Source organism: Lepidochelys kempii, chromosome 25 (assembly GCF_965140265.1).
Source record: "Lepidochelys kempii isolate rLepKem1 chromosome 25, rLepKem1.hap2, whole genome shotgun sequence".
Lineage (NCBI taxonomy): Eukaryota > Metazoa > Chordata > Testudines > Cheloniidae > Lepidochelys > Lepidochelys kempii.
In genome coordinates, this window is record NC_133280.1 from 11,900,190 (window position 1) to 12,026,310 (window position 126,121).

The 126,121-nt window shown below is 52.0% G+C and overlaps 5 protein-coding genes and 1 non-coding gene across 12 annotated transcripts; 3 read left to right on the forward strand and 3 right to left on the reverse strand.

The window, feature by feature from the left end:
- Positions 1-7,965: 7,965 nt before the first annotated feature.
- Positions 7,966-44,346, reverse strand: PLPPR3 (phospholipid phosphatase related 3). Of its 5 annotated transcripts, XM_073323700.1 has the most exons (9): positions 44,264-44,346; positions 43,597-43,688; positions 15,137-15,256; positions 14,302-14,487; positions 13,666-13,795; positions 12,898-13,093; positions 12,621-12,678; positions 11,866-12,039; positions 7,966-11,634 (listed from the first exon to the last, which is right to left on the reverse strand). In XM_073323700.1, the coding sequence occupies exons 3-9, from the start codon at positions 15,209-15,211 to the stop codon at positions 10,333-10,335; spliced, it is 2,121 nt and encodes a 706-aa protein (XP_073179801.1). In that variant the 5' UTR covers positions 15,212-15,256; positions 43,597-43,688; positions 44,264-44,346; the 3' UTR covers positions 7,966-10,332. The 5 variants fall into 5 exon arrangements, with proteins under 5 accessions (XP_073179801.1, XP_073179800.1, XP_073179803.1 ...); XM_073323699.1 differs by lacking the exons at positions 43,597-43,688; positions 44,264-44,346 and adding an exon at positions 34,848-34,935; XM_073323702.1 differs by lacking the exons at positions 43,597-43,688; positions 44,264-44,346 and adding an exon at positions 18,255-18,885.
- LOC140903049 (complement factor D-like) lies at positions 30,505-38,293 on the forward strand. Its single transcript, XM_073323708.1, has 5 exons — positions 30,505-30,697; positions 32,758-32,914; positions 33,413-33,557; positions 34,429-34,686; positions 37,620-38,293. The coding sequence occupies exons 1-5, from the start codon at positions 30,640-30,642 to the stop codon at positions 37,773-37,775; spliced, it is 774 nt and encodes a 257-aa protein (XP_073179809.1). The 5' UTR covers positions 30,505-30,639; the 3' UTR covers positions 37,776-38,293.
- Positions 42,005-47,701, forward strand: LOC140903047 (mast cell protease 1A-like). The gene is made up of 5 exons (XM_073323704.1): positions 42,005-42,155; positions 42,851-43,007; positions 43,436-43,571; positions 45,258-45,509; positions 46,614-47,701. The coding sequence occupies exons 1-5, from the start codon at positions 42,005-42,007 to the stop codon at positions 46,761-46,763; spliced, it is 846 nt and encodes a 281-aa protein (XP_073179805.1). The 3' UTR covers positions 46,764-47,701.
- Positions 46,640-77,211, reverse strand: MED16 (mediator complex subunit 16). 2 transcript variants are annotated; one of them, XM_073323698.1, is made up of 16 exons: positions 76,888-77,210; positions 75,628-75,827; positions 75,212-75,319; positions 74,384-74,553; positions 73,174-73,605; positions 72,730-72,835; positions 72,210-72,365; positions 70,677-70,888; positions 69,877-70,083; positions 69,062-69,272; positions 68,245-68,378; positions 67,345-67,537; positions 66,850-67,066; positions 65,813-65,896; positions 62,345-62,509; positions 46,640-46,724 (listed from the first exon to the last, which is right to left on the reverse strand). In XM_073323698.1, the coding sequence occupies exons 2-15, from the start codon at positions 75,761-75,763 to the stop codon at positions 62,383-62,385; spliced, it is 2,493 nt and encodes an 830-aa protein (XP_073179799.1). In that variant the 5' UTR covers positions 75,764-75,827; positions 76,888-77,210; the 3' UTR covers positions 46,640-46,724; positions 62,345-62,382. The 2 variants fall into 2 exon arrangements, 1 of the variants encoding a protein (XP_073179799.1); XR_012156150.1 differs by lacking the exons at positions 46,640-46,724; positions 62,345-62,509 and adding an exon at positions 66,044-66,194 and having other exon boundaries at positions 65,820-65,896; positions 76,888-77,211.
- Positions 77,212-77,880: 669 nt separating this feature from the next.
- LOC140903429 (U6 spliceosomal RNA) lies at positions 77,881-77,987 on the forward strand. The gene has a single exon (XR_012156246.1). It is a non-coding gene; the product is annotated as a U6 spliceosomal RNA (small nuclear RNA).
- Positions 77,988-81,357: 3,370 nt separating this feature from the next.
- R3HDM4 (R3H domain containing 4) lies at positions 81,358-113,913 on the reverse strand. Of its 2 annotated transcripts, none has more exons than XM_073323707.1 (8): positions 113,769-113,913; positions 100,471-100,625; positions 99,210-99,328; positions 91,051-91,174; positions 90,297-90,382; positions 87,458-87,543; positions 86,562-86,617; positions 81,358-84,796 (listed from the first exon to the last, which is right to left on the reverse strand). In XM_073323707.1, the coding sequence occupies exons 1-8, from the start codon at positions 113,825-113,827 to the stop codon at positions 84,693-84,695; spliced, it is 789 nt and encodes a 262-aa protein (XP_073179808.1). In that variant the 5' UTR covers positions 113,828-113,913; the 3' UTR covers positions 81,358-84,692. The 2 variants fall into 2 exon arrangements, with proteins under 2 accessions (XP_073179808.1, XP_073179806.1); XM_073323705.1 differs by having other exon boundaries at positions 99,210-99,343.
- Positions 113,914-126,121: the final 12,208 nt, after the last annotated feature.

Below are 126,121 nucleotides of genomic sequence, written 5' to 3' on the forward strand. Positions count from 1 at the left end.
AGAGAGAGACAGAGAAATCATCACTTGCCCTTGTATAGTACCTACCATAGAAGCCGCGACCACATCCATGGATTAAGCATTGCAGCAGGCCTTGGGAAGTAGGTGAACATTGTTAACATTAGAGAGGAAGACTGGTCCAGTGGATAGGACACTAGCCAGGGATCCAGGTTCACTTCCCTGCTCGGCCACAGACTTCCTGTCTGACCTTGGGCTATGCGTGTCCTGTCTGACCCGTTTCCTGTCACTAACGGTCTAAAGCAGGACTGCGTAACTGGTCCACCCTCGTATAATCTCTTCTACCTAGTCCTGAGCAGCAACGTTCCATGATGCTCCAAGAGGCCCGAATGCTGGTGTCAAGGTACGTTTCCAATCCTCTGGAAAATGATTTGAAGTGCGCAGGCTGCTCTCTTCCGCGAAGGTCTTTGAAGCCGGCGCTCATGAGCTGCCCTTCGCCGATACCTGGGCACAGACTCTCGACGAGATACAATTGATTAGGGACGGATTTGCGGGGTCTGCAGAAACGTACGGGCTGACAATCTGGGAAAGACAGAGGGTCGTGTATCAGCCAGCTCCCAGGACACCCGAAACAAAACCGAACGTCGCAATCAGCAACACCCAGCGCAATGCTGGTGCAGACTCTTCTGCTGCCTTTGTGGTATATTGTCAAAGGAACTCACCCTAGACAAGGGGCTGACGAGTCGTATCAACGAAGTCACTTCATCATCCGGCCGCCTAGCAGGCAGACCCTGGCAGCGAGGTGGTGTTAAGCTTCAAACCAAGCTAAAAACCTGTAAACTGGTTGTATGGGTGTGAGACCTGGACCTGCTACAGGCATCCTGCTAAGCTTCTGGTTACGTTCCATTTGAGGGATCTGGGTGCCATACCCTGCATCAGATGGCAGGAAAAAGTTACCACTAACGAGGCAGCATTGGGATGATCTCCCCGCCACCAATTGCACTGATATCTCAGACATAGGTGAGAGGTTTTTCGCAGGAGTGGGTGGGTGAGATTCCGTGGCCTGCGTTGTGCAGGAGGTCGGACTAGATGATCATAATGGTCCCTTCTGACCTTAGTATCTATGAATCCATGAACTGGTGGCAGCAGTGGGATCACTACACCTGAGCCCACTCTGAGAGCAACGGCGGTAAAGGAATCAGAGGGCTTTTGTGCCATCGCCACCTGCTGGGGAGGGCTATGCCTGCACTAAGGGGATTCGGGTGGTACTCCTGACCGTAGACTCTTGCTGCTTGCCCAGATGGGACTCAGTGCCGCCACTCCCTGCGGAGACATTGCATGGGGTGGCGGAGATTGGGCAATAGATGCTGAGTGCAGCAAAACGTCCTCCCACGCGAGCGATCAATGTCTGCGCGGAGGGAGGACGCTAAGGCTGCCTTTTCACCAGCGCCCCCCCCCCCCCCCGAAACACAATACGCCAGGAGCCAAGCTCCAGCCCACAGTTCCCCTGCAGTTGTCATGGTAACATGGCAAGAAACAAGCCAAAATCCCCACGGTGCCGCAAGCTGGTCCCTCCACGACTGCTGGATCCAGGCCCTGGTTTAAGAAGGTCCCACGTGATGACATAAGGCCGCCTGGCTGAGAGCTAGAGAACCCCGGAGAACCACAGGGTCAGGCTGTGTCCAGCAGCCCTGCTGGTAAATCCCCCTTTTATCGGCATTTCAGCCTAGTCCTGCCTCTTCCAGACACTGTAACATGGGAGACCCTGGAGTGGTGGGTGGGTGGGTGGGGGCGTATGTGTGTCCTCCACACCCCTCCAGCCCTCTGTGAATTACAGGGCAGCAAAGAAGGGGTTACACTTTGCCAGCAGCATGAGGCAGCCACTCTCCTGTCTGCTCTGTCCCCCTGCAGCCTAACCAGCTCTGCCCAGGGCTTCTGGCTCGCTCTGCGCTGAGCACCTGGCATCACAGGGCTTGGGCCAGCCCCATTTCCTAGCTGGGGCCCTTCAAACAGCATGGGAAGGGCTACAGCAATGAGGCGTCTTGCACTGCCAGCAGCCACTACCCCTCAGAGGTTCGTGGCCATTCCTACCCCACCACCCCTGTCCAGTAGCAGCCAGGCACTACAGACCCCATTCCTCTCAAGCTGGACGAGCTGCCCCTGTGCCCCTTTGCAAATACCCGACACACCCTGAACAGCAGGACCTAAAACAGAGAACCCGCAACCCTGGAGCCATCTTGGTGCAGAGGGAGGCAGTGTGGTCGGGGGCTAGAAGTGGGAACTGGGAGGCAGGACTCCTGGGTTCTGCCTCTGACTATGTTGTTCCTGCTCTGTGCCTCAGTTTCCCCATCGGTAAAACGGAAACGATGACACTGACCCACTTGTCCGCTGAGATCGCCGGCATGGGGCACAGTTGGAGACAGTAGACAGGGCTAGATGGACTTCAGTCTGGCAGCGCCTGTGTTCCTAAAGTGCTTTGGGAATCTGTATAAAAACTGCTAAGGATAAAGCCTCAATCTGCTGCTGCTAATGCACTGAGCGCCAGGCTCCCCTCCCCGCTCCCGTGATGTGCCAGGTGCAGGGCTCCGTCAGCTGGGTTAAAAATAAACAACGGGCCAGATGGAGCAAATGAGCAAAATCTCCCCTCTAGCGACCAAAAAACTATAGCTAATAATAATAAAAATAGACCCGGCTCCCCCCCCAGCCCCTGAGAACTCTGTGAATCCCCCCCGCCACCAGCGCCTCCCCTCCCAGCCCAGAGCGCACGTCCTATCTGGGTGGGGTTGTCTGGCAGCTCCTTGCAGGACAGGAGTGCAAAGGCGGCTGTTGCAAATGAGCCCAGTCCATGGGTAAGGTGGCCCTGTTTGAGCAGCGCCCCGGGGAAGGGCTTGGTTCACATGTAGCACATGTGCTCTCAGCCGCTGGTAGCGGGGCCCCTGACGTGGCATGCGGGGGGTATGCCGGTGCAATGCCCCCGCCGCCTCCCGAGAGCCAGGGTCTGGGCTAAGTGCTTGAGAGGCTGCATAGCCCCGTCAGGATTGCTTTTCGCTCACATGCTATGGGAGCGTCTGCATCGTCTTTGCCTATCCCCCTGCACGTCTGTCTGTCCAACAGCTCCATATCTGGCCACGTGTTAGAAATTAGCTAACAGGAGCTCTGTATCTAATTCCTATATAAAAATAGAGGATTTAATACCTATTAGACCCACTCAACTCTAATACTAACGTGATCTCACGTCTTGTGTCAAGTCACTTAGGGAACACTGGTTAGGTTTAAAATTGTAATGTACGTTCGTTGTGACTAACGCTTGAATACAACAATTGAAACAATTGTAGAAAAAGCTAGATGACTTTCTATCACTTTTTTGCAGGTCATCAAGCTTGGAATAGATCATTTAACTTTGGAAACATCCTACCAGGGCAAGGCCCCGTGAGTTTATAGGGCACCTGCCTGGGGCTTGAGGGGTGTTACCTCACTACAAATAATAGACTAGAAACTGACCTTCAACAGGAGTGAAACTGACACTTTCAAGTCACTGTCACAATATTGCCAGTCCCAAATGTTCAAAAACTCATGAGATTAGCTTTAAAAATGATGGATTTGGGGATCTTCTTATTTACCTTCTGCTTTTTGAGCCTTTAAGTGCACCGGGGTCACATTCTGAAGCTTTCTCCACAGCCACGAGGACTAGAAACTTCATTTTTCTTTAAGAACGAAGGCTGAAATCATCACAGATCCACCTGACTCCAGGAGCTGGGGCTTTATGGAAACAATAATCATGAGACTCATGACAAAACGATGAGAGTTGGCAACATGGCTTTTACTGCTGTTGAAAGGCTAATTACTTTCCAGAAGGCTCTTAAACCCAACACGACAGCGAGCGAGTTGCAGTTCTCACAGGAGAATATTTAAATCAAACACCAAGAAAATTCTATATTTTAAAGTTGAGAAAAAAACAGAGACGTCTGAGGTATCTCAGGGCCACTGAAGGCAGGAAAGGAAAATAAACAGCTGCCCAGAGCTCCTGTGCCTCTTCCTTTAGAGAGAAAGTTGGAGGGTCAAATCTTCTAGTCCTTAATCAACTAAACCTTCTATTGCCGTCAGTACCTCCAGTCATAGCTATAAACATCACAGTGACCATGTGCTGACATGTGTGGTCGGTAACTATACACTTCATACTTAAATATATGAGCCGTCTTCTCCAGACTTACACAGTTTTTATGCCTTGGCTCAGGGACTGGCTTTTCTGGCATATTCTGAACAGTGCTGAGCACACAGATGGTGCCCAGTGAATAATGCAAATCATGACAATAAGTGTCGACTTTATGGACCCTGTGGATGCAGTTTCTGTTCTTTGTTCTGGAATTGGCCTGAATGCAGCTGAAGCCTTAAGAATGGCAGGTGTACACACACCGGATACTCACACAGCACTTTCGCCTTGCTTCCTTTTGTCAACTCAGAACAGGAAATGACGGAACAAAATAGTTTTCAGTTAAAATGTAAAACTGCCCAGCAGCCATTGCTGTACAACCCAGCCTGGGGCAGAACCTGCCACCCCTTGGGAGTTAAGTCGTCTCTTCTCATCTGACTCTCATTCTCCAGCCTTCCTGATCTCTGCACTGCTTTTCATGCTGTCAGCCATGGCCTCCATCCTGGGACCGTTCGCTGGCGTCTCAGAGAACTGGCTGCCTTGTTTTTGCTCCCATCTATCAGAATCCTTTTTTTTTTTTTGCAGCATGCAGAGGCTGGTCTACTGGGTCGGGAGCAAGACCTGGGTTCTCCTCCCCTCATGAACTTCCTCGCTGACCCCAGGCCAGTGCTTTAAGGACTGATTTTCAAAGGTTTTTAGGCACCCAAAGCTGCAGCGAGGCATCTAATGGGGTTTACAAAGCACCGAACCTTCTAAGTGCATTTGAAAAATCTCACGAGGTGGCTAAATACCTTTGAAAATCTGGCCTTTAGTCTGTGTGTGCCTCAATGCCCCATCTGTACAATGGGGATAAAACCGCTGCTCGACCTCACCGAGGGGCAACCTAGGCTCAGTGCTTGGCTGTATATTTTCTGAGGCCCGCCCCCGTGTTCGCTCTAAAACAACCCCTCCTCCCTCCCACCCCCCTCCACAGAGGGATTCCTCTAAACTTCCAGATCCTGAATCTAATCACCAGCCTGTCCTCAGCGTCATCATCCTGCCTCTGTTTGTAAATAAAATACTGACCCCCTGCCCCAGGGGCACCGCTCCTCTGCAGAACTTACATGTCACACTAATGCAGGGGTCTAGTTAACAGCTTCACCTGGGCGCTTGCACCCCCTGTATGAAACTCAGGGTGGGGGGGCTCCCCCCGCCCCTTGGCACCCTTGCTCTCTGCACTCAGGAATTCCACGCCCCCCCCCCCGTAGCTCCCAGCCAGCGAGCCAGGCGCGTGGGCGGGCGAGGATGCTCGGAGCTTTTCCAGAGCGCGGGAATGTCGCTACACGGTTCTGCACGTTGCCGGCTGCATGCCGGCAAAGCCGCACGCCTCCATCCGGCCGCCTGAGTGGGCGGGAGAGCCAGGCCGGGCCACGCAGCGAGGTCAGGAAGGTGACTGCTGTTGGCACCCGCCCTCGGCCCCAGCTCTGGGCTCAGTAAATCCCCCCCACCACAGCTGTTTACATTAAACATACACATTGATCCGCTTGCTCTTGTAAGTGCTGGGGGTGGGATGTAAGGGCTTCCTCTCCCTCCCCCCCCTCCCGCCCCATAAATCCCTGCACCATTCTCCCCCACCCTGCACTTTTACTTCAACCCTGCATGCGCCTCAGGCCCTGCTGGGGCCACGCAGCACCTGGCTGGCCTTGCAAAGACATTCCCACTCACTGCCATCCACCCCACAGCTCCACCCACGCGGCCCTGGCCCATAAACATCTGAGCAGCTGGCTCTGGGGTTAGGGCGGTTTAGCTGGTTCATAAGACCGGCTTGCCCGCCCCCTCCCCTGCTGTGTGGGTGGGTGGGACCCTAGGAGGCCCAGGAGAACAGCATTAGCTCACACAAGGCAGCCCGCTTCATCGACTCGTAGTGTCAGTGTTATGAGTCAGGCATTGGTCTCTCGCGCTCTCTCTCGCTAGGGGTCAGAGCAGGGGCCTGGCAGGCAGGACTCCTGGGTTCTTAGATCCCTGAGGCTCAGGAGAGGTGCAGGTTTCTAGTGGGTTAGAGCGGGAAGGGGCATCAGGGGTCTACCCCTGACTCTGGGAGGGTTGGGGCTAGTGGTCAGAGCAGGTGACAAAGCCAGGATTCCTGGGTTCGAGTCCCAGCTCTGGGAGGGGAGTGGTGCCTACTGGTTGGGGAGGGAGAACAGACCTGGCAGTCAAGCCACCGTGGTTTCTAGTCTTTATTTGGCCTTTGGGGCAGTCACGTCACGGCTCTGTGCCTCAGTTTCTCCAGATGCTAAGACTGCTCCGGCTTTGACAAGCACTTGCACATGCCTCTGCCGAAAGCTGCTAACAGGAACCATAACAGCACTGACGTGTAAATTACACGTGTGCGACACCGGGGGGGGGGGGGGGGGTTGGTGGCAGATGTGCTAGGAGTTAAAATTAGGACCAAAAAAGCTAAAAGAGTAACTGATAATTACGGGGGAGGAGGGAACAGGGCAGGCCTCCTAAAGACAGAGCGAGTGAAGGCGTGTGCAGTGGGAGAGGGAGGCGCTGAAGTCTGGCCCAGCCGCAGCTGCTGGCCACCTGCCTCCTAATGGAGCCCATCTCCCCTTCTGCAGAGGTGGAATTAGTTCTTCGTGGGGATGGTGAGCGAAGGGGCCCGCGCTGGGGAAGGGGAGCATTTAGCAGCAGCTACGAAAGGCTGGGTGGCTCTGAGGGAGCGTAACTCAGGCTCCAGCCGCCCCGACCCGCAGCAGCAGGGTGAGAAACCACCGAGTGCAACAGGCAATGAGCCGCAGGGCGGATGCCACCAGCTTTGGTCGGGACGAAATGGAGCCGGGGAGAGGAAAGGGGGCTGGGGGCCCAGGGCTCGGCGAGGGGGGGCTGCTAGAGTCATCAGCGTGATCAGGCAATTGGGGGCAGAGGGGGGTCCTACCCGGCGCTGTGCCCAGCAGCTGGCTCGAGCATTGGCCAGAATTGATTTTTAACAGGATTCAAGGCAATGGCAGGTTGGACTGAAGAGCCTGATGGCGCTGGGAGAACTGTAGGCCTGGCGGCCCACACACTGGGAATCCTCCATAGGCACCCAGCCCCCAGCCTACCGCCGAGCTGCTGGCCAGCCAGTAATGCTCATGGGGCAGCCCCAGCCACACTCAGAAAGGGGCGTTCCTGCCAGATAGGGGCAGTGGATGCTTTCTCAAGGATGGGGGGGGGGGGGAATGGGAATCAGGGCTCCTGGGGTCTGGTCCCAGCTGGAGGAAGAAAATGGGTGGGGGCTAATGGGGTTAAAGAAAAGGGGAGTGGGCATCAAGACGCTTGGGGCCTATTTGCAGCTCTGCAGGGGGAGTGGCTCGTGGTTAAAGTAGGGCTGGGGACTCAGGACTCTTTTCCTCCTTGTGCCACTCACAGATTCTCTCCGTGCTAGTGGAATTTCCTGCGGGCCAGTTTGCCCAGTTTTATAGTTGCTTTGCACCATGGGAGATGCCACAGCAGTGCCCAGAATGATGCCCATTGAGTATATGGCCAGCCCAGCCCAGCGTGGTGGCCTAGACAGTGAGGTGAGGCCAGGCGAGATGGGGGGACTCATGCAGGGGTTGCCTCTCTTATGAAAGCACAGGTCGCAGGGCACAGTCGGTTCCGATTCCCAGTGCAAAAATGTCCCTGTTGAGAAACATTTTCATGCGAACCAGGGGCAAGTCGCGACTTTGCACAAGGGCAAGGAGCAGCAGGCAGAGCGATGGGGGGCAGGAGACGACTCCATCGCAGGCAGGAAATTCCCATACTGGGGCAAGGGAATTTTAACAAGGTTTCCAGTCACTGATCTGCCGGACAACAGACTCTGCCCTCCCGCCCCAGCCAGGCTGATGTGGAGAGAGACACAGGTTCATTCATTTATTTCCTTACAAACACAGCAGGTTCAGACATTGCCTGACAGATGCATTTACAGTTTGGGGATTGGTTTAGTGGTGGGGTGTTCCCTCCCCCTCCAACCTGATCCAGCCCTCCTGGAGCCCCGGTGCTCCCACCCCTGCAGAGCGGGGTAAGGAATGGCAGAGGTTGCATCTCTGGGTCAGTTTCCTACCATGACACCAGTAACTCCCCTCCCCAAGCTCCAGCAGCCACGAAGCTCCCTCGAAGGGGGGGGACGCGCCCTGTCTCGCCCGCTGCTGGGGGACCAAGCAGGGATCCATCCTCACCGCTCTCCCTTGAAGTTCCTCGGCGAGCCAGAAACGTGGCTGCCCATGAGAAATGGAAGAGCGCTGCAGGATCAGAGGAACCCTTCTAATTGCACCCCTTCCAAGCGGACTGGCGAGGGACGAAGGAGTGCCTGGGCTGAAGGGATCTACACATGCCCTGTCTTGATGAGCTTGGCTGATAGCACCGGTAGCATTTGGCAATGTAAGGGATCTAGGCCTGTTATTCCACTGTGTAATTCCCCTCCCCCGACCCCCCAGCGTTAGCTCCCCGCACCCTCCTCCCCAGTGGCACAGATCCCAGCTAGGACCACCCCATCTCTCTAGAGTGTATTTATCCCCTTATGCAAACACCCACCCTCCACCCCTGTACGCATGCTTCCCGTTCACCCACCGGCCTTCCAGCTCACAGCTCTCCCACCGCTCCTGACCAGTTAGCCGTTGTGGCTACGGAGACAGATGCCTGGAGGCCACGCAAAGGCCACGGGGTCTCACACAGCTGCTGGCTAGAGCCAGGGGGGACATGACACCCATTTCCTGTCCCTCCGCCTTCCCCTGTCCCATTGCCGTCTCCTGCCTGGGCCACACAGGGGCCCTGCTGAAAAGCCCACTGAAGTCAATAGCTGGAAGATGTCGCTAGGCTTGGGATCAGGCCCACACGGCGACTAAGCGGTGGCCAGCTTGACTGTGGATTGGGTTCGGTGGGGAACCAGGGGAAACGGGGGCCGTTTTTAATGGGGGGGGGCCAATGACGACAAAAGCATCACGAAGATGCCATCAAACTTTCCCGCGCTATTTAAAAAATAAATAAATAAAATCCCACCAGCTCAAATCACAAAGCTGGTGTGCAAGCTTCCCCCCCACCCCCTGCGTTGGCAGCTCTGGTCGCTGTCTCGCCCAAGGGACAGCGAGACGAGAGACAATTTAATCAGCGCAATCAGGTTGCACCCATCCGCAGCCCGGATGCCGTCTGTTAATTGAACAGGGCTGCTCTTCCAAAGCCAGGATCCGGCCTGGGACGCCTTGTGCCCTGTATCACACTTGTGCCAGGAGGGGGGTGGTAAAGCGGCAGCAGGACTAAGCAGCCTGGTAGCCGCAGCAAAGCACGGAGGGTTATTTATCCAGGTGCCCTTGGCTAATGGGCGGCTAAGCCAAGTGCCCCCTGGAAAGCTTAGTCTGTCAGCCTCCTCTGACCGCCCATAGGGAGTACAAGGGGTGAGGGTCAATTGTCCCTCGGCATCTCTGTGCGGCTCAGCACAGAGGGCAAGGCGTGGACTGGCCAGCACTGACACCTGAATAAAAGGCCCCTGAAAAATCTCGGGGCAGCCTCTAAGCCCTGGCTAATACCCCTTCCTCACCGCGTACGCAACCAGGGAGCTATTTACAGAGTCCGACAGTGGCCAGGAGTTCAGTTGGTGGCCGGACATGCCCCCCTGCAAATAAAACAGACGGAGGAGGACGTGACACAGGACGCCATCCAGGTAGCCGCTGGCGACTGGATCCGTTGGCTACCAGCTCCCAACGAGCGAGGCAAACAAATCCACATGCAAGGCTGGAGCCAGTTCCCTCAATTGGTAGCCAGGACTCCTGGGTCCTGACTGTCAAGGTCATTCATTCTCTCCCACCCCACCATTGCAACATCCGAATAAACTAAAACCCTCCCGGGACCCGTCAGCACCTGGTTAACAAATAAATAAACACGGAAAATTCTTCCCCTGGTTGGACATTTGGAGTCTCACGGAGGGCTTGTTGTTTTAACGCCTTAGAGAAGAATTCTGCAGTCCCTGCATCTTCTAGTCCACCCCTCCCATCCGGCGCTCACAACATCTTCTCCATGTGCTGCTCCGCTTTGAGGGTGCTGTATAGAAATCCCTGGAGGCCCCCCGAAGACGGGATGCTCGCACCCCCCCGGTCCTGGCCTTCTCCCAAAGCCGCAACACATGGAGTGCGTTGATTGTGTAGTTCAGCAGTGGAGACGCCCACGGAGGCAGGTACCCCGCTCTGGACAGCTGCCCTGGGTTGGGGCAGGTGGGGTGGAAGCTGGGGAGGGAATTACTCCTTAAATCTCCGGTTGGCTTGGATTTTCTTGTAGTAGTTTTCCGCCTCGTTGTCTGTGTGGCCGTCCTTCTCGCTGACCGTGAGGCTGGTGGGCTTCCTCCGCAGGGTGGACTCTCGGCTGGTGGGGCCTAGCACGTTCTCCGGCATGCCCTCACCCCGCTCCGCCGCCCCACCCCCTCCCGTCGCCACGTTGATGGTGGCCACGCTGCCGTAGCGCGGCTCGTCTTGCTCGATGTCGCTGACGGAGGAGCCTGGGGAGACGCCGGCGCTCCTGGTGGGCCGGAAGCCCCGGTAATCCTTGCCCATCTCGTTCAGCTCGTAGGCTTCTTGCCCATCCGAGCCTTTCTGGGCCACCTTCCACTCCCAGGGCCCGTTGCCGGAGGAGAGGTGCACCACAGGGTGGTGCGGGGCGTGGGCATCGATGGTGATGATGCTGGAGCTGTCCCGCTCTGACGGCGAGCGGTACTGGGAAGAGTCGGAGCTGGTGGAGGACGAGGAGGTCTCCGAGTGCTTGGGGGTGACTGACACCAGGCCCTGCTGCTTGGACATGGCAATGACCTGCATGAGCCGAGGCGGGTTGGCCACCCGCTGGCCCGCCCCCTTCTCCGCCATCATCATCCACTTGGCCCGCACGGCCGAGCTGCTGGTGGGTGAGATGTTGGCAGTGCCTTGGCTCTCCTCGGGGATGTGAACCAGCTGGGACGCCCCTGGCCGGGGCTGGATAAGAACCCGGGGCCCCATGGCGGCCCGCTCAGCCGTGCGGGCCTGCACTGTCGGGTAGAGTGAGGAGGGGACGTGCTCCTCTTCATCCGCGCCTACCGAGTCTGAGCCAGCCCTCGCGTGCCCGCTGGCCTCCTCGGCCAGCGTCATACTCCGGCCCTCCAGGGATTTCTGCTTCCACTCAGTGATGAGCTGCTTGGAGCGGCAGGCGTCTACTGGCACGTGGATGGTCATGTGGCGCCGGGCGGGGTCGTCCATGGAGGGGGTGTTGACCCGCGGCAGGGTGTTGCTGAAGGTGACCATGTTCTCCTTGCCCATGGGGCTGCGGGGGGCCAGCAGGTCCACGTCCACGCTGGCCCGTTTCAGGCTGCCCAGGGAGTTCTTCTCCCGCTGGACCTGGCGGTTCACCCCGTCCAGCCGGGTCTGGGGGTTGAGCTCGTCAGTGCTGACCGACTTATTCTGGTGGTACACCGAGTCGTGGCCGCGCTGGGTCAGGGCCCGCAAGGCGTCCTTGGTGGGGGGGTTGGCCGGGGCCCTCTCGGTCGGTGCTTGGAAGTTGCCCACGGCGTGGTACGCCTGAGGGGGCGAGAAAGCTCAGGGGTCAGGGGTCAGACCACATGGCAGCCATCCAATCACAGTTTGGGCGCCCGTGGGCTCCCCACTTTTAGGGCGCTTCCATCACTCCTAATGCCAGTGACTGACACCAACCCCTGGAGGGAGACGCAAAGGCCCTTCCTCTCAGCAGGGGCTCTAAGCTCAGCTCCCTGAGCCTGGCTCCCCCCCCCCCCACCGGGGGCGTGAACTCACCAGGTAGGCGGCAATCCCCGAGCCGATGAGGAAGCCCACGTAGACGTCGATAGGATGGCTGCGGTACTGGGTGATCTGGGTCAAACCGCAGACGCCGGCAGCGATGGCAAAGGCGAAGACCAGGATAGGCTTCAGAAGCTTGGTGCTGTCTGAGATGATGGAGTTGAAATACATCTGGCCAGAGGAGGGGAGAGCGGGGGCCTGTCAGAGCCACGGGTCGAGCGCTGGCCCATCAAATGCACGGGGCTGGCTGGGCAGCCAAGGATGCGACCTCCTGTGTTGGTGGGTGACCCCCCTCCCTGCATGGACTGCCCAGGCCTTTCTGGTTCACGGGGGCACCTCGGCTAGTCCCAGGAGGGTGAGGGTTATGTTAGCTGTATGCTGTTTTGCGTGTGTGTGTGAGAAAGAGAGAGCAAAGCACTCTGTGTGTTTGCACACATGGGTGCGTGTTGAGGGGGCATTTGATTGTATCGGGGGGCACCGTAGGTGTGTTTGCATTTGCATAAGGCAGGGGACTGTGTGCATGTATCCATGGGGGGTGCACCAAAGCTGTTTGCATGTGTGTGGAGCAGCACGTGTGTGTTGGGGGGGGCGTACAGTGAGGGGGCTTGCCTGCGGAAGGAGCTGTACGGGGCATGGTGAGGGACCGAACTGTAAGCATGGAGGCAGGCACGTGTCTGTGGACTTCACATACTTGCTTGCATCAGCCTGTGGTTGCAAGTCAGGGAGATAAGGAGAGAGGCGGGTGAACTCACCGACACGTAGACAGCGGCGAAAGCTGACAGCGTGGCATGCTGGGACGGGAAAGTCTTCCTGCAAAAGGGAAGCAAAGGACAGCTCGAGCAGCCTGGGCTAGTGCTGGCAGAGACCTTGCTGCGGCACGGTGGGTGGCCAGATCCCAGCATGATACATGCAGCGGGGCCCGGCGGGGTGTGGGTGAGAAGAGACAGCCTTGTACTCCCTTCCTTTGGGGCCGTCGGGGGCAGGGTCCCTCAAGCCGAGTCCTTTGGCTCTGGACTGCACGGGACGTACCTGGCAGAGAGAATCGCATTCTGGTCCTGGCCCGAGCAGATGTCCTGGGTGATGTAAGGGTTGGAGTCACAGGAGATCCCGAGCAGCGTATAGTTGGGCTTGCAGACCGTCAGGAAAAAGGGGGCGTGGTAGCCGGTGGCCAGCTGGATCACGTCAGTCACCAGGGCGGTGGCACAGAGTCCGAACACGTGGACCCCTGGGGAAACCATGAGCGGGTCATGGATTAGAGCCTCAGCCACCGGGAAGTCACCGATGTTCCTCTGCCCCCTCCCACCTGCCTCTCCCCCCAGCCCCTCTGTCCATTTTCCCAATCCCCCTCCCACCTGCCTCGCCCCTCCCAGGTTTGGGTCAAGGCCAGGTGTGGAAGCCCCACAGGGCAATAAACATTTTCCATTTCCACAGCACTTTCCCTCCCCAAGCACGGCGCAGACTCAAATCCCAGTGAAATGCAGCCACCACTGGGGTGGTGGCCACAAAGCCTACAGCACAAGGGCAGTGGAACGGGCCCATGACGGGGAGAGAGGCCAAGGGCATCCACGTGGCAGGGGCAACCAGAGAGACACTAACGCTGAGGATGAACGTGGGCTTTGGAGCCCACACTGATCTCCATGCTGCTGGATGTCACGCTCCGAGCTGCACATGCTTCCCATGCAGGCTCCTCCATGGCCGCCCCCCCTCTTCATCCAGGCCCCAGGCAGCTTCAGAAGGAGGATCCCCCCAGATACGAAGAACTGAAAGGCTCCAGGCCAGGACTGCGGCAAAACCTACCCACAAACCTTACAGTCCTGCGCAGGAAGGAGTTGAAGTTGCAACCGCCGGCGTTGATGCTCCCCTCCGACCCGCTGCGCCCCTTCAGCTTGGACTGCAGGCAGTAGATGATGCCTTCCCCGACCATGATCTGGGGGGAAGAGCAGAACTCAGTGTGGGCCACACAGGCTTGTAGGCAGGAGGGTGTGTTGGCAAGTCAGAGCAAGAGGTATAAATGTAGAGATTTTGGCACAAGGGCAGGTCCTACCCTCTCCCAGCAGGGGACGCTGTAGGGAGCGGGGCAGGAGCGCTGGCTGTGGAGGGAGCTCCCAGCTACTGCATTCCCAACACAACACACATCCCCCTCCCGCACACTCTACCATTGCCCTATCGTACCAGGTGGCTGGTGCTGGGGGCATTGGGGCAGAGGGGCCTATGAAGAAGGGGCACAAGTTTGGGCTGCCGTAGCCTGTGCCTGGAACTGTACAGGCCCCTGCAGTCTCTGAAGAAGGGAGGTGAATTCAAGGCCAGGCGGAATCTGCCCACCCCCCTCTTCAGAAGGTTCCTCCAGGTCTCTCCCTTCCCTTGCCCCCTTGTCTCAGCCCTCCTGCCCAGGCGGAAAGAGAAGCCCCCCCGGGCTTGGCCCCAGCTACGTACCGAGGCAGCAGGAGCAGCGAAGGCCAGGCTGAGAAGCATCAGCAGGGGGATCATCTCCTCGTTGGTCTCCACGTACGGCATGGACAGGGCCCGGTCGTGGCACTGGAACCCCACCTTGGCTGGCTTGAAGAGGTCGGTCAACTCCAGGAAATACAGCGTCACGATGGACGAAGCCACGATCGGGAGCTGGGCGAGGAGCAGGAAGGAAGCAAAGAGGCGGGTCAGGAGCATGGTCCAGTGGGCTCAGTTTCATCCCCCTGCCACCCTACAGACCTGCCTTCACAGGCCTCAAGGCTCCCAGTCATTCCACGACCACACTCCCCTCCTCTAGCTGGGAATAGAACCCAGGAGTCCTGACTCCCAGTCACACCTGCTCTAACCATTGGACAGTCTCTTTCCTATGTGTCTGTACAGCACCTGTCACAACCAGGCTCCAGTCTCTAGTGGCTGCTGCAATAGAAATGTTAAGCAGACACTCTGTCTTGTTAATTCCTCCCCTGAGGCCTAGCGTCTCTGCCCATCCACACCATGGGTTGAGCAGACCCATCCACAGCCTCAAAGTAAAGGAAGGACAAAGGCAGATTAAAGCCACCTTAACACTCTTCCATCTGGGCCCCAGGCACAGGAAAGGAGTAACTGAGAATCAGCCCCAGAAATGGAATCATCTCCCATTTCCCCGTCCTCAGCCCCTGCAGGGCTCAGCTGGCTCCTGAGAAAGCATCTCACATTCCCCCGACACACTCGGCTTCCGCCTCGCTGCAGGGATGGGGCTCAAAAGGCAGCACCCGCCCCCACCCTGCTGTGCTCTGGGTCCCCTTGAAAAGCCTCTGCTCACCTCCACAAAGTAGAAGCATGGAAGGAGTGTCATGCTATCCTTGGGGGCCTTGGACTTCTCTTTTGGGGAGATCATGGTGTCAGCTCAAGGGGCAAGCGACGGGGGCTCGCCTGGGTCAGCCTAGGCAACGAGACACACGGCAAGCGTTAGTTTAGTGGCACTCAAGGGGAAGTGGGTGGGGCAGGAGTGCTGTCCGTGGGGGAAGATCATAGTTACTCCAGGACCAACCCAGCACTGGAGCGAGGAGGGCAGGAGTGCTGACTGCAGGCGGGGGGGGAGGGGACTCCCAGGAACTCCAGTCCCAGCCTCTCCCAGCAGGAGGCACTGTAGGGAATGGTGCATGACTGCTGGCTGCATGGAAGGATCCAGCCACCTCACCTGCATTGCTCTGGGGAGGCTGGAAAAGGAGGGTGGGGGTGTGAGGGGTAAAAAGCAGGGCGGCATGCGGGCAGGGAGGGGCGATTACGAGAGAGAAGGGCAAAACAAGGGGTGCCTTGAATCCACCATCCTGGCCCGAAGAGGGGGAGCTGGGGGGGAGCCCAGGGCCTGGTTGGGGTCGCAGCTTGCAGGACCTGTTTGCAGGGCGTCCGGCTTTGCCCGTTCTCCGGATCCCTGCAAGACACTGAGGCTGCAGCAGGTTGCAGTTTGGCCAGGCTGTTGTATTCAACATGCCAGCAGGTGGGGTCAAGGGGGGGTGGTTACAGGTATGGTCTGAGTCCCCTCCCTTTGCTTCCCAACCCTGCCAGAGCCCCGCCGGGGCAGGGCTGAGGCTCCTAGCTGCAGCCCGTGGAAGGGTCCCTGCTTGTATTGCAGCCCGCGGGCTATACGCGGGAGGGGCGCCCCCTAGCGGCCCCCCCCGTCGTGCCAGCTCCAGCCTCGGATGCCAAGGCACAAAACGCCCAGCTGCCGCGGCGGGGGATCGCGACAGGGGCCAGGCTCCGTGGGGAGTGCGGGGGGGCGTGTTCCGTCCCCCCCCCCGCCCCATGCGGGTGACAGGCTCAGGGAATCGGGCTGCACCTTCGCATCGGAGCCAGCGGGGGGGGGTTGACCCTGACAAGCTGCCCCCCCCCCAGCGATCCACGCCCCCGGAAACTTTCCCCAAGTCCTGCCCGAGGGAAGCGGACCCGGTGCCGGGACCGCCGGAGCCCACCCGTGGGGCTGGGCAGGGGGGCGCCCCCCCGGCTCTGGGGGGCTTGGGGAGGGGGCCAAGCCAGCCCCACCCGGTCGCCCAGCGGTCTGAGCCGTGGGACCCGCTGGCCTGGGGATGGGGGGGGGGGGTCTGTGCCACTCGGAGCCGCCCCCCGCCGGGCTCCAGCCCTTTGTCCGGCCGCTGGGGCGGGGAAGAGCCCGGTGCCCGCCCCGCCCCGGCCACTCACCTCGCCGGCCCCGGCCCGGACAAAGGGGGCCGCGGGGCCGCTTCTGCCCCAGCGCGTCCCTCCGGCGGCCGCCGCGATCCCCCGGGGGCGCTGGAGCCGCTCGGGCGCCCGGGCAGGGCGGCTGCGGATCCTGCTGCGGCTGCGAGCGCGCACAAAGCCTGGGGCTGCGGGCGGGGGGGGGGGGTCGGGCTGAATTGGGGCGGGGGGAGCGTGTGCGCGCGGCTCGGCTCCTGCCCCGGTTTCCATGGCGAGCCCGGGGCAGCGAAACAAAGGAACTGGGGGGGGGGGGCGCCCAGGAATAGGAGCTGGGGAGGGGGGGGTTGCAATCAGCGTCCCCTCGGATACAGCTTGGGGGGGGGTCCTGGTACCTGCCCCCCCTTAAAGGGAGAGGAAGCGCAGGGACGGCTCAGTCCACCCCCCCCCCAGCACCTGCTTGCAGGGCGGGGCGGATCGTGCCCCCTCCTTCCCCCCCCCCCCCAGCCTCTCGCAGCTGGAGATAGGGGGACTCAGGGGCGCAGCCCTCTCCTGGCCGGGGGTGGTGGGGGGAAGCCATGCGGGGGGCTTGCGGCAGGCTTTGCTGGCTGCCTGGCACCATCGGCCTCCCCTGCCTGCCCCCACCCGGGGTTGAAATCCCCGCCCTGTGGAGACAGAGGGACAGTCACAGCCACAGCTGGCCTGGGAAGCAACCAGCGGAGCTGGCTTCCCGGCACACGTTCCCCAGCTGCCAGGACCCACTCCTGGGCCACTGGATCTTTGTCCCTCTGCCTGCGGAGCGTGTCAGTACCCAGGGCCGGCTGGGCACGTGTGGAGACCCACCGCCAAACTCACTTCACATAAGAACCCCTGGATGGCCCTCAGCTGGGATCAGCCCTGGGCCACGGTTGTGTCTTTACACAACAAGGATAGTATGGAGAAACCAGACGGGCAGAGCTTTGCCCAGGTCGCCACGTTCACTGGACACAAGCATGCCTGGCCTGGTGGCATGCACACTCAGATATCGAACACGGTGGGCACCACTTGAGGGTTCACAAGCTATTTAAAGGCAGGCTGCACCATTCCTATACAGTCACTGTCCCCACCTGGGCCGGATCCGAAGGTTTCAGAGGCCACCGTCCCCAGCTCTCACGTGGAAACAAGAACCGCGGGCCAGCACGGTCTCTTCGTGACCACAGACACCAGCCAGATTGCCGTTTCCATGTCAAATCCCAGCTCAGACCCCCACCAACGAGTCTGCGCCTGGAGTGAGCTTGTCCGTTCTCAGCCGGCTCCATGTCCACTCATCCATCAGCCCATCCCACGCCCAGCTTCTCTATCTGCAGCATTTCAGCCCCCCCGCTGTCCCCTCCAACAAGGCCCGGCAGTGCCATGTTTACTGGGTACTGGTCGTTCCCAGACAGGGGCCCCGGAATCCTTGGCACTGGTGCCATCTTCAAAGCACCTGCTGGTGCAGATGACTGCAGGGTTGCTCAGGAAGCCGCTCACGGCGCATGACCCCTGGAGGTAGCGGGGGTACAAACAGGGCACCTGGTGGGAGCAGCGCAACGGTGAGCCAAAGCCTGTTCTTGCCCCAATCCACCCACAGCTGCCCCCCCGCCCCCCCCGGGGACCCTCCCCACAGATCAGCAGCACCCAGAAAGGAAGATGCCAGGTCTGGGTCTGAGCCCCTCCTCACACCACTCCGGGCTCTGAGCTGGCAGGCCCCAAACTGGGACTCCCTCTTGGCGGCTGGCCCTGGTACCTGCCTGACCATCCCGGAGGAGAGCGCTGAACGAGGAGACCCCTTTGCAGGAAGCGCCGCGGCCCTGAGGGAGGGGTGGGAACTTCAGCAGCGTGACTGGCATCGCAAAATCCTCTGGCCCTGTTACCTAGCAACACGGAGGCTGCCTGAGTCTGTGTCTGGGGATGCTCGCATCCTAGCTCCCTCGCTGGGCGGGGCAAAACTGCAGCTTCCCTAGGGCCTGTTCAGCCTGGCAGAGAGACTATGGGGCAGGCACACCTCCATCCCAGCCTCTCTTCCTTACTATAGCTCAGCGGGGCCTCCGCAGCCCGGGGGACGGGCATCTAGGAAGGGACCGGAGTTAGGATCTGGATCCAGATCCAGAACGTCACCAAGTTCAGAGGCGCTGGGGTTGAAGGCCTGGTTCTGACCCTGTTCTCTCTAAAATCTCAGGCCCCATATTCGGACCCTCCCTTGAGCTGTGGAAGAACTTGGTTATGGGAACTCTACTAAGGATCATCGCCTGCCCACGGGGATCTGTGGGCTGGTGCCGAACCCAGCTCTGCCTTCCCGAGCCTGAAGGCAGGATTTCTCCCTCTTTTTTCAGAGTAGCAGCCGTGTTAGTCTGTATCCGCAAAAAGAAAAGGAGGACTTGTGGCACCTTAGAGACTAACCAATTTATTTGAGCATAATCTTTCGTGAGCTACAGCTCACTTCATCGGATGCATACTGTGGAAAGTGTAGATCTTTTTATACACACAAAGCATGAAAAAATACCTCCCCCCACCCCACTCTCCTGCCCTTCTAGAGCATCTCTCATCCAGGGATCTCAAAGAGCTTTATAAATATTGGCTTTTTTGGCCTTGCAAGCCACCCGTGTGGTGGGTTGGTATTATCATCCCTATTTTATAGATGCGGAAACTGAGGCACAGAGCATGAAGTGATCCACACACAAGGCCACACAGTGAGTCAGTGATGGAATAGAATCTAGGAGTCCTGTTGCCCAGCTTCCTACCCCAACCAGTAGATCAAAGGCTCCTCCCTGTGGAAGTGTAGTAGTCATTTTGTGCTAGGCAAGAGCCCTGCAGAAGACAGGCTAACCTTACTATTAATAGCACGAGATTCGTAGAAGCGGGGCTTGTGCTAGGCGGTTCGAAAAATTGTCTGAGATGCTGTTTTTTGACCTTGCTTTGATAAAATTGGAATGTAGACTTTTGCAGAATTTGTTGAGAAAAATAAGATAGCAGGTAAGAATATGTATAAACAAACTGCAGCTGTGATCATTATTGCCTGTAGCAAAAAGGTATAAAGGCTTGCCTCAATTGTTTATCTATGGAGCCCTACCTGGAGTGAGGGAGATTCCCTGCCCCGGTGTGTAGTTCCCCCTCTTTAAATTGCTTGAAAATACAGTCTCTGATTTGTTACAACCAACCTAAGAGTGAAGACTGTTTTCTTCCAAGGATCTCAAAGAGCTTTATAAATATTGGCTTTTTTGGCCTTGCAAGCCACGTGTGTGGTGGGTTGGTATTATCATTCCTATTTTATAGATGGGGAAACTGAGGCACAGAGCAATGAAGTGATCCACACACAAGGCCACACAGAGAGTCAGTGATGGAATAGAATCCAGGAGTCCTGTTGCCCAGCTTCCCAGCCCAACCAGTAGATCAAAGGCTCCTCCCACAGCTGGGAATAGAACTAAGGTATCATGAATCCCAATCCCCTCTCTAAGTACTGGGGACCGAGAAGTGAGTGATACATCCGATGAAGTGAGCTGTAGCTCACAAAAGCTTATGCTCAAATAAATTGGTTAGTCTCTAAGGTGCCACAAGTCATCCTTTTCTTCTCACTGTGCTCAGGCTGCTCCTAGCCTCCTGGATTCCCTTCCTTATCTGCCAGCAGTTGCACTGGGGAAGCACTGACAGGCCCGTAGGCATGTATCCAGACAAAACATGTCTCAGCTGGAACCCGGGGAAAGGGTCTGAACAAAAGGATCCTGCCAAGTCAGCCTAAGATTCACTCTACACCGCTCTGCCAGCCCGTGGATGGATGCTGTTTGAATGTAGCTCAGTTTAGGCCTAGGGGTGAGAAAACCTGGATTTGTGCTGGAAATGGCCCACCTTGATTATCATACGCATTGTAAAGAGAGTGGTCACTTTGGATGGGTTATTACCAGCACGAGAGTGAGTTTGTGTGTAGGCGGGCGGAGGGTGAGAAAACCTGGATTTGTGCTGGAAATGGCCCAACTTGATTATCATACACATTATAAGGAGAGTGATCACTTTAGATAAGCTATTACCAGCAGGAAAGTGGGGTGGGAGGAGGTATTGTTTCATGGTCTCTGTGTATATGTCTTCTGCAGTTTCCACAGTATGCATCCGATGAAGTGAGCTGTAGCTCACGAAAGCTTATGCTCAAATAAATTGGTTAGTCTCTAAGGTGCCACAAGTACTCCTTTTCTTTTTGGAACCTAGACTCCAACCCGAGTCACCTCAGGGTTAGGATTCAGTGGCACCAAGACCCCATCAGCCATCTTCATTCCATTTCTGGCCCCATTTTTTTAAAAAAAATCCCAAATCACTGAAATCCCATTAGATTCCTGTTAGAACCCAATTCACTGAAACCTCATTAGCATTTTTGACAGAAATCAGCCGTTCTCACAAGCCATTGCAGAACCAGAAACGTACAGCGCCTCCTTCCAGCTTTGTCTCCACCCCAGGGGCTGGATTCATAAGAATGGCCATACTGGGTCAGACCAAAGGTCCATCTAGCCCAGTGTCCTGTCTTCTGACAGTGGCCAATACCAGGTGGGAATGAACAGAACAGGGAATCATCCAGTGATCCATCCCCTGTCGTCCATTCCCAGCTTCTGGCAAAAGGCATTCTGGATTCAAAAGGGATCAGGCTTGAGGTGGTGGATTCCCTGCCTCTAGCTCTGTGGAATGTCTCTGAGCCTTTTCAACCCTCCAGGTGCACATCAACTCCTTCTTTATAAGATGTCCTTGGATCAGCCCCCCACATACCACCAGGAACAGATGGAGATGGAGGTGGCTATGGTTTGGGTATGTCGCCGTTTGAGCTGCAAGTGGATGAGAAAAGCTCACTGCCCTGGAGTTCTACATTATAGATTTTTTTTTAAAATTGCTTCTTTACACACCAGCATGTCAGCACTTGCTGCGAGGACAGCTTGCTCCAAAATCTGAGTGAGTCCCATCTGCCGGTGCCCCAGCATGGAGTGAAGGGGGCACTGCCCTGTTCTTCAACACCTTCCTACGCTAACGTGCTTTCTGTGCTAACCACTGGTGCTCCCACAGTGCTGCTTAGAAAGAATGGAGAAAAATCCCCACCACACTAGACAGCTAGTGCCCTCTCCTGCCATTGCATGGTGGTGGAAGGTTCCCTGTAGAGCTGGTTGGAAATCGGGGTGTTTTTCCATGACAAATTTGGTGGTTTTGGCAAAAAATAAAAAACCTCTTAAGTATTTTGTTTCTGCAATGCCCCCCACAGTGCCTCATGCTCCCAGTCTCCTCTATAGGCCAGGCTCCTCATCCAGACTTCATCTCCCATGATGCACCATGGTCTCCTCTCTTGGAAGTAGTGCATCATGGAAGATGAAGTTCAGCTGGGCCAGCTTGCTGTGTTTCCAGCTGCTTTTGGCCTCTCTGCTCTGTAGGATCTGACTGGATCAGTGACAGACACACTGCATCCTCCCCCCACCCCCGACACACACACACACACACTCAGTTTGATACTATGGGAGGAGAAAGGAGTCTGTTAGCCCAGCCACTCCACTCTGCTGATGGTCTCCCGCCCTCGTTGGATGCCGCTCTGCTCCATTGCTCCTGCTAACAATTGCAGCAGATCAGATGTGGCCCTGCCTCCACCTGATGCCCATGCCCCTATCAGCACTCCTCCTTGCTGCCTTGCCCCTGCTCTCCCAAGCAAGGGTGCAGCTGGCAGGAGATGCCTTGCCTTCCGGGTGGTGATTCCCTGGGAGAGATGGTTCGTCCCCTATGATGGGGCAAAGCAGTGAGAATCCCAACAGTACCGCCCCAGAAACACGGTGACGACCCCTTTGCCCCATCACCACTGATGGGTACTTGGGGATTAGGGGTGGGAGGGAACCAATTGTGCTAAGAGCGCCACAAAAAGAACCAGGAACCTCAGAGGATGCTCCAGTCCCACTCCACTTGGGTGAGCTCCGTGGGAAGTAAGAGGTGACCCCAACCATTTCTCCACCTGTGCCGGTTCTCCCCTCCACTACTGCAGATATCTCCCCCGATAGCCTCATGGCTGGGGATGCAGCTGCAGGTCCCCTGGATATTCCGGGCCCTGAGTGACTAAGGGAGAGAAGAGAATTTGGGCTCCCAGTTTTTCAGTCCTGGTGTCCCCAGTCCTGGGCCTGCTTCTCCTTTATGCTGGCCAAACTCCATCAGGTTAAAGGGACTCACTCCTGCTTTACACTGCTGAGAATGAAAGGAGATCCAGGCCCTGTCATGTGCAGTCCCTCCTGTGGAGAACGGCACTCGATCCTCACAGTCATCAGCTCTGGGTGTTCCCCTAAGCTGCCCATGAAGGCCCCCCACTGCCTGCACTCTGGGGGTACAGTTTCTTTGCCTCCCCATCCTGTAACCATGGCCTTCCTGCACATAAATGCATCATGCACTAAGCACGCACATCCGTATGCTCTGCACAAACGCCCACATGGCTTGCACGCAACCTGAATGCTTCTGTATGCACACGGGGCATAACAATCCTGGGTGTAACTCCAGAACGTCACTAGAGTTATTCTCAGGCTGAATTTGGCCCACATGCTGGTATTTTGCGTCACACTTCTCTGTCATGTACACACACTCTCTCTCCTTTCACACACACACAGTCTCAGGCGTGTCTGAGCGGTGCACAGTGCAAGAAGGGAGCAGGAGATAGAAGTGTGAACATGACAACAATGGGTGGAAATCTAGCAACCAGACTATAAATATCAAAGAATATTCAGGGAGAAAGCCAATGCTAGCAGCTAACGGTTCTTCTCAGATTTTGTTCAGCATGAGTTGAGGACTGACAACTCAGTACTTTAGTGAGCAGCAGAATTAACCCTAGCTCAGAGACAGGAATCTTTGTACCATAGGGGAGTTATTTATGGCATCCGAGGATTTCTAACAGTTCCTGTGGAGTCCAAGAACTGAATCTAGAGGGGGAAAGACATGCAGCCAGTATCTGAGACCCAAGCATGGGATGGGGGGGACACCAAATCAAGCCAGACTAGAGAAGCATCCTATGTGTCCAGCCACCCTTGGACAGCTGTCATGTTTAGTGAAGATGCCACCAGGAGAGCTTCTCCAGACAGAATAATGGTTAATAGGGCAATGGAAATCTGAGGTGGGGGGAGCCAAGTGCCCGGCCATGGAAATACTGTAGGAGTTGATCTATGGTTCTGCCTCTGTGCCTTGTTCCACTGCCCTTGCTGGGAACCAGTGTGCCCTGTAAACTGGGCGCACGCACTGGGCGAGGGGTGGAGATGAAAGTGGGACGTAGAGGGGCGGGATTGACCGCTGCGACACCCAGGATTAGGCTGGGCAGCAGGTAGGAACCGGGGTGGTCAGGCCAGATCCTGGAACAGCTACCCCTGGCGGCTGGCAAAGGACCCGCAAGCTGCTGGCCTCCACCCCTCAATCCCTTTTCCGCCTGAAGACAGCTCCCTGCTCCTCACCATGTCTCAGTAGCTCCCCATGCGGAGCACCCCCCTTCTATCCCTTTGCCCCCTCTCTGATTGCTGAGCAACTTTTAAGTGTGAGCAGCTGACTTGAGTGATGCAATAAGAACCTTTGCCAAAGCTAAGCCTGTTGTTTCTGTAACTGACAGAGTGGGATGTGACGTGCTCTGTAATCGGAACATTGGTGGGCTGGGCCAAGCTACAGGCTTGCAGTGGGTTGGAGCCTGACCTGGCACCATCTGGATTTCATGTGTTGTAAAACTAGAATTTAGTTTGTTACATGGGGAGTGAGCGGGAGGGGAGAGGAGTCCTGATCTTCTGCCTTGGGATATATTATTGTTATTCTGTGGCTTCCCAAAGAACCTGTGAGCCCCAGTCGTGGACCATGGCCCCATTGTGCTAGGTGCTGTACAGACACAGAACTACATTTGCTGCTAGACAATGTGTGAGCTAGTTCAGTAGGAAAGATCACGCTTCTCATCAAATGTTTCAGACTTAGTCACTTGGGAGCCAAGCTAAACAAACAGGCTGGACTGGGACTCAGGGGACCTGGTTCTGTTCCTGGCTCTGCCACTCGCTGGCCTTGGGCAAATGACTGCCCTGCTCTGTGCCTCAGTTTCCCCATATGTAAAATGGGGATAATGATACTGGCCTTCTTTGTAAAGTGCTTTGAGATCTACAGATGAGAAGAGCTAGGATTAATTACTATTATTATTATAGGTTTCAGAGTAACAGCCGTGTTAGTCTGTATTCGCAAAAAGAAAAGGAGTACTTGTGGCAGGTTAGAGACTAACCAATTTATTTGAGCATAATCTTTCGTGAGCTACAGCTCACTTCATCGGATGCATACTGTGGAAAATACAGAAGATGTTCTTATACATACAAACCATGAAAAAATGGGTGTTTACCACTACAAAAGGTTTTCTCTCCCCCCACCCCACTCTCCTGCGGGTAATTGCTTATCTAAAGTGATCACTCTCCTTACAATGTGTATGATAATCAAGTTGGGCCATTTCCAGCACAAATCCAGGTTTTCTCCCCACCCCCCCACAAACCCACTCTCCTGTTGGTAATAGCTTATCTAAAGTGATCACTCTCCTTACAATGTGTATGATAATCAAGGTGGGCCATTTCCAACACAAATCCAGGGTTTAACAAGAATGTCTGAGGAATGGGGGGCGGTGTAGGTAGGAAAAAACAAGAGGAAATAGGTTACCTTGCATAATGACTTAGGCTTGAATAGAGACTGGGAGTGGCTAAGTTAATTGTATCCAATTTGCAAATGAATTCCAATTCAACAGTCTCTCTCTGGAGTCTGGTTTTGAAGTTTTTCTGTTGTAATATTGCAACTTTCATGTCTGTAATCGCGTGACCAGAGAGATTGAAGTGTTCTCTGACTGGTTTATGAATGTTATAATTCTTGACATCACCCCCACCCCCCCATTCCTCGGACGTTATTGTTAAACCCTGGATTTGTGCTGGAAATGGCCCAACTTGATTATCATACACATTGTAAGGAGAGTGATCACTTTAGATAAGCTATTACCAGCAGGAAAGTGGGGTGGGAGGAGAGAAAACCTTTTGTAGTGGTAAACACCCATTTTTTCATGGTTTGTATGTATAAGAACGTCTTCTGTGTTTTCCACAGTATGCATCCGATGAAGTGAGCTGTAGCTCACGAAAGCTGATGCTCAAATAAATTGGTTAGTCTCTAAGGTGCCACAAGTCCTCCTTTTCTTTTTATTATTATTATTAAGCTCTTTCCCTTGATCCAGCATTGGCATCACAGCCTCCACCCTAGGGAAATTAGCACAATACTCACCCAGGTAAACCAGGCAAACCAGAGAGGCTTTCTGTATATATGAAAGGTTTCTAAAGCATACTGCTGTCACCTCCGCTTATGTAAGGAACAAACCCAGCACTCCACCCTCAGCTTTATCGCGGGATAGCAAACAGACAGGCCTAGATCCTCAAAGCTAATCCGAGCCACAGTCTCTCTCCCACCCCCAGTCTTTTGGCCAGGCTGAGCTGTACACAACCCAAAGGCGGATGGGTAAAGGTGGCTTTAAGCCAGCTTTGAGCTCCCTGATTTGGGGCCTGTCTAATTGCCAGCATATATTAAAGCAAGTTCAGAGCTGCTCCAATTTACACTCATAATCTCAAGGGGCTGTTTTGGCAGCATAGGGATTGCCCCAGCCATGCCCCTTGTCTCCTGGGAACTCCCCCTATGCTGAGGGGGTGGGAAGGAGGAGCTGCAAGAGAGAATAATGCATGGGGGCTCTGCACCCCAGAAGGACCGTCATGGCGAGGGGGAATCCTCAGGAGGCCAGATCCCATAGCTTCACAGCTACTTTATACTATCAGGATCTGGCTCATAACCTTTATAGGAACTTCAGTGCACAGAGCAGGCGTGATCCTAAACTCGCATTGAAACTGACTTCATCAGATTTCCTCCTGTATTACACAACCATCAATAAGCAAAGGGCCAGGTTCCCTTTATATTCACCCTTGGGGAAAAATAGAACAACTCCATCCTTCCTCTTTGAACAGCCCAATTCTGGGAATCTCTCTCTCACACAGATACACATCAGAGCCGGTAGGAGGCTTTTATTAAAGTCCCATAGCTCTCTTTCATCCTCAGTCTCTGGGCATGAAACTTACCGTACGTCCCCCTCACCTTCCCACGTGCACTTTATTTGAACGAGAAGGCCAATGCGGGTGGCAGCTGTGGAAGGAGAGGAAATGTGATACATTTCCTAATGAATCCCTATGTCAAATACGTGCACTAAATTACCCCCATGAAATCTACAAAGGGCTCTCACTGGGTGAAGTGCTAGTGAGAGCCGCAGGCTCAGGTTTGGCCAAACGTTTGTCTCCAGGGCTTGAAACAGTCTCATAAGAGGAACAATGTCTGTCCTTGGCTTAAATTGGCTGTTCAGGAGCTCCTGACCTCACTATAAAGGCTCTGATGTCTTATTTAAACAGGCTAGGGGGAGGTTGTCTAAAATTGATCCGAGATCAGAACCACGTCTGGTACTGTATCTAGATACCAAGGAGGTGGACCGCTTACAAACATCTGCCAAACCCTTCATAAAAGGCAGATGGACAGGAAGATAAGGTGCTGGACTGCAAGTCAGGACGCCTGGGTTCTCTTCTCTTCCTGTCTCTGCTGTTCACTTGCTGTGTGATGTTGGGCAAGGTACTTCATTCACCTCTCCCTGCCTCAGTTTCCCTCCCTATAAAGAAGGTAATAACAACACTCACCCTCCTCTGCAGAGTACTTTGAAATCCTTACATGAAAGGTACTCTAGAAATGTAATATAGTAACAAGAGCATCTTACATCCAAGTGTGAAGCAGGTTTCACTGGTCTGCTCTCAGGTGAGGCCAAGCTGAGACGGAAGCCGACCCAGCTCCAATATTTGGGTTGCAAGCACTTCCTGTTCGTTTACAAACAATTGTTTCTACTGGATTGTGTTTGAATTAATTTTCTTGTCACTGAAACCACCGGGCTGGTGGTTTCTCTCTCTCTCCAAGCTCATCCAGGCAAAGTCTAAAATGTGGGGCTGTTGGCCTCTTTGACAGGATTTTGGCGCAACCTCTGGAATTTCAGAACTGCGGCCAAGTCGCCAGCCGTCCCTCCCCCCAGGATAAAGGGGATGAAAACACAGCAGGGATGCGCGGAATGTGTCCCCTCTTTGGGGAGTGACTCTGCACCCCTTCTGAAGCATTAGTCAAACCTAGTTTTGGGGGGAAGGATAGCTGAGTGGTTTGAGCATTGGCCTGCTAAACCCAGGGTTGCGAGTTCAAGTCTTGAGGGAGCCATTTAGGGATGTGGGGCAAAAATTGGGGATTGGCCCTGCTTTGAGCAGGGGGTTGGACTAGATGACCTCCTGAGGTCCCTTCCAACCCTGATATGCTATGAATCAAGCCTGGCATGGGAACTGAGGTGTTAGCCCCACCTAGTGGTACAGATGAGAATGGCAGGAGAATAAGATTCCCCTAACCCAGCTCATTTCTTTACCACGCTCCCTGCCCCTCCGCACGCTCTCTTCCATGCTTCTGGTGGATCTCATGGGCTTGCCATGTACCACGGATCCCTGCCGCTGTGATAAACGTAGGCCCCCCCCAAAATCATCACGTTCCTTGGCACCGCACAGCAACCGGCCTGAGAGAGGAGGAGAGAACACACACCAGGTGACAGGCGTTCATCACAGTGCTTACTGCACCACTGGAAGGCGCTCCGATACTACGGTCATGGGCATGATCTACAACCACTAGGCTCCCTCCCTTTCCCCTCTCTCAAGAGCAGTGGTTCTCAACCAGGGGTGCGGGCAGGTTTCAAGGGGGGCCGCCACGCAGGGCCAGCTTTAGACTTGCTGGGGCCCAGGGTAGAAAGCTGAAGCCCCACTGCATGGGGCTGAAGCCCAGGGCCCTGAGCCCCACCACCCAGGGCTGAAGCCAAAGTCTGAGCAGTGTAGCTTCGTGTGGGGGAGGTTTGGCATGGGCACCAGGCAGTGGCCCTGCTTGCTACCCCCTAACACCGGCCCTGGCTTTTATATGCAGAAAACCAGCTATTGTGGCACAGGGGGGCCGTGGAGTTTTTATAGCCGGGGGGGGGGGGAAGCTCAGAAAGAAAAAGGTTGTGAGATCCCGGGCTCTGGAGTATTTCTCCGGCCCTCACAACATCCCTGTGTGGTAGAGCAGGGCTAGCCTCCCATCGTTTATATTTGGGGAACTGTGGCACAGAAAGACTAAGTGACTTGCCCAAGGTCACCTAGGAAGTCTGAGGACAGAGACGGGACTTGCCCCTGGGTCTCTCCAGTCCCAGACAAGCCCCCTACCCCCTGGGGTGGACTGACCAGCTCTAAGCCACTTCGCTCTTCTTGGCTGACTTGGGTTCTTGTGGTTCCACTTCATCTGAACTCTCGGACCCATGCAGCTGCAGAGGGGCTGCGGTTTGCACCAGAGGAGGCCTCTTGAGCAAGGAGTGCTGGATCCCGAACTTGGACGAGCTCACATGGGAGGCTGCACCACACCCCTCTGCGGTCTGCGTGGCAAACACTGACTCATTCCGCTGATCACTCCAGCAGGCAGGGGCTTGGCCTTCCACTCTCTGGCTTAGCACCTCTGCATTTCCCTCGCAGGATATTTCATTCTTTGTTATCTCTGCCAGACACATCAGATTCCTCTCCGCTGGCCATCCTTCTACAGCGAGACATGCCAGTACTGCAGGGGTCACATGCCTTGTGATAAAAATCATCTGGTCCAAGGTCCTTTCGGGTGCTGCAGTCCAGCTCCCTAGGAAACTGAGGCCCCATTACAGCAGCCGCTGATGCCTCTCTGTTGACAGCACCCACTGCCCCTGGGCTGGGACCCTTTAAATTGCTCCGTTTGCTTCTAAATCTATTGCTCCAAGGGCAGTTTTATCTTCAGATTTTAATTTTAGAGCTGAGTACCCCAAGTCATGAGAGTTTGGGTCCCACTCACGCACGGACTTGGCTCTGGGGAATACTGATGGAGGCGACCATGAGGGACACGTAAAGGCCAGATTTACCAAGGTATTTAAGTGCCTAAAGATGCAGATAGGTGCCTAGTGGGGTTTACAGCGGGGCAGGTGCCTAACTCCCATTGGAAGTTACTAGAGCCCAGATTGTCAAAGGTATTTAGGTGCCTAATTTCCATTGAAATAAATGGGTGCTAGGGGCCCAAACACCTGTGAAAATGCAGGCCCGGGCACCTAGCTTCATTTTAGGCCTAAACCCCTTTGGGAACCTGGCCCTAAATCGTGACATTCTCCAAAACATGATGTCAATGTCTGTATTCTTACAAACATTCTGAACACACACACACTTTCTCCCTTTCACTCACACCAGATCTTTACCTTTCTTTCTGGCCAGTTACATTCCAGATTATTTACCAGTGTCACTTGGCCACTTACCTTACTAGCCACAGGGCAGCTTCCCTGAGATCTCAGACAATGCCTCCCCTAAACCCCCTTCCCTTGGCTAAAGTTCTGTCTCCCGGCCTTGCCCCATGTCTAGAGCTATCAGAGGGGTGCAATAACCCCACCACTGAATTTAACAGGGGCAAAAACAGGTGCTGGCTTGCAGCCCTGGAGACCAAAGTCCTGGCTTCCTCCCCAGCACAGGTGGCAGAGAGAGGAATCAGGTTGCAGCAGTTCCTCCAGTGACTTGGCTTATCCTGGAGGGAGCTTTGCTAAGGAGGAAGTTCACTCAATGGCCCATTCAGTTTTGCAGAAACAGGGAGGGCAGGGAAGGGGATTTTTGCATTGTTTGTTCTTCAAACATGAGCAGTTGGGGAATGAACTGTGCTTGCCCTTTCGGGTTTGAAGAGCAAACAAACAATGCACAAATCCCCTTCCAGGGATGCCAGGTTCAGCAGCTGGGATGGGCTGCGTCCTCCCTGGGCTGTTTGTGTTGAGAAATCATGAGATTCTCCCTAGCCCCTGGCACTGCTACAACCAAAAGGCCATTCCAGGCTGAGAGCTCAACAGCTGTTGCATATTTCCTCCCAGCTCTCTCTTTCCTGGAAATCTCCTTTTTTCCCCTTCATCCCCCACCCCCAAAGCTCTGTTATAAAAAGGAGGTCTCTGCTCTCACTCCTAGCAGAGCTGCCTCTATCCGGACAAGACACATCCCCTGAATTAGAGACAGATCGGCCTGCGTCTCTGTAGCCAGCATGGGTCACCTTTCGCCCTTCCTAGCTCTGGTTGTTTTGCTGGGCATCTCGGTGTGTGGTGAGTACATCCGTTCTCTGATCCTTCCCATACTCCCTGTTCTCTTTTCTGACTCATCCGTGCATGGCAGAGACTGGGACATGCAGTGAGGTGGATACCGCAGGGCATGCCTAGCTAAGAATTGACACAATAAGTGAAGCAGTTAGATATCTGTGCTTCCTTGCCACATACATGAGCTTTAACTTTATAGCCTCAGCAGCAGGCCTAGGGGAACCTAGTACATTTCACCGCTTTCTCTAGCCCCTTCCAGCTGAGGATCTCAAAGCACTTTACTAACCCTCTATCTAATCTTATCTATACACAATTCCACTTCACGACCCCCATCATGACAGGGAAACTGAGGCATAGAGAGGTGGACTGCTTTGGCCTAGCTCACACAGCGAATCTGGGTCAGAAGCTGGATTAGAACCCTGTCTCATACTTATAGACAATGCAGCTTCATCAGTCTCTATCTCCCAAACGCCTAAACCCATAAGCTAGGGTGGCTTCTCAGGACACAACTCCCAGAGGGCGCCAGCTGCAGCTAGTTTTTCAGGCCAAAAGAAATCATCTGACCTCCTGCACAGCACAGGCCAGAGATACTCAGCCAGGGAGTCCTGCACTGAGCAGAGGGTGGAGAGGGGAGGCAGTTTGAGAAAATGCGGGTAAACTGAGGGAGGCTTAGAACAAAACTTATTTCTGCTGGGGCAAAACTGTGAGTGGGTGGGGGAAGGAGGGTTAAATACCCTGCCCATCTGGGGAGAGATGAGGGTGGTGGAACTGATAACAGAAAAGTTTGGGTGTGGAATCAACTCGCTTGCCCTGTTTTTTTTGCTGCAATAGAACCTGATTTCCTGGAAACCAAAAAGCATCTTGGAGTATAAGTAGGATGATGCTAATAATAATAATCCCAAGTGCTTTTTACCTGTGGATCTCAAAGCACTTTCCAAAGGAAGGGTCCATTTTACATAGGGGGAAAGCGAGGCACAGAGAAGGGAAGTGACTTATCCATGGTCACCCAGCAGATCAGTGGCAGAACTTGCGTCTTCTGAGTCCCAGCCCATTGTGCTAGCCACTAGTCAACATGGCCTCCCCTTGGATTAGGATACCATGGTGACTGTTGCCGGATGGATCTACAGCTGAGGTTTCCTCCATACCAAGGACTGAGATGTGGCGGACTGGGGGGCACTATTCAGATTCTTCTAGATCGCTGAGTTGGGAGCATGTACTAGAATCAAGTGCGGATCTTTCCATTGGCAGATTCTTTGCAACTGCAGGTACTGGCCATTGGTGAATATTGACTAAGGCCTCCTGCTATTCTCCCAAGCATGCAGTCGATCCACTGCTGCAGAACATTCGGAAAAATCTTCATCTGAAACACCTGGAAGCATCTTATGATTTGTACATGGGGCTTTCTTTTTAGTTTCTTCTTCTTCAAGTTGCTGAAGGGAAGAGAGATTTTCAAAGGTCCAGGAAAAAAAAATCGATGATTGTCCAACCAGCCAGCAGAGCACTGCAGACACAATCCAACTGGCTGCACTGTGAGGCCAGGCAAAATTATTTGCACAGGCAGTCTGAAGCCAGGGGGCAGGTGATAGAAACCAGTTGACTCATCATGGACCGACTTCAGCCCGTTGCAAGAGAGACTCGTATGTGACGATACAGATGCGTTACATCTGACCGCTTGCTGAAGGTCCAGCCTGTCTGCCCTGCAGTTCCCCCTCCTAGTGTTTGAAGGCAAACGCGCCCTTGGAACTGAATCAGGCAGAGGAGGGTCTCAAATCTGTCTCTCTCCCACCCCATGGGAGCGCCCCAACCAGCTGGCTGCTCTGAGGTGGGCCTCTAAAGGTCTCGCTGGAGAACACAAACCGTCCACGAAACAGAATTCTTGTTTCTCAACCATCAGAAGAGAAGGTGCTCAGACCCCCTTGGGGATGAGGGCTCGATATGTCCTTTAGCTAGATGCCCTGCTCTGGATGTGCTCACCCAGCTCCCGTTAACACTCAGGGAGACGCTCCACAGGAAAGGAAGGCTGGGCTGAGCAGGTTCAGTGGCTAATGTTCTATTTCTCCTCCCATCAGTGGGTAGCCCCAGGGGTCGTATTCTCGGGGGCTACGAAGCTCCTCCCCACCTGAAACCCTACATGGCTTCCCTGCAGGTGGATGGGAAGCATGTGTGTGGCGGGTTCCTGATCGCCGAGCAGTGGGTGCTGAGTGCAGCTCACTGCCTGGAAGACAAGTGAGTACCGGCCTTCGCATCTGATGGGCCGGGAGCGCGGGGCGGGAGAAGAGCAGGGCATGGAGGCTGGGGCCAGCTGGTTCTACCACAGACCCCAGTAGTTATTTCAGGGGATACAGGAGTCTCTGGAGTGATGAGCACGGCCCAGATCTTACTCCCATTGCAGTCAGTGGAGGTTTGTCGTTGATTTCAATGGATCCAGCCCCGGGTTAGGATCGTTTGAGGATCACTATGAAGGGAAAGCCCAGGGCCCAACAAGTACCGAGGCTGGATTCCCCTGTCACCCAAGGAGCACATGTTCCTTCCTAGCTGCGGCTGGGCCCACAGGCAGGGTAGTCTGGGCTGACTCTCCATGGCTGGGGAAAGGCAGAGGTTGACTACTGGCGATCGCTCTCCATCGGGGTGAACTGTACAGCCGGGAGCGAGCGGAAAGGTCTTGCAGCTCAGTGCTGTGGGTGAGCAGAGCACCTCCTGCTACCGTCTCCATCTCGACTGCAGGCACAGCAAGCCGTTCCAGGTCCTCCTGGGAGCCCACTCTCTCTCGCAGCCAGAACCGCACAAGCGCCTTTATGGGGTGCGTGCGGAGTTTGGCCACCCCGGCAGCAGCACGGACACCTACGACGACGACCTCCTTCTCCTCCAGGTGCGCATGACCCACACCGGCACCATCCCCTGCTGCAGGCATGGCGCCTCCCAGACCCCACTGGAGTCAATGCAGGGAACAAACTCCTACTGACTCCTGTGGGCTTCGGGCCAGGCCCAGCTCCTCAAAGGCACCGAACTCCTGTTGATTTCACAGCTGAGTCTTGCTTGACTGGGCTGAGATCCAACAGGCTTGATACCCCACAGACAGCCCTGGCTGGGGTCACCCCGATTCACCCCATGGCAAGGGAGAGGAGGATGAAGCCCAAGGCACCGGCAAAGATAGGGCCCATTCTCCCCACCAGTGGAGGGAAAACCCTCCCCACAAAGCATCTGCGATCACACGGCTGCAGCAGGGACTCCAGTCTAATTGGCACCGACTCCGTGGGTGCTCTGGGGCTGGAGCCCCAACGGCGGGGTAAATAGTGGGTGCTCAGCACCCATTAGCCACCCGCCAAGGTGCTGGGGGAAGGGGATGGAGGGGGGGCAGGAAGAGGCAGAGCAAGGGTGGGACCTTGGGTGGGGGTGGAGTGGGGGCGTGGCCTTGGGGCAGAGCGGGGGTGGAGCACCCACCTGGAAAAATGAAAGTCGGTGCCTGTGTCCCATCACCCCTAGTTGAGGTATTTCCCAGGTGATCGCCCCGTAACCTGTGCTAATGTAGCGCAGCTCTGTCCCCCTCTAGTGGCCACACCCCGTACAGGTGTGAGTCCCTTCCTAGTCCTTTTAGCTCAAGCTGTAGAGAGACTCCTGCTGGAAGATCCAGAGGTCCCAGGTTTTATCCCCGCAGAGAGCCCAGCCAGGGGCAGCGTTACACATACAGAGTCTGTCTCTCTCACCCCGACTGACCCTTGCCTCTTTGCCTCCCAAATCAGCTAGAGGAGAAAGCGCTCCTCAACGAGCATGTGAAGATCCTGCCCTTCCAGAGGCAAGACAGGGATGTCCCAGCTGACACCATGTGCGAGGTGGCTGGCTGGGGTGAAATGAGCCACAGCGGGAAGCTGCCTGACAAATTGCGGCAGGTGGAGCGTCCGGTGATCAGCCGGGAGAAATGCAACCTAAGGATCCACCACGACAACACCATCACGGAGAAGATGATGTGCACCGACTCCAGGAAGAAGGACACCTGCCCGGTATCTATCTCTGGGGGAAATCCCTCGGCTCAGCCCTCTTGCCGGGAGGGGCGGGGGGTCAGAGCTGTGTCTATGCACTTGGGTGTATCGGTGAGAACAGGTGTATGTATGCGTGGGTATCTGTGCAGGAGTGTGTGTGTGTGATTATTCTGGTAGCCTACCTGTCCTCCTGCCCTCTGGGGTAAATACAGAAGCATGTAACTTCTGGAGTCCTGGGTCCTTTGCTGTCTCCCTGCAGAGCTCTGGGGTCTCATTCTCCTCTTATGCTGGAGTCAGGCCTGATTTGCACCTGTGTAAGAGAGCAGAATCAGGCCCTGAATGTCACTCCCTTGCTGTTGGAAAGAGAGAGGAAGCAAAGTCCTAGTTTGTATGGAGCAGATGTACAATCCCATAGATCTCAAAATGCTCCCCGGAGGTGGGTCACTCTTAGCCCCATTTTACAGATGAGGAACCTGAGGCACAGATACTTACCACTGGTCACACTGCAAATCAGTGGCTGGATCACCACTGAAGTAAATGGGACCAGGATTTCTCCCTAGATCTCCTGGCTCTTATATCCGAAGCCACTTCACCAAACGGCCTCACTTGGATACACGAATAAGGGGAATAACTAAAAGCCTGGATCCTTTCCCCCTGCTTTTAGGGCTTGTCCACACGAGGAGCTATTACAGAGTAAACTATTTTTGATAACTCCATGTGTGGACACTCTTAGGGCTTGGCTATACTTGCGAGTTACAGCGCAATAAAGGAGCCCTGGGCTCACTAGCTCACTACCCGTCAACACTGGCAAGGCATGTAGAGCGCCCTGACTCCACCTCGGCGAGTGGAATAACGTTTGCTGTGCCCCCGCTGGAGTGCCGTGGAGCCAGTGTGAACGAGGTGTTGCATTACTGCGCTCTGATCAGCCACTGGAAACATCCCATAATCCCCTTAAGACAAGTGGCCACTCTTGTCATTGTTTTTGAATCTCTGCAGGAATGCAGATATGCCCTTTGAAAGCTCCGTTTCTGACAGCCGGCTGATTATCTGCTCTGAGACAAAGCAACCATTAGTGTGGAATGCTGTGTGTGTGTGTGTGTGTGTGTGAGGGAGAGGGGTGGGAGGGGGGTCTGCTGCTGTCTGAACTTGCAAAACAGCATGCTGACATGCTCTCAGCCACCCAAAAACCCACTCTCTCTCCCCCCACATACACACAACACACTCCCTGTCATGCTCCACCCCCCCCATTTGAAAAGCACGTTGCAGTCACTTGCATGCTGGGATAGCTGCCCATAATGCACTGCTCCCAATGCTGCTGCAAGTGCCACAAATATGGCCAAGCCAGTGCGCTTGCAGCGGTCAGTGTGGACAGACTGCAGCGCTTTCCCCACTGTGCTCTCCGAAGGCTGGTTTAACTCAAAAAGAACAGGAGGACTTGTGGCACCTTAGAGACTAACCAATTTATTTGAGCATAAGCTTTCGTGAGCTACAGCTCACTTCATCGGATGCATGCAGTGGAAAATACAAACTCAAAGCACTCTACATCTGCAAGGGTAGCCGTGCCCTTATTCTGAATTAGTTTAATCCAGTGGATTAAACTAATGCACCAGTGAATTAAGGTGATTCTGCACGAGGCACTCTCATTCCAGAATAAGCGCATCCACCCATGGAGTTAATCTGCTTTAAACTCACACCCTGGATTAATTTTCACATGTAGCCAAACCCTTAGAATCAGGTCCTGCCCCACCTCGCCCATTCCACCTGTGCAAGGGGGGCATCGAATGTGCCTGCCCTCACTCCAGAGCATTAGACACCCACTTGCCACAGGTGGGAGTGGCAGCACAAGTCTGTAGCATTTTGACCTAGCTGCCCTCCCCGCCCATGAACACTTTGCAAAGCTGAATGCAAGATAATTATCAGCATGTGAGCAAACATGCAGAGGTGCTTAATAAAACTTCTAGCTTATCTTCCAGGAAGCTACCCGGCAGGCAGCTGCCATGCAAGTTATACATCTCTTGCTACCTTGGAGCGGGGAGTTTGGTTATTTTTTTAACTCCATGTAACTTGTTTTCTGTTCAAAATGAATGGAGCCGTTCAGCGAGGGGTGGAAGGGTGGGGAGGTACTAACAGGGGCTAGATCCAAGCACTGTGTTACGGCTCAAGAGACCACACCGCCTAGTGGATAGGGAATGGAATTGGGAACCAAAAAAGCTAGTTCGGTACAAAGGACTTGCCAGGTCCATCTAGCCCAGGGGATAACAGGGGCCAGCCCAGAACCAGTTGCTTCGGGGGAACGTGCAAGAACTCCACTGTAGGCAGATGTGGGACAATCTGTTCCCCCTCCCCACATTCAGTCTCAGCCTGATCTAATAGGTAGGGATTAGTTCAAGCCCTGAAGCCTGAGGTTCATCATAATTAATGATGACCTATTAAATTGGAATATTCCTGACATCCCTATAAATGTCCCATCTCTTTTCGGGATCTATTCCTGTCTCTGCCATGTGTGCCTGGGCCGACCACTCTGCTCTTCTGTGTCTCCATTTCCCCTCCTGTCCCTTGTCTATTTAGCCTGTAGGTTCCTTGGGGCAGGGTCTGTCATGTTACGGGTCTGTGCAACACCTGGCACGATAGGGCCTTGATCTCAGCCGGAGCCTCTGGGTGCTGCTGCAATACAAATAATGGGGAGACACAGGGTAAGCTTCTCCCCCCTCCCCCCATCTTAGGCAAGGGGGGGAGGTGTATGTAACAGACGCCCTTCTGGGAAGGGTGGTGATGGGCAGCCACGCCCAGCGTGGGGCTGATGGGAGAGGAAGGCTGGCAGACAGCCTGGCTCCCAGCACTAGCCATTGGCTGCTGAGCCGGCCCAGAAGGGGGTGGAAGAGGTCCAGTGCCACCTGGGGCATGTGGCAAACTGACCTCCACCCTGAGGCTGATCCTGTGACTTGGTTCTCCAGGGGGATTCCGGCGGGCCGCTCGTTTGCAATGGGATTGCCGAAGGGGTGGTGGCTGCTGGCTCTCGGGTCTGTGGGAACTACAAGAAGCCCGGAATCTACACCCGGATCCCGCCCTACATCGACTGGATCGAGAGAGTCATGGCTTCAACAAACTGAAGGCGGACGGGTCGGCCCTGGATTGGAAGGGACTGGCTGCCTGGCCCCCGCAGGGGCACACAGCAGACTCCACGCTATTTCCCCAAGGCAGAGCTAGCTGCTAGCATGGCAGAGAGCACTTGGACACTGCAAATGTCAATATAACCGGACAGCGGGAGCTTATATGGCTGCCTCCCCCACCTGCTTTCAGCTCTCCTCGCAATCACATAAGCTCAGTGCAGCACTCCCCTGCAAGCAGCATCCCGGAGAGGGGAGGACTGACTCCTTCTACCAACACAACGGCTGCTCCTGGAAACCACCTGGCCCAGCTCTCCTGTCTGGCCTGCCAAAGGGGCGGTTTGCAAGGGGGTAGGAAGGGGAAGAGGTGGGTCACCCTACAGGATGGGCTCAAGGCTGGATTTCAGGTGGCATCTTGTCAACTCTGTCCTCCTTAGCGCAAGCCAGATCCGGAGCAAACCTGAACCACTGTGGCTGTTAATAGTGAGCACAAATATTGCAATAAAAGGAACTGATTATAACTGCGGGTCACCAGAGTCGTCAGGGTTGCACAGATGTGACACACTGGGGGTTGAACTGGGGGGATTCAAGGGAAGAGGAGAGTTTAACAGGATCTTTCCTCATCCCACATCAGACCTGGCCCTTCCTCAGTGTCCCCACATGGTTAACTCACTGTCTCATGTTCTGGTGGCACTTCACTCTCCTGCTTTTGGATGTGAGATCCTCATGCTGCTCTGTGATTTAGCCCCTCTGGGCAAACCAGAATCTCCCCCCCCCCGAACCTCCCTACACACTGTTGGATAGTGAGGGCTAAACAAAAGGCCAACCAAACAAGGCAGACATCCAGCAACCTCATGCTGGTCACTTGGGGCCAAGCAACACGCCTCCCTCACCAAGCTGCCGTTCCCCTTCCAGTCCAGTCCTTGGCCTCCCGGGTTCATTTGCACAGGGCAAGAGGAGATGGGGTGGGGGAGGGTACCGCTTCCTCCTCCCTCTCACTGGACTCCTGAGGAAGCATGAGTCCCAATTCCTTTCAATGCCAGCCTGCCCAGGCTACTTCCTTCAGGAGCCATCCCTCCTGCAGGCCTCCTAGTTCCCTTCCAAGGCAGTGGCTCCTCCAAAGCTTTCTACTGCTGTCCCTGGCTGCGGGCCTTGCCTTCTGGCTGGTGGAGAGACCCTTCCCATGTCCTCACGGCACTCCCTGCAGCTCTCAGCCATGCTCACCTGCCCCAACCCATCCACGAGGAGGCAGATCCCTAGTGTAGCTTCATTGACTTCCAGGCAGCAGCTACACCAGGGATGGATTTGGCTTCAACGCTCATGGGAAGTCTCCTTGTCTGAAGGGAAGGCTGCAAGTTTCCCCGCTTATTGATACAGATGGGAATCACCAGATTGGATCAGAACATCCTATTTCTGACCAGTGGCCAGCACTGGTTGCTTCAGAGGAAGTTGTAAGATCTATACAGTAGGAAGTTATGGAGTCATCTTTTCTAATTGCCATCGTATAGAGCAGGGGTCGGCCACCTATGGCACGTGTGCCAAAGACGGCACGTGAGCCGATTTTTAATGGCACGCTGTTGCCTGCCAGGTCCCAGCCACCAGCCCTGCTCAGCCCGCTGCCGAACCCAGACCGGGACCCCGGCAGGCAGCAGCCTGCCCTTAAAAATCCTCCCCCCCCCCGCCCCCCACCGCGGGGGCAGGGTGAAGAAGTTTGGTCCTGCTGGCGGCTGCTGCTGCAGGGCAGGCAAGGTCCCCCCTCCCCTGCCTCTTCCCCCAGCGTGCTGGGTTCCTGCCCCTCCTCCTCTCCCCCTCCCCCACCTCTTCCAGCCTGCTGGGGTCCTGCCCCTCCTCCCCTCCCTTCCTGCCCCCATCAGCTGATGGCCCTTGCGAGGGAGGGGAGGAGCGGGTGGAATCAGGGCATATCCCCTCCAGCCACCTGCCTTGAGCTGCTCTGGGCAGGGGTCTGGGATCACCCCCATGACCCCAGCCCACACCCCCAGCCCTCTGCCCTGACCCCTGCACCCCCCCACACACATTCCCAGCCTTCTGTCTTGACTCCTGCACCCCCCACCACACCCGCCTTGACTCCAGCACCCCCCCCACATACCTAGCCCCCCCCCAAACCCCATGCCCTGACTCCTGCACCCCCCTCACATGCCCCCAGCCCTCTGCCCTGACTCCTGTACCCTCCTCACACACCCGCAGCCCCCTGCCCTGACTCTTTCACCCCCCATGCCCTGACTTTTGCACCCCCCACATTCCCACCTGCTCCCCTTGCACCAAATGGGAGCTGCCCAGGTAAGCACTCCACACCCAAACCTCCAGCCCCAACCCTGAGCCCCCTCCCTCATTCTAGCTCCTGGCCATACCCTGCACCCCAACCCCCAGCCTGCTCCTTCACCCCCAGCCCTGTACTCCGTGCACTCCCACCCTCGGCTCAGTACAGAGAGAGAGGAAGAGAATGGCTAGAACCAAGGAGAAGGTAGGTACCCACTCTATGTGGGCAGGGCCGGGATCCCAGACCGGCAGCGGGCTGAGAGGGGCCAGCAGCTGGGACCCCATCTGGCAGGAGTCAGCAGGTAGAATCCCAGACCGGCAGCGGGCTGAGCCACTCAACCCACTGCTGGTCTGGGGTCCCGGCCACCAGCCCCACTCAGCCCGCTGCCAGCCTAGGTGAATGGAACCCCAGGCCGGCAGCGGGCTGAGCGGACCGGCAGCGTAAGATCAGCATTTTGATTTAATTTTTAAATGACGCTTCTTAAACATTTTGAAAACCTTGTTTACTTTACATACGACAATAGTTTAGTTATATAATATAGAGACTTATAGGGAGACCCTCTAAAAAACATTAAAATACATCACTGGCACGCAAAACCTTAAATTAAAGTGAATACATGACGACTTGGCACCCCACTTGTGAAAGACTGCCGACCCCTGGGTTAGAGGTTTACCTCTTGAAGCAGGGGGGTTTACAGCCCCTCGCTCTTGACCTCGTCAGTATCTTGTGGCCGTAAGTTTCACAGCCTCATTATGCCAGTTCTAGTGCCAGGAGCCATTCAAAGAAAAGAGAACCTGGTGGACTAGAGGTCTGTGGTGGTTTTGCATGGGAGCGGGGTGGGAATCCCAGCTGAGCCTTGCTGGTTTGTAGTATCTGCCAGGGAGGGGGAAACTTTCAAACTGATGGCAAAGTTCAACAGAGCAAAATAAAAACCCAGCCGCAGGCTCTGCCAGGTTCATTGGAAAACGGTCGTGCCCAGTTGTGGGTTCTCCCTGGGGGCCTTGGTGCCTCTGGAGATGGCAAGGAGAGGAACTAAGATGGATGCTGGATGGACTTAAAGAAACAGCAAACATCTCCCAAACTTTGCTTCCCCAGACCAAGGCAGATCCATGTCTGAGTTACACACCAAGAGATGTGGGGGGCATCCAGGGGGTCTGGTGGCTCTGAACTTGGAGCTGGACAGGTACATAAACAAACCTCCATCTCACCAGCTGCCCGTCCCAGCCACCTCCAGGGCAAAGCCCGACTGCCGTGCATTCCCGATGCAGCCCGCTCAGTCCCAGCGGAGGTGCAGAGCACGCCGCAGGTGAGCAGCCATCAGGGTTCTGGAGTCAACAGAAGCCTGGTGCTTGGGGGCCTCCGGCTCACCAGGGATCAAGGCTGCTTATTGGATGTTGCATGACACCCTCTCAACACAGGCAGTTGTGTACTTTGCTCTTTACACAACAGTAATAGCACAAAGAAACAACTGGCACACTAGCCAAATAACCATGTTACTAACAACATCCAACATATAGGGCCTTGTTACATGCACACACGTACTGTTGCTCTGGCTGGATTCTAAAACCTAGAACCCAGTGAGCACCACTCAAGGGCTCACAAATTACTTAAAGGGAGACCACCCAATTCCACACTACACAACAGACGTCCTGCTCTCCACCTCTGCTCCCCTTCCTGCCCAAACGTGCAGGAAGATGATCAGGCCCTGGCATCTGCCCTGGCTTTACTTGTACATAAGGAAGTGAGCTGAGACCCTGCAAACTCATTCCCAAGGGGAATGCACCATGGGGGCTCTGTTTTCCCAAGTCCTTGAAGCGGGGACAGGCGATGAGCACAATGGAGCACGGACTCTGCTGTTAGACTTGGCCTCATCCCGCCTTCTCTTGCATCTCCTCTGTGCACGGTTCTACTCTCTGTGGCTCTGTGGTTTCCGTTTTGCAGTGAAAGCACCTTCATGCTGATCCAAGCAATTTGCTGCTCCCTTCAAAGGCATAAGAGCCCGGCCGCGTTGTTATTTCAGCCCAGTCACGCTTCGAGGACACAGGAGATGGAGGGATCCTGCATTGTCCTGCTGGGGCTGCTGCTGGTGTGTTCCAGCCATGCAGGTAAGTGAATCGCACACCTGGGCCCGCTCTTGTTTCTCTGGCGGGATCTGCACTAGTCATGGAGTTGTGTCAACGCAACCCCGCACAGCTCACTCCCTCACCTGGCACTGCACAGGCTTTGGTGACTGCTGCAGTGAGATCCAAACCAGGTGCTGAAAGCCTGATCCAGCCACTCTTTTAACATGGGCTATGGCCGAGAGGCAGTGGGTGTATGTGGGGGAGCTGTTTCCGACATCATGTCTTCTGCCCTTAGAGGAGATCACAGGGGCCACGCAAAGCGGTAGAGACGTGTATGCTCCCTGCGACACTGGGGGCACAATCTTCTGCTCCCTCCAGGTTTCCCTGCATTCGACTCCTTAGCTGTTGGGCGCAGGTCTCTTTCTATCTCTCACCCCACCCATCTCCACGGCTTTGGTTTCTAGACCCTGGTGAAAGCTGGACTCTCCTTAGCCAGGTCCACATGGCTGGCCGGAATGGCAGACACCCTCACGATTTTACATGCAGGTCAAATTTTGCCCTGGGTTGTGCCACTTTGCTGGGGTTGAACTTGACCTTCTCGCCACTCGGCTGGCCCAGCCGCTGTCCCGAAGCAGCGTGGAGATGTTCAGATCAGTGGACAGTGCGAATCCTGACGTCCATTCTCTCTCCGCTCTGCCAGGTGACAGCAGACAAATTCTGTTTTCTCCCCTTCACAGGCAAGCAGGATGCTCTGATCCTCGGGGGACGCAAAGTGGTGAATCACTCCAGGCCCTACATGGCCATCCTGGAAAACGATTATAAGGAAATCCTGTGTGATGGGTTCCTGATCCAGCCAGAGTGGGTGATGACTGCAGCCCATTGCAGGAGTGCCAGGTGGGTGCCTTGATTGTTCAGCTGAAGGTTCTTGGGAAATAGGCTCCTTGGGCACTGTAGGCGTAAACTCACCCTGCACCATGGGCTGCATATAAAGGAAGAACTAGCCCCAGTGTGTCCCCTCTTCCTCCACACACTGCACATCCAGGATTCTTAGCTGTCTAGCAGGTGTCTCTCTCCCCGTGCTCTTACACTGCACTATTCAGTCATAGCTTCTCAAATGAGGAAACTAAGGTACAGGGAGGAAAAGTGACTTACTGAAGGGCTCACCCAGCTGGCCAGGAGCAGATAGGCTGAGAACCCTGGTGTTCTGTTTCGGGGCCCCTCTGCTTTAGCCACAGAACCACGCTGCCTGGCTCAAGGACAGTGCACAGGGTTCTGGGTTGCCACTGGTGGCTCTCTGTTCACGGGAATGTTGCTTTTCACAGAAACTTTCGAGTCCTGATTGTGCTGGGGGTTGAGCTGCTGAGCGACTCATCCAACCACATATGGGACATCGCACGGTTTCGCCCACACCCTCATTACAACCCGACCACCTGGGAAAATGACATTATGCTGGTCCAAGTAAGTGCCTCCTCCCAGTTCTCACCCGATTCCAGGGAGCCTGGGGTCATCATCACAGTTAAACACAAGGGCTGAAAGCTGGGGAGTGTAGGGATCACTCCAAATCCACATCACCAGCTTGACAGAGAGAGAGAGAGAGAGAGAGAGAAAGCAAAGCCTGTGTGATAGTAATTGAGGTTTATTTGAAGCCAGGCTTCTCCTGCTGCTGGGATATCCTAGTTCTTTGGCAATGGCTAATATTCCAGGGCTGACGAGTTTACACTCCATGGACAGAGGAGCATGTAGCAAAAATGATGACCTGAGAGACTGGAATTGCCCAATGGGATAATTTGCTCCCCTGGAATTGCTCAATGGGACAATTTGCCTGGCTACTTAACATCTCCAGGGCTGGATTCTCCACTGCCCTGCACCTGCTGCACGCATCAGCACCCACGCAAAGTGCTACCGAATTGTAGCTCTTTGCACTGGTGTAAATGACTGAGTGAGTTGCAAGCCAAGGACGAACCAGGACCATGGTCTCTAGGTCATTTGACTGCCCTCCCAAGTCTGTGGGAGGTGAACGTCACCCTTGTTCAAAGTGGCTCGTGCAAATCATTTAATCGGTTCTTTGCAGACATGGTATTTCTGACGCTGGGAATGAGGACAAGGGGGCTCAACATCTGCCCTGCTGTATATGTCCCACTTGCATGTACCTTTTCAGTCTCAGGGTGCTCTGGTGTCACTGACAGCATGCTCTTTGTCAGATATCGCTTTGCAACTCTGCTTCACAACCTGCATTTGATAGGCTACCTACGAAAGGGAGGAGATATAATTTCAAGCTAAGAAACACACAAATACATCATAAAAAAAACCAGATTCGCTGACAATCCAGGCTACAAAAGCTTTTGGTTTTATGGTTCTTACTGCCAGGTGGGACCGAAGTTTTAAAAAATGGGAGATTATGTTTTAGATTGTGTTACATCAGTACCTTGGGATCTGAACTGAGAGCCGCTGTGCTAGGCTCTGAACAGACAGAGATTAAGAGACAGACCCTGCTGGAAGCCCACACAGTCTAAACACGCAAAAGGTGGGAGAGGAAATAGAGGCTGAAATTAAATCCATGTTTAGGCACCTGGCCTGATTCTCAAACGCACTGAAGTCCCTGGGTGCTGCTGGGTGTCCAATTCTCTTATTTATTCTCTGAAATAGAGGGATTTGGACTCCCAAGGTTTTTAAAATCTTGGCTCTATTTTCCAACGGATAAAAATGTCTGACATTCCCTCTAGAGGGCACCGGGCTCCACCAAAGGCAGCCACTGTGTATTTAAAGCAGAGGTGGCTGAAATGTGTATTTCCAGCCAAAGGCCCAAACTGCACTGAAATCTGAGTCTATGGTCTCTCCACCAAACCCAAAACGTTAGGCCATCACAGGCCCTTTAGCAGACAGGCTAAGATGCTTCCCAGAGTCCTTCTAGGGTGACCGGACAGCAAATGTGAAAAATCGGGATGGGGTGGGGGGTAAATAGGAGCCGATATAGGAAAAAGACCCAAAAATCGGGACTGTCCCTATAAAATCGGGATATCTGGTCATCCTAAGCCCTTCTATCCCTTGAGCGTTGACTGACAAACAAAAAGGGCATTAGGTCCTGTGCTAAGCAACTGAATGAGGACGTGTGCTCTGTTAATTTCTTTCTCCCACTGTCTGCAGCTGAACAACCCTGTTCCCTACAATAAAGAAGTCCAACCAGTGAAACTCCCACAGCAGGACAGGGAGATCCCCAGCACGGCTGCCTGCAGCACTGCGGGCTGGGGACACATCAGGGATGGCGGGAAGCGCAGCACGAATCTGCGGGAGGTGAACGTCACCCTGGTTCCTAGGGACTCTTGCGCATCAGTCCACAAGCGGAAAATCACCAGGAATATGATCTGTGCTGGGAACAAGGAGCACAATGCCTGCCAGGTACCTTCTTTTCTCTTGCTCACTGAGGAGAGGCCTGATGAGTAGCAGACAGGCTTCAGAGACACAGTTACCAGAGACACAGTTATCCCAGAAACCCTGAGGAATTTCTTCCCAGGTAACTGATTGGCCCCTTACTGTAATGCAATCAGCAGTCCATTTCCTGAGTGTTTTAGACCAGACCAGGCTGGGCTACAGGTAGACAGTAGGTGATCTGCTTGTGGAACACATTGCCACATGATAGCCTCAAGAGCATAGCAGGTTTCATAAAGGAACTGGACATTTCTGTGGATAATAGGAATATCTGGCGTTATGATAATAGGGATTTGGGGTCAGGGGTGAAGGGATATAAATTTGCATGTTTCAGGGGATGATCCAACTGCGAACTATAAGAGGTCAGGAAGAAAGGCTGCCTGGGGACCCATTATCTCATAACAGCCTACTCCTGGGGTTTTCACAGCTTCTTAAACCTATAAACAGCTGGCACTGTAGGAGGACAGATCCTAGAGCTCTGGTCTGATCCAGTGTGGTAATTCCCACATTAGTCATTAAGATCCAGATTCGGCTGTCAGGCTCATTGGACTGCAGGCTTCCTTCAGCGAGCGTAAAACGCTGCTAGTCTGATTTGTCAGCCTTTCACCCCCTCTTTGCCCTGGTGAAAGTGACTGCGTGAGATGCAGGTAGGCCCACTGAGTTCAAGGGGTGATGCAGCGAGAAGTGGGGGACCTAGAGGTTAGGGTGCTAGCTTGGAACTTCTCCTTTGCAGGCTTCCTGTATGCCCATGGTCAAGTCACTTAGGTGCAGATCAAAGGGGTTTAGACACCTGACTCCCAGAGGATTTAGGTGCCTAACTGCCTTTGAAGATCTGGGCCTTGCTCTCTCGGGGCCTCAGTTCCTCCTCTGTAACCTGGGGACAATAGCACTGCCCTACCTCGCAGAGGGGCAGAGAGGGTTGAGTCAGAGATCTGAGTCAGAGATGCTCAGATACTGTGACAATGGGGCCATAGAAGTACCTTAGGTAGTTGCCCTGAGACAGGAGAGAGATCAGGCTTCCGTGGTTCCTGTGCTGTTAACATGTGGCCTGGCTCTCATGTGTCACGTCTGCAGGGCGACTCGGGCGGGCCGCTGGTTTGCGACGGTGTGGCTGAAGGCGTGGTCTCCTTCGGCAGCAAGGAATGCGGCAAGACCCCAACGGTTTATACCAAGATCTCCAGATACCTGCCGTGGATCAACAAAGTCATCAAGTCGGCCCGTTAGAGGATCCGGCGGGGGGCTGCTTAACCCCCATCCTTCCTGGCCAGCAACATTTCCCTTCTGTGAATCCTGCCCCAGCATCCCCACCAGGAATGGCTCCCTCATCCTGCTCCCCCAAGGGCTGCTAAGAACCCCACCCACACCTGACTCTATTAAGAAAAACACAAGCTGAGTATGTGCTTGCTTTAACCACTTTACTGCTGAACAGGACAGCAGGGGCTCACCCCAGCTGGATCTGGTGGGCTCTGATGGTGCACAAGATAATACTGCTGGGGACCCAGGCCTGTCCTAAAGGCAGTGAAAGGATTAAATGGGGAAGAGATTTTTACATCTAGATAATCAGTCTGGGAGAGTAATCATTTGTTCTCTGTTTAATTCAGTGGTGACAGTGATCAGTGTGAGTTAGCGGCTGCACCACTGGGGATAAGAGCCTATTACAGCTAGCAGGATTACTCCTTTAGCTCAAGCAGTAGACACTGTCTTTAGCACTAGAGGTCAGGTGTTCAGTACCCCGTGACAACTCCAGAGGATGATTGTGTGTCCATACCCCACTTTCCCAATCTCAGCCTGCCCATTGATGTTACCCAAACTGGCCATTGCCTGACCCCTGTTACAATGGCTAGGAAGGGCTCCTGATACTTCTCGCCTTTATTTGGCCCATGCAAACTCAGCATCTCATTTCCTTTGTCCATAGTTTGGTTCCACCCACCTGCTGTTTCTTGTCCTATATAACTTGTAAGTTCTTGGGGGCAGGGACCATCTCTGTGTTTGTACAACACCTGGCACTAAGAAGCCCTGATTCATTTTGGAAGCTCCCAGGCCCTACCCGAAATGCACATAATAAATAACAATATCCTGCTGCTATTTTGATACTATGAAGCCTTTTGTTTTTCAGTGTGAAAAATGCTTTCTGTCTGATCCTAATAAATCTGCTTCATACCTGGTGTTTGTGCGAAACCTGCTCAGCAGAAATTTGTCCCTCTCCTACCTTCCTTTCTCCTTTCCCAGAGAGGATTTATTTGCAAATATTCCGTCTGCAGATTGGGAATACCTCCTTTCCACCCCCTTCCAGTAGATGTGTGTGCTAACTGAATCCAGGACACTGTACATACTGCTTGGGATCAGAGCACCTAAGCTGTGTGTCATATGCCCTATAGTGTATGCATATGATGGGGATTCTCCTTTAGCTCAGCTGAGGGGGGCCGGTACCTGTGCCTATTGGTGCAAGTTCTGTGCCCTGATGTTCTGAGGGTAGTGAATTTGTGAGGCTGAGATAAGAACCCAGGGGAAGTAGTTCTGTAGTTTTTCTTATGAGCTCCCATGCACTGAGATCAAGAGAAAAGCTAGGGGAGAGCAAAAAAAACCTCTTTCTAGTCCCCACTGGCTTTGGCTTTTGAAGTCCCCCTTTGGTCATGAAAGAGGAATGTCATCCCACTTCAGCCATCATGTGTCTGTCATGTTTACGTACGTGGGTGCACACAACACAGGCTCTCTATCGCGGTCATCTCTAGTCAAGCTTGGGGGGAGCAGCAGGCAGTTCCTGTGCTGGACCGCAGCAGAGTAGAAAGAGGCTCTCGGATGAAGGCGGAGCAGTTGGCTAGGCCTCAGCCTCCATTCGGGTAGACAAGAGGAAGCGAATGCCAAAGCTTTAACGCTTGGGGTGGGGATAGCTGCCATTGAGCAACCACAGATCTGAAGCCACCTTGTCTTAGACTGTGATCTCCTCTGAGCAGGCCCTAATGCAGTGGTTCCCAAACTTTAACAACCTGTGAACCCCTTTCACTAAAATGTCAAGTCTCTTGAACCCCCTCCTAAAAATGAATATTTCCAGGGATTTTCTCCTTTACCTGAGGATAAATTATAAAAGCAGTGATCTTGGAAATATAAAATTTGTTTTTATGACATGCTTATTATACACTATTTATTATTAATTATTTATCATGACACTATTTTTATTACATTATGAAAACAGCAACACTCTTCCAAGATCTCACTTTTGTAGCTTGTATCACTTTGAATAAGCCTGTTAGAAGACAAGGCTCCTATGTTTCATCAAGGAGTATCAGATGTGAAACAGCATAAAGGTATTTAAGAAGCCAACTCAGAGAGTTCCTCCTACACAAACATTCAGGCTTGAGCAGTCCAGGCAAACAACGCACGTTACAACAAAGCTTAAACTTGTTCTTCATAATAATTTTTAAAACAATACTAGCTGCCTATTTAATTTTAAAAACAGCAAAAAATATCCACCTCCCTTTCCATTTCTTATAAGGAGTCTTGAAGTTTAAATCTCCTCAGTGGGATAGATATGCTTGCTTTGATCTGCTTAGCTCTTGGAAGTCCGGGGGCTCTGGGCTGCTGGCCCCGTGCTGCCCGGGGTCCCTAGGGACAGCTCTGTCCACCATTAGGGAATTTTCCCCCCGAGAACCCCCTGTAACATTTTGCGAACCCCAGTTTGGGAACCACTGCCCTAATGTATCATGTTCAGTGGGATCCCCTTCCATTTCACTCCTGTTACAGATGCTTAGGGCCCTGGTACAACTACCCCCTCTTCCTCCCCTCTCCTCCTCCCCGTCAGCCCTGCCTCAGAGCTAAGCAGAGTTGAGTCAGGCCTATATTTGACTGGAAGTCCTCAAGGGAAAAGTGGTGGCAAAGGTTGGTGTTCTTGTATCTGCCCCAGTGCTGTAGAGGGCGCTGTGCTGATGGAGGTGCAAAACTGAGCCCCTGATTCTACTTGTGTTCCTTAAAGATCCCATGGATTCATGAAGAGAGAGGAGTTAATCCAATGTCTGGGGCAAATTCAACTCAGGCTATTACAGCTGTAGAGGAGGATCATCATTACTCTGCCCAGGTAGATTATTTAGTTCAGAGTATTCGGAGTGGTGGGACGGGAGCTCAAAGCAACAAAGTACCATTTTAGGATCCATCATGTAACCTCCTCCCATCTGCCAGCACACATGCACAAGACCCTCAGGGCTGCGTACCAGCTCAGGTCATACCTGGGTTAGTCAGTTTCAGGTGTCCCTGGTCCACACACATCACTGAATCTTGTTAGAGGGGTTTCAGAGTAACAGCCGTGTTAGTCTGTATCCACAAAAAGAACAGGAGTACTTGTGGCACCTTAGAGATGAACAAATTTATTTGAGCATGAGCCTTCGTGAGCTACAGCTCACTTCATCAGATGCATGCAGTGGAAAATAAAGTAGGGAGATTTTATATACACAGAGAACATGAAACAATGGTTTGTTACAGACTGTAACAAGAGTGATCAGGTAAGGTGAGCCATTACCAGCAAGAGAGAGCTGGGGTGGGGGGGGAGGACCTTTTGTAGTGATAATCAAGGTGGGCCATTTCCAGCAGTTGACAAGAATGTGTGAGGAACAGTAGGGGGGAAATAAACAACGGGAAATAGTTTTACTTTGTGTAATGACACATCCACTCCCAGTCTTTATTCAAGCCTAAATTAATTGTATCCAGTTTGCAAATTAATTTCAATTCAGCAGTCTCTTGTTGTAGTCTGTTTTTGAAGTTTTTTTGTTGAAGAATTGACACTTTTAGGTCTGTACTCGAGTGACCAAAGAGATTGAAGTGTTCTCCGACTGGTTTTTGAATGTTATAATTCTTGACGTCTGATTTGTGTCCATTTATTCTTTTATGTAGAGACTGTCAAGTTTGACCAATGTGCATGGCAGAGGGGCACTGCTGGCACATGATGGCATATATCACACTGGTAGATGTGCAGGTGAATGAGCCTCTGATAGTGTGGCTGATGTGATTAGGCCCTGTGATGGTGTCCCCTGAATAGATATGTGGACACAGTTCGCAACGGGCTTTGTTGCAAGGATAGGTTCCTGGGTTAGTGGTTCTGTTGTGTGGTGTGTGGTTGCTGGTGAGTATCAGGGGGGCCAAATCGCACCTAGAGCTGCAGCTAGCAAGAGATGTCAAGAGTAACAAGAAGGGTTTCTTCAGGTATGTTGGCAACAAGAAGAAAGCCAAGGAAAGTGTGGGCCCCTTACTGAATGAGGGAGGCAACCTAGTGACAGAGGATGTGGAAAAAGCTAATGTGCTCAATGCTTTTTTTGCCTCTGTCTTCACTAACAAGGTCAGCTCCCAGACTGCTGCGCTGGGCATCACAACATGGGGAGTAGATGGCCAGCCCTCTGTGGAGAAAGAGGTGGTTAGGGACTATTTAGAAAAGCTGGACGTGCACAAATCCATGGGGCTGGACGAGTTGCATCCGAGAGTGCTAAAGGAATTGGCGGCTGTGATTGCAGAGCCATTGGCCATTATCTTTGAAAACTCGTGGCGAACGGGGAAAGTCCCGGATGACTGGAAAAAGGCTAATATAGTGCCAATCTTTAAAAAAGGGAAGGAGGAGGATCCTGGGAACTACAGGCCAGTCAGCCTCACCTCAGTCCCCGGAAAAATCATGGAGCAGGTCCTCAAGGAATCAATCCTGAAGCACTTACATGAGAGGAAAGTGATCAGGAACAGTCAGCATGGATTCACCAAGGGAAGGTCATGCCTGACTAATCTAATCGCCTTCTATGATGAGATTACTGGTTCTGTGGATGAAGGGAAAGCAGTGGATGTATTGTTTCTTGACTTTAGCAAAGCTTTTGACATGGTCTCCCACAGTATTCTTGTCAGCAAGTTAAAGAAGTATGGGCTGGATGAATGCACTATAAGGTGGGTAGAAAGTTGGCTAGACTGTCGGGCTCAACGGGTAGTGATCAATGGCTCCATGTCTAGTTGGCAGTCGGTGTCAAGTGGAGTGCCCCAGGGGTTGGTCCTGGGGCCGGTTTTGTTCAATATCTTCATCAATGATCTGGAGGATGGTGTGGATTGCACTCTCAGCAAATTTGCGGATGATATTAAACTGGGAGGAGTGGTTGATACGCTGGAGGGCAGGGATAGGATACAGAGGGACCTAGACAAATTGGAGGATTGGGCCAAAAGAAATCTGATGAGCTTCAATAAGGATAAGTGCAGGGTCCTGCACTTAGGACGGAAGAACCCAATGCACAGCTACAGACTAGGGACCGAATGGCTAGGCAGCAGTTCTGCGGAAAAGGACCTAGGGGTGACAGTGGACGAGAAGCTGGATAGGAGTCAGCAGTGTGTCCTTGTTGCCAAGAAGGCCAATGGCATTTTGGGATGTATAAGTAGGGGCATAGAGAGCAGATCGAGGGACGTGATCGTTCCCCTCTATTCGACATTGGTGAGGCCTCATCTGGAGTACTGTGTCCAGTTTTGGGCCCCACACTTCAAGAAGGATGTGGATAAATTGGAGAGAGTCCAGCGAAGGGCAACAAAAATGATTAGGGGTCTGGAACACATGACTTATGAGGAGAGGCTGAGGGAACTGGGATTGTTTAGTCTGCAGAAGAGAAGAATGAGAGGGGATTTGATAGCTGCTTTCAACTACCTGAGAGGTGGTTCCAGAGAGGATGTTCTAGACTATTCTCAGTGGTAGAAGAGGACAGAACGAGGAGTAATGGTCTCAAGTTGCAGTGGGGAAGGTTTAGGTTGGATATTAGGAAAAACTTTTTCACTAGGAGGGTGGTGAAACACTGGAATGCGTTACCTAGGGAGGTGGTAGAATCTCCTTCCTTAGAAGTTTTTAAGGTCAGGCTTGACAAAGCCCTGGCTGGGATGATTTAATTGGGGGATTGGTCCTGCTTTGAGCAGGGGGTTGGACTAGACCTCCTGAGGTCCCTTCCAACCCTGATATTCTATGATTCTATGATTTGTGAGAGTGATGGGTCGTCCTTCAGGATAGGTTGTAGATCCTTGATGATGCATCGGAGAGGTTTTAGTTGGGGGCTGAAGGTGATGGCTAGTGGTGTTCTGTTATTTTCTTTATTGGGCCTGTCCTGTAGTAGGTAACTTCTGGGTACTCTTCTGGCTCTGTCAATCTGTTTCTTCATTTCAGCAGGTGGGTATTGTAGTTGTAAGAACGCTTGATAGAGATCTTGTAGGTGTTTTTCTCTGTCTGAGGGGTTGGAGCAAATGCGGTTGTATCACAGAGCTTGGCTGTAGACAATGGTTATAATTTATCTTCCACCTTAATGCAAGAAATGTCTATGTCAGCTCAAAAGTGCATAGGCTGTGAGAGCTTCTTTTGCTGTCAACAGCTACTTTACAAAAAACCACCTCAATCAATGAAAGATCTGCTTAGGAAATGCTGTCAAGGCATCACTCTGTCCAGGTACTTAGATTGATCACCACCATCTATTTATCTGATGCAAAGCTACAGAGCTCAGTACAGAAGTTTGGAGTCAGCATGCCTCACCCAGCACAGATCTCCTGCCTGGAAGGACCAGGTACATAATTCAGAGGCACTCAGCAAATTAAATCATCCATGCCCCATGCCTCTGGATGCTAGCAAAACAGGTCAGGTTTACCTGTCATGCACTGGGATGCATAGTTCACATTTAAGGCCAAGATCCAGCTCTTTTTTCAATGGCACCTACAAAGACCTCGCATCTCTGCTCCTCACTGAGCTCAGACCAGATGACAAGTAATTTAAGGATCAAAGGAAAAGGCTGCATATATGCAATAGAGCTCTTGCTGGTGGCTAATCAGAAGTGAGTAAAGTATATTACCCAGAAAGGTCACCTTCAGCTAGGAGCGTCTGCAAGGAATTCTTATTAACGTGTATAACAGGAACACCCAGAGGCCTCAGCCCAGATCAGCATTCCATTGTCCGAGGTGCTGCACAGACACACAGGGAGAGACAGTCCCTGTCCCACAGAGCTTGCAATCTCAAAAGATGTGTTGCTATCCTCATTTCACAGGCAGGGAACCAAAGCACAGCAAGATTAAGTGACTTGACAATAGTCATACATAAATCAGAGGCACAGCCAGAAATTGAACCCAGAACATTCACCACAAGGCCAACCTGAACGGTAGCACCCCCACCAGCAGAGCGTGTTGAAACATCCCCTTCCTGGGGCTAATCATCTGTCATAGTTTCTCCTCTGACATTTGTAAGAAGGGGAGGTGATGGTGCAGCAGCGAGACTGAAACATTTTGCATCTTGGCACCTTGTAAGGCAGCTCAGAGATAAGATCAAGAGCTGAGACATTTGTTGTTGTCGTTTCTTTTTTTCAGCAGAATGTGCAAATTGCTGATAAGGGAAATAACCAGTATAGTCTCGCAGTTTAACTGGATGTGGGAAGGAAGTGGGATAATCTTGGTATCACAGCACTCCTGCCTCGAGTCTATTAACAACCATTTTGGAGAGGCAGATTCCTGGATAGAAAGACAACTTCTGATTAACTCAAAGATACTAAACCACAGCTAATTTTCCACCCTCCATTTCAAATTGCTCGTGAGATCTTTCATCTAACGGGGACAAATGCTTAGCACAAGAAAGGCAAGGTGCGGTACATTTATCATTGGTCTTACAGGAGCAGAGGCAGTGCTCGTACCCATTGCGCTAGGTACTGTACATATAGACAGCTCCTGTCCACATGAGCTTACAATCCAAACAGAGAAAGGCTAGGTGCGGAAACAGAGGCAGAGACCTGCCCAACATAAGGACACGTCACCTGATTCTCTGGCCAACACCCCACACACTCAACCACTTTGTCTCCACTGAAGGGCGCCCATAGCTGCCTATTACCTGGTTTCTTGTGCCTTCCCCTGAAGCAGCTAGCCAACTGTCAGTGATGGCTACTGGCCCAGATGGATCATTGCTCTGACATAAGAATTGCTCTGTTGGCTATCACAGTGGCACCTAGAAGCCTCAACTGAGATGAGGGCCTGTGGTACCAAGCACTGCAGAGACACACAGTGAGAGATGGTCCCTGCCCCAAAGAGCTGACAACCGAACTAGAGAGGTCAGACAAAAAGATTATTATCCCCATTTTTCAGAAGAGAAACTGAGGCGCAGAGAGATGAAATGACTTGACCAGGGTCGTGCAGGGCGACTGTGACACCGCTGGAAACTGGACGCACATCTCTTGAATCCCACCCCACTGCCCCTACTTCTTGCTATGTGTATGGATAGCACCTGTGTAATGGGAGGCCTCCTCGGCTAGGCCCTCTGGGCACTGCTACAATACAAATTATAGATGCGGAGGAGTAAGATTGGAGAGGGTGGTAGAGGGGTGGGACAAAATGTGCTGTAGCTCACGAAAGCTCACGCTCAAATAAATTGGTTAGTCTCTAAGGTGCCACAAATCCTCCTTTTCTTTTTGCGAATACAGACTAACACGGCTGCTACTCTGAAACCAGAAAAGGAATGGAATTCCTACCCTATGTGGACACTCTTGACCACCATGGGCCGAATCAAGGTGATATCTGTGGATGTTCTTCTCTTGCCCCAGAGTAGGAGAGAGAGAGCGTGGTCTAGTGGCCAGGGCACAATCTAGGAGAACCCCGATTGTATTTCTAGTTCTGACACTAGGTGACCTTGGCCATATCCCTTTGAGAGCTATGGATGACAATCGCTATATTAGAGCGAGGTATTACCATCTTCCTGCCATTGATGGTTTGCACTAGAAACGGCTTTGATCCCAGGAACATCCTATCTGCATCTCCGGCATGCAAACCGAGAAACATCATCTGGCTCCTTACAAGACAATTTAGAGACGCTGAATGACTTTGGGAGGGTGAGAACATAAAACCCTGATCAGATTAACTCAGCTATGCATAAGAGCCACAATAAGCGGGTAATTATAGCCTGACAGAAATGTGCAGGAGATCATCCTCCACCAGACATTTGATTATATCACTGCAACACCAGTGGATTAAACCCTGGCTGCTGGTTATTCCTTGTGAGCTTGTGGGAGGGCTGAGTTGGTGGAAAGACTCTGATTGCTTCAAAGAGAAGTGAGAACAGCCAACCGCGGTACTGCAGAGATGAAGACATGAAAGTAACTATGCTCTTACTCCTGCCATCCTTTTTTGCCCAGGGGAGGGCCATGACAGAGACAAATGTTTCACGGTAACTGGTTTAACCTCTGTAAGCTTAGGGTGCTTACGACCTTTCCCACCAAGCCTTGTAAAAACCTTCCCCTAAGCTGGATGTGTGAGTGGTTATTGGGACCCACCAGGGCTAGCGCCTACAAGGCCTAGCGACTGAAGCACTTACGGCGCTTGCTTCTGAGCTGTGGTACCCTAGGGGCCTGGGGTACAGGGTAACCCCAGTAATTACATGGGCTAATTGGTGGACAAAAGAAGGAGCCATGGCCCTTTATGGGGGTGCTTTAAAAAAGAGACTTTGGGGAAAATCATGGCACCAGATGGATGGAAAAGAGGGAGTTCTGTTATCAAGCCTGCCCACCCTCCCCCGCCATCTCCACCGTGGTGCTGTTGGGCCTTCACCATCCTGAGAGATGTCCTGACCGGACTGGGACGGAGAGGGGGAACCAACGACCTCACCCCTGTCTCTGACTTTGGCTAAGTCCTGAACAGCACCTCTAATGTGAGATGTGGGCTCCCGCCAACATCCCCCTCTTTCTCCCACCTTATTTCTTCTTTTTTGCTTCTCCTTCTGTTTAATCAGAGTCTGGAGCAGTTGCCCAAGTTTTGTCTCTTTTGCAGCACTGACCAGGGAGGCAGCTAAAAGCAAAGCCCTACACAGCCCAGCACCGGTATGAGTTTGCCAGCCCTCTGGGTGACAGATGCTGCTGTGCTGCTCTCAAATCCTGCCAGCGAGGTTACAACTAAGCATCAGCATCACTCCGAAGTCGCATTTTCTTTTCTCTTCTCTATCGTGTGTGTGTCTCTTAAAGGAAGCGGGGTAGGACTTTAAACAGCAGCAGCTCCAGCCATTCCCGACTAACTTTTTCCCTTCTCCCCAACAGAGGATAGTTAATACTGCCTTAAAGACTGACACAAGGGGAGGGTTCCTCATAAAAACTCTCCACAGCTACAGGGAAAGGGAATAAGCAATAGTGTTAAAATAAAAGCCTTACTTAATACTGTATATTTCCAACGTTCTAACTCTTTTCTCTTCTTTTTCAGTACTGTACCTTTAATAAAAGATTATAAAGATTTTTTTGACTGGTGCTTGTTTCCAAGGGAAGAGTTTTCCCCGGTGGGTACAAACAGGCGTCTGCCTTTTGCTGCGAGCAGGTGGGAGTGATTCACCCAGGACACCTCCAGTGCCCCTGAAAGTGTGACTCTCAGCAAGGGCAACATGTCGCAGCTGAGACACACTCAGGGACCGAGCACGGTGTTGGGATCCCTCATTTTCAGTACTGATGAGCCACAGCCCTGCTCTAGAAGTCAGCCGGTTCGTGGGATCTACCACCCCAGCCCCCCTTTTCCTTGTTAAATGAGCCGCTGCCTCATTTTTATTTCTGTTCAAAACCAACTTTCATCCCTTCTCTCTGTAACTGGGCCGGATGGGCAGGCTCAGCTCCATGCCCTGACACGGCTGCTGCAACAGTTTGGTTGATGGAGCAGCACATGCTGTAATCACATTAAAGATTTCTTTTTGTACCTGATGGGGAACCCTGGGGACCTGAGTTTTATAGGCACGGGAACTAGGGACGCGAGGGGTGCTGCAGCACTCCCAGGTTTTGTGCAGGGTCCTGGCCCATGCCCAGGGTTCTTGTGCTGCCGGCCCCACGCCCGGGGCTCTGCTCCCAGCCCCAGCTGTGGTCCCAGCCTCAGCCCCCTTACCTTTGTCTGCATCCCCCCTGCCCTCCTGGAGCCATGGCTCGATCCTGGCCTCAGCTCTGGGGAGAGGAGGTGCAGATAGGGGTACAGGGGAGTGCGAAGTAAAAAGTTTGGGGACCACTGGCTTTCAGCACCCTCACTATAAAAAGTGTTCCAGCACCACTGCCAAGCCTTGCAGATCTCCATAGAGCAGCAGCATGGCAGTATGAACTATCCCAGCCAGTCTGCTGCCTCACCCCTTGCTGCGGAGAAACCCTCTTTAGAGTGCAGAGGCCAGATCAGGCCTCATGACCCACTGATGCCTTGATCTCTCTACTGGGAATGCCAAGGCCCCTACTATAAATGGTTCAAACAAGCAGGGCCAGCTGGGATGGTGGTTGTTGCCATTCGTACACCTGGTCATGGAACGAGACCAGTAACCAGCAATTTAAAGGCACAGGGACCGAATTTTTAGAGGTACTGAGCAACTGCTGCTGCCCGAGCTGTGGGTGCTCAGCAGTTCTGAAATTCAGGCCTTCGACACTGTTTTCCTCCTGCATGATCATCGTCTTCAGCAATCGTTATGAACAAGGGGGCTGGATCCACCCCAGTCTCTATCTACGAAGTTTGGCTGTTGGTGCCCATCAGACTCTCTGCAGCAGGGAGGAGCCATGCTCTCTCTCCACCAACCATCGGCGCGTGGATTCAAGTGGACACCACAGAAGCTTTTCTGCATCAGACTGCTGGAGACTTGGGAGCTGGACAACTGACTGTTGCCTTCTGCTCTCCAATCTCGTTCTTAAATCAACAGGAGCTGGCGGGGCAGGTTTGTTTGGATAGATCTTAGCATTTCAGAGGGGAAGATGCTGGTTTCTATGGAGACTCAAGACCTGAGTCAAGCCGATCAGACGTACATCCGGTTGCCCGTGGCCCCCCGGAAACAGAGAATAGCCCAGTGCTCTTTGACCATACACTCATCACACCCATACATCAGTCTTGCTCCATGGTGGCTGCTCAGCAGCAGATTCTCACCAGGCCATTTTCACTCCCTTGAAGTCCCCTTTACACTGTCAAAGTGGTGTAAAAGCACCTGAGGGTGGCTGAGAACCAGGCCCTATATCCGGACAGGCCTGCTGCTCTACAATTTGTATGAGATCTTACATACGTTCTAACTTGAAAGTTAACCAATTCATTCGATTCGAATACAAATCCTGATTTCATAGTCCCTCAGTCACAAAGTCCCCCAGGATCCTGCAAAGGGACACACCTAAGCAGACCCTTCGGAGCGCGCACTGGGAGCTCAGCCAGTTGCATGAACAGGGCCACCGACTACGTTTGGAGCTGAAAATAGAAGCACATTTCCTACTACAGTAGCCAAAAAACCCCTCAGACCTCTTTGTGGTTAAAAGCTCTTTTCAGACTTCTACTAACCCCATCCCTAAAACTAAAACTATAAACAAACCCCCCATAGCCGAGGGAACACATGAATGAACTCTTATCAGCCAGGCATCTAAATGATGAAAACCCCAGGGCAATTGTGTGTAATTGATGCCACAAAACAGATGTAATTAATTTGCACTTGTTGGAGATTGAGTGTCCACAAGGAAATGGTAGGGGAACACAATCAAGTACAGTACTTGCGCTTGTTGCTCCAGCCTGCCCCTGCTCCTCACATTAAGATAACATTGAACATGTCCTTCAAAAGAAGTGTGATTGGGGCAGCTAATGTACAAAGGTGGAGGGTGGGAGGGGAGATCAAATATAATCAGTTTTCCTTTTCAGTGTCTAATAAATGTTGTTTTCAAGCATCTGCCAGGTTATTTTCTTTCTAATTTTGCTCCTGATTTAAGCCCTCTTTCCTAATGGGGCTGAAATTAACATGGCTTTTCCCATTCATGCACGAGGAGAACCGCATGTGCATTAGATATTTGTTTCTGCAGCACTAATGTCAGGTTATTATGCTGTCTAAATTGTTTCCACAGCAATAGAATTTTTAAAACACCACAGCCATGTAGTTCCACACGACTGCTGCTGAGAGAGTAAATGAAATTAACGTTTGTTTCATCGACATGGCATGGCTTGTGGTGACCTAGACTTTAAGCTCTTTAAGGCAGGGCCTGTCTTTCTACTAAGGCAAAGGTCCCCAAACTGTGGGGTGTACCTCCTAGAGGGGTGTGCATAAATGTCTAGTAGGGATACAGCGGGGCCTGGGCCAGCCCCTATGGGGAGCGGAGAGGGAGTGCCACCCAGCCCCTTCCCCAGCTCTGCTCTGGTCCCACCCCCAGACATGTCCCCAGCTTTGGCTGCTGGCCACGGCTCCATTCTCAGCTGGGGGTGGGGCTGGGAGCAGAGCCACACCTGGCCACAGGCCCAGTTGCCGCTCTGCTCCCGTCCCCAGCCTCACCCCCTTTACCCTGTCTGCATTGTCATCCCCCACCAGACCTGGCTCTGGGGGGGGCACAGACAGGGGTAAGGGCGGGGGCATGATCCTCAAAAGTTTGGGCACCACTCTACTAAGGGTTTGCACAGTCCTTATTTCTAGACTATTGGGGCTGTTTGTAGCTACTGTAATACAAATAATTCATAGATTTTAGAACCAGAAGAGATCCATGGGTCCAGATCTAATGCATTCAAGGGTGGTGAGAGAGCTGGCTGATGTGATTGCAGAGCCATTGGCCATTATCTTTGAAAACTTGTGGCGATTGGGGGAGGTCCCGGACAATTGCCCATCTTTAAAAAAAGGGAAGGAGAAGCTGGGGAACTACAGACCAGTCAGCCTCACCTCAGTCCCTGGAAAAATCATGGAGCAGGTCCTCAAGGAAACCATTTTGAAGCACTTGGAGGAGAGGAAGGTGATCAGGGACAGTCAACATAGTTTCACCAAGGGCAAGTCATGACTGACCAACCTAATTGCCTTCTGTGATGAGATAACTGGCTCTGTGGATATGGGGGAAGCAGTGGAGGGGATATATCTTGACTTTAGCAAAGCTTTGGATATGGTCTCCCACAGTATTCTTGCCAGCAAGTTAAAAAAATATGGATTAGATGAATGGACTATAAGGTGGATAGAAAACTGGATAGATTGTCGGGCTCAACGGGTAGCGATCAACAGCTCGATGTCTAGCTGGCAGCCGGTATCAAGCGGAGTGCCCCAGGGGTCAGTCCTGGGGCCGGTTTTGTTCAACATCTTTATTAATGATCTGGATGATGGGATGGATTGCACCCTCAGCAAGTTCGCGGATGACACTAAGCTGGGGAGAGAGGTAGATATGCTGGAGGGTAGGGATAGGGTCCAGAGTGACCTAGACAAATTGGAGGATTGGGCCAAAGAAATCTAATGAGGTTCAGCAAGGACAAGTGCAGAGTCCCGCACTTAGGACTGAAGAATCCCAGGCACCGCCACAGGCTGGGGATTCACTGGCTAAGCAGCAGTTCTGCAGAAAAGGACCTGGGGATTACAGTGGATGAGAAGCTGGATATGAGTCAGCAGTGTGCCCTTGTTGCCAAGAAGGCTAATGGCATATTGGGCTTCATTAGTAGGAGCATTGCCAGCAGATTGAGGGAAGTGATTATTCCCCTCTATTTGGCACTGGTAAGGCCACATCTGGAGTATTGCGTCCAGTTTTGGGCCCCCCACTCCAGGAGGGATGTGGACAAATTGGAGAGAGTCCAGCAGAGGGCAACGAAAATTATCAGGGGGCTGAGGCACATGACTTATGAGGAGAGGCTGAGGGAACTGGGCTTGTTTAGTCTGCAGAAGAGAAGAATGAGGGCGGATTTGATAGCATCCTTCAACTACCTGAGGGCGGTTCCAAAGAGGAGGGAGCTTGGCTGTTCCCAGTGGTGGCAGATGACAGAACAAGGAGCCATGGTCTCAAGTTGCCAGTGGGGGAGGTCTAGGTTGGATATTAGGAAACACTATTTCACAAGGAGGGTGATGAAGCACTGGAATGGGTTCCCTAGGGAGATGGTGGAATCTCCATCCTTAGAGGTTTTTAAGGCCCAGCTTGGCAAAGCCCTGGCTGGGGTGATTTAGTTGGTGTTGGTCCTGCTTTGAGCAGGGGGTTGGACTGGATGACCTCCTGAGGTCTCTTCCAATCCTAATCTCCTATGATTAGATCTAGTCTGACCTCCTCTAGAACATATGCAGGCTAAGAATTTCGCCCACTAACCTCCTGTATTGAGCCCAGCAACTTGTGTTTGACTAAAGCATGTTCCAAAATAGCATCCAGTCTTGATGTGAAGCCATTAACAGATGGAGGCTCCTTGAGAGTTTGCTTCAATGGTTAGTCACCCTCACTGTTAACAATGCATGCCTTACTTCTTAATTGACTTTGTCTGGCTTTTAACAGCCAGCCAATGGGTTTTCCTTAGGCCTTTCTCTGCTAGATTAAAGAGCCCTGAAGTATCTGGTATTTTCTCCCTTTGAAGGTTCTTACACATGGCAATCTAGTCACTTAATAAAAGAGGAAAGAGCTTTCTGAAGATTTAAAGAGATTTTACCAAAACTTTTTGTACAAAATTAAGAGAATCGTTATTTACAATACAGCTGCTAGTTCAAGGACACCCCTACTGCTTGTATCATCCCAGGGCAGTAATGTCCTTCTGTCACTTTCTCTGTTCCTCTGAAACAGGGAGAAATGCTCTCAATCATTAAAATATTGATACTTTACACTGATAAAAAGCCTTTCACTAGAGGATCAAAGTGATTTATAAAGGGTAAAATAAAGATAAAGATAATTCTATCTTTTCCTTTCAGCTTAGAGCTCAAAGAAAACAAAATCAATACAGGCAAAACAAAGAAGGATGAGTATCTAACTGCTCTTGGGCAGCACTGAGTGGTTCCTTTGTGATGGCCAGATAAGGAAGAGCATTGTGTACTCTTCTTAAGGTTTCAGACGGCTGACTCTGGTCCGAATTCCCAGAGGTTTCTAAAATGGGAAGGCTGCTCTAAGTTGTTTCCCCACCTAGTGCACATTGTTCCCTTTTCCCCCTGCAAGAGCTTTCATGAGTAGCTGAGTGGCATTCTCCTCCAAAGTCCCCCACAGAGGCAGTTTTTGATCCAACGCTGCTCCCACTGTTTCACTGCTGTGGTTTTGTTGGGTGATTTCAGCATGGTTACGCAGCCACATCTGAGAGAGACACGAACACAGAAAACGGGTCATCTGAAATGCAAGCTGGCACTACTGAGGGACTTTATGGATCAGGTTGGGATGGAGAAATCATGGGAGGGAATTAGCTTTTTGTCCTTTCCAGGTGATGTTTGGGAGAATCAAAGGAAAATGGAAAAGGTGTTGGAAATGATTGCCAATGAAGAGGGGATATCAGAGGAACACAAAGCTGTCTTCAAGATGATGGCCCCTGGCTGCTATTTATATGTAAAGCAGCAAACACACCAGCCTTGTGAAAACAATCTGGTATGTTTCAGAGTTCCGGTATGGTGACTTTCTATTAAAGCCAACATTTAAGACCAATTTAATCATCTGATCAGATGGCTGGTCGTTCACTGCACTGTCATTGCATAATCCAGGCTCATTATTAGGAGAGAAGTGAGAGAAAGGTGTGTGACACTACACCTCATATTCTTCACAGCAATATTGTTATATACATGATTATGGCATAATTATGATGTATTTTAGACAAGATAAGTCATGTGACATATCATTGGGAAGGTTATGATTTACTAAATACGATTCTCCTATTTGTATGCATGGATCATTTTCGTATCTGAAGCTAGGAATATTGCCTATGCATCTATTACAAGTATGTTTATACCTGAGGAACACGCACTAGGCAGAATGCAACCAGTCTAGGGCCTTGTCTACACTACCTAGTTTTGTCACCAAAAACTGCCTTTTGGTGACAAAACAGCAAGAGCATACACACTACAACGGGACTTTTAATCATGAAAAACACCCCGTTTTGGTGACAAAAAACTTCACCCCATGAGAGACTTTTGTCTTTTCCCCTCCCTTTATTGAGGGGAAAGAGCCAGTGTAGACACTGCTGATTGTTTTGTCCACAGAACTGGCTTCCACCAGTATCCCACAATGCCTGCCCCGATTGCTCTGCTCCGTGTTTTGATTTCCACTGCCCTGCAGGCATGCGTCCCTCCTCTTTCAAAGCTCCGGGAAGTATCTGTGTGCTGTGCTGTCTCGGGAACAAAGAAAGAGCAAATCATTGGCATGCTCCTGGTCTGCCCTGCACTAGGCAGGCAGCAGCAGGCAGCCTGCTGCTGCAGGGGCAAGGGGACAGACTGCTGGGCTGCTTTGCCATTTCTCGACATGGAGAGCTCACAGAGCTACTCAGGATGCTGCTCTCGGCAGCTGAGGGGGCTGTGGGAGAACTTGGAGAGAATCCCAAGATGCGCAGCGATCAGCTCTTTCTTCCCACAACACTGCACTGTGGGATACGTACCCATGGTGCATTGCTCACCCTGTCGATGATGGTGCCCCCAATGTGGACATGATCTGTCAACAGAGGGAGCGAGTGTGAACACCCTTCGGCGATTTTTGTTTTGTCGACTTTTGGGTGTCTACATAGGTTTTGTCAACACAACTTGGTAGTGTAGACAAGCCCTCAATGACTGGCTGGGAAAGGCCATTAGGGAGAACAATATGTCTTAGAAGATGCTAATCTCCCACCAGGAAGCCTTTCTGGGAACCCTGCAAACAGCCTCCGAGTCATGGCTGCAGTGGCCCTATAGTCACCTGGTACTGGACTCCATGATAACCCTAGTGTTTTTCCCACTGACCAGGTGTGGGAATCAAACTGGGAGACAAAGGGTTTCCACTATATGCTAGAACTATTTTAAGGGAGGGGAGGGACATCATCGTGGTTTGTTCTTCACTGACTCCCAGCCCAAGAAAGAGGACTGCTGGAAACACCTAAGCAGCCAAAAGACTGAACTAGGGGAGAAGGGCTGAACCCAGGCTAGAAGGCCGTCTAGCCTGTGAAAGGAATAACTGGAGTTTTAAGCTGCAAGTAAGTGCAGCTTGCCTTCAAGAATCTCTGCAATCTGCCTAAAACAACATTTAGGGTGAGAATTTACTACACACATCCAATTTCTTTAGTATATTAAGCTTAGATTGCAGGTTTATTTTATTTGCTAGTTAATCTGCTTTCATCGGTTTGCTATCCCTTAAAATTATCTTTTGTAGTTAAACTTCTTTTTGGTTTCAGAGGGGGGCCATGTTAGTCTATATCAGCAAAAACAAGAAGGAGTCCTTGGGGCACCTTAGAGACTAACACATTTATTTTTGTTTTGTCTAAACCAGTGTGTGGAAATCATAACTGTGGGGTAGAAAGACATGTATATTCCTCTCCACACTGAGGGAGAGGGTGAATTTCATGATCTTATGCTGTACAGATTTCTGTGCAGCACAAGATGGTATAATTTTGGGTTTACCCTCTAGAGGGCGGTGTGCACTTGAGTACTGGGCAGTTCCTTAGCTGAGCCTTCCCACGCAGAGCTGACCGCAGCATCCGTGTGAAGCTGCCGCTGGGTGTGTGCTGGTAAAGTGCAGTCTGAAGCTTGAGGGAAGGCTTGGCAGGCTGCACAGAGGTACAGTGTTAAGGGAACCCAGGCTGATGGGTCCAGCAGGCTCAGTGGTACCCCAGTTCCAAGTGGCACCCTGGGGGGAAACTGTCACAAGGTGCAGCTCAGAAGGACTCCAAATGCAGACCAATTCTGAAAAGTGATTCTAAAAATGGCATTGTGCGGTTCTGTATTCATCCCCTTTCATCCACTCCAAACCTGGTACACAGAATCTCCAGCTTCCAAGCATGCAAACACAGCCCAGGGATCTTTCCTATTCATGAATAGTCACCAGTTATAACCTGCAGGCCAAGTTCTGCCCTCAGTTATGCCTGTGCAACAATGCTGTCCTTATATCCTGCACCTAAAGCGACATTATCTTCAGATGTAACTGAGTGCAAAACTTGGCCTTGCAGTTGGAATGTAGTTAACAATTCTGCTGACAATGTGAAAAGCGGGACATACTCCAGCTCATTCTCCCACAGCTAGGCTACCTTTGCAGGGCATAACAAGCAGTAAACACACACATAGAACAGTAAAACTTTTAATAACCCTGGGGAGCGTTGTATTGAGTAAGAATGGTGCCATTTTACACAGTTTTCAGACTAGATCAGCACTTTAGGAATCTTAGTGATCCCAGGGGGAAAGGGTCAGAGAACAGCATAACCATGATTGTCTTGGCTTCCTTCCAATATCAGGGGGCATGAACATAAGCTGAGAAAGAGCCATGTATTAAAGGCAACATTTTGTCATGTGCACAGTAGTTAACATGGAAAAAACCACCATGGAATTGCTAACAATACAGATCTATTAGTGTATAAGCTAGCACAGCTTTTAAGCTGTCAAGCCCTGAATAAAAACAGCTGTGAATTAAAGGAGTTACACATGCAGAGCTTACCGGGTACATGACTTGCACTCCTCTGTTGGATATGCCCCTAAGTGAAGCCGTCTCAAGTGGTCAATTTTTGGCTGCCCAGGTGCCCTGCATAGGAAGAAAAATGCGAGAAAAACCACACTGCTGAAAAATTGTAAAAGCTGTTTCCACGATTGCAGGCTCATTACACAGAATGCCTGAGAACCAGACAACCAAGGTCAAGATGAAACTATGGACAACTGAGACACTACACACCTGCCAGAGGGAATGTCCCAATGGGGCACTGTGATAACCCTTCTCCAAGTGTAAGGGGCTGCACTCAAGGGATTAAAGTTCCACTTCTACCCATTATGATGAACTATTCCGCAGTCTTCCAAACCGCTGCCTTCTTACTACGAGTGAATTTCTATTATATAAACAGGAAGCATTTAACCCTCATATCCTGGCCAAACCACATCTTAAGAAATTATATTCTGCTTACTTAAATTCCCCCATGGTTTCAACTAAATACTGTATCTTTTCCTCCAAGTTCCCTGCTAAAACCTAACATATGGAATTTGACAGAGAATGGCTACTATGCTCCACCCCAGAAGTGGCTGCATTTTAGTGAGGGCTGACTTGATTCCTGACCATGCAATCTGCAAAGCACAGTGAGATTTAACAGGATAAAAGATACAATGTAAGGTTGTGTTGCATTTTTAATTCCCATCACATTTTATTCTCTGAATTCCCATTTCAGATTCCTTAGAGCCTATGTGCCAATAAAACACTATACCCATTTTAGAAACTGAAAAATTGAGGTGCAGAGAGAGCAAGCAACTAATCTGTGGTCACAGAGTGAATTTGTGGCAGAGTCAGGAGTCCTAACTCAGTTCCCTACACTAACCAATAGACAACACTCCCCTCCCTAAGAAAGGAATAGCAATTTTGACTTCTGGTCGATTTTACTGTAATCCCTAGACTACACTCCTTTCCAGAGCTGAGAACAGGATCCGGGAGTCCTGATTCTCAGTCCCCTCTCTGCTCTAACCACACTACCTGCTTGTTTCAGATTTCCATACCTGACAAAGACATCAAACTGCGATGAAACAGTGTGACCAATGAGTCCAGGGGCCTTCCCGAACTGCAGCCTTATGAGCTGCTTGTTCTGCAGCTTACTGATAATGCCATTATTGATGGGTAACCAGTCTACATTGGGAATAAGCAACTGGCTGGGGAGAAGACAACACTCATCAATCAGGGTATCGTCTGGCTCGCTCGGGTGAGTTTCGTCACGACCTGCATGGGAGACGAAGCACAGAGAGAACTTTCTCTAGCATGCTACTTGCTTAAAGGACAATAAATGCTGTTGCCTGCATGTTTCCCCCTCCCCGACCCAGTATGGCAGCTCAGGAAACAAACAATTCATCTTGTAGCCTCTCTTTCTCCCTCTGATTGCTACAGACCTACCCAGAGCCTCATTATCCCTAAGTGTTTTTCCTGTGTACAATATGGAACATCCACTGCGCACAAGATAGGATGAGTCTCTCTAATTCTGGGAAGTTTTTAATCCTTACAGCACAGCCAGAGTTTAGTCAACAGCCTGAAGAGTAGGGACATGCTGTCCTGGGTATCTGAGGTTGCCGTGTAAACAGGGAGGCAGCTTGGCTTCAACAGGCCCCAGATCCGGATCACCACCATGAGCTCTCTAAGCATCCCCAGTGATGCCCCGTCTCGCAGGAAGCTGTGCCCTGGCCGCACAGGGGATCCCTGCAGGGAATAGGAGGAAGGGCAGAGAAGAGAAACTTTTATGATCTGGGCTCACAGACATCCCCAACGGAACCACTTCCCATACAGGTGATCTAGCTAAGGTACTTATATGGCCCCCATTATTGTCATCATCTGCTAAATTTTGCAGCATAGCAAGAGGTTAGTTTAGCGCCATGTGCGTTTGTGCTCGCTGTAGGCACCCACAGAGCAGAAGATCAGGAGTTCTGGCGTCCATCTCTGATTTCACTTACACAGGTGGCTTCTCCATTCAGAGTTACTCTGGATTTACGCTGGCATGAGCATGATCAAAACCAGGACTTGTGGTTTCTATTCCTAGCTCTGCCACTAATTTGCTGAGTGATCTTGAGTAAATAATTTTCCCTCAGTAAGAAGAAAATAATGCTATTGACAGTCTTAATTAACATTTGGAAAGCACTCAGAGACTTAGATGAAAGGCCCTAGAGAAGGGTTATTATTTCCTCTGTGTAGATCTGCACACTCAAGTTCCTTTAGCACACTGCAAGATGAAAAGTTACACTGAAAAAGACGCACTTGACATTAACACTGGCTTCAGCGCAATCCATTTCTAGGACAACAGCAGACACTGGGCACACTGATTAACCCAACAGCACATGGCCATTGAATGAAAGAAGGCTTTCACTACCCTCCACACACCACACTGCCAAAGATGGAGGACAAGTTCTCACCTGATTAGGGAGGCTGGCAAGCAGATAGAGCACAAAGTCTCCCACCCACTGGATGAGCTGCTGCAGGGACTGCAGGGTAGTCATCTCCAGGACAAACTCCTCCGTCTTCAGGTTAATCATCACTTTGTCAATGTCTGAAAAGGAAGCAAGACAGCTCCTAGCACAGGGAGAAAAGAGGCTCGGGGAGTTTCCAGCATTGTGAACAGACTGCTCTCCTCGCTTTTAAACCCGGCTACCGACTACAAATGCATGCAACTTTATACCTACCCCAACAGTGCAGCCTATAGAAGGCAGTGTAGCCCAATGGGTAAGGCTACAGGAGACTGGGTGCTGGTCCCATCTCTGCCAACTGCCCTGCTGCGTGTCCCTTCCCCCACTATGCCTCCGTTTCTCCTCCCACCCTTTGTCTGTCTTGTCTAATAGACCATAAGCTCTTCAGACGCAAGTCTCTGCCCTGCAAGCCTGACTCTGGTTGGAGCCTCTATCTGCTATCGCAGTATAAACAGATACACACCCCTGAGGATCCTTCATGCCCAGTGCCTGTAACAGCCTACATGGAGTTGTCCACATTATCCTGTTTCATTGGTGGGCATCTGGTCTTTGACACCATCATCTTTTGGGGTTCCACCAACACACCTCAGGTTCACAAGCGAGTGAACTTTTGCTGGGACTGGTAGCCATGAAGGGGTGGAACTCACTCCCCCCATGGAGTGTCCACCCTAATCTAAGTACCCACAACAAAGGACTGATTCAGAAAGGGAGGGAGCTGATCAGCCAGGCAAACAGCCGTGCTGCATCAAGGGATGCAAACGGCTACCTATGTCCGTAATCTTGGAGCAGATCTCGGTGAGCCGGTCACCGGGACTCTTGTCTGGAGTGTTCAGGAAGTGCGGGCGGAGCAGCGATTTCAAGGTGCAGCTGATGGCGATCAGAAATAGCTTGGCATGATAGTCACACACACGTGCAACAGTGTTGGAGGAAAGCTTGCAGAGAGAGGCCTTCATGGCAACAATGCGTGTGGAGAGAACCTGTTTGACGGGGACACACAAGGATAGGCACAGAAACAAGATCAGATTTAGAATGAGCCTACTTAAAACCGCTACTCCCCAGCAACCATCACCCTGAGGAATGAATGCTGTTCTCCGTGTGTGCTACAACTGGCCACAGTACCCATTTACATCAACAATAGGCTTTACTAGCCTACCAAGAGTTTCTCCAAGAGCTGCTACTGGGCAGGAGCTGCTGAAATATAATACTCTGAAGGCAGAGTAGCAAAGACAGTGGTATCAACCTTACGCTTAAAATGCTACGCCTAAACCAGCAATGCTCTATCACTGGGGTAACTCATTGGACACTAGACAGTATGCTAAGTTCATGCATAAGAATTCTCTACATAGTAATCACCCTGGGTGGAGTCATATGCCCTTCCCAATCACTCCAAGCCCCCAACAGTACATAAGTACCAGATTTGGAGAGGCAGTGTAGCCTAGTAGTCAAAGTAACCCGTGGAAGTTCACTGGAAACCAGTGAAGTCTGGAAATTAACATCCCCTTATCTACTCCTGTTCCTTGACTCCCCTCCTACCAGTCCACACTCGGCACTGTGCCAAGCGTTCCTCTGCTGTTTCCTCACCTGCTGCAGGGCTGCATTCTGGCGCATGTACTCCTCATGCAGCTTCTCCACCAGGTTCTGCACCATGTTGGGCTGAACATGGAGCAGGATATCCCACCAGTCGTATCCCGTCACCATGCAGTATTCCAGCAGGAACAGCAAGTGGCGGAGAGACATGTTCATGTCCAGCACATGGCCCATGGAGGGAGAGATCCGGAGCATGCTCAGCTGAAGAAAGAAAGGAAAAGGAACACACATCAAGAGGATCCATCCACTCTAAAGGACTAACAACACCTGGAATCAAAGTGGCAGGAGATCTACAAAACCTCCAACAGAGAACAGTGTCAGTCATGTTCCAGTAAGTTTTGTCTACACTACACCCTGCAAATGAACCTCCGCTATGATCTGTGGAGACAATCTCCCAGGATATGGGCAGTTCAGTCCCCATGGCAGTCTCAGACCTTAACGTCTTTGATAAAACTCGCAACAAGAGGCCAGTTCTGGAGAGAGGTGTGCAAATTGGACTGAGACCTATTAAACTCATTCGACACAAGTTAACGGACTCTATGTCTGACCATAGCAATTTTTAGTTACTACTGAGCTGGAGAGACAGTTCTGTTAAACAAAGGGAAAACACAGGCACTATCTTGGATGAGGCTGCCTACTGGCAAGATCAAATGGACTTGTAACTCCTGGAAGACTCACTGCTTGAGCCAGTTAAGAGCAAGCAGAACAGAGCCCTGGCTAACTGAACAGAGTTTGTCCTGGCCTAGAAGAGCAAATAGGTCTTTTCCCACATCTAGCATAACAAGGCAAAGTACCTTGCCATGGTTATCAATCCCAACCAGGGCCAGTGAAGTCCAGGAGAGCTGCATGGCTTTGAAATGAACCAAAGGACCGGCGGCCCGCTGCCTTTTGATCGCCTGCTCATCCACTGGGCGCTGAGAGGAAGAACCATAGAACACTGCCATGGTCTGCAAGGACAGGCGATGAACTATGTGGACGCTACCATCATGGAAGGCCAAAGCAAGACCTGAGGACAAGAAATATCTGGGGTTTAGCAAGTGATTCCTGTGAGTGTAACCCATCCCACCCCAATGAGACACAGACAGTTGTCACAAAGTCAGACAGCAGCTCTGAAGACAGCCCAGTGGTCTCCAGCCTACCACAAGCCTTTCTTCCTCATCCTGCCCTGCATTTTTACAGTAATGAGAATACTTGTCTCTTCTATAGGGTCTGCTACTGGAGGATCCCGAAGCACCTTGCAAACATTAAGAGTCAGTCTCACCCACTGGGAGGTAGGTACACAGTACATCCATTCTGTTGTGTGTTAAACACTGATGCGCCCAGCCCCATACCAGGCAAAAAGCAAAGATGGGCCCTGCCTCCCAAAGCCTACAGTCTAAGAGTACATCTACACTGGAGCGGAGGTGTGATTTCCAGCGCGGATGGACGTACACACACAATAGCAGTGAAGCTGCGGCAGCAGGGCAGGCTAACCACCTGAGTACGTACCTAGGGTCTCAGATGGGATCGTGCTTGGGGTAGCTAGCCCCTCTCACTTGCACTGCTCTTTTCAGCAAACTACCTCAATCAAAGTTAGTGCGCGTATGTCTACCCGAACTAGAAATTACACACCCAGCTGCAGTGTAGATGTATCCCAAGAGACTGGCACACATACGACATGCTGGGTAAACTGAGGCAGGGAGGGGGTTAAAGGTCTGATTTGCAGAGCACCTACTACTCCCACTGTCTCCATAGGGGAGTTATGGGCGCTCAGCACCTTGGAAAAGCAAACATTATTCTAATCAGGTCCTTGTAATCACCTATCACTGTGGTATCTGAACACCCTAAGTGATTTGCCCAAGTTCACCCAGCAAGACAGTAGCAGAACCAAGAGAAGAACCCAGAAATCCTGACTCTCGTCCTCCACTCTAACCGCTATCCAGTATCCCTCCTCAACGCCAGCCTCATTAATTGCACTGCCTGGACAGCCGAGAACAGAAGCCCTGACCTTTCTAGGTTTCTTCGGTCCTCACTAGTAGACATGCAGAAAATCCTTTCAAGTTGGGATACAGTGACAGAAGGCCTCAGGCATCCCAGCACATATGACAGCTACAACAGTTCCTCCTGTGTAAGCTCTTCCCCATCGCTAGGTGGATGTACCCATCCCCACTGGGAACAAACTTAGTCCAGTTTTAAAGGACTTCTTGATTCCTGCAGGGCATCTTCTATCAAGAAACACACAAACCACACTCCAAAGTAGCTGGGGCTCTCTCTGTTCATAAGTGAGATGAACAGAGGCAGCAAAACTTCCATCTGCAGCTAGATGTTCAGAAAAGAAGCCTCCTTACCCAGTCCAGGGAAGAATTTGGTGTCATTGGCCACTTTCAGATCAGTATTGGTTAGGGAGATTGGCAGTTTCGGCAAAGCCACAGCTGAAACGCGATCCAAATCATTGGTGGCGGAGAGAATCCGCCATTTCAGTATCATCGGCTGCTTGTCTCCAACTTTACAGAAAAAACGAACAAAATAAACGACAGAATTTCACATAAAAAAGTCAGAGAAAGTGCCACAGACATCCCAGTCTTGAATTCTCCCCCACCCCAACAGCGTGCTTGGAATTAAACATTGATTATGAGTTTATTCACTCAGATGGATGCATTTTTGTAGACTCATTAGTTTTACAAAAAAGTTGTGGGTTTTTTTTTCTAAATCCATCATGATGGAGTGCTCTTCTCGTGGTGATTACCGAACGCCCAGAAGAATAAGGATGGGATTTCGAGTCATAATTGAGTCAAGAGTTTACACTAGGTTTTGATATTTCTTTGGCTATGCTCCTGTTTTTGAGGAGCATCAGCTGCTGAAACTCACCCACGGGAGAGATCTGCTGGAAGATGTTATTGACTGGCAAGCCCTCTTTCCGGAGAGACCAGCACTCCACGATGCTGCTGTTCTGGTTGGAGGCACAGAGCAGCACCTTCAAAGCAGAAAGGAATTTTCAAACCAGGCACAGCTACAAAGCCATGTCTTTTGTGCCCACCCTCTAGACCAAAAGGAAGGGGGAAGATTTGCTACTGTAATTGTCTGCATGAAATTCAGAATAGGAAAATACAGAGTACAGGGTGAAAAAGTGAGAAACAAAAAATGTGTGCATTAGTAGAGCTGGTGGGGAGCCCAAGTTTGGAACAGCAGATGGGCTGCTGGTTAGTGCAAGAGCAAAGCTGTAGGGAGGAGTTTATAGATCAAGTGGGTCCTTCCCTTTCCTAAGCATTTAACTCTTGGAATACTAGTGTAACATAGGAGGAGGGCGCTCACCTGCTCTGACATGTCCCTGGCGAGGAATTTCAAGTGAGTGATTGCCGGATACTTGTCCTTGCGGGCTGGGTCTGTGGTGCACCGCATGAAAAGGGAGGGCAGAATCTCTGTGTCAATTTTGCATTTCTCATTCACTACGCTGACGCAGACCTTGTAGAACTGGACGGGAGAGGTGCTGCTGCCATCTGAGGTGGCTACCACGATGTTTCCCCCACCCGTGAAGGCAATGTCCGCCAGGGCGACACGGCACCGCAGACGGCACAGGCTCTCCGTGGATGTTAGCACTTGCCCGTTGGGCTTGAGGAGAGAGACTGTCACCAGGCCGCTAATGGTCACAGCGATCCAGCCTTCCATAGGCTTCCCACCAAACAGAGTCAGGGAGGGAGAGAACTTGACCCGGGAAAACTTCTCGCCAAAATTCGATGCTCCGGACTGTGAATGGAGATTAACATACACAGAGCGGTTAGATCCTAGGGCTGAACGACTCTGCCATTACCTGAGTCTCCTTTTAATATCACTTCAACATGGCCTAGAGCAGTGATACTCAGATCTCAGTAGTACAGGAGCAAAATCGGCGATCAACATTACCCAAAAGAGCCACAGTAGTGTTAATTCACTGTTTCATTTACTATATCTATCTATCTATAAATTATTGTCACAGCAAAATGGCTGAGCAAATAGTATTATTTTATCAATTAAATTATTTAACAACATAGTAGAAGCATCCTGACTGGTTAATACTTAAATCACACAGTGTTTTAAAGCATGTGCTGCAAAGAGCCGCAAGGCATTTCAGCTGTAAAATGGGACAAATATTTTTCTCATCAGCGTATCGTGAGGCTTGTGTATTATGAGACGTCCTGTGGAATGGAAAGTTTGCCAAAGCCCCTGGATCTTCTCTGGAATCAGGGAGATATTCCAGATCAAGCAGGCTATATGGTATAAATATGGTCCCCATTTCAAAGCACATCTTACAATTCTGAAGGCATTTATCCTCACAACACCCTGTGAGATAGGTCAGTGCTATTCTCCCCATTGTACAGATGGCAGAGAGGCTAAGTGACTTGCCCAAGGTCATACAGGAAGTCTATGGCGGAGCAGGGATTTGAACCCACATCTCCCTAGTCTTAGACTACTGCCCTAACCACTGGATAATCCTTCCTCTCTGGTTCCTTCCTTGCAGGTTCCCTGTGCAAGTGCTAGAACAAACCTTTTCCACGTGCAGTGCTAGCTTCACCCCATTGTGCAACCAGGAAAGAGCCACAATTGGATCTCCCTCCACCATGCTGCCCACAGTGTTCTCCCAGCTGTTGGCCAGGTGATCTGTCATACTCCAGCACTTGATGTGTCCATCTGCATCTGCTGACAGGAGCCTGGAACCTAATACAATACAATCAAAAGAAGAATAGAAACGTCAGAACACGTCTCACAGAGATTACCAGGAACCCAGCCACAGGCATCTTCAAAGCAATGCATAGGAGGGAGAGGCCCCCCCCCATGCAAGACAAAAGGGTTTAGTAACATTACACTCACACCAACATAAGACGAAAATTCATAATTCAAGCAGCAATTTAATCTTAAGCACCGGTTCCCACTGTGTACTGGTGATACTGTGAAATCATACCTGGGTTGGATTATTTCCTCAATGATTCAGCAGATTCAGGGCTCTCACCTGTTGCTGGATTTTAAAAGTGCCTCCTTCAGCACCTTGCAGCTCTTACAGGTTGGAGTTCAAGAGGTGACTCCTGGCACCTAACTACCCCAGGAGACCAGTCTATTGCTAATAACTAACTCAAGAAGGACGGGAAGCACAGTCCTCTATGAAATCCACTATGGACCTCACAATGCAGATCTGACTGAACTGAACACTGCAGATATTACATGATTGGCACTATACAAAGATTTCTGATAGCAGAAACCCAAAAGAGAAAGACCTCCATAAACTCCCACTATATGCCCCATCACACTGTGAGCAATTTTATGAAGCCAAAAAAAAAAACACAACACCACCCCAACCAACTATAAGAGCAAAGCTTACCTGACTGATCCCATTCCAAACAGGTGATGATTTCAATGTGCCCAGAGTTAATGGAATAAACATCCCATGGATGCTCAGTGTCCAGGATATGGATCATGTGGGTAAGATCTAGGCAGGGAGAGACACCAAGTCCTTTCAAAAATTTGCAGTGGAATTTAATTTAATTTTTTAAAAATTCAATTTTTTACTGTAGGACATTAGTGAGTTTTAATTATTTTTATAGGACCATAAACATATGTTGCTTTACAAGACCAAAAAATAAAGTCTCTGCTCTGAAGAAGTGAAGATCTAATTAGAGCGTTTTTCCACAGCAAGACTAGTCTGGAGCAGGGGTTTTTCCAGCTGGGGGTCATGAATAGGTGTTGAGAGGGGGAGCAGATAAGAATCACAAACCACAGGAATGGGACAAACTGTACCTTTTTCCTCCTCATTTTTGAGGTCTGTTGTGAAAGCAATCAGGTTCCTGCAGGACCAAGCACATACCAGTGGGATGGAAGGACAGTGGTTGCTTTTAGGTCTTTTCTCCCACTCACAGACATACGCCAAATCCATTATGCCCTGGAAGACCTCCAAGGCACCACTTGCCTGTTGCAAGCCTATTCATAGACTGCTGTGCCTAGGAAAGAGAAGAATAAATAGGACTAGAATCTATTGTACAGTCACACACGCAAAGGACCACAAGTACATTGTCAAAGATCCCCTTTGTAAAACAGCAGCCATTTTCACTTTCCCAAGGAAATGTGTTGCTTTGTGCAATCCCCACTGAAAATAAGGATGCACTGACTTACATTATCAGTCAGAGCAGCCGGAGTGGAGAATTCCCATCATGGCTAGTTTTAAACCTTACACCTTTTAAAGAATCCTATTAACTCCTGTGACACAGCTGTACCCTCTGCTCCCATTTGCATTAATTCCTTTCCTCACCACTCTTTCTTTTCTCCCATGTCCTCATTCCTACTGAGATCTCCCACCTAAGATCCTCCAACCTTTACAGCTCATTCCTTTGTCCCTAAATGTAAGCCAGACACAGTAATCCTGAACACCATTACAGATCCTCAACACCATTAATTTGAGTTTCTCTTAGTAGAGGGTACTCCATACTTGGGAGCCTGAGAGCAAAGAAAAGCCCATGGAGCTCATAATCTTTACAGCCACAGTCACCTGATTTAAAGGTTAAGTTTTCTGCTAAGGTGGAGAGAATGTAATCATACAAAAAGAAGAGGAGCCACAAGTACTCCTCTTCTTTTTGCGAATACAGACTAACATGGCTGCTACTCTGAAACCTGTGATCATACAGTTTATCCACTGTACCACTCCTTCCCAGGTAAAAGAATATCAACTCTCCAATCCAAATGCCATATTGCTCATCTTAGTTGTGGGCAACTTATCTCCATAGCCCACTGACGTAACAGTTCTTCTGTTTAAAGGAAAAGTACAGTGAGATTAAAAGATAAAACAAGAGCCAACATGGTGGGCTGGATGGTCTCTTCCTAAATGGCTTAAGCTTTCTTGACATGTAGGTCCAGTAAGCACACTGGATGATATAATTAACTCCCTCTGAGCTTCTGTATAACAGTCCCTGTTCTTAACCTGGGAATACGGCCCCATTAGCCGCATATGCCACCTGTATACAAGTGCTACCTCTCGAGTGGAAACATTACCCTCTTGTTACTAGCCTTGGATCAACGCTGGTGAGTCTTAGATGCTGTCAGAAAAGAGTATTTTTTCTGTACGCGATCAGCGACCTTGGCGCCGTGATGGTCACCCGAGTCCCAGAGGGGTCCCCCAGAGGTGTCACTGTCAGGGGCTACACTGGGGCTGGCTGCCAGTATTTCTCCTCCACCCAGGAGCCCCTATCAACAGCACCACGCTGGGATCCCTTCACTCCTAACAGTGGGGTAAGCCAGGGTCTTCCACCCAGGCCACCCCCAATGCCACCAAGATACAGGGGGTTGGGAAATCCCCTCCCCCCCACAGTCATTCATGGGGATGGGGAAGAGTCCACCCACCTCCTCCAAGATGGGGGGGGACCCCCTTCCCCCACAGAGGCAGGGACAATAACTACCCCTCCCCCCACACAGGAAGGGGGGTAATTACCCCACCCCCACCCTAGAGAGAGGCGGTAACTGCCCTCCCCCGCAGGAGAGACTCACCTACCTCCCCCCCTCCCTGCGCGCCGCCTCCTCCCTGCCCAGAAAGGCCCCCTGCCCGGGCTGCCTCTGAACGGGCCGGAACAAACCTCCGCTCCCAGGGAGCGGCCAAGGGCCAGGGCTCGGCTCCGGAGCCCGAAGAAAGGGAGGAGGCGACTCGCCCCGCTGGCCCGTCTCTGTCAGAGCGGGAGGCGGTCTCGGAGCCGTTTGTGGACAATTCGCTCAGGCATCCCGCAGGGCAGCCCCAGTGTGAGGGCCTCCTTCAGCCGAGGGCGCTGCTCTGTTAATTTGCATACATTCCTACCCATAATGCCAGACGGCTGAGAAGCTGAGATGAGGGCCAAATTTAAGTGGATTTAATGAAAATAAAAGGTTATTATGAAATAAAATAATGATATGTATTAAGTAAACAAGAATATTAATTAGGTACATATAGTTGACAACATACTAAGATCACCCTCAGTGAAAATAAAATAAATTTGTAGAGATATAAATACTGAGCTGGTCCACCTTGAATTTGTGCTCGCTTCGGCAGCACATATACTAAAATTGGAACGATACAGAGAAGATTAGCATGGCCCCTGCGCAAGGATGACACGCAAATTCGTGAAGCGTTCCATATTTTTCTTGCCTGCCCTTCCCCTCTTGTAAGGAAACCTCTCCTTAGGGCATTTCTGTTAACTCCCTCTGCAGCAGGGTTTTACAAATTACCCTAGTATTTGGGGCTGGGGCTGCCCAAATATCCCCCCCCCCCCCAAGAAAAACCCTCTGCCTTTGGGAAAGTCCAAGGCCCCACCCCACAAAAATCTCATTATTGAGAGGAACCCAAAGCAACTCTTGCATATTGAGCTTCCCCCATAACCCAAACTTACCCCACAATCTCACTCTTCATTCCCCAAATACATAGACCCAGATCCACCCCACTGTTTTTTCTACTGGGTTACATACAAATAACTCTAGTATCTTGGTATTTGCATCCATGCAAATAAACCCCAGCAACTTGTTATTTGTGTAGACCCAAATAAACCCCAATATCTCAGTATCCAACAAAACTTCACTATCTCAAGTAAATTTGCAGAATTCCCCAGGCTCTCTCTCTTTAGGGAAAGTGACCTGCCATAATCTAATTGGCATGAGTTCCTGCCTGGCTTGGGATTTTGTTACACCCCATAACTTGGACCAAGTTTGCCTGAAGTTCAATGAACCCAGATCAAGTTTTAAGCCACAGCCAGACCAAGTCTGGAGCCAGCCATGTGGGGGCTTGAGGTCGGCACAAGTGAGTGCTGAGGTTCAAGCAAGCTGGGGAGTGAGTTTTGGAGTGAATCAGGGATGCTGAGGTTTGAGCAAACACCCACCCACCATCCGGTGCCAGGGTGGGATCTGTGGTTTCAACATGAAACTTCAGGGACCTGCAGAACACGCTGCCAGCTGCTTCATTCAAACCAGAAAATTCCCAAACACAACTACGTTCACTGCTGTTGCTGGGGAGGAAATCTGTGCCAAACCCCATTCTCATGGGCATTGGCAGTTTCATGTCCTCCTGGCTCCCATGAGCTGGGGAGGCATGGTGGGGGTGCAGAGAATTACCGCCCCTAGCGACCACCCTGACTTACCCAGCTCCTTGACCTGTTCCCATTCCCTTTTCACGCTGCCCACTCCCGGGAACAAGAAACAACCTGAGACCTGGGGATGCATTCAGCTTCTTGACAGCTGGGCAGCCCTCTTTTAATTATTGTTAGCTCTCTTGTGGTAGTAGCCGGCAGGCTGTGTCATGGACCAGGGCCCCAGGGTGCTAGGGGCTGCACAAACAGACGCTCCCTGTCTCCCACTTTGCATGATGCAGTGTGACCAAGCAGGGCCTCTGGGACAGTTCTCTCTCCCCTGGGGGGGCTTAAAGTCACTCCTCTGGCCTGGCGCTCTGCGGACACACCTGAGGCGCTGGGTTGGTCCCCCAGGGGCATGCAGCCAGCTGGTTTCATGTGTGTGCATGGTGCACCTGGCAAGTGGAACAAAGCACTGTGTCCCTTCCCCCCTCCACATGATCACCCCTGCTCCTCCACCCTGTCCAGCAAAGGCAGATGGAGGCCGATCTAATGCACTTGCAAACCCCAAATGAAAAAGTGCAAGATGAGAAAACCAGACAGAGAGCAGCTGGTGCTGGGAAGCCCCGTGGGCTCAGTCGTTGAGCCTGCTGGCTCCAGTCAGAACGCGCAGGGGGCTTCAGAGCGATGACTATTCCACGCTCAGTCTCGGCTCTGCCGGAATGAACCAGCCCGCTGGGCTGGCCAGAGGCCTCTCAGTCACTGTGATCCCCCTACAGCTCTCCCTCCGTGCCAGCTTGCTTCGCTCCCCGGCTCCTGCCTTCCCCCGGCAGGGGGTAACACTTCTCCGCCATGGGTGGCGATTAGAGACCTCCTAGGGCTGCCTGGGGAGCCAGTAAGTGGCAAGAGCGAGAGCGAGCGCTCCACAGGGCTCCATCAGACTGGTGCCTTTAATGCCCGTGTGCCTGTGAAGAAAGCTGCTCATTAGGGCCCAACTGCCCTGAGTTTCCATGTTCAACTGCAGCTTGCAAGGGGCTAAGGCAGCACCGTCTGTCCAGAAGCAGGAGAGATAAGGCACAAAGCCCAGCCCCGTGACCCTGGTCCCACTTTCAGCTTAGGCTGGGGTGGGGTGGGGTGGGGAGGGGACCGAACGGGCATCTCCCCGGCTCCCTAGAATCCAGGAGTTTTGGGGAGTGTGCATGTGGCCCCAAGGGGCAGATGTGTGGCTAGATGGAGGGTGATTGTCAGTGATCCAAGGGGGCAGGTGCATGAGTGATGGAAGGATGAGAGAGGGGGCTGGAGAACTAAAGAGAGTGGGCAGAGAGAGCCACAAGAGACTGACTAAAGAGGGACTGAAAGAGACAGCAGAAGGAGGAAGACGGGGCAGATCACAATAACATCCCCCCCAAGAGAACGGAAGATTGAAAGAAGAGCAGAGGATCTGGACCAAGCTGTTCAGATTTTGGATCCTTACTCACAGGTTGTATCAGGCTTCTGATTCTACCCACTTTTTCCTCTTCCCCCCCAGCCCCCTGCTGCCAAGAACAGGGGAGTCTGCCAGCCCCGTCTCCATTAATATGGCCACACAAGGGGGTTGCGGGTGATGGGGGGGTTTCACGCCCATGCTCTTGTACAGAACAGGCAAATACAAAGCAGAGACGTGTGTTCCTGCTGGTGGAGCGAGCCGTTGTCCCATTTCTCGTCTGGGTGCTGAGTGGCGCTTGTGCCCGGCCAAAGATGCTTTATTTTGTTAGAATGCAATTTGCAAATGAACATGGGGCTCCTGGATCCAGGGGCTGAGAGCACTGGCTGGAATTAAGGCTGCTGAAGGTAGATGGGCTGCAGGCTTCCCTAGCGTAGATACGACCACGGCCTTTCATCTAAGCTGCAGCCTCCTCCCTGCTTTGTCTGTGTTTGACAGTTTAAGAAATCAGCTATTATGGAGAACAAAGCTCCATAATACATAGTAGATAGGTGTAAATTATATTTTCAATCACTGTCAGTTTCACAACACCCAGCCTGCTAAGTGGATTTAAACTCAGCGGGTGGTGGCAGCTGGCAGTGCTACATCAGAAGCCCTGGAGTTTCTTCCAGTTAGGATGATTCACAAGTTAATTGCCTCACGTCTGAGCACGACGGGATATTCCATTAGGCCAGGTCTTCACTATGGACCACACAGCGGCACAGCCGTACCGCTGTAAGGCCTCCTGTGTAGCCGATATAGGCTGATGGGAGAAAGCTCTCCCACCGGCGTAATTAAATCACACCTCAACGAGGGTCTCCTGCCAACACAGCGCTGTCCACACCACGTGCTTTTTCCACACCCTTCACCGACAAAAGTGCTTGTGTAGACAAACCCTTAGCGTCCTACACCTCTTGCTAACAATACCACCCTCAAGCCCTGGCTTGGACAGAGGGCGATCGCTATGACGCGACACACGAGCAGACAGATGACTCCGGAGCACCATGATTTATTGTCCTTGTGCACATACCTTCCCCAGCTGAGTCAGCTCACAAGGAATCGTTTTTTTCCCCTTTCAGCAGAAGCCCCGGTTTTGGCCTCTGGTTTACAGCAGGCTAAAGCATTACCAACACCACACAGTCACCAGTCCACGCATGGATTTGCTCAGGCACAGCAGGTGAATGCTGTGGTGAGAACAGGGGACGGTCCTTTCAACAGAGGCAAGAGCTAGGGCTGGCAGGTACAAGTGACACAATTAAAAAGAAAAATTGATAACCATTCCCGGAAGCACGACACACAACATCCATGTCCACGTTACAATCCGCAGTACGGTCCTGATCGGGTGCTGGGCTGCACAGAGGCACTGTCCGGGCCAAGATCACTTTGGTTTGCGCCATCTCACCAGACCAGGAGCATGGGCTGGAGAGGCAGTGTGCAGAGCTGGCAGAAGGGGACGCCAGGCCCCAGGGCAGAGCAGAGCAGGGACTGTGGCAGGAGTTTGCCTTTTCTGCCCAGAGCAGCTCCCAGAATAGTGCGTGGCTTTGACACGCACAAAAGTGCACCCATGGGAGGTCAAGGGCTGCGGTCCGCTATGCTGCATTGTCCAGCTAGAACAGACCCCCACCCACACCCAGGAGAGCCTTGCTGTCCAAAGCAAATCAAGGGTCCTCCACTGTAGGATGAGAGGTTGTTTTGCTGAAAAAAGTTTTTTACATCCAGCTGGTTTACAAGGGAAGAGGAGATGTCAACGGAGCCCGATTCTCCACCCACTCAGTGTACAGCCTCACTCACGAGCTACGCTGGTGCTCAGCGAGAAGAGGGGAAAGGGGCCTGATCCTGCCCTCCGGGGGCCTAATTCTGGTCACTAACCCATATAAGTCAGGAGTAACTCCAGTGAAACCAAGGGAGCCGCACTATAGCGGAGAGGAGAATCAAGCCCCGAACCTGTGCAGAGAGTACAAGTGCGCGGGCCTCAGTCGGGATTCTTTACTGCTCACAGCTGCAGAGAATCCCAACACAGGAGCGTTTCCCCACAGGGCTGATCAGACACAGGCAGTGCGGGATGGTGGAGAATCAAACCTGGCCCATCCCTTTAAACCAGCTGCTATGTACAGGTGAGAGCAGCTCTTGATATGCACCAAATGAAAAACCCCAACACGTAGTATACATATTAAAAACCACACATATCCGAACAGGCTCGTTACAGCACTAGAGAGCTGGAAACGGAGCCATTTAAATTGCGCCATGATATAAAACTCCCCCTGCCCTCCCCCCGCGCCAGATACCCCTGGCAGACCCAGGTGGCCCAAGCTGTGATGTTCAGCTCTGACCACCCAGCCACGCTTGCGAGCGGCAGGACTGCTAAGGCCCTGGCTTGGATTCCACAATCACCAACACACATCTGTATAAATGACACACTATTATATTAAGAAAAGGCCCCCACACTGCAGAGAAAGCCAGACCTTTGTGTTACTGTCTCACTGATAACTGTACCAAAGCTTAAACAATAGCGATCTGGCTTCAGAGGGCTGTTTGCTCAATGCCAATCTACACGGAGACACTAAACAATGGGCTAGTTACTCCCACTCAGGGCTGGCTCCCTGGACAGCTTCTCCGCTGAGCTTCTGTCAGAACTAACAGATCGCTCTCCCTAGTCCAAAACCAAGCAGCCAGCAGGGGAGGGGGGCGCTGAGTCCTGCTTGGACACGTCTTTGAGCTTTTCACACAGATATTTCCCTCCTTTGCCAAGGCTAGGTAAGTGCTAATGCATGCATTCGGTGGGATCTACACCCCCTATATGCCACTGGATTGTATCCAGGGCTGACCCTGCGATGTTGTAAAGCGCTCTGTGGCGAGTGGAAGTAGGGTTAGGCACCAGCCAAAGCAGGCTGTTGCAGTCTGTGGTAATTGACCCCAGACACTTCCCCTGCCTCCCTGGTCTGTGAAATGCAATTTACAAGTTATATGTTCCAGGCAGCTGCTGGACATTCAGGTCCTGATTCGGCAAAGCACTTCAGCCACTGCTGAAGCTTTAGACTCCTGTTGAAGTGTTTACTGAGCTGGGGAAGGAGACCAATTCAGATGCTCAACGGCAAGGTCAGAGCCACTGAAATGCTAAGACCGAAAGGAAACTGTTTTGTCACAAAAATACTGCTCCAAATTCACCCCCGGGGGAAGCCAGAGGCACCCAGGGACAGGCTGTTTGTGTTTAAATGAGCTTCCAGGGAGCGCAGCTACTGCTGGGAGATAGCGCCACACCCAAGGCAGGGCTAGGCAGACTGGTCTCACACCATAAGTGTGGTGATATCTGGCAGCTGCAGCAGGTCCTGGAGTCTCCCTGCCAAGCTAAGAGGCCAGTGAGTCAGAGAAATGAGGGCAGGATGTGGCCCGAAGGGGCTGAGATGAAGGGCCCATCTCCACTATTCAAGAGCGATCTTGTTCCCCAGCACCAATAAAAGCACATTTCCATTTTATGAGAACAGGACTTTCACCATCGCCCCGAACCTGGCTGGATTCTGAATCCGGAACATGGCTTGGGGGGCAGAAGAGACACAATCAAGATCCCATCTACACTACAAGAGGGAACAGTGCTGCAACAACAGCTGATATGCATTTGACAGTGTCGATGGGCCCTCGGAGGGAATCCTGCAGGGATGATGCTTCCTCACCTCCCACCAGTCTACAGGCAGCAGGGGAGACCCCTGGAGTCAGCTCCTACCACCCTCACCCGCAGGACTCTGCCCATCCAGGGCAAAGGCTTCAAGAGAGGCAGAGTCCTCAGTCCTGAACATGTCTTTGAGAAGGGGTTGGACACTTGAGCATGACAAAGGTTGATGTTTTGGGCTGTCCATAGGTGGTTCCATTCCGGACAGAGTGGGCCTCCTGGGGGGTGCTTGCAGGCCTCTGCCAGACCCCCCCGCCTGCAAGGAGCAGAGATGGTGCCCTCCACCAGGTACCAGGAGCGGTATGGAGAAGGCTTGGGTGGAACCAGGAGCACCCCAGGGGTGGGGAGGAAGCTGGAAGTCACACCCACGTGTTGCCAAGCTTGTGCCACACGGGGAAGAGACAGTGGCAGCTGCGGGAGATGCCTGCAGAGCTTCAGCGATGGGCAAGGGAAGACTTCCTGTCTTGAAGCAGGGCACAAGGGATGGCGATCTAACCCACTCCACACAAACCCACCCGCCAGTTAGGCCATTGCACAAGTGCAGAGAATCGTCGGAGAGGGTGGGGACACACCCCATTTGTACGCTGAGGACTGAGTGGACGGATAGCAGATCTGGGGATCGTAGAAGCCTTCAGAGCACCGAGTGGGATATCTTCCAGGCTTATCAGCTCATCTGCTCCAAGTAGGTGGACAGCAGTAACTCTGGGGGCAGGAAGACTCCGTGTTTGTTGCTCACTTTCATTTGGCGTTTCCCTTCAAAGTCAGAACCTGGACAGAGAGAGGAAGGAATCTGAGTTCTTTTTTCGGAGCCAGATCATGCCTCCATCTCTCACACAGTTAGAGCAAAGACCACAGGATTTGGGCCTGCAACTGGGGTCATATTCTGGGACCAAACAGAAAGATAAAGTGCTCTTCTACTCACTCACCCCAGCGATCAGACCAGGTGGGTCTCATTAGTTCCGATCCAGGGGGGATAAGCTAGACGAGCACCTAACACAGAGGCACCGACAGTGGTGTCCTGCCTGGAGAAAACTGCCAGCCACAGCCACACTCAGGAGAACTCTTGGGTTGAGGTTTGTGTTTGGTTACTTAAAGTTGACGTTTTCAAAGTCGCCTGAGGGTGCTGGGCAGCCAAGTTGATAAATGCAAGCCCCAAAGAGGAGGTAAGTTTGGGCCAGATCCGGAATGTTTGCATGCACTGGGTTAAGAACAGGGCAGGAGCACACCTGCTTGCAGATCCCACAATGACCTCTCACAGCACTGCCCAGAGAGAGGCAAGTAGAATCAGCCATGTTTTAATGATGGGAAAACTGAGGCACAGCATGATAATATGACTTGCTTGGCCCGGCCCACATCTGAGCTGCTAAACCACTTGTGCCTCCCAGCTGCAAGGTGCTGTATTCCCAGTAGGATTTGTATGTGCTCATTTCCAACACAAAAAGTTAGCCTCGCCCGTGAGCTCCCTTCACACACAGACCGCACGCAGCATGCCCTTCCAGCCCATAACACCCTCCAGACAGACACTCTCCTGCTGGCTTCTGGTGGCCAGGCCAGCTCGCTGCCTGGAAGGGAGCCGCAGACAAAGGCTGATGCAACAAGAGACTGACTGGGCCAAGCGAACAGCTGGTTGTTTTGAACCCACTGAGCCAAACCTCCCGATGAACAAGTGGAAGGACGGAAGCATGCTCACTCCCCAGTGAACGGCTCACCCAGAGCAGCAGCCGATAGCGAGATCAATTCTAGGGCCGGCAGGACGTCTCCCAAGGGCTCAGCCTTGCGGTGGGATGTCGAATCTCTGGGCCAAACTCGGCCCCGGTATAAGCAGCAGCAACTCCCACTGACTTGCCAACATGCCAGAGCGAATGGGGTTCCCAGCCCAGACATGCCACCCAACACACTCCAACTCCATCTCCCCTAATGCACACCCCGCTAGCTGTAATCAGTACTGCAGCTTGGGAACAGATTCCTTCCTTTCCCCACCCCTGGGCCTTGCCAGAGGGTGCATGGAATAATGACGCACAATGGGAGGGAAGCAAAGCCCAGGACAGTCGAGTGGGTTGCAAGAAGTTCATTGAGCTGTGTAATTAAGGGCTGCATCCTGGCGTTTGGATTCTTAGGATCTGGCCCTAAGAGGACTGGCCATACAGAATGGTGCTTAGCATTTGAGACAGCAACTTGCATTTCCAACTGCTGTACAAACAGTAGCTAGTCAAATCCGGCAGCACCCTAGCGGGGCAGGAATTAGGCACTGGAAGATACCTCAGGCTGCACGACTCCTCACTGGCACAGCTGGGATTACAATGCTGGAATTCCTGCCTCCCAGCCCCATGCAGCCTTCAAACAATCTCCCAGGGTAACCCACCTGACTCCCCAGCTCCCAGAGCCACGGGGAAACGCTGGCAGCGTGTGGTGAGAGTTATCTGGGAGCTGCAGTGGAAGGCGGGCAGGGGTGACAGAAGAGTGGGGAGGAAGAGGGCTTAGCTGGAGAGGCTTGATAGCAATGGAGAGAAGAGAACCAAAACAAAGCTCTTACTGGCAGAGACGAGGTCCATGTACTGGCAGAGGGCATGGAGCAGCAGCCGCTCAAAGCTGGAACAAAAACAAACCAACCGGGCTTTGGTCACAAGTGGTTCTTTAAACTCCACCATCAGAGCTCAGGGATCAGAAGCTTCACAGCACGTTAGGCCCCCGGCGGCAAACGAGCTATTGGTCTTGATAACCTGAGACTGGAGCTAATCCGGCCATCTCTCTCTGAAGAGGACGGGTTGGTTGATTCCCTCTCCAGCGAGCGATCTGAGATCAGATCCGACTCTTGGGGTATGTCTACACTGCAGTCAAACACCCGGGGCTGGCCTGTATCAGCTGACTCAGGCTCGCAGGGCTATACAATCAGTGGAGACAGCCAGGCTTGGGCTAGAACCTGTGCTCTGGGACTACTGAGGGGGAAGGGTCCCACAGCCCGGGCTCCAGCCCAAGATTGGACATCTACACTGCGATTTTATAGCCCAGCAGCCTGAGCCCTCCCGAACGCGAGTCAGCTGCCATGCGCCAGCCACGGGCGTTTTCTTGCAGTGAGGACATACCCGCGTTTGGTGGATGGAAGGCAAACGACTGGGTTCGAGGGGATGCAGGCAGAGGCCTCCGATCCCCACAAGTCCATTGCAACAGGCATCTCCGAAGAACTCGAGTCAAAGGCCCCTTCGTGGGGCAGCTCTGTCTGGTTCGTGCCTGCAGTCTGCAAGATCAGCCCCAAAGATCCTGTGTACCTGACACCTTGACAGATTGACCATCACACACACCCAGTGACCTCATTACTAAGCGGGAACCAGCTCAAGCAGGAGTCACCATGCAAAACCCTCCCTCCTCCCACTTCCTCTGGGACAGGAGCAAAGGTGTCCTGCCGTCCCAGCAGCAAGGAAAAAGGATTACCTATTGTCCATCATTGCTGTGTAGACAGAGTGAGGGGTGACGGAGAAAAAGGCCAGTAACTCCTCCTCCAGACACTCCAGGGTCCCCTGCAAAAATGAGAATCAAGTGGGGGTGACAATATGGCTGAGAAGCTATTTGGAAGCTTGAAACCAGCATCAGGTCACCACCTGCAGGCTAGGAGCTGCATGCATCCAGAAAGCTGAGCCAGCCAACAGGCCGACCCGCAAACAGAATGCCACAAGATCCCAGACATCTCCCTCCAAAGTGGATGGTTGCCAGGATATTGGGTCTTCCATACCCCTGGGCAGCAAGCTTCCATGCCTGCGTGGTTTGTGTTCCCTACATGAAGTCACATTCTGCTGCCTCACCTGTGCAGGCAGGGAGTTGATGCACACAGCTGGTCACAGGGACCGGGCCTCAGGAACATCTCTGCTTTTGTAATCAGAGCCAGGTTTGGGAAAAAAATAAATATAATGTAGCATTTCAGATTTGACTCCTTGGCGGGTGGCAGATCAGCGAGTCCCAGCAGACCAGGCCCAGGTGTCAGGGCAGGTGGGCCCAAATGAGCAAATTCAAGGGGGGAGGCAGGGGTGATAATGGCCTGTCAGAGGGGGTGTGATGGGACAAGGGGCCAGCTGCCCAGTAAGATTGCCCTGGAACTGCTGTTCCAGGAGAGTAACAGAGCTGGCTGGGAGTGCAAAGCTGCACGAAGCAGGATCACCAGAGACCCCTGGGGAGGGAGGCTGTGAAACCCTGGGACAAAGGCTGGGCTGAGGGACCGTTTCACTTGCTTACGTTTGGACAATAAACCCAATCACAAGGATGCTGGGCATGGAAAGCTGGTGAGAAGCCATGCCATGTCACAGTGCCTTCCTGCAAGCCTTTCCAGACCCACTGAGAGCAACGGATCAAGATGTAGGACGTGAAGCACCAGCCTTTAGCTGTTACCAATGGAGAGGGAAAATCATTCCAATCAGGGCATTGGATCAGGACCCCTGGGTTCTGTTCTCAGTTCTGCCACTGATCCATGCAGGATCTTGGATAGGTCACTTCTCTCCGCAGCCTCAGTCTCTTTAATCTCTGTATTTGCCCAGTGCCCAGCATAATGAGCTCCTGATCTCCAGTGGGGCATCTAGGCTCTGCTGCAATACAAATCATTCAGATGGGTGTTTGGTGGGGATGGGACGGGGGAACCTCGTTCTCTGCAGCATGAGGCAAGCAAGAATCCAGGAGCAGCAGCTCCCAGCTCCAGAGCTTGTGAAAAGAAACCTCAGCGCTGGTGTGTTTCCCCTAAACAGTCTCTCCCAGAAAATATTTACATTCCTGTTAACAACGGAGCAGCAGCTAAAAGGCCTCCGGGAGGTTACTCTAGCTTCCTGTCTCCCGCCTGCCCCCGAGTATAATAAGCGAGGAGCTACAGCACAGCTCTTTGGAGCACCGTGACCTAAGAAATTAGCGGCAAAGATTGGTGCAATTGGAGAGCAAATCAGAGCAGCCACGCCAGGCACAAGCTGGAGCTGCTTTTAAAAGCAGGTGCTGAACAGAGGCAGCAGAAAAACAGACCAAGAAAATTATAGCACTGAAAATCAAAATCAAAGGAAGCGGAGACCAAGGGCCCTTCGGTAACAAGGGATAATTGTCAGTGTATGCCTAATGATGTGCCTGGTCATACCAGATCAAGCGTAATGTCTTCCTCCCATCAGTGGAGGTGCATGATGGGAGCGTGTACCCAGCCGGTAAAGTCTAGATACCCTTGTGGATCCTTCATGTCATTCCCTTCCCCACCTCCTTCCTACAGACCTTGCTCCCTTCTTTCTTCATGTTTGATCATCAAACTCTCGCAGAGACAACGTCATCCTCTGGCGCGAACCAGGGCTAAGGCGTCAGATGCCCTGGAGGGATAAATCCTCCATCTCCGGAATAGGAACAGCACAGGCTGGGGCAGAACAAGCTTCCCCGCAGCGGCCTGCCAGCGCCCCTCAACCCAATGTGGAGAGGCCGCCTCTATGGAGGAGGCTGGTGCTGTCTCAGTGCCCCACTGGTTCCTTGGTTTTCCCCCTGCCGAAGTTTATTAATAAAGGGAGGGCAGCTGTGATTTGTGTGATGTGGACACACCAGGAGCTAGCTGGAGACCTAGAGACACTCGACCCTCTAGCCCCCGCCCCCAGGGACTGAACAGCCAGCAGATGACAAGAATTCAGTCCTTACTGACCCGGATCACATTGAAAACCCACAACCTACAGATTACAGGCTCCATTTCCCTCCTGCCCCACTCCCAAAATCTCTGAACCACTCTGTTCTTGAGCGGACTAGACTTCTCTGGTCACACCCTGTGCACTGCGATTTCGACACCTGATTCCCATGAACTGTACGGGGTGGAAACTTCAACCCAAGCTTCCTGTGTCAACTGCAGCATCTTCAGCATCCACAATCTGCAGCTCGTGACGTACCTGTGCTGGCCTTAAGCTAACGAGCTTGCTAAAAATAGCAGCGAGGCCAGGGCGGCTTGGGCTGCGCAAGCCCACCTCACCCCCCGGATACTTGCTTGCTTGTGCGGCTGGCACCACCGCGTCCTCACTGCTCTTTTTAGCGAGCTGGCCAGATTGAAGCTAGTGCAAGTGCATGAACACGAGCTGCAAATCACACCGCCAGCTGCAGCGTAGAGATACCCTCGTGTAGCAAGCTGCAGCCGCATCAGGAAGAGTCAGAACAAGCCTTGGCTCCACCCACTGGATAGAAGGGGCACGTGGGTTACCGACCCTATAGGAAACTTCTAGTTCTAGATGGGAGCTTCCGGCACCTGGACAGTCACCAGACCAATGACGTGACAGGGTCTCACCATGGGGATCCTGCCTCGTCTCAGCGTGGTGCGAAGCCGGCGGCTGATGCGCTGGAAACATTCTTTCGGCGTGTAAGCAGGATGCTCTGGAGGAAACAAAGAAACAGATTTAAAGAATCGGCATTCCCAGTGTTGTTCAGGGATGAGACAGCTGTAGCCGCAAGCCAGGGACTTGAATGAATGTTGGAGAAACCAGGCAAATGCAGAGTGAAGGTCGCACTCCTCAAACAAGGTGCACAAGTCACCATAACTCTGCCCCAGTGGGGATGTCAGCCAGGCATCTTCTCTTCTTAGCATGTGAAGGGCACAAGAGGCAGCAACCTTCCCCACCAGTGGAGGGGCATGCCGAGGGCAGCTTGGCCAAGAGGGATCTGGAACAGGAAGAGGCACGCTGTGCCAGTCACCCCAGTGATTCCCTGCAGCTGCAAGCCCCGTACGCCTGGAATCAGGGAGACACAAGTTGCTTCCCCCCTGTCCTGAACCAGCCTCAGCACCAGCACAGGGATGAACTTACCCCCATAGCTCCGGGTGGCATGACCTGCCCCCTCTCACCTCTGTGGGGTCCGGGCAGACATACCTGATAAACTGAGGCTCAATATTAACTAGGTCCCTGCTGATTCTTTTAGCAGAGAGGGCAGGTTGTCACGCTTCTCTGGCACAGAGTGATGGGGCAGCAAGGTGATGCCCGGGAACGTAACACCCACTTCAAGATTCAAAGTCACCCCTGTCCAGCCTTTCCTTCCCCTCTCGGTACCTTTCCACGTGTCCTCTGCTTTAACAGGGAGCTTCCTCTTGTGCTTCTTCTTGGCCTCTTCCTCTAGGTAGAGCAGGACCCGCTCCTGTTCCTCCCCAGACCGGTTCATGAAGTCATTCCAGATCTGCGAAGGGAAGTCACACCACAATTTCAGTGTAGATGTGTGCAGGGGACTCCAATTCAGTCACCAGAACTCGGCCACTTCAGGTACATGCAACGCCGTGGTCTCCTGGCACCACCTGAAACTTGGATAAATTACGGCCTCTCTAGCCAACCCCCACAGACCTTGGAGCTTGTCAGATGGGGCCAATCTGTTCAGTGAAGTCCTCGGGCAGCCTAGAAAATCCACAGCCTGCAAGGAACAGAGATGAACAGACTACTTGACAGGAAGAGCCTTGCCTGCCTAGCCCTGCCTTTGTAACAATGCCTGAGTTCGCATCAGAGATACTGGATCAGAGTTTGGAGCTCGTAACACCAGGGCTCTGAACTTGATACTTATTCATTCTGGGAGCAGCTCAAGGTGTTAGTTCTGATCCAAGAAATTCTGCACGGCCCTGGTGTGGCAGTGATCCCCCTCCAGGAGGTTTTGCTGTCAGGTCCTGGGGCTGAAAGCGCTGGAACCTGTGGCAGGATATTCTCAGAACGGGCTTTGGACTTTGCTCCTCTGGCCCCTGGAATATTCCAGGACTCTCCGCAAGATGCATCTGTCTGGGTCAAGCGGTTCACTGATCACCAGATTGTTTCAGGGGCAGGAAATGCAGGTTTGCTGTCTTTTTTGGACCCAACCTATTAATGGGTTTTTTAAATGAATGTGATGAGTGCTGAAATGATGGTGCCATTTATGAAATCCAACTGATCTCAGAGCTAAAGGCTAATTAGTCTTTCTAACCCACACCACACTTTGATCATAAAAGGTTACAGGCATACTGGGTTTATTACTGGTTTCAGTCCTGCACTCACAGCACCAGCCCTGCCCCTGGATCTTAGATAAGCTGGGGAGAGATCAGCTTTCTCTGCCTTAAAAAGCACACACGAGCAAGGTGATGCTCTATTCTATTGGTCAGATTCCAAGGCCAGAAGGGACCATTGTTATCATCTAGTCTGACCTACTGTATAACACAGGCCAGAGAACTCCCCCAAAATAACTCCTAGAGCAGAGCTTTTAGAAAAACATCTCATCTTGATTTAAAAATTGTCAGTGGTAAAAAATCCACCACAATCCTGCATAAACTGTTCCAACAATTAATTATTCTCACCATTAAAAATTTACACCTCATTTCCAGTCTGAATGTGTCTAGCTACAACTTCCAGCCAGTGGATCCTGTTACACTTTTCTCTGCTAGCTTGAAGAGCCCATTATTAAATATTTGTTCCCCTGTAGCAGGGTGGTCACCTGCTCCTGCCTTAAAAGGCTTAAAACAGCCCGGGGAGAGGGCTGTGGCAGGGAAGGAAAAGCGGGGCTGATTGGGAGAAGCAGCCTCAGCTGGGGGCCATGCGCCAGTCAGGCGGCAGCTGGCCCTTATAAGAGGACAGTGGGCCAGGAGCACACAGAGTCTCCTCTAGCTGTGGAGGGAGATGGGCCTCGCTGCTGGGGAGCGTACCAGGGTACCTGAGGTGAGGCAGTGCTGGGGAAGGCCAGAGGAGCTGGGAGGCTCCAGACTGGAAAAGCCCCAGGCTGCAGGCCTGGCAGACGGCCTAAAAGAGGGTACTGGGGTTGCAACAGGGCAGCCCAAGGGTAAGCAGAGGCAGCCGGGTCCAAACCCCTCTTGCCTATGACGACTGGCTTATACAGACTGCAGTTGACCCCAGTGAAAGGGGGCTAGATGGGGACTGGCAGTAGTCCATAGGCTGCGGTAAGGTGGGGATAGAAGGTGGGGGGTTCCCTGGGGAGGGGAGACCCAGATCTGTGGGGTATTGCCTGAAGGGGCAGCACCCCAGGTAAAAGGGCACCAGTGTCTGGGAGGGACACAGGGGCCAGCGATGGCGAGACACCGGCAGAGGGTGCTCCTGAGCTGGTAAAAAGAGATAATTCCCAGACAGCCAGCAGGAGGCACCGCAGGGGTGAGTCGTGCCCCGTTACATCCCCATGTAGGTACTTATAGACTGAGGATCAAGTCACCCTTGAACCTTCTCTTTGTTCAGCTAAATGGATCGAGCTCCTGGAGCCTGTCATTATACAGCGTGTTTTCTAATCCTTTAATCCATCTCATGGCTCTTCTCTGAACCCTCCCCAGCTTGTCAACGCTCTTCTAAAATTAGGGACACCACAGCTGGACACAGCATTCTAGCAGAGGTTGCACCAGTGCCAAATACAGAGGTAAACTAACATCTCTGCTCCCCTCTTTATGCATCCCAGGATGGTATTAGCCCTTTTGGATATAGAGTTGCATGAGGAGCTCACGTTCAGCTGATTATCCACATCCCCCCCACAATCTTTCTCAGAGTCTCTGCTTCCCAGGAGAGAGTCCCCCGTCCAGGAAATATGGCCTGCGTTCTTTGTTCCTAGATGTATACCTTTGCATCTAGCCATATTAAAAATGCATATTGTTTGCTTGGGCCCAGCTTGCTAAGCTATTCAGACTGCTCTGTATCAGTGACCTGTCCTCTTCATTACTTACCACTCCCCCAATTTGTGTGTCACCTGCAAACGTTCAGAGAGGATTTTACAATTTCTTCCAGGTTATTCATCAAAATGTTAAACCACGCAGGACCAAGAACAGATCCCTGCAGAATCCTACTAGAAATGCACCTGTTCAATCAAGATTCAAAGTTTACAGTTACATTTTAAGATCTATCAGTTAGCCAGCTTTTAATCCACTTCATGTGTGCCGTGTTAAATTTGATATCTTTCTAGTTTTCTTTTTTTTAATAAAAACGTAGTGCAGTACTAAGTCAAATGTCTTACAGAAGTCTAAGTATTACATCAACACTATTACCTTTATCATCCAAACTTGTAACTTCAAAAAAAAAAGTTAATTTGAGGGGATCTGTCTTCCATAAACCCATATTGAATGGCTTTAGTTATACTACCCTCCTTTAATTCTTTAATAAATCAAGTCCTGTATTAGCTGCTGCGTTATGTTGCCCTGGATCAATATCCTACTGACAGGCCTATCATTACCTAGGTCATCCCATTTACCCTTTTTAAATATTCTAGTCTTCTGGAACTTCCCCAGTGTTCCAAGACTTTTTGAAAAAAAATCAATATTAACAGTCCAGAGAGCTCCTCACCAGCTCTTTTAAAACTCTTGAATGCAAGTTATCTGGACCTGCTGATTTTTAAGATACCTAACTTTAGTAGCTGTTCTTTAACATCCTCTTGAGATACTAGTGGAATGGAAAGAGTGTTATCATAGGAGAGGACCCCCCTCCCCCAAATACAGAACAGAAATATTTATTGAACACTTCTGCTTTATTATTGACAATTCTACCAGTTCCATCTAATAATGAACCAATATCATTGTTAGGATTCTTTTTGTTACTAATATACTTAAACAACTCCTTCTTATTGTCCTTAATTCTGCTGGCCATATATTTCTCCTTTTGTCCCTTTGCTTCCCTTATCAATTTTCTACCATTCTTAGCTTCTGATTTATATTTTTTACTATCAACCTTTCATTTTTTATTTTATTTTTAAATTTTTTATAGTTGCCTTCATCTCCCCTTTAAATCAAGCTGGGTTTTTAACCAATATAGCCTTCTTCGATTGTGGCTTTTGGGGCATCTAGTAAAATTTTCCTAAGCAATTTCCAATTATCACTCACTCTTTTTTTATTAAATTCTTCCTCGGAGATGACTGGGCTCATAATTGTCTTCCACATTGTGAAACTGCATCTTTTAAAGCACCAAATATATATACTGATGGTCTGGACTTTATTCCGTTTGCACATTTTAAACAAGTCATGATCACTTGTACTTAAGCTACCATTAATTTTTAATTCTGTGATCTGTCAAGATGGAGTCTAATGTAGAATTCCCCCCAGCTGGATGCAACACTTTATGAGTTAGGAAATGGTTATCAATAATATTTAGAAATGTCACAGATGGTTTAGTACTGACAGCATGAGATATCCAGCTTGAGTCACTCAAACTGAATCCCCCATGATCACGTAGTTTTCCCCGACACACACACACACACGTTATAGGGAGGTGCATAAGGAGATGGTCATCCTGCTCCCTAGTGTGATTTGGTGATCTGTACCAAACACCAACTAATACCATACCTGGTGCTTTATCTGTTAGACACTGATCCATAAACATTCAACATCGTTTTCTTCCACGTTATCAGCAACTCAAAAACAGGTAATGCCATTTTTGACAGAGTGCACTCTCCCTTTTTTGCCCTCTTGATCCTTCCTAAATAGGTTAGAACCATTGATTTTAACATTCTACTCCTGGGACTCATCCCACAAGGTTTCAGTCATGCCATCTAGATCAAATGTATGCTCCTGAATAAGCTACTTCAATTCCTCTTGTTTGTTACCCAGGCTCCTAGCATTGGTGTACAGGCAATTAAATAATTTCTTCTCTTCATGTCCTTTGGTCCCTTGATTAATTTTTGTCCTCGGCATCCTGATTCTGTACTAAATGATGCTTGTATCTTCCCACCTTTTTACTCTCCCTGTTTGTTAGCAGTTTAATGCCCTCCTGACCATTCAAGCCAGCCTGTGCCTGAGAAAATCAGTTCCTCTTCTACCAAGATAGAGGCCATGCAAACTATACAGCCCCCTCTTCCAATAGAAGGTGGTCCAATGTTCCACAAAACCATACACCATTTACCTAACCAGCAGTTCACTTCCAGCATCTTCTGCCTTGCCTTCTCCTTTGTTTCTGGGATTTTTGAGAAGATCACTTGGACACTCCTCTTCTTCAGCACGCTTCCAAGTTCCCTGAAGACATCTTCTATCAGGGAGATCTCTCACAACACGGTATCATGAGTGCCTCTATGAACCAGCACCAATGGTTCCTTTTCCACAGAGTTCCAAATCCGATCCAGCCTTAGAGAGACATCTCAGGGCTTGGCTCCAGGAAGGCAGCACACCATTCTGGTTTCTGCTCGTCCCTTGCAAAATGTTGTTCTGATTCTTCTGAGCATTGAATCCCCAGCAAAGATAATCTGTCTTCCTCAGACCTTTGGAGAACTTTGTCGACAAGCTTGATTTTTCTGACAGGTTGGTCTAAGCTGCCATCCACACGTGTGTCCTGTACATTTCTCCATTCCTTGGGGCCGGCTGGATCTTGAGATTTTCTTCAGTTTCCATGTTAAGGACCTGACATTGATTGACAACTTTTAGCAGCATGGAATTCCTCTTGGTCCTCTGCTCTGGTGGTCCAAGCTTGCCCATCCTCATCTAACCCCAGCTGTGTAGAATGCCACTGTGACCTCTTGCCTCTGGTGATTACATATTGCTCGGTCTCTGACTGCTTGGTGGCCAGCTCCTTTCTTCCTTGAACCTGGAGTACTGATGTTTCCTGAGCCTGGCTGTCTAGGAGCTCCTCAGCTTCTGATTTTCAGTAGCGTCTCTACTTGCCCCTCCAATCTAAGAATTTTCTCCTCCGGCACAGCCACCAACTTGCCCAGGAAGTCCCTTCCGGCTTCAGGCAGGAAAGAAAACATGACATCTGTAGCAGGTCACTACCACGTGTTTACGCTGGCCACCTAAAAATAGCATGTAGAGCTGCACCTGGGAGAGCGCCTCTCACAACTCTCTCTGCAACTGTCCTGTTAGGTGCTTCCATTCATGGCTCAAGTGACTTTATGCCAAGTCTCCCTGCTTAGCTCAGCTCTGCCCTGCCCCTCATCACCACTCAGACTTCAGACAGACGAAACGCCACTCACTAAGTCCCGCTACCTCCAACCCCAGAGTCCGCAGCTACACCTTCCGACACTCCCCTGGGAGCTGCCTCTGTTCGCATGCAATGTTAAAAGCCTAAACATCTAAGATAGGAGAGAGAAGAAAACCTTTCCAAACTTCTTGTTACAAAGCAGATGGCTACATCTTGTCCAGCCAACGGCAGGATGAAGGTTTGGCAAGAGACCTGTTTTGATGGAAGTGACAGCGCACTGCAGGTCACACAGGGTTAAACATCAGGCACGAAGCAAGTTGTCTGATGCTGCAAGTGTCAAAAGTGGCATGGAGAAGGGCCAGACGAGGCAAGCCTTGATTTAGCAAGCACCTGTTTAGCAGGAAGTGCTGCTTGCTTTGATAGAGAGCTTCCTGAAACTGACAGCTCCTTTGAGCCAGACCCTGAGCAGGAACTAGTTTGGCGCTGGAGTTTTTGCTCCTATGCACAAAGCCTCAGTATCTCTGCTCCATCCACAGGCAGCCTCCAAGTCAGGACATTAGCCTGCCACATGATTTTTAAAGTTTGGTCCGACTACAGACCAGAAAAAGACCGACAAGGGAGCAGAAGGTGGTTTTCACCGTGCAGGAGAGATGGTCTCTGCAGACCTAGATGGAGCGTTGCATGTTGGGATGCAGTGCCACTAAAACACCGCAAGTTCCACTATGAACTCGGGCAACTTGCTGGGCACACCAAGGCTTTACCTGGTGTGACCATTCACCAGGCAGAGCATGGACAGCAACATTCTACCAGCTGTTTTTGTTTCCAGCCGTCACCCGCATATTGGCTGCCTCACACACCTGGGGAAGGTCTCAAATGCCAGGGCTGGAGACGCTGAAGAATGTTCCTCGCAGGACACGCTCCCTCCCAAGGCACCTGGTATGAATGGGCATCCCGGGCGGTTAAGTCAGTGAAGCAGGTGATGGGCATAACAGCTCATTACGACGTCCTACTCCAAGCCCTGGCCACTGAAGTCCTTCCCCCAGTTAATTACCCATTTAATCTCCTCACAGAGGAATGATTCTAGCTTTCCCGGGATGAGAGACCAACAAAAGCTGCCCTCTATTAAGTGAGCTTCTCAAATGATGCCCCTGCAGCATCTGCTTGTCATACAGCCCCAGGGGGCAGGAAGGCAGACAGAAACCATCACTGACCGGGCGAGTCAATAGCAAGCATTAAAACGCTGAGTTTCTTCACAGCTCTCTCAATTTCACTGCCTTAACGGAGGAAGCCATTGCGTTAGCTAGCTAACGGTTCTGCTGGGGCGAGCCCCCCCCCGTTCAGCTCATTGTGCAGGCTCTTGAGGGTTTCCTGGCACAGGCCACGCCTGCAGCTGCGACGGGCCCATGGACGGGGAGCTTGGCAATGTGCCACACTGTCTACATCACCCCAGAGAACTTGCCTCCCACCCTTTGACCCCCAAAAATAGACCAGGGAATTGGCTTCTTAGCTGTTGCAACGTCAACCCACCCCCTCCTGCCGTCCCATCAGCTGGAGGCTGTTTCTGGACAGAAAAGGGACTCCAGTGTGCATGAAGACATGGCCTCCCATCCCCATCTATAAATACTCCAGTGATCACCCCAGGATAGACCCGTCATAGGACAGCCAGGAGCTTGGACTTTAGAGATCATCTCCAAGGCCCCTGCCCAAGGGAAGCCTGAGAAGGCACATCACAGCTCTTCCCCCAGGCAGAGGAGTTTGCAATTGTCTGGCCCAAAGGTCTCCTGGTAGGGATTTCCGCTGCTTTTGAGGGAGGATACGGAGCCTTGCTCCAGCCACAGGAAGCCCAAGTAAACGGAAGACCCCTGAAAGCCAAGGGAGCACCAATCTTTCCATGCGTGCCAGCTTTGCCTGGAGAAGTCGCACAGCCCAAGGCAAAGGAGGGTGCATGAGGAATTGTGCTTAATTTGCATGCCAGCACTTGGCTCTCAGACGCGCTTGCTAATTGCATATGAAGCGAAGGCTCCCGCCCCACTCAGGAGCCCATGAGGTGCCCTGGGAAGGGCAGGATGGAAGTGCTTCAGGGAGGTTAAAAGAACCTTGAGGACCCAGTCTTCATCACTTTCCAACCAGCTAGACCCCCTGGCAGCATGGACTAGTGGGCTGAGCTCAAGGCTGGGAACGAGGAGCTCCTAAGTGTTGTTCCTGGCTCCGACACAGACTCACTGCGCAGTCCTGGCCAAGTCACCTCCTTACAGCACCGGGAGGCTGAGTGTTAGCCAATGTTCCTACAGCGCCGTTACTGTTACTGGACACTTTATGCCCAGGTTTCCCAGCGTGAGCCTGAAGCGGGTACGATCACCCCCGACACCTACCTCCATGTACGTCTCGTTGTTGCAGGCCTCTGTGAAGATGCTTGGGGCAGCAGAGTGAGTGAGTTCCCCATCATCATTCCCACTTTCGTCCCGCTCCAGCAGAGTCATCAGGTACCGAGCTAGGAAACAGAGCCCTTTAGAAACAAGGAGCGGAAGCTCCAGGCAGAGCGGCTCTCAGCAAGAGGGTTTCTGATTATTGGGAGTGACTCCAGCTTGAGTCCCAGCCTGGAGATCTAATGCTGACACAAAGCAAGAGACACACCTGCACCAGAGCTAGGGCTGGGCAGGACAAAGAAGGGGAATGGGGAAGGAGAGCTACCCAGGAGCCATGCCCTGCACTGGAAACATAAGCAGGAATTGTTTTTAGCCCCTTCCCATCCTCCCAAATCAAGGATCAAACATTCAACATGACAGACTCAAAGTCATCAAATCCCAATACGGGATTGTTCCCTACAGTACATTTCCCGGAGCTGTCCCAACCAGGTTTGGAGCCTCCACCATGTCCTCTGGGAGACTGTTCTTCCCTCGAACAGCTCAGACCACTCTGAACTTGTCCTCTCCTGAGATTTCCTCAGTTTCATCCCATTACTCCCCACCAGATCTCACATCAGGTAAGATCACTCACTCCACAGCTGGGCAGAACTGGATCAGCTTCACACCACCGCATCATGCAAACCCATCGCTAGCTGACTAGTCAAGATAGCGTCTTGGAAGTCATTAAACAGAGGGGCAAAATCTACAGGAAAATACATCAGGAGGGGCAGAGTCTGAAGACAGAGGGGCGGAGATCAGAGGGAAATATATTAGGGGACATTTTAAATCAGCAGCAGCACATTGGCCAAGGTTTGCACAGGTGACCATGCAATCTGACACACCTTAAATGGAGCTTGGTTTCATAGGGTGGATGCTCAGCACTTCTGGAAGTCAGGCCTCTTTAAAAGTTCTCAAGTTGAGTACCCAACCCCACCACCCCAAAAGGCACTTGACACCTGTGAAAGCCTTGGCCTGTTTGTCCAGAGGGCTCCGCGCAGTCACCTCTGCAGTGACTAGCTTCAAGCTATCTCAGTTATGTACCTGGCACACAGCCTGGCGATGAGCAAGTGCAGGCAGGGCCGGATTCCACCAGCCTCACTCACCATGAGCCATCCCTCATGCTGCAAGCAGCTCCCAAGGAAACAGACCGGACTACCCCAGGGGTAAGAGATTGCTTAGTGCTTAGGGGGAGGAGGCTGCATGAAGCACAAAAGGGCTTGCTCCTTACTGTTCTCCAGCCTCTGAAGGCTCTTGCGCCCCTTGGCCTTTGGGATGAGGTCGGAGTTGCGGATGGCCTGGTTAACGTAGTACTGCTTCCGTTTGGAGGGGGAGAACCTCTTGGATGGGGAGCTCCCCAGAGGAGGCAGGCAGTCTTCAATCCTCCTACAGAGGCACAGAGAACACACGGTGAGAGGTGTCACCTGCCAAGGGCTCTGTTCAGATCCTGAGACCACCACAGGCTGGCCCAGCTGAAAGGTTCTGGGGACCTAGGACAGGAATAGTAAGAAGAGGGGACTGCAGGGCAGCCTTGAGGATCGGATCAGCTGTGTCTGGAGAGCCCAGGGCTGGAATAGCAGTGGACCTGCAGGTCAGGACTGTGGGCCAGCACGAGAGCTCTGAATGGGGAACCCAGGACGGGGGTAGAGGTCAGGACTGAGATGCATCAGCAGAGCTAAGCAGAGGAGAAGCCCAGCAGAGGAAAGCCCAGATAACACCTATTCTCATCAGGCTTTGTGCCAGTCAATGACAAGTTCACCCGACGTCACAGTTAAAAGACTCCCAAAACAACCACCTCCGTTCTTCAGGCTTCAAAACCCAACTTGATTAGATTGCTTCAGTGGCCATGTAGTAACAACAAGATTTGATGCTTAATTAACACTGCCAACATGCAAGTAAATAGACAGTCTGGTTCTCGGCAGAATGAAGAAAAATTCCATCTGGCGGCCCAGATTCTCAGACACCCATAGACTCTGTTAAAACAGAGCAATGAGCGCACTCAGATGCCAGGTTAGAGAATGTGCTCATATGGGGGCTAGACCTGGGCAGGCAAGCCTCCACAACCAGCAAGTGGAGCGATCCCCAGAGGGACGTGTTTTGTTCTGCTACACCAGTGCAAATCTAGAGGAATTCAACTGGGATTTATGTAAGCATGAAAGGAGACTTGGGCTTGGTGATTTCTCAATGTTCCCTGGTGCGATGCATGAGCGTGGATGAAGTGAGACAGCTCCCTCCAGTAAGGGGTGACTACATCAAACCCTGACTTACACTTCTTCTAGCAACATTCCAGGGGGCATCAACCATAGCCGCTGACCCTCTGCACTTAGGCAAGGATCTCAAAGCACTTTAGAAAAGGTAAGTACCATGGTCTCAATTTGAGAGATTTAAAAAAAACCAGCCACATAGAGCACTTTAGGCCAGCTCTGGAAGTTTTGCACTGGCATAACTATTTTGGTTGGGGTGTCATTTTTCACCAAAATAGTTATACCTGGACAAAAGCCCTAGTGTTGCTGTATCAAGATGCCTTATACCAGTATATGTTGTTCCTGTCAGGGAAGGGGAATAAGCTATGCTGGTATAAGGCACCTTTATACTGGTATAACTGTGTCCACACCAAGGCTGTGCAGCTTGAACTGTATCACTGTAGTTAAAGCGGTAGCCCTTGTCTAAACACACAAGTCGTATGTGATTTGTCCAATTTCACGAAGCAGAGCTAGGAACAGAACCCAAGATCCCAGATTTTCTCCCCCGATCTAAAATGGGAGTGGAGGTGGTTAGTAACTCTGATATGTTCATAACTCTGAACAAAACATTATGGTTGTTCTTTCAAAAGGTTACAACTGAACATTGACTTAATACGGCTTTGAAACTTTACTCTGCAGAAGAAAAATGCTGCTTTTAACCATCTTAATTTAAATGAAACACACACAGAAACAGTTTCCTCACCTTGCCAAAAATTTTTTTTTAAACTTTCCCTTATTTTTAGTTTACAATTAACACCGTACTGTACTGTCTCTGCTCTTTTTGTTTATCTCCGCTGCTCCCGCCTGATTGCGTACTTCCAGTTCCAAACGAGGTGTGTGGTTGACGGGTCGGTTTGTAACGCTGGCGTTCGTAACTCTGAGGTGGTAACTCTGTTGGTGGCAACGTTATCCTAACCCCTATAGAAAAGTCACGAGAGAAAGCATGCACATCTGGAAAGTACAGGAAACCCATTTAGAGATAAAGCTACAAGCTGAATACCTTGCCTGCAGAGCAACCTGAAATTAGTGTATAAAAGGCCGAGCAGGGAAACAGAACTACTTGACCTTCAAAGTGAATACAACTGATAAATGAATGAGATACTCACTTGCTACTGCCCTCTTTGATACAGAGCAAAATGATTCCATCTACATCTACCTGGGCTGTTTGCCAATAACAAGCATTATTGCAATAAGCACCCAAATAGCGAAAGAAAAAGACCCAGCTTTGATGTATTCACACACTACAGGCTGCTTTGCTTTTATTGATCATATAAATCCATTTTCAAGGCCAGGGTTTTTATATTATGCACAGATACAGACACGGTCTAGCTCTGAGGTAGTTATTTTTTGTCAAGGTCCAGATTTCTTGGTCAAGGTATAGTCAAGGACCAGACCCCAGAGAGAACAACAAAATAATGATCATAACAAGTAAATAAAAAGATTTCAAGGTCTGTTCTAAAGCATCTGGCAGTCCAGATTTGGCCCACAGTCCATCTACTGACTACCCCTGGTCTAGCTGAACCTCTTGATAAATATTAAACCCAAGCATGAATTTAAGAGGTGTTCACTGAAGATTTAAGTTGACTGTTTTTCTTTAAGAGCACAAAACTTTCCATCTGATTATTTTTTAAAACCTGCAACTGTTACAATTAACACCCAAGATCAACTTAATTTAAGATGTTTCCCTATTCCCCACCCCCCACCTCACCCCCTCAATATCTCTGTGTCTGGCAGCACATTGTGCGCAATCAGTTTCACTGTTTGTTTCCCCTTTGGTTTGTGTGGGTTTCCACACAGCAACAGGAGACACACATTTAAAAAAAAAATTAGAAAATTGCACAGCTGTAAAAAAAAACAAACAAAAAAAACTGGCAGAAGGACCGGGGGCGCTGAAACTTTTTTTTTAATTGTTTGAAACTAACTACATTTCAATTGTCTCTTTAAACAGAGACTAGTTTGCAAGCTTACAGGAGCAGAGGACCACCAGTACTCCCACCCCCACCCCCTCCAATGCTGTTTCCTCCAGTTACTACACCCAGCTTTGTGTCATTGAGGTCCTGCTCTTCAGACCAACGGGGGCCTTCCTTGCACCTGGGGATGATCACAAGGGCACCCACGCAGCATCAGCCAGGTGAGTCACAACATTATGGTGCTTGGGGCCAAAGTTCATGCTCACTTTAAATCTATATCCTCAGCCTGGAGTACTGCAGATCAGAGATCGTCTCTCCCCACATCTCTCCAAGGTAGCCGGCAGTCGTCTTTTTACTCATCCTCATCAGGCCAAGGGCAGGAACCCCCTTGGTTCTAGGACTACCTTCCTGCAATAGAGCCACGAGAGTCCCACTGAAGCTGCCTTTGAGGCCTATTCTCTGAACTAGTGGATAGAGCACTGGACTGGGAATCAGGAGACCTGGGTTTTACACCTAGGCTCTGCCATTGGCCTGCTGCAGGAGTCACGTCAGATATGTGCCTCAGTTTCTGCACCTGTAAAATGGTGGTCTTCCTGCGTAAGGCACTTTGAGATCTACTGATGTGAAGCAATGCATAAAAAAAGGATTATTCAATTCCTGGCTCTGCCACTGACTCACTGTGTGACCTTGGGCAAGGCACCACCCTGGTCCCCCCTCCCACCCTTCGTCTGTCTTGCCTATTTAGGCTGTGAAAATGCTGCACCCACTGAAGTCAACAGGAGTTTTTTGCTATGGATGTCAGTGGATCCAGGATTCCACCCTAAACTCTTTGGGGCAGTGATGGTCTCTCACGTGGCCCTTGTTTGGGTGTTACTGAACTCCAACTAACCCAGCTTTGATCCACTGAGATCTCTCCTTGCCAATCCCTTTCTGGGACTATTTTGTCTGCCCAGTTTAAGCTGTACGCTGGGGCCTCTGGCTAACGGTTTCATTTTGTTTGTATTATTTATAACATCCCAGGTACAGTAGAACCTCAGAGTTACAAACACCCGGTGTTACGAACTGACCGGTGAACCACACACCTCGTTTGGAACTGGAAGTACGCAATCAGGCAGCAAAGCAAAATACAGCACTGTACTATTTTAAACGTAAACTACTAAAAAAATGAAGGGAAAGCTTAAAAAAAAAAGACTTGACAAGTTAAGGAAACTGTTTCTGTGTTTGTTCCATTTAAATTAAGACGGTTAAAAGCAGGGGTTCTCAACCCTTTTTGTTCTGAGGCCCCCCTCAACATGCTATAAAAACTCCAGGGCTCAGCAGGGCTGGGGAGTGGGGAGGGAAAAATTCAGGGCTCCAGGCCAAGGGTGGGGCCACTGGGCATATGTATAGTTTGACTTCTATTTGGCGGGGAGGGGGGCAAAGGCCGGCAGGGCTCAGGCCAGCTCCGCACCGCACGGTCCCAGGAAGGGAGCGCCACCCCCACCCCGACTCACCTCAGCAGGTGGCACCCACCTGTCTGGGGCTATGTGCTGGTGGCTGCTCCCCAAGGGCTCTGCCAGCCCCGGAGCCGGCTCCCCACCTGGGTAGCTCTGATTGGCTGCATGAGGGGCTGGGAGCTGAGAAGCAGCCGCAACCCCAGGCCCCAGCAACAGACGGGGGAATGCCAGGGCTCCCCACTCCATGGCACCACCAGCCAGAGGAGCAGCTGCCCCTCACTGTCTGGCTCTGGCTTCCCTCCTAGGATCTGGCCTGAGGGAGGGTGCTGAAGGAGGAGGAGGTTGGGGGGGTGGAGCTGCCCCCAGGACTGCCCCACTGTAGGTAAGGCACTGCAGTTTGGGGGGGCAACACCCTCATGTCCCCTCAATTCTGCCCATGGGCTCAGGGTTTCAGCCCCATGCTGCTCCCGGCTTCGGGGGAGAGGGGGGAAGGAGAGCTCAGAGTTCCAGCCCCGTGCTGTCCCCAGCTTCAGCCCCATGGGGGTGCCAGGGATGGGGCTTCAGCCACACACCGCTCCCAGTTTCAGCCCCACGGGGGGGTGCTGGGGCTCAGGGTTTCAGCAGTGGGGCCCCACAGCCCCCCGAAAGGGCTCATGGACCCCCAGGGGGCCACAGACCTGCAGTTGAGAACCGCTGGTCAAAAGCAGCATTTTTCTTCTGCATAGTAAAGTTTCAAAGCTGTATTAAGTCAGTGTTGAACTGTAACCTTTTGAAAGAACCAGAACGTTTTGTTCAGAGTTACGAACAACCTCCATTCCCGAGGTGTTCGTAACTCTGAGGTCTTACTGTACTTTGAGATGGCGATTTGATGAGTAAGTCACAGCCCAACTGTGCACAGGTTGTAAAGAGCAATTTACAATTCATGACTCAACTTTATTTAAGATTTAAACCTGCTCCAGCCAGCCTGAGAATCCAAACACAAGCAGCATTGTGCTAGGGTCTGAGACCACGCCAGAGACTCCCAGCGACGGTCACTGCAGGCTACATTTAGTGTAAAGAGTAAATGGCATAAATGACAACCAAAAAAACACCAAAAACAAATTAAGTTTCTAATAATCCCAGATATTCTTTAAAAAGAATGAAATTGTAATGCAGGGAGTGTCCTGAGAGCGTCCTGTCTGACTCCTGAAGTCTGACTACTCAGAAGGAAGAGACCTCGGGGTCCTTCAATCAAAGCAACTGCTATCTGGATCATGCTAATTCCATAGTGCATAAGGAAGAGTGGCCTCACATTTAAGGCATCGGATTGGGATTCAGGAGATCTAGGCTCAAAGCCTGGCTCTGCCACCAATTTCCTGTGTGGTTTTGGGCAAGACACTTAGTCTCTCTGTGCCTCAATTTCCCCATCAGTAAAAGGGTATTAGAATCCTTCATCTTTCCTGTTTAGATTGTAAACTCCTTGGGACATGGGCTGTCTCTCACTATGTGTCTGGATGTGCCATGCTACTGTAACTAATACTGGCTAAGAATTCCACAAACAGGTGACAGAGTAACAGCCGTGTTATGCATCCGATGAAGTGAGCTGTAGCTCACGAAGGCTCATGCTCAAATAAACTGGTTAGTCTCTAAGGTGCCACAAGTACTCCTTTTCTTTTTACAAACAGGTGAGTTTGATCAGTCACACTTCCCAGTGACTGGCATATAATTCACTGGGGAAGACCAGGCAAGGGGAACATTGGGAACCTTCCACAGAAGTCACCTCTATTGTGGAGGTCTGGTACTTTAGCTCTAAGAGTCGTGCTTCAGTGGCAGCTTGAGGTCAATAACATAGGTGGATGGTTTAACCCTCCACATGTACTTATTCAGAAAGAGGAAAAGGCCCCTCCGCTGTAGCCCCAGGAGTATTGCCTGGCTCCACTGAATACTGCCAGTCTGGGGCCCCATTACACATCCCCCCTCATGAAATGTGCATTACATAAATGGGGGCATTGGCACAGCTCCCCTCACCATCTGGAAGATGGGAGGGTTGTGCTGGCAGGTTACCAATTGCAAACAGCACACAGGAATGGGTGGAAGGCAAGATTTTTAATTGGCCTCCACGTCCTGATTTTTTCTTAAGCAGGGCCACACCAGGGAGAGAATCTCTATTGTAAAATCTCTCCCCCCTTCCAACTGGGGCAGGGACAGAGGGTCAGACACAATCTTGCAAAACAGAAGCAGGAAATTGGCGTGACGACAAACAGAAGGAGATGGAGAACCTTGCGCAGTGCTGTAGCTATAGAAGAGAAGTAGAACCTGCACAGATGTCTCTGATATAAGCATGGTTTAAAAAAAAAAAAATCATCCCACACATATAGCTGAACTGGCTCATCATAAAGTTGACGTGCACAGAGCCAACAGGTTTCATTCAAGTGTCTCAAAACCTGTAGGCCTAGAGTTAGTACCAAATAGCTTGCTAAACCCAGGGTTGTGAGTTCAATCCTCAAGGGGGCCATTAAGGGATCTGGGGCAAAAACTGGGGATTGGTCCTGCTTTGAGCAGGGAGTTGGACTAGATGACCTTCTGAGGTCCCTTCCAACCCTGATATTCTACGTATTATACTGTTCAACCATTAAGTGGTACCATGTATAATACCAAAACCTGCCCTGGTAGTCCAGGGGCCTGTTGCATTATCTGAGATTTGTTTGACTTAAAGAGGATTTTGCAGAAGAGGAAAAATCCAAGACAATGCACGTTCTGAAATCCCCAATTTTAATGACACCTTAAGGCAGTCACAGTTCTCCATAGCAGGGCAAAGAAAAAAAAGAGGACTTTTCCCTCTGACCTCAGCTGGAAAAAAGTTTTTAGAAATAAACATGCAAGTTTCACCATAGAAGGCGTGTTCCAAGACTTTGGTGCCAAGTTTAATTTGCCTTGTGCTAGCAGGTTAGCTCTTGCCGTTCTGCCTGGTATCCTAGCAAAAAGCACCATACTTATAGGAAAGCTGGCAGGCTTTTCATCCTACTCTGAGACTATTTCTATGCAAGGGGAGCACTTTTGCACTGTCACTGATTAACCCTGTTCCTTAGAAGAATATTAGTGTGGAAAATCTACCCCGAGGCTGTTCTGCTGGAAGTTATGGTTTTGCAGTTCACCTTGTCTGTCAGGAATCAACACTTTCTTCTGATCTCTGCTTCCGGACTGGCACTTGGAAGGGTTTAATGTATCTGAAAGCATTCGTTCTAGTCTGCCAATTCAGCCCTCATCCAAGTCTTTCCCACATGACTTTAGTGGCAGATTTCAAGAAGCAGTAAACCTAGGGGAGAATGCTTTATCCCACTGGAAGGATGCTATTCCTCCCTGATAACGCACAGCACAGCTTGCTAGCTCCAGCTGTTCTTAAGCTCATAGCTACTACGAAGACAGCATCGCCTAGACAGGGCACTGGACTAGGACTAAGGAGGCATGGGTTCAAGTCACAGGTCTGCCACTGGTTTGCCAGCTGACCTTAGGCAAGTCATTTCACCTGTGCCTCAGTTTTCCCCTACCTGTCAAATGGTGATAATGACCTACTTTGAAAGGGATGACTGGAAAGCAGGATACGTGAACTAGGTGTTAGTAGTAGCTACCGAACAGTTCAGGCAGGAAAAAATCCACACCAGAAGGTGACTGGCATGCCTTTTGAAGGTCCTGTCAGAGCGACAGACAACCGGTTTAATGCTATGTGGGAATCTACGATCTTCCCCCTCCCTGCCAGCTTTTAAATGGTAACAGATTCATTGTCAGCCTTGGAGACTCACGACCACGCAAGCCCCTCAGTAACAGGCCCTTCATTTTCAACCCGTGTCAGTAATAGCAGGTTGCCCAGATACTCCGACAGGCAGACCAGGCTCATCATCATGCCAAGGCCTGGTCACAACCTCTTAGAAAGATGGCAACATTTTTCTGGCAGCAGCGTGAAGCCAAGCTGCTTTTTCCTAGTCGTCCCAACCCCACCACTTGCTTGGCCAGCGCCTTCCAATCCTTTTCTCCACTTACACAACCAGCGGCCTAGAAAGGGGGCTAGTTCTTGTTACCACTCTTCTCCGCCCTGAAGAGCCCTTCTCCACACAGATCGCCTCGGTGCCAGCAGCTTCCCCCGGAGACGCTCTCTGCCGCTGTTCTTCAGCATCACAGCATGGACAGCATTGCTGCTTGAGCATGTAAAATCTCACCCATCACTGCTTTTTACTCTAAGAGCGAACACGTTCTCATCTCCCACCCTTTCGCCCCCCCCGGCTGGGTTTGGATTAAAAATAGGGGTGGGGAGCAGAGCACTCAGCACACTTGTGCAACCTTGAAGTCACTGCTCTAGAGTCCAGCATCTTGCAACAAACAGTCCAAACTTCCAGCCCTTTGAAATAGTTTTTGAGCCAATGCTAAAGCAAGCCACAAACCTCACAATGACACAGATTTCTGCATCACAGCTCAAAAACAGTTCCTTAATGCCCCCCCATCCCCCCGCAGGTTTAGAGGAAATCAGAGGAATCATCTGATTTCATTACAGGAGAGCTGTGAAACAGTTTCTGGCCTTTACTACTTTATGAACAGGATACGCTGGGAATGGTCCCAAACGCCCCTCACATTAGAAACTGGCTTTGCAGAATTGAGCCTCATGCATCAGCCCCAAGGAAGATTGCTGTTCATGCTAGGACAATAGCCATGGGAGCAGGGCTTCCCTATCCAGTATGGACAGCATCCTCCTTCTAGAAAGCCATCCTATATGGACTATAACCCCCAAGTACAACATGGCTTCCAGACAGATAGGATCTCTAGAGCCCTGCTGGCAACCAGGGTTTTACCCATTTTAGCCTGCACCCGCTAACTGTGGCTGATCCCCATAGCCAGGACCAAAGGGACAGGACGGTCCTGGGGCCATTTCTAACAGGAGCCTCCAACATGAAATTGGTCATTTCAGCAGATGACAGTGGCAGACTCAGTTTCCCCAACATGCCCATGGAGGCAGGTCTGAGTCCCGGACACCCAACAGGCAGAACAAGGAGCACGGGGAGTCAGTAGCTCTGCACACTAAATGCAGAGAGACAGGGACTCCGTGTGACCCCAGGGCCAACTCATGCCCCCTCTCAATGTCCAGCTTCGCTCTCATGTAAGAGGTGGACGATGATGCTAACTTAACTCCATAAAAAGAAAAGGAGTACTTGTGGCACCTTAGCGACTAACAAATTTATTTCAGCATAAGCTTTCGTGAGCTACAGCTCACTTCATTGGATGCAAATAAATTTGTTAGTCTCTAAGGTGCCACAAGTACTCCTTTTCTTTTTGCGAATACAGACTAACACGGCTGCTACTCTGAAACTTAACTCCATAAAGTATCTGGTGACCTTGGATGAAAGGTGCTATAAATGCAGAGTGCAAACAATAATTAGTTAATTATCCGAGTAATAACCCTGTGTCCCTTATACACCCAATGCTTCCAGCCTGCTGTTAACTACGAATAGAAAACAAAAGGTCTCATGGTATAAAACATGTTACCATTTCCTGAGATTCATCTAACTCAGCTGGTTTCAGCCTTATCCATACTTGTGATCCCCCTCTACAACAGGAGCTTTCTGGGACCTTCCCCACAATCTAGCCCTGACAAATCACAGGGTAGTTACAACACCCAAGGTTCATTTCCAACTCCCAGGTCGAGACCCCAGGATCTAAAACCAGCTCTGGTGGACAGCCTGAGGTCTGATTCTCCTTCGCCTTAGACTGTGGAGAGGAAGGATTGTTTAGTGATTAGAGCACTGAACTCTGGAACTCAGGAGACCTGGGTTCAATTCCCAGCTCTGACACACCTCAGGCAAGTCTCTTGGTTGCTATGTGCTTCAGTTTCCTCTCTAAAATAGAGAATCCTTCCCTACCACACAGGGGGGTTGCCCGAGTAAATACATCAAGTCTTCGAAACTATGGGAACGGGGGCCACAGAAATACACATCTAAACCCCTGGACCACAGAAATACATAGCCACAGCTGTGCTGACCTCACCCCCTAGCACAGACGCTATGGTCCTATAACCCCCAGAGTGCAGACAAGCCCTAAACTAGACAGACTGTGGTGTCATTTACACTGTTTCCATATGAACATGTTATGCAACCATCCTGGTTGGGGACAGAATACCCACCTAGGACTGCTACATTCAGTGCAAAGCAGGGAAGCACTGGGCTGGGGAATCCCACAGGCAGGAGGTCTCACGGTTGTCTATATGAGACGGTTGCACCGGTTTTATTCCAGGTGTTACCTGAAACCAATGTACTTAAACCGGTGTAAAAGGCTGTGGTGTGAACACTTATCCCAGTTTAAGCCAGGCAGCTTGTTTCAATTTAGCTTAAAATCAACTGGGAACTGAACAAAAAAAAAAAAAAAAAAAAAAAAGCTTCTCCAGAGGAATTTGCCTCAAATTAACTTAAACTGGAGCAACTTCTGCATTTAAACAAGGCCTAACACTTTCAGGGCTGTCCTGCATCACAGAGGCAGATAGCTGGATCACGGGCCCTTTGGAGCTTCAACGAGCCCTACCCAGAGCAAGGTGAAAGGTATTTGCATTCCCTGGTCGGATGATCGGAAGGGAGGAGGAAACAAGAGTAATGACTTTCTGGGTGTCACCAAGACAGAAGGGTGGGGGGGAGGGAGTGGCCTTAGCACCTGTGCCCGGTGAAGCAGAGGCCCTAGACCTGTATGGGACCAAGGTCTCCTTGTAGGGGGAAATGAGGCAGAGGAAACCATTGGCTGTTCCAGTCTCTATAGGGTATCAGGACACCCTCTTCTCTGTAGATCTGAGCACCTGTCAACTGGGCATTAAGCAAAATGACTGACATCCACCAGAGGCTCAGTAACGTGCGGCCTGGGCTCAGTCCCCATGGGGTGCAGGCTTGGGCCACAGCGCTGTGGGGCGCACAGCCTTGAGACCAGAAGACTGGAGCCATTCAGGTTCACCCGCCTGGGGGTGGGGGCAGTTCCTCTTTTCTGTCTGTCCCCCTTGGGGCTTACAAGGGGTGGGGTAATATGGTACCAGAGAAGGGTGAAGGATACTAAAATTTATCACCACTAGGGAGAGTGATGCCCCCACCCTCAGAGAGGGGGAATCTGACCAGGTGTGGGGACTGAGCCCCTCCCTCCCTGGGGTTAGGGGGCCGAGAGAGGGGATCTCTCTTATGTGGGAGGGAAACAACCCCCAGAACCCCCACCCTGAAAGGTGGGATGATCTCCCCTGTGTAGACAGGGACACCCCCCACCCCCAGGAAAAGGAGATCTCCCCTGTGTGGAGAGGGAACCCGCCCCCAGGCTGCCCCCCCTCCCAGGGAAGGGGGCTCGGGATCTCCCTGGGGGGCAGAGAACCCCCACTCTGGCTGCACCCGAGAAGGGGAAGAGTTCTCCTGTATATGGACCCCTGGGGAAGGGAGTCCCCCAGGGACAGACAAGGGAACCCCCCGGGCTGCCCCCCCCGGCAGAGCCCCCCTCCCAGGGACGGACGGGGGAACCCCCCGGGCTGCCCCCCCCCGGCAGGGCCCCCCTCCCAGGGACGGACGGGGGAACCCCCCGGGCTGCCCCCCCCCGGCAGGGCCCCCCTCCCAGGGACGGACGGGGGAACCCCCCGGGCTGCCCCCCCCCGGCAGGGCCCCCCCCCAGGGACGGACGGGGGAACCCCCGGGCTGCCCCCCCCCGGCAGGGCCCCCCCCCCAGGGACGGACGGGGGAACCCCCCCGGCAGGGCCCCCCCCCAGGGACTGACGGGGGAACCCCCCGGCAGGGCCCCCCCCCAGGGACTGACGGGGGAACCCCCCCGGCAGGGCCCCCCCCCGGCAGGGCCCCCCCCAGGGACGGACGGGGGAACCCCCGGGCTGCCCCCCCCGGCAGGGCCCCCCCCAGGGACGGACGGGGGAACCCCCCCGGCAGGGCCCCCCCCGGCAGGGCCCCCCCCAGGGACGGACGGGGGAACCCCCGGGCTGCCCCCCCCGGCAGAGCCCCCCCCCAGGGACGGACGGGGGAACCCCCGGGCTGCCCCCCCCGGCAGAGCCCCCCCCCCAGGGATGGACGGGGGAACCCCCGGGCTGCCCCCCCCGGCAGAGCCCCCCCCCCAGGGACGGACGGGGGAACCCCCGGGCTGCCCCCCCCGGCAGGGCCCCCCCCAGGGACGGACGGGGGAACCCCCCGGCAGGGCCCCCCCCAGGGACGGACGGGGGAACCCCGGGCTGCCCCCCCCGGCAGGGCCCCCCCCAGGGACGGACGGGGGAACCCCCGGGCTGCCCCCCCCGGCAGGGCCCCCCCCAGGGACGGACGGGGGAACCCCCCGGCAGGGCCCCCCCCAGGGACGGACGGGGGAACCCCCCGGCAGGGCCCCCCCCAGGGACGGACGGGGGAACCCCGGGCTGCCCCCCCCGGCAGGGCCCCCCCCAGGGACGGACGGGGGAACCCCGGGCTGCCCCCCCCGGCAGGGCCCCCCCCAGGGACGGACGGGGGAACCCCCGGGCTGCCCCCCCCGGCAGAGCCCCCCCCAGGGACGGACGGGGGAACCCCCCGGCAGGGCCCCCCCCAGGGACGGACGGGGGAACCCCCGGGCTGCCCCCCCCGGCAGAGCCCCCCCCAGGGACGGACGGGGGAACCCCCGGGCTGCCCCCCCCGGCAGGGCCCCCCCCAGGGACGGACGGGGGAACCCCCGGGCTGCCCCCCCCGGCAGAGCCCCCCCCCCAGGGACGGACGGGGGAACCCCCGGGCTGCCCCCCCCGGCAGGGCCCCCCCCAGGGACGGACGGGGGAACCCCGGGCTGCCCCCCCCGGCAGGGCCCCCCCCAGGGACGGACGGGGGAACCCCCGGGCTGCCCCCCCCCGGCAGGGCCCCCCCCAGGGACGGACGGGGGAACCCCCGGGCTGCCCCCCCCCCCGGACGGATGCGGGGGACCCGGGGTCCCCGCCCCACTCACAGGTAGGGCTCCTCCGGGGCCCTCCCGCCTCCAGCCTCCCGGCCCGTCAGCACCACCATGGCGGGGCCGGCCGAGGGAGGCGGCCGCGCGGCTCCGCTCCGGATAAAGCGGCCGCGGTGCCAGCCCCGGGGCTCCCCCCCCCGGAAACCGCGTCAGCGGCGGGGCGGGCCCGGGGGTTAACCCCTGCGGGCCCGGGGCGGGGCAACAGAGACAGAGGGGGCAGCCGGGGGGGAGGCAGGACGGGATGGGGCAATAGAGACGGGGCAGCAGGGCCTGGGGGGGCAGGATGGCCTGGGGGTGCGGCAGGTCGTGGGGCAGTAGAGACAGAGGGGCAGCAGGGCCTGGGGGGGGGCAGCAGAGGACGGGGGGGTAATAGGGCGAAAGGGGCAGGAGGGCCTGGGGTGGGGCAGGGCGTGGGGCAATAGAGACAGAGGGGCAGCAGGGCCTGGGGGGGCAGCAGAGGACGGGGGGGTAATAGGGCGAAAGGGGCAGGAGGGCCTGGGGTGGGGCAGGGCGTGGGGCAATAGAGACAGAGGGGCAGCAGGGCCTGGGGGGGGGCAGCAGAGGACGGGGGGGTAATAGGGCGAAAGGGGCAGGAGGGCCTGGGGTGGGGCAGGGCGTGGGGCAATAGAGACAGAGGGGCAGGAGGGCCTGGGGGTGCGGCAGGGCGTGGGGCAATAGAGACAGAGGGGCAGCAGGGCCTGGGGGGGCAGCAGAGGACGGGGGGGTAATAGGGCAAAAGGGGCAGCAGGGCCTGGGGTGGGGCAGGGCGTGGGGCAATAGAGACAGAGGGGCAGCAGGGCTTGGGGGTGCAGCAGAGGATGGGGGGCAGGATGGCCTGGGGGGGAGTGTAGCATGGAAGAGGGGTGCAGCGTGGCTTGTGGGCAGGATGGGGCGTAAGGGCAGCAGACCCAGGGCAGGAAGCCATGGGGGGGGGGCGTGGGTTGGGGCAGGGAATGGGGCGGGAGCAGGGAGCTCAGCAGAGCATGGGGGTGGGGAGCATAGTTTCGGGGCAGCAAAGTTTGGGGCAAAGGCTGCAAGGTGTCCCGGAGCACAGCAAAGGCTTGTGGCCTAGCACAGTTCTTACACACACACACACCTGTGCACCCACACAGTCAGACAGGTGAGGCCCTGGGGGAGACGGTGGGACAGGTTGGGGGGCAATGCCATCCATAGGCTCAGTTCTACCTCTCTCGGACCCTAATGGTTTTACCTACCTGGGCTTCCCCAAGGTCTGGCCAAGATTAGGGCCACCATATTTCCCAAAGGGAAAAGGCGACACCGCGTGGGGTTGGCCCGAGCTGCTCGCCCGGGCCCCCCTCCCTGCATGGGGCTGGCGTCGCTGCTCACCCAAACCCTGCCTGCCCCATGCGCCAGGCTGGGGCTGGTGTTGCTGCTCGCCAGAGCCCTGCCTGCCCCCTGCCTCCCACCCTGCTCAGGACTGGCATTGCCACTCACCACCCTCCCCGGACACATACTCCCGCATCCCAGGGTTTTGGACCAAAGTGGCCATTTTGTCCCGTTTGCTCTTGCCAGCTTGCCCGGGACAGCTTAAAGAAGGGACAGTCCCGGCCAAACCGGGATAGATGGTCACCCTAGCCAAGACAATGGTGACAGTGGGTTGGCAGAACGTGCGGAAATCATGAAAGAAGTGACACCTGCTCCAGAAACTGAGGGTCCTTTGTTGAGGGGAGTCAAATCATTAGTGTCCTTTGTGCCCTGCGGCTCCAAAGCTGCTTTTGGAATCCCCAGTGAGCAGCCAACATACCATGGAGACTGTGCCCTTCCCTCCCTGACTATGCCATTTGGACCCTCCGCCTGCTCCCCTGTAAGATCATTTGGAAACACCAGCTGGACCACGTTACGCTGGAGAGGCCTCTCGCCTTCAGTTTCTTTGTGGGTTTCAGTGTATAAAGCCCTCTATGGCCTGAGTCCTGGTTTAGACAGTTTGGGACCTCAGAGTCTACCTCTCCCTCTTTATGCTCCATCTCCACAGTTGAGATCGGTTGGCAAACTATTGCTAACAGTTGCCAGTTCTGAATTCTGGAAGGGGCACTGGGCGTTCGGGGCCACGTGTCTACACTGGGAATGCTCTCCCTCTGTATTAGACCAGCAAAGCGCTCCTAGTGTGGACACAGCTCTATTGGCAAAGCTGTCCTTTTGCCAGCTTACCTTAATCTACATGCAGCCCGAGTAATACACGCTATTCCATTAAAAGCACTGCTTTGCCAGTACAACTGCGTCTACACTAGAGGCCTGCGCCAGCCCAGCTCAGGCAGTCTGCCAGCTACGTTGGACAAAATCTATAGTGTGGACGTGGCCTGTGCGGGGGGACAGCCTCTGCCCTGGAATTTGTTCCCCCAGGAGTCTGACAGAATCTGAGTTTGTGGACCTTTATCCTGTTTTGTGCCTGAGAGGCTGGTTTGGATGGTTGGGCTTTGACATCCTTGAATGGAAAGTGCTAGGATGGGATGTGCGCTATTACTCAATCCAGAGGAGGGTTCTATGGCAGCACAGTTAAGCTGGCTCACTGCCCAGGCCATCTGAAGCAGAGTTTGTGATGAAAACCGTGTGCAGCAGAGCTGCACCAAGCAGGGCTGTTGTGTGTGTGATGCCGCTTTCCTCAGCTTCACCTTGGTTTCATTATTTTTTCAGCAAGATGGGCCTACAGGCCTTTTGCCCTGCAGTGGCTGAAAATGAAAATGATATTTGTGTTTGCAGCTGTACTGAGTTTGCTTTGACATTGACATACCGTTAACCTCCTATATTCGCTCTCGGTTCCCCCTCTTTCCATTCCCAGGGCTGTACTTTCTACCTAGAAATGTGCCCTCTCAATCACACGGGTGAATTAAAGGTATGATAGAGTCACAAGAAGTTCAGAGAAACATCCCACTTTTGAATACTGCTGCAAACTCCCTGGGTTTCCAAAACTGGGCTGGGAATCTGTCAGTCTAGTTGCCAGCACCACTGTATCCGAGCATCTACTCGTGTCTCTGAGGCCTTGTCTACAGAGGAAAATTTACCAACAGAACTATCCTGATGTAATTAGACTGCTGTAGTTATCGTTATAATAAGATTCCAAGGTGGTCACTCTGTCTGTGTGTGGCCAGGGATTCATGGAGATTGGGGGTGGCTCTTATATTTTCCAGACTGGTTCTGTCATGTCTTGCAAACAAGCTGGACTGTAGCGATGAACCCAAACCCTGGATCTTTATCTTGAACTTGAAGCAAGTTCAGCTCCAGACCTGAATTTCATGGTCTAGGCGTAGCTCTATAATGGATCGATCCAGAGCCCTGGATCCAAACTTTGGGGAAGTTTGGATTTGAATCCTGAGCCAAAATCCACAGGTGGAGCCCACTTCTAGTACACAGGAAGGGATTCCTTTCCCTTCTCTGCCCATCCCTGTATCCCAGTTATAGGGTAGTAAGGATCAGCAGGAGTCGGACAGAGCTAATAGTTTCCTAAATGAGACGCGCTCTATACACAGCAGTCCTCTCCCATCCTCCCCTTCCCTGCTTTCACAAAGCTCTCATGGACGCAGTTTACTGAGCCTCCCGCTATCTGTTGAGTTCTGCTGTGAATAGTTGCATCTGTATTTCATACCCTTCCCTCTCATACCAGGCAGAAAAGTGATTGTTCATATTGAACTACCTAGGTACCACCGTGTGGCTGTGGCTGGGTACATACCTCCATGTGTCTGTGCTGCTGGAGGGGTTAGCCTCCTGGCATGTCTGGGCATGGGATGTGGCAGCTGCTGAGCAGTACAAGCCAGCACTCTTCAGTCTTTTAGGACAGGAAGCAGCAGCCTGCAGCCAGTTGAAACGGCAAGAGGAGGAAATTTCACCAGTTACCTATATTGGAAACCCTCGTCTTACATAAAGGCCCCGAACCATGGAAGTTAGGAGCCTAAATACCATTGAGGATCTGGGCCAACGTCTCCTGTGACCTTTAACAAATTAACAGTGTGCCAGATATATGTATCATGTGTACAATACATCCCCCCCATAAACAAAATAAGTTTGGAGATGCCATTACCAATGTTCCTGCTTCATAACAGCATTAGGACATGCCATAGTCCTTCCATTCTGGGTTTAAATCTTCTTTATCTGGAGCGACACAGCCATGGTATCATCTGGTGATTGTATTTGTGTTGATTGTACTCTTCAGTCTGCCCAGTGAGTAGTTCTAAGGGCTTTTTTGTATCACAGTCAGTGTTTTCTTCACTTGCTCTTTTAGCATCACAAATCATATTTTTGTCAACAGGTGTGATTGCACCCATATGAACAGTCCTTGGCTGTCTGCAGATTCACCTAACTAATTGTCCATTCTCTGTCTGAATTGCATATTACCTGAGTTGATCTGCTAGTTACATCACCATGCCAGGGGGCCACTGACCCCTTAAATTTTGCATAATTATGATGGAGTTTTTTTGTGAGATTTCAGAGTTCTGGCATTTATAACATAGAATGATTTCAGTTGTCATCCATCCATCCATCCAGCTCTGTTTTATTTTGTTGTGATCTGCAGCTCTAGGCATTAAAAGAGACTCCTTCACAAGTAAAAACTAAAAAAATAAATTAAATAAACAACCCCAGTGAGGACCTCAGTGTTGCATCTCATCCCCTTGTTGTATACTAACATCAATCTGAATCCCTTATCAGAGCACCGGCTGCTGAGTTGCCAACAGCATACTTTACATGCCCATAGGGACACAAAGGAAACATAAGAGGAATGCTGGACCAGATCCTCAGCACAACCCCACTGATGTGAGTGGAGTTGTGACATACTGACAATATCCTGGACAAACCTTATGAAGTTAAGATAAACTCTAGTGAATTAATGTTAACCTGACTGAATTAGCTGTCAGACCTCTGGGGCCATTGTGTTAAAAGTGAAAATTGTGTATGTGCTATTGTGGAATTGTCCGTAATGCCTGTAGGAGGAGATGGATGCTAATATAGGTCCTCCAGTATCAGTCTCTTGGAAGCCACCCCCAGGATCTCTTTTCGATCGGGTGTTCTGGTCGAAAACCGGATACCTGGTTACCCTACCCAAGAGAGGTGACAGCCAGGGGAGCAGGAAGCCTGGGAGTGGGTGACCTGGCTGGACCACTGAAGGGAAATACAGGTGCACTTGCCCTGAATTGCGACAGGAGTAATCCCAGCTATGGATCTGGCCCATGGTTTTCTTGTTTTTTGCTCGTTTCAGAGTTAGCGGCGTGGCTTGTTTTCTGAGGATTTTGCTGCTGTAATTACAGGTTTCAGCCAGAGGAAAGGAGCCTCTGTGCTGAAGTGGTATATTAAAAAAAACACTCTTTTAATTTCAGAGGTTCACACTCTGCAGCCTGTTGGTCTTGTTATCTCAGCAAATATCCCCTCTCCCTCCAATCTCTGCCGAAGGTTTAACAACTTATAACCAAGCAGGTTCTGAAAGGTGTCAGGCAAAATAAAGATCACCAACAACCTCAGCCAAGTCTAGGCATCCCCTCCTTCACCCGCTGATGGGAAGGACAGAATGCCACAACTCTCCAATCCCTGGGGGGCTGCCCATTAAACAACACCTCCAGAGGAACAGCAGAATGTTAGTGCTGGCTGTCCACCTGTCGGCTCCGAGGAACCCACCTCTCATCCTCTGCTCCCTGCAAAATGCTGGAGGCCAAGCTATTGTGCAGCCAGCAGGAACCAGACAGTAGGATGCGGTTTCTTGATTCCAGTTCAAATCATCCATCTCCTGCTTGCGGTAAGTTTCAGAGTCATGGCGAAGGGATAGGAAGTTGGCCAGGGTATGTTTCCAAGCCCCTATGTAATAGGCCAGCAGCATCTGGCTGGTGGTAGGTGTTAAAGCTGCTGGGAAAGGGTTAAGTGGGTTTAGCTGCCTCACTGAAGCAGGTGGCTCACTACCCCACCTGGATGTGAGAGGGGTGGGAGTGAAAGTCTGGGGAGAGAAGATCTAGGGTGTGGGCTGAACAGTGCAGAGGGAGGAACTCCAGGAGTGGCCAAGCCTGGGGTGATGGTTTAAGGTGAAAGTTATGTGGCCTTATTAACAAGGAAATGAATAATGATTAACTTCAGCAGGAAGGCGAGTTTGTGGCCCTGTGAAGTGTGTGGACTATGGTTTTGAGGAGGTCAGGACATGCTCACCTCCTGAAAACAGGGATTTATAAAGGAAACTGCCTTTCTTGCTACAGCATCACTCCTGGACTTTATAAAGACTTCGGCTGTAGCTGGCTTGTGTGTGTAGTGCCCAGTGGCCCACAGCAAAAGTCTTTAAAAGCCATGCAGCCACTTTAAGGCACCTTTATAACAACTAATTACCTTCCCCTTGGAGGAAAGCCGCACAGCTCTGTTCTTCCTTTGGGCTGGGAAAGAGAGAGAGAAGCAGAACGGCCTGCAGAGAAAATTGTCTTCAGAGGAAAGAACAGGCCTCTTTACTAGCGATTTAAACAGTCGGCTCCGTTCCCTTTTATATCTGGCGGAGGCAGGAACAACCTGTTCACTGCACTGCTAAGAGATGGGACCGTGGGCGATGGGTAGCATGGGCAGGGGAAGGCTGTGCCTTGTGTGGCCCTGCCCACACTCCACCCCGAGGCCCCCTCCTGCCTGTTTCCAGTTCCCTTCCCGCTCTCCTGTGGCCAAGAGGCTGGGGAGGCAGGCTGGGGCTGGTGCACACAAGGCCCGGGGCACCGGGGCTGGGCTACCCTGCGCCGCCTGTCCGTACGCCCAGCGTTCCAGGACTGGGGGTGCTCAGGGGGGCCGGTGGCCACACGGGGGGGGGTGCTCCGGGCTCTGGCAGGTGAGGGGGGTCAGAAGGGGAGGAGCGGGGCAGAGGTGGAGGGGCTGGGAGCTAGCCTCCCCCAACAACACAGTCACCCACCGCCCATGGATGGGCCTCTCTGTGCATGAAGGGAGAAAAGGGGCTTTAAACTACCTTTGCCCCCCTCATATTCTGGGACCATGCCAGAGCCTGCTCAACCCCTGGTGTAAATTACTAACTCACAACTGACTTGCTATGGCCCGGTAAGGCCGTGCATTCTGGCCATCCCCCCAATCCACTCCTATCCTGGGAGCGGGACATAAAGCCCTTCTGCCAGACCGGCACTGGGCCTTACGCATGGGGGATTCTCGGGGGGCCATGTTCCCCCGCTTTCAGGCCCCTTTCCACGGCATAGAGAGGCCTTAATGTAAGAGAGAATGAGGGCCATCAGGTGTAAGGTTTGTAAAATGAGAATATCCCCGATGCCAGAGGAAACCCTTGGTGGCTGAGGGAAAGGAATGGGGTGTCTGTCTATGGATCTTGACTCCAGCTCCCTTCTATGCAGCCAAGATAGAGTAATGAGAAGTTTTTCTCCTGCCGTCTTCTCCTACATGTTCAACATTTGCTGATTTTTTTTTTTAAGGGCCACAGTAAGTTTTCACCTCTTGCCCTTTGCTGCCAAGTCAGAGGAACAAAGACCACAGGCTGGATTAAGCCCTACCTGCACATTTAGTCAAGTCTTGACATTGTCCTCAGGTTTGGGAAATATCCCCATTTCCACGAATTCCAATCAGCGGCGTGGGGTTTTATTCCACGAGAGAGACTCACCCTGGCAAGGAAGTGAGTTAGAGGCAGAAACTGAGACTCCCATCACTGCTAAACTTTCAACACTTGCTATTGCACGACTCCCTTGAATTTAGGCTGGGATGTTTCTCTTCTGCAGAAACATCCTAGATTAAAATTTGGACCCCCACCTTGGAAGGATGGTCCGGTGGCAAAGGCACTGGACTAGAACTCAAGCTAGGTAGGCTCCGTCCCAAGCTCTGCTACAGACTCCATCAGTGATCTTGGTCAAGTCACTGAAGGCTTGTCTGTTCAAACAGTTAATGCATGACAAGCAGGGTGTAAAACTAGGCTGTGTGCACTCCACTCCTGGGCACTAAAGGTGCTGCGGTGTGCTTTGAAACGGGGTAAATGCAAGAGCAGTGGGGAAACCTTCGAGCGCAGCAGCATGGTCCACCTGGACAATTAAAGGCCAGCAGTTAGCAGGAGGTAGTGTTACACCTCAGCTTGCCGCGTACTAACTGTTAGTATAGCCAACCCCTAAGTCTCTCTGTGCCTCTGTTTCTCCTTTGTTGGGAAAAAAAGGGGACAACAGCACATCCCGTCCTCTCAGGGGATTGCAGGGAAAAACACTGTGAAGACTGTGAGGTATTTGGATTATACAGCAAGTGAGCCATAGAAGCACTTCAGCTAGGTAGATGCAGCTCACTGTATGAGCCTTTTGTTGTGCATTTTCTCTAGTGACTGTTGTGTTTCCATCTCTGGAGAAAGCACGTTGAGGCAAAGAGCCTGTAAGCGACATTTTCTCCACCTCTCCTCCGTTATTCAGCCTCATGCCTGCCAATCCCCCCAAGGCGTCCTGGATTTCCTTTGTTGCCTCGTGTTATTTATTTTGATAGCGAGCCAGACGCAGTTAATCCTTCTGGTCCACGGCAGGGAAAACATCACCGGCTGTGTCAGAATCGCGCAAACGGAAGCCAAGGCCCTCGGGCAGAGCAGGGATTCAGAAGGTGAAAAGGGCCTCCCGCAGTCTCTCAGCAACCCCCTGAGGGACGGGCATGAAGGGTGGCCTCCTCTCTGGTTTGGGCCAAATGCAGAGGTGAGAAGTGAGGTGGTAGATGTTAAACTCCCTTATGCTACATTATTAGGATGATCTGTAGTCTGGTAACACCGAGGAGCCTGCACAGACACAGGCCAAGCACCCAGCCCGTCTTTACAATCTAAGTGTAAGACAAGTGAGAACCAATGGATATAGACAGACAGGGAGTACAAGGAAGCACTCTTGGTCGGCACTCACCCTCCCTTAGGCTTTCAGGCCCCGATTCAGGAAACCACTGACGCACGGGCTTAAAGTGCTGTCCTGCAGAGGTCTGTTTTCCTGACTCCAGGCTTCAGACCACCCTTAGATCTACTCACACCCCCATGCCCCCGTGTAAAGCCTTTGGTGTCACTCGCACGGTGAGGTGGGGGACATTAAAGCAAGGAGAGGGCTACTTGAATCTACTTTGTCTTACATCCATCTGCTCATTGCTGTCTAGCTGCACACCTCTGCCCTGCTCCCCACTGCATTTGTCACACTAGACTCATGCCGTAGGACAAATTCAGAAGGGATGTTAAAAGGAGGGAGAGAGGGAGGGTTACACACTGGAAAGTGGATGGGGATTTACATAAGTCTTGAGTGGACGTAGGCTGAGCTGGGACCTCTACGCTGTTGGGACAGGAACACGTGTCATTTCCCCCTGTTTCGTGCTCACCTCTGAAACTGGCCATGCAGCACCCATAGAATCATAGAAGATCAGGGTTGGAAGAGACCTCAGGAGGTCATCTAGTCCAACCCCCTGCTCAAAGCAGGACCAATCCCCAACTAAATCATCCCAGCCAGGGCTTTGTCAAGCCAGGCCTTAAAAACTTCTAAGGATGGAAATTCCACCATCTCCCTAGGGAACCTATTCCAGTGCTTCACCACCCTCCTTGTGAAATAGTGTTTCCTAATATCCAACCTAGACCTCTCCCACTGGCAACTTGAGACCATGGCTCCTTGTTCTGTCATCTGCCACCACTGAGAACAGCTGAGATCCACCCTCTTTGGAACCCCCTTCAGATAGTTGAAGGCTGCTATCAAATCCGCCCTCACTCTTCTCTTCTGCAGACTAAACAAGCCCAGTCCCTCAGCCTCTCCTCATAAGTCATGTGCCCCAGCCCCCTGATAATTTTCGTTGCCCTCCGCTGGACTCTCTCCAATTTGTCCACATCCCTTCTGTTGTGGGGGCCCCAAAACTGGACACAGTACTCCAGGTGTGGTCTCATCAGTGCTGAATAGAGGGGAATAATCACTTCCAGCCTCAAGCTGTCTGTGGTGCAGTTTGCACTGCAGGGACATATGTGAGCAAAGGCTTATCCCCTTTGTTACTTTGAGCTTGTTGCCACCCCACGGAACCTCCTGACGGTGAGGCACGGTGCTGCAGACTCTCTGCCTCAGTTTCTCCAACCAGCATTTCCAGCCTCCTCTGGTGGTTTATGTGGTTCAGCCTTCCAGCCTGGCCAAGTTCAATCCCCTTCCGGGAGGGCAGAGTCCAAGGTCATAACCCAAGCAAGTGCAAAATGAAAGTTTTGTCCCTGCGGGGCCTAGTTCTAAGTGTAGCCTCTTTAGGGTCATGCATCCCTGCACCCTCTGGGCTCAGATCTCAGTTGCTTTCCTGCTGCTGCTGGTGGGAGATGCCATTGTCAGGGCCTGGCTTAAGAACCTTTGGCAGGTCCCCAGGTCCCTCCTAATAGTTCCCCATCAGGGCCTGCCTTCCCTCCCCACTTCCGGGCTCCAAACCAGCTTCTCTCACCATTGATCTGCTCTCATCCCCCGAGGAGTGGGCTCTCTCCTTTCTTGCCTCTACAGGTGGGTGCGGGGAGGGGGCTGATAGAAGCTCATTAACCCTTCCAGGTCCGTGTGGGGTTTGTCTCCATTCCATACTGTGACTCTTTGAGAGCCGAATCCAAAGATGACTGAAGCCAAGTGGAGCCTTTGCATTGATTCCTGGGAGCTTTGGGTCTGGCCCTGGTCTGACTCAGTGGGAGCCACTCTGGGCTCTAAGGGAATTTGTGGCACTTGCTAACTGCATCCTCGGTCTCACTGCTGCCAGGTTGGTTTGGATGCTGAAAAACCCTTGTTCCTTGCACTGCTTCCAGTCTGGATCTCGCTCATTCCAGCCACTGGAGCTTTGAACGAGGGAGTTTTTGGATAAATGGTTCAGGGTTCTGTGGAGTCGTGGGGGTTCGGCTTGATCAGGCCTCCATGCTTTAACTGCTGTAAAATATCCCAGCAGAGAGACTAATGTTCTGAGCTCTCAGTGGAGAGCTCTCGACCTGGCATTTAAATGACTCATTGATCCTTTGTGGACACACCCTTGCATGTGCCTTGCAGGCCCTGATAAGGAGCTGACACAGCCTGCCACCTTTCAAAGGGCACCTGCCACCTTTCAAAGGGCACTCCGGCTTCTCAGTGGGGGTGAGGAGTGTGAAATTGACAAACAGGCCATTGCTGCAAAAACTGGTTCACATGTTCCTAGCCCCATGTCATTGCTTTGGGATATTACTTCAACCGGACTTGTGGGTCAGGTCCGAGGGGTATTGAATATGTGTGATCATGGGGAGTTCTGCCCACACGTTTTCCTCCCCCTACCTCAACATAGCTGTTAAGGAGGGGGTATTTTAGATGCATGCCTGGGGACCGGTTGATCATTGTCCTGCAGGTTGTGCAGAATCCAGAGCAGAATGCTCCCACTTCACACTGGTGTAAATGACTGCCAAAGGTGCAGACTATGAAGAATTGGGCCCACAGTGCAGGGCATGGATGGATCAGGCCCCTGGTGTTCTCCGTCCATGCTGAGCTACTGTCATCTTAGAAAGAAAATGGGACAAGAGGAATGAAAAGGAATCAGATTACAAACCGCAGTGGTACATCTGCCCAGAATATGAAGACAAACATTAGGCAAAATCTCCTATTTACAGAGCATTTTAACCCACTGTGTGTGCTGCGAGGGCAAAGATCAGACCTGTCATTACCACCACCTTATGTAAAGATGAAAGTCTCTGCAGGAGTCTGACACTTTAAAATGCTTTTCTTGAGAGGGCAAAATATAAATTCACCACCTTTCATGTGGAAATGGGTCTGTATTGATTGTTTGGGCCACACCGGGAGCTGTAAAGGTCCGTCTTTCGTAGCAAAGGTCACGTACCTCTCCTCTGTTCCTGGCTCAGCCATCAACTTGTTGACCTCAGCCAAGTCACTTTCCTTCTCTGTGCCTGAGTTTCTCCACTTAAGGGCAGGTCTGAGGCTACTTCACCGTCTTTGTAAAGTGCTTTGAGATGGTTCTTTAACATTGTTTCATTATTACAGCTTTAAACATGGCAGGCTCTAGAGGCAAAGGGAGAAGTACCAGCCGCTACAGAGTGCTAGCAGACCTGCTCTGAGCCTTGAAATTGGGGCTTGTCTGGGACAGAGGCCTCATTCGGGCCCTCTACGCAGGGGTGAATTCCACCCAAAATGCAGACCTGGATCCCAGGTGTTGACATCACACACCGCACCAAAGGTGGGAGGAAACTGGGGGGGGGGGGGCAGAGGGGTGGTTCAAACCCATCTCTACTTTGAATATATGATCCTTGGTGATCTTTGTTAGGGATGCATGGATGATTTCAGGGTTCCTACTCCCCGCCCAGGACAACGGCAACCCATCTTGTCCAATGCAGAACTACAAAGGGAGGCTGCAGGGATCTATAGATCAGAGCAGGAACTTTAGGGTTAGAACCTGGCCTGGCCTGGGAT

What these genes read in the sequence shown, in the direction of transcription:
- LOC140903049 (XM_073323708.1), top strand. Translation starts at nt 30,640, where the DNA reads ATGGGTCACCTTTCGCCCTTCCTAGCTCTGGTTGTTTTGCTGGGCATC. An exon ending in GCTCACTGCCTGGAAGACAA is followed by an intron (nt 32,915 to 33,412) that starts GTGAGTACCGGC and finishes TCTCGACTGCAG; the next exon opens with GCACAGCAAGCCGTTCCAGG. An exon ending in GGAAGAAGGACACCTGCCCG is followed by an intron (nt 34,687 to 37,619) that starts GTATCTATCTCT and finishes TTGGTTCTCCAG; the next exon opens with GGGGATTCCGGCGGGCCGCT.
- PLPPR3 (XM_073323700.1), bottom strand. Translation starts at nt 15,211, where the DNA reads ATGATCTCCCCAAAAGAGAAGTCCAAGGCCCCCAAGGATAGCATGACA. An exon ending in TCGCTGCTCCTGCTGCCTCG is followed by an intron (nt 13,796 to 14,301) that starts GTACGTAGCTGG and finishes TCTTCCCCCCAG; the next exon opens with ATCATGGTCGGGGAAGGCAT. An exon ending in AATGCGATTCTCTCTGCCAG is followed by an intron (nt 12,679 to 12,897) that starts GTACGTCCCGTG and finishes TCCCTTTTGCAG; the next exon opens with GAAGACTTTCCCGTCCCAGC.
- R3HDM4 (XM_073323705.1), bottom strand. Translation starts at nt 113,827, where the DNA reads ATGGTGGTGCTGACGGGCCGGGAGGCTGGAGGCGGGAGGGCCCCGGAG. An exon ending in GCCCCGGAGGAGCCCTACCT is followed by an intron (nt 100,626 to 113,768) that starts GTGAGTGGGGCG and finishes GTGCCTCTGTAG; the next exon opens with GAGGATTGAAGACTGCCTGC. An exon ending in GACGAGGCAGGATCCCCATG is followed by an intron (nt 87,544 to 90,296) that starts GTGAGACCCTGT and finishes TCATTTTTGCAG; the next exon opens with GGGACCCTGGAGTGTCTGGA.
- LOC140903047 (XM_073323704.1), top strand. Translation starts at nt 42,005, where the DNA reads ATGCTGATCCAAGCAATTTGCTGCTCCCTTCAAAGGCATAAGAGCCCG. An exon ending in GCCCATTGCAGGAGTGCCAG is followed by an intron (nt 43,008 to 43,435) that starts GTGGGTGCCTTG and finishes TGCTTTTCACAG; the next exon opens with AAACTTTCGAGTCCTGATTG. An exon ending in ATGACATTATGCTGGTCCAA is followed by an intron (nt 43,572 to 45,257) that starts GTAAGTGCCTCC and finishes CACTGTCTGCAG; the next exon opens with CTGAACAACCCTGTTCCCTA.
- MED16 (XM_073323698.1), bottom strand. Translation starts at nt 75,763, where the DNA reads ATGGATTTGGCGTATGTCTGTGAGTGGGAGAAAAGACCTAAAAGCAAC. An exon ending in TTTGGAATGGGATCAGTCAG is followed by an intron (nt 74,554 to 75,211) that starts GTAAGCTTTGCT and finishes GTATTGTATTAG; the next exon opens with GTTCCAGGCTCCTGTCAGCA. An exon ending in CAGTTTGATGTCTTTGTCAG is followed by an intron (nt 65,897 to 66,849) that starts GTATGGAAATCT and finishes CTTCCTATGCAG; the next exon opens with GGCACCTGGGCAGCCAAAAA.